This window comes from Lynx canadensis, chromosome B4 (assembly GCF_007474595.2).
Source record: "Lynx canadensis isolate LIC74 chromosome B4, mLynCan4.pri.v2, whole genome shotgun sequence".
Taxonomy (NCBI): domain Eukaryota; kingdom Metazoa; phylum Chordata; class Mammalia; order Carnivora; family Felidae; genus Lynx; species Lynx canadensis.
This window is the reverse complement of record NC_044309.1, coordinates 132,445,980-132,563,041: the sequence shown is the minus strand read 5'-3', so window position 1 is coordinate 132,563,041 and position 117,062 is coordinate 132,445,980. Positions and strand designations below refer to the sequence as shown.

The 117,062-nt window shown below is 44.0% G+C and overlaps 1 protein-coding gene and 1 non-coding gene across 2 annotated transcripts; one reads left to right on the top strand and one right to left on the bottom strand.

Annotated features, from left to right (window-relative positions):
* Positions 1-265: 265 nt before the first annotated feature.
* ENTHD1 (ENTH domain containing 1) lies at positions 266-93,846 on the top strand. Its single transcript, XM_030320695.1, has 6 exons — positions 266-614; positions 19,155-19,397; positions 38,259-38,377; positions 48,248-48,371; positions 80,963-81,361; positions 92,931-93,846. The coding sequence occupies exons 1-6, from the start codon at positions 266-268 to the stop codon at positions 93,530-93,532; spliced, it is 1,836 nt and encodes a 611-aa protein (XP_030176555.1). The 3' UTR covers positions 93,533-93,846.
* Positions 93,847-111,162: 17,316 nt separating this feature from the next.
* Positions 111,163-111,247, bottom strand: TRNAG-UCC. The gene has a single exon. It is a non-coding gene; the product is annotated as a tRNA-Gly (tRNA).
* Positions 111,248-117,062: the final 5,815 nt, after the last annotated feature.

Genomic DNA, 117,062 nt, shown 5'->3' with positions numbered 1-117,062 from the left:
TCCTGTAAGTGAGGGGCTGATTTCTAAGTAAAACTAGATTTCTCACACTGACTTGGTCTTCTGTAGACTTCTTAGAAAAGCTTTCACTTACCTATTTTTTGTGCTTTGCTTTGCAGGAAATTGATGCCTCGTCAAAATGGAGATTAATCATTTGTGTTTGGGAGCAGCAGAACTGGGGGCCAGTTACCTCTCAATTTTATAAACCAATTATATGAACTCCTTTTCCGTTGCTCACACCCCCATCCCACCTTCAAACTTCTTACCGATGGCATTCAGGAGGCAAGTGAAAAACTTCATGAAGAATTACTCAGATGCCGAAATAAAAGTCAGGGAAGCAACTTCCAATGACCCTTGGGGTCCTTCGAGTTCTCTCATGTTAGATATCAGTGACCTGACTTTCAACACAATTTCTCTGTCAGAGATTATGAATATGCTGTGGCAGAGACTCGGTGACCATGGGAAGAGCTGGCGTCATGTGTATAAATCCCTTACGCTCATGGATTATCTCATCAAGAATGGATCAAAGAAAGTTATCCAGCATTGCAGAGAGGGGTTCTGTAAACTTCAGACACTAAAAGATTTTCAACACGTAGACGAAGCTGGAAAAGACCAAGGTAAAAGCAATGTGTATGGTGTGCCACTAAAGATTAGACGTTTGGGAAGGGATCGTTTTGAAGCAGGAGCTGGGGGAAAGTTATTCTCAAATGTATCAGCTCCCTTTCTCTGGGACAGTTACAGTTTCCAGAAGACTTCGTGTTGACTCTTCAGTGCCTGAGAGAGCAATTTTCTTTCAAAGGAATGTGTAAAACTAACACACGTAAGGTTCCCGATAGAACGATAGCTCGTAGAAGATGAACAAAGTGAATAAGACAGGAAGCATGGCAGCTTGGTGTAATAAGGTCACTGTAATTCACAATTATAATTGGACTGGAATTTAGTCATAAATGTAAGGAAGCGTTTCCACAGGCTCCAGAATCCTCCAAGACTATCTAGATGGAAGTATAGGAATACAAAAATTTAGGTCATAAAATAATTTTGTCGGGGGTGGAGGAGGAGGTGAAGTAGGGAACAGTTATGGGGAATACCAAACGGAGATGACTTGGAAACGTCTGGTATTCTGTAATGCTAAAAAAACCAAGCATTTCCTCCCCATCTAATGTAAAATTATAATTAGCATTTAAAGTGAATAGTCTTATGAATCATGAGAAAAGGATACAATTCAGTGCAGTCTTTGTGTGAAGCATACATTTTTAGAATAGACCTTTTTTAAGAGCAGCTTGAGATTTAGAGAAAAGATTTACAGATTTACACAGAAAGTACAGAGTTCCCACATACCCTTCGCCATCCGCACACACTGCCTCTCCAGTTAACATCTCGCATTAGTGTGGTACATTTGTAACAATTGACTAATAACCAGTATTAACACGTTCGCTAAAGTCCTTTGTTGACCTTAGGGTTCACTCTTGGTGTTCTGTTCTGTGGGTTTTGAAAAACGCACGTCGTGTATCTACCACTCCAGGATCATAATAGTTTCACTGCCTTGAAAATGTCCTGCGTTCTACCTGTTCCTCCTTTCTCCCCTGCCTGGAACCCTTGGTAGCCACTGATCTTTTTATTGTCTTTATAGTTTTGCCTTTTCCAGAATATTATGTAATTGGAATCATATACGATGTTGCTTTTTCAGACTCCTTTCTTTACTTGACAGTCTGCATTTAAGATTCTCCCATGTCCTTTTTATAGCCTGAGAGCTCGTTTCTTTTTCTTTTTTTCTTCAGATTTTAAAAATCAGCTTTATTGCAATATAATTCACATGTCAGACAATTCACCCATCTAAAGTATACAATCCTATGGTTTTAGGTATATTGTTAACTTTTAAAAATTGGGATAAAATGTAAATAACCAAATTTGTCATTTTAAGCATGCAATCCCGTGACATTAATTACATTCACAGTGTGGCACAACCATTGCCACTGTCTACTTCCAAAACTTTCATCACCCCAGGCAGAAACTCCATTAACTGTGGGGCACTTGAGTGGCTCAGTTGGTTGAGCGTCTGCCTCTTGGTTTTGGCTCAGGTCGTGATCTCACAGTTTGTGAATTCAAGCCCTGTGCTGGGCTCCATGCTGACAGTGTGGAACCTGCTTGGAAGTCCCTCTCTCTCTCTTTCTCTTTCTCTCTCTCTCTCTCTCTCTCTGTCCCTCCCATGCTCACTTTCTCTTTCAACATAAATAAGTAAACTTAAAAAAAAAAAGCACCTCCATAATCATTGGGCAATAAAGCTCTCCTGCTGATCTCTAATCTACCTTCTATCTCTATAAATTCACCTCTTCGGGGTACCTCATGGAAGTGAATCATATAGTATTTGCCCTTTTGTTTTTGGCTCATTTCACATACTTGATGTGAACTTCATTCTTTTTGTAGCTGAATAACATTCCATTGTATAAACATACCACATTTTGTTTATTCATCTGATGGTGGATTCTTGGGTTGTTTTCACATTTTGGCTCTTGTGGGCTGCAATGAACAAAAGCCTACAAGTGTCAGTTTGAGCCTCTGCTTTCAGTTCCGTTGGGTGTATACTTAGGAGTGGAGTTGCTGGGTCGTATGGCAATTCAATGTTCAGCTTTTGAGGAACCAGTAACTGGTTTTCCTTAGCAGCCTCGCCATTTTACATTCTTACCAGCAATGTAAGAGGGTTCCTGTTTTTCCGTATCCTTGACAACACTTGTTCTTGTCCATCTTTTTGATTAGAGCCATCCTACCGGAGGTGAAAAGTAGTATCTCACTGCGGTTTCAATTTACGTCTCCCTAAAGACTAATGATGTTGAGCATCTTTCTATGCCCTTGTTGGCCATTTATATATCTTCTTTGAAGAAATGGCTGTACAAATCCTTTGTCCATTTTTAATTGTTGGGTTTTTTTTTTTCTTTTTATGTGTTGAGTTTTTTATATTCTGGATACAAGACCTCTATCTTGTGACTTGCAAATATCTTCTCCCATTCTTAGGTTGTCTTTTTTACTTGCTCGATTAAATTTTGATGAAGTCCAGTTTGTCTGTTTTCCTTTGGTGCTTGTGCTTTAAGTGTCATATGTAAGAAGTCATTGCTTAATCTAAGGTCATGAAGATTCACACCTATGTTTTTTTCTAAGAGTTTCAATGTTTTAGCTCTTCCATTTAGATCTTGGATCTGAATTTTTGCGTATGGCGTGAAGTAGAGTTCCAGTCTCATTCTTTTGCGTGTAGATATCCAGTTGTCCCACTACTACCTGCTGAAAAGACTATTCCTTCCCCCATTGAATTATACTGGCACCCTTATAAAAATCCGTTGACCATAGATGTAAGGTTTTATTTCTGTACCCTCAATTAAAAAAAAAAGCTTATTTATTTATTTTGAGAAAGAGAGAGCATGAGTGGGAGAGAGGCAGAGAGAGAGAGAGAGAGAGGGAGAGAGAATCCCAAGCAGGCTCTGTGCTGTCAGTGTGGAACCCGATGTGGGGCTCGATCTCATGAACCATGAGATCATGACCTGAGCCAAAACCAAGAGGCAGATGCTTAACTGACTAAGCCACCCAGGCACCTCCTGTTCTCTCAATTCTGTTCTACTGATCTATATGTCTATATGCCAGTGCCACACTATTTTGATTACTGTAGCTATGTAGTAAATTTTGAAATAAAGGTGAGTCCTCCAGCTTTGTTCTTTTTCAATAATTGTTGTGGCCTTTCTGGGTCCTTTGCATTTCCCTATCAAGTTTAGCATTCGCTTGTTAATTTCTGTAAAAAAAAAAAAAGCAGCTAGAATTTTTATCAAGATTGCACTGAACCTGTAGATCAATTTTGAGAATATTGCCATCTTAACAAACATCAGTTCCTCCAATCCACAAACACCAGATATCTTCCCTTTAATTTAAGGTCTTCTTTCTTTTTAAAAAAAAATTTTAACGTGTATTCATTTTTGAGAGACAGAGAGAGAGTGCAGCGGGGGAAGGGCAGAGAGAGAGAGGGAGACGCAGAATTGGAAGCAGGCTCCAGGCTCTGAACTCTCAGCACAGAGCCCAATGTGGGGCTTGAACTCACTGACTGCGAGATCATGATCTGAGCTGAAGTCAGTTGCCCAACCGACTGAGCCACCAGGCGCCCCATGCCTTCTTTCATAAATCTTTTGTGGTTTTCAGTGCACAAGGCTTACATTTCTTTCGGTAAATATAGTCATAAGTATTTTATTCTCTTTGGTACTATTCTCTATGGGATTATTTTCTTCATTCCATTTTTAGATTACTCGTTGCTAATGTATAGAAATACAACCGTTCGAGTTATTTTTGTATATTGCTCTTGTATCCTGCTACTTTGCTGAACTTGTTTATTAGCTGTAATAGTTTTTGTTTTTTTTTTTAAAGATTCCTAAGGATTTCCTACACGCAATATCATGTCATCTGCACATAGAGATAGTTTTCCTTTCCGATGCGGATGCATCTTAATTCTTTTTCTTGCTTAATTGCCCTGGCTAAAACCTCCTGTACAACATTGAATAGAAATGGTGAGAATCAGTTTCATTCCTGATCTTGAGAGGAAAGCTTTCAGTCTTTCACCATTAAGTATGATGTTAGGTGTGGGTTTTCATAGATGCTTTTTATCAGAAGGTTGATGGAGTTGTTTTGTTTTGTTTTTTAATGTTTAGTTTGAGAGCAAGCGAACGCGTGCAGGCAGGGGAGAGCCCAGAGGGAGGGGGATAGAAGCCCTGGGCTGACAGCAGAGAGCCTGAGGCTGAGGCCAAGGCAGGGCTCGAACTCACAAACCGAACCGGTGAGGTCATGACCTGAGCCAAGGCTTAACTGAGCCACCCACGTGCCCTGCTGGAGTTCTATTGTTAGTTTATTGAATGTTTTTATAAGGAAAGGCTGTTGACTTTTGTCAAATCCTTTTTCTGCAGCTACTGAGATGATTATGTGTTTTTTCTCCTTTATTCTGTTGATATGGTGTATTGCATCGATTGATTTCCATATGGGCACCAACCTTGCATTCCTAGTATAAATCCCACTCGGTCATGGTGTGTATCCTCTTTATTTTTGAAGTGTTTACTTAAGGTCCGGTGTGACGTTTAATGATGATATTGGAGAACATCTTCTTGGTTTTTGATCATGCTAGGCTTCTTAATCTCAAAATTGTGAAGGCATCAACTTCTATGAGCATTAAATTAATCATTAAAAATTAAAATAAAATACTGGTTAAAGTTTTGCATCCCCAAGAATTAAGTTTTAAAAAGGCCTAATATTTTGGATAACAGTGAATGGAATGTGATCATTTTTGTACTTTACAGAGCAGCTATTTTATCACTGTGCTGAGCACTATGATGATTTTTTTTTTTTAAGTGGAAAGAGAGAGGATCAGCCCCTACTCTGAAGAGTGTGTGAGCTGTTTTGAGAGATAAAGTAGATAAGCATGAAATTGTAAGCAAGCTTGTTTATGCATTTATACCTTTTATAAGGTATGGTATATTTGGATATGTTTAAATTCACTATCATAAAGGTTTTTCAGATTTCTTAACAGCTGAGCTTAAGATCAAAGAAGTAAGCACATGCATACTATTTTGGGCTTTGAAAATATTCTTGATGACTTGGTAGCATGAAGAGAGCAAGAAAAATGCAAGTGAGAACTGAATTGTCAACAGAAGCATCGTATATTCATTTGTTGATTATGGAAGTGACAGTGGTTATTGATTGGTAACATTGGCACACAGTATTCTTTAAGTTAATAGATACTAATTAGTGAAAAATAATTCTGTTGGGGGAAAATATTACCTATTTCATCTTTATATTTTACACATTTCTCTTTTTGTATTTGTTTCCTAATGAGTGTAATATATTAGGATAGTAGTTCTTGGCATAATTTATACATAAAAAAACATATAGATACAGATATAGATATAGATATATGCATAAAATTTTGTGACTGATAGGGTGTGTGGTCAAAATAATTTGGTAGCCACTGGCTCTTGGGATAAAGTCAGGCCTCTTAGCATGTTCCCAATCGACATTTCTACTCTTATTTCCTTAGTCTTCTAAGCTAACACATTGCATCCAAGCATTCCTAATGTATTATTTGCTTTCACATCTCTGTGCTGATACTTAAGATGTTTCTTCTTTCCTGTACTAGTTGTTTCCTGCTGTCTGTTTGTTGAGTTCCTACTTAGTCAACAGATCCTAGCTCAGGAGGCTTTTCCTCTATATCTCCGACTACGTCTTCTTTTCCTTACTGGGAAGAATTAATTGCTGTGGCATTTTATTCATAATATCAGTGAGGTGTTTTTTACAGTATATTTTATCCACTTTATGTATGTGCGTGTGTATATATATTTATCCTTAACTAGATTCTGAAGGTACATGTCATGTGATAATCATCTTTTTACCAGCAGGCCTTGGCACGTACTAGACCTCAGTAAATTTTTATTGAATGGAAATCATAAAAAAAGCAAAAGACTTGAGATAGGAAATATGATACCTGAAAAACTACTGAATAAGAATGATTTTATTGTATCAGAAAAGAAAAGCAGAGAGTGAAGTTTGTATTGAGAAATTAACGGAAGAGAAATTGTAGTGATCCAAGTGATCTGTAACTGGATCCTACCTGAGATACAGGCTGTCAAGAAGCGGCAAAGAAAAAAAGATAAAAATAGAAGAAATTATAGAAAAAGACTTTTGGGGGGGTTTCCATGATTGGCTTTTACACTTGCCGTTCCCTTTGCCTGAGTGTTCATCCCCAGATACCTGCATTGTTTTCTCACATACTTCAGATCTCCGCTGAGAAAGTCATGTTTTTAGTGAGGCCTCTTATCTACCCTATTTATGAAAAATCAGCCCCATCCCACAATTGCACTGATAGGCCCTAGCCACTTTCTGTTTTAGTTTTCTTCATAGCTTTTCTCATCTGACATAGGGCATGTTTTATTTTATTATTTATTGTCTATTTCTTCCTACTAAAACATATGTTTTATGAGAGCAGGAATTTTTTTTTAATTTTTTTAAATTTATTTTATTTTATTTTTTTTTTAAATTTTTTTTTTCAACATTTATTTATTTTTGGGACAGAGAGAGACAGAGCATGAATGGGCGAGGGGCAGAGAGAGAGGGAGACACAGAATCGGAAACAGGCTCCAGGCTCCGAGCCATCAGCCCAGAGCCCGACGCGGGGCTTGAACTCACGGACCGCGAGATCGTGACCTGGCTGAAGTCGGACGCTCAACCGACTGCGCCACCCAGGCGCCCCTAAATTTATTTTATTTTTGAGAGAGAGAGAGATGGCAAGGGGAGGAGAGGCAGAGAGAGGGAGAGGGAGACAGAATCCTAAGCAGGCTCCATGCTGTCAGCAAAGAGCCCAGTGTGGGGCTCAAACTCACTAACTGTGAGATCATGACCTGAGCTGAAATCAAGAGTCAGACCCTTAACCAAACTGAGCCCCCCAGGTGCCCTGAGAGCAGGAATGTTTTATGTCTGCTTTGCCCATGCTCTATTTTCAACATTACAACAGCAGCTATCACACAGCTCATGCTCAGTACTTCATAATAGTATTACAGTAGTCCCCCCCCACTTCTTAATGTTTATTTTTGAGAGAGAGACAGCACACATGGGAGGGGCAGAGAGAGGGGGACAGAGCATCTGAAGCAGGCTCTGCGCCGACAGCAGAGAGAGCCCGATGCGGGCTCAAGCTCACGAACTGCGAGATCATGACCTGAGCTGAAATCGAGAGTTGGGTGCTTAACCAACTGAGCCACCCAGGCGTCCCTACAGTAGTCCCCGCTTTATCTGTGGTTTCAGTTTTCACAGTTTCAGTTACCCGTAGTCAACTATCGTCCGGAAGCAGATGAGCCTCCTTCTGATACGTGGTTCAGAAGGCAGGTAGTAGCCTAGTGCTATGACACAGTGTCTCCATCATTCGCTTCACTTCATCTCATCACGTAGGTGTTTTATCTCACATCATCACATGGAGAAAAGTGAGTGGAGTACAATAAGATATTTTGAGAGAGAGAGACCACATTCACGTAATAACTTCCGCTATGGTATATTCTTATAATTGGTCTATTTTATTATTGTTGTTGTTAATCTCTTACTGTGTCTAATTTATAAATTAAGAAGAAAACACAGGTAGGGTTTGATAGTATCTGCAGTTTCAGGCATCCACTGGGGGTCTTGGAAAGTATTCCCGTTGGCTACAGGGGGGAAAAATTGAGAAAACAACTCAGAAAACGTGGGGAACAGGAGAAACTTGTTTTCAAGTAGTTTGTTAACATTTCAAATGACTTTCCCAGTGTTTCTCTTCAACCTCCAGACAGTTTTTCAGATGAAGTAAATTTAAAGCAATGAGTCTAATTGTTAATCTGAAAAAATTTATAATAAATACATGATTTTCACTGTGTTTCCAGACTTTGGGGGACACTCTGTCTTGTAGTTCTTTTTTTTTTTTTAGGTTGACAATTGGACACATTGCTTTAAATTTAGAGGTACTTTACCTGAAACAGTGTCTAGAATCTATAGAAAAACAGTGAATGTATTAACGTAAAATGTAATTAGCACACTATGTAAAAATAAGTTTTCTTCTGTATTCCCTAACTTTTTGGACCCCCTATATTAGCAAACAAGTTTATGACATTTAACTATGTGACAGACTCTTCTAACGACTTCATATATGTTAACTCATTTAATCTTCATAATAACCCTTTGAGACAGTTGCGGTATTGGCCCCATTTTACTGAGGAGGAAAGTAAGGTAGAAAGAGGTTGAGTAGCCAGTTCACACAGCTAGTTAGTGGCAGAGCCAAGATTATAAGCTCGATGTTTTGGCTCCAGAATCCACGTTCTCACCTACTACAATACATTGTTGAATGACTGACGGACTGAATGAGTGACGTTCTACTCCACCCTGTCGACCTGTGTCGTGTCTCCAGACTTGATCGCGCATTTAACTAGTTACACGTGGCAAGGTGGGACACACAGGAAGGACCTGAGACCTAAACTAGTTCTGCTTATTAATCTGGGACAGGAACTGAAAAGTTTATCCTTTTTTGCATCTGTTTAAGTTGTTTTAGGTCAAAGATGGTACAAGAAATGTATACCTTATAGTCTGGTGGCAATCATGGCTTAAAAAAAATCCTTCACGCAAATCTAATTTTATGGTCTCGGGCAACTAGCTAGACACAGTTGGCGTGATCGGGCCAGTTTCTTTTCTCTTAGATTTAGGGCCCATTGCAAGGTAGGCTCAAACTCATCGGGAAGGGGGCCATGTTCCTGCAGGAGATTCAGGGTCTCCAGCTGATAGTCCTGAATCTCCTTGATATTCTCAGGTAGAGTAGAACATTGTCTCCGTTGTGTGCACAACGCCTCTATACCTCTGTCATGCCTCTGTCAGAGCACATTTATATACATGCCTGTATCTCTTGCAAAACTGTGAATTTCTCAAGGGCAAGAGCATTGTCCCTAGCCCTTAGTACATGCCTGGGGGTGGGATCACTCAATAGATATTAGATGAATGGATGATTAATATCCTAGTACTTTTATACTTTTAGCGGGTTTATAGCAACTGACTTTCTTTTAGGAATATAAAAAATATAAATGTCAAAGTCGATTCCTTTAACAACAAAATTCCCATTTATTCACTATAAATTCCTTTTAAAAATAGATTTTTAATGCTAACAGTGCTTTATTGAGATATAACTTATATACCACAGTTTGTTTACCTGTCTTCTGTTGATGAGCACTTGGTGTGTGTATAGTCCTTGGCTATTATGAGTAAAGCTGTTACGAACATCCTTATGTAAGGCTTTTTGTGGACATACATATTCAGCTCTCTTGGGCATACACTTAAGAGTGGCATTTCTGGGTCATAGGGCAGGTGTATATTTAACCAAAGTCGTCTTCATTTTTTTTAATGTTTATTTTTGAGAGAGAGAGAGAGAGCACAAGCAGAGGAGAGGCAGAGGGAGAGAGAGAGGGAGACACAGAATCCCAAGCAGGCTCCAGGCTCCGAGCTGTCAGCACAGAGCCCGACGCAGGGCTTGAACCCATGAACCATTAGATTATGACCTGAGCTGAAGTTGGACGCTTAACCGACTGAGCCACCCAGGCGCCCATAGAGCATTTTCATGTATGGTATATCATGTGATCTGACAACACCTTATGAGGAATGAAGGATGTGTATTATCTCTCTGACACAGATGAGGCGCTAACGCTCAGATTGCTCTTTAGGTAAGGTTGCACATTTCATTAATGACTGAACATGATTAATACTCTAATACTCTTTGGTCCTATTCTATTATTATGCTAGGTAGCCTCTCCTAATTGAGTTTTAAAAAATATCCTAACAGTTTCACTGAACTACTGGAGTGAACTTAATTAAAAGGGTCTGAAAAATACCCAATTGAATGTTTCACACCATCAAATTATTTATTTACAGAAATTATGGTATTCCTTTTATAAAACCGATATAGGTTCTCAGAAATGTGTGCATTAAAATTTATGTACTACGATATTCTCAATTAGTTAAGTCCTGAAATTGCAGTTGATTTCATTTAAATGGGCCATTGTATATACACACACACTCATATATTTAAATTCAAGCTAGATTTCTTTTGAAAGGTACATTTTAAAAAGACGGCTTTTCGGTGTTGTTAAAAAGTTGTGTTAAGCAGTTTTACTAGAAGTAGCATGCGTTGGTGACGTTACTGCCTTTTTTGTTTTCTACTGTCATTATCAGTCATCCAACTTGGGAAATTAGACCCTTCACATTTATATCCAGGGCTGATTTTGTTCAGGCCTCAAGGACTGGCCCTTCCCAATCAGCTACCCATTTGCTCACGAAAATTAAATGTCTTGGAGTGACATTAGGAACTAATAAGCCTTGTACGCCAGAGTTAAGAGATACAAACTAAAATGTAAAAAGCAAACTCTCTGGAAGATGTAATACATTTATTTTAAACTTTTTTTTTAATGTTACAGAAAGAGACGGAGCATGGGCAGGGGAGGGGCAGAGAGAGAGGGAGACGCAGAATCCGAAGCAGGCTCCAGGCTCCGAGCTGTCAACACAGAGCCCGACGCGGGGCTCAGACTCATGGACTGTGAGATCATGACCTGAGCCGAAGTCAGATGCTTAACTGAGCCACCCAGGCGCCCCTGTAATACATTAATTTATATTTATATTAGTTTATAAGTTATTAAAATCAGTTGTTTCTGAGGAGGTTGTTTTTTGAGTTCAGGTTCTCCGAGAAGAAAGGAGAAAGGAGAAAACGTGTATTTGGGCCAGGAAGGGGTTTAGAGAAAGACGGAACATGGGCAAGTAGGAGAAAAAAGGAATGATTGGGATTTCCCTTTCAGAGTGACTGTGATAAACAGAGGCAAGATCTCTGGAAAGAGTGAGTTCAAGAGAAAGAAAATATCTAGAAACGTGGAAGAATTGATTTAGACGTTGGTCAAGGCTCCAAAAGCAGAGTCAAATCTGAGGGTATTCTTGTACAGGAGGGAAGGAACGTGGGGGCATGAGACGGGCAAATCCCAGGCAGTGTGGTGTAGTGGCTAAGCACGCGGCACGGGGGGTGCGTGATGTACCTTACAAATTCATCAGACTTGATTTTCTCTCTACAACGGTCAGACAACAGGAGTCCAAATTCTCTAACCATCGAACCCACCTGATAGATGGTGGTGGGTTGATTAGCTAATGCAATGGAGTTGTGCTCATTTACAGAGAGGTGGGTTCATTAACACAACGCCACTGACCAAATGTGATTTCCTATAACCAACATTTTTGTAGTTTTGACGAAGTCATGAATTTCTTTTAACAAACATGCAGGTCATCATAAGCCTGTTCTGCTATTGTTAAAAGTTACAGTTAAAAGTTATATTACTATGATGGGGCGCCTGGGTGGCTCAGTCGGTTAGGTGTCCGACTTTAGCTCAGGTCATGATCTCCCAGTTTGCAGGTTCGAGCCCCGCATCGGGATCTGTGCTGACAGCTCAGAGCCTGGAGCCTTCAGATTCTGTGTCTCCCTCTCTCTCTGCCCCTCCCTGGCTCATGCTCTGTCTCTCTCTCAAAAATAAATACTAAAAAAAAATTTTTTTAAGTTATATTACTGTGAGTGTAAACAAAATCTTTATATCTAAAACAGTTGAGTATTTTGGGTCACCCTTCGCTCCTTTTCAACAAATGTAGGTGTTAGTAATCACGACAGCAAGAAGCAAATCGCGAATCTATTTAAACTTAAATATACCTGTCCGGCCAGTCTTCCCACGTTCCTCCTTGCTTCCTGTATGCACATGGACAGCAGAGCAGGGCAGACAAACAAGGGAGAGTAACCAGGTTAGCACTTCGGTGCTATGTCAATACAATCCTTCTCTTCTCAATCTTGTCATCAAATAAAAAAGCTTACATTTGTGCACTGAATTCAGTCAAAGAAATAAAAGTCTGCATTTTGTTATTTTTATGGAGCCGGTCTCTACCTTCCATCTTATTATTAAGTCTATGACTTTTGGAGAGTTTTTTTACTCCCCGTAAACTTACTTGTCTCATCTGTAAAATGGGCTTCGTGCGGATGGATGTGAGATAATGTCTGAAAGTCAGGCACATAGTAAATCGTCAGTTAATCTTAGCTAATACTGTTAGTCCTTGGCATATTTTGACTTTAATTAATTTTGTTTCCCGCAGTGTATATTCATGTCCAAATAATGCTCACTACAACCATCAGGAAGGGCTTTTCCGTGCCGTTGCCGCGGTTTCTGCCAATGCACTGTACCTTGTCCACACGTCTGCTGAACACACTGCTGTAAGAGCCATCTGGGTGTCCATCTTCACTGGACTGTGGGGTTTGGAGGACTGAGATGACCTTATTGGTATCTCTGTTTCTTCACTTGGTTTGACGCAGGTGCCGAATGAGTGCTGACTGAATGGCCAGCGGGCTATTGTAGGTCTGAAGAAGGGACTGGTAGCTTTGGAGAGTTTCTCATTATCCTAGACGTTCTTCTGTTTTTCTCTAGTGTCTCTCCATATAGCTTTGTTCTTTTTTTTTTTTTTTTTTTTTTTTTTTTTAATCCCGCTTGGTCTTTGGAGATCATTTTTGATGTGAGGATTCACGTCTTTTCTGTAAAATTCCTAGCTCTTTTTGCTCTGAATATTGCTTTTTTGTGATGACCTTAATTTTCTTCTTTTGGAACTTCTTCTAGGTAAATACCAGGACCTTGCAATCTGTCCTTTGTGGTTTTCGCGTAGTCCTTGTTGCGGATATGACTCCTGTAATAATCTCTCTTAATTGTATTTATTTTAAAAATCTTGGTTTAGGATTTTAAAATCCTCTGACAATATAGAATATTGATTTATAGAAGATCTTATAGAATCCTGTAGAACGTTGATTTCATTTGGAGTGAATGCATGTGTTTGTTTTTAAGTTTATTTTAAGTTTATGTTGAGAGAGAGAGAGAGAGAGAGGGGAAGGGGGAGAGAGAGAAGGCACGAGTACGAGCAGGGGAGGGACAGAGAGGGGGAGAGAGAGAGAATCCCAAGCAGGTTCCGAGCGCCACCCAACACGGGGCTGAACCGAAATCAAATGTCAGATGCTTAACCAACTGAGCCACCCAGACACCCTGTGAATTTACGTTTTGATTGCTGCTTTTATCAGCCATCTTTCATTTAAAAAAAAAAAAATCTATTTTGGAATTTTAGTTTTCTACCTTATTTTGACCAAGAGGCTCTTCCCCCACCATTCATGTTTACCCCTTTACGTTGCTTTTTCCAGTTCTTTCCACCCAGCTCTCTCAGAGCCCCCAGCACAGCCCTTGTAAAGGAAGCTCGGGGCTCGTGCCCTGTGACAGAACCGGGATGTCTTAGATGCTGGTGGCGGTGACTCAGTTTAGTTCCCAGTCTTGAGGCTGCACACGTGTCTTCTAGCTTCTAGACCCACAGCTACAAATAAGTGACAGCCCAGGAAACAATTAGCCGCTGGTTTTGTCCTTACTATTTCTTTTCTTCCCAGCCTTCTCTCACAAACACCGATACCTCCTAACATCAAAGAGGGAGTAAGGCCGGCTCTGGTCCCCTAACACATGAGGAGCTGAACTCCTGGCTGCCAAACCAAGGGCCCCGCAGCCCTGAGGCCTCAGCCGTGCTGACCACCCTTCCATTTCTCTTCCGTTTCTGGTTTGTGGGGGTTTCTATCTTGTTTTGGGGCCTGGCAGTGTCTGTTAGCGCTCTGTATTTGTTGCGGAGCAGAGGGGTACTTTGAAGCTTGACTTTACTGTGCCAACTTGACCGAGGGGTTTTTTTTAACTGGAAAATACCTTGGTCAGATACACTGTTGGGGGTGCTTCTCCCGACCCCACACCCCCTCGCCCCTGGAGACACTGTGGAGCACAGATGGTGAGGGAGACTCCAGATAAGTCAATAATTTGAAACACCGCGGGCAGGAAATGAGCAGAGCCTGAACTGAGGGACACAGCGAGGGGGGGAAAGATTTAGTGGGTACCATCAGTGGACACGGGTTACTGCATCTGGGGAGGTGAATGTTCATATTTCAGGCTTAGAATGGAGATCAACTTGACTGAGAAAGGAATGGAGGAGGAAGAGTAAATTTTGATTGGTTAGTGGGTCAGGTATGGAGGGAGGGGCGTTAAGATGTTTTATGACCACTGTTCCAAGCCTAGTGCATGTTCTTCTAGAAGCCTGGCGCATCACTTTGCCTGACATCTTTGAATTTACCACATTTCCAAATCCCTTTACGTGATGTTCCTTTGTGAATTTACAGAGACTCCTCCCCTGCATCTGGAAGATGTTTCCTCAGCACGTTCACTCGCTTATTTCGCAGACACTTCTGAAGTATCTTAACAAACAGGTATAGCTCTGGCCTTCATGGACGTTACGCTTTAGTGGAGGAACAAGACATTCAGCAAATAAATAGGCAATTGCAAACCGTGCAAGTGCTGTAAGAGACAAGCGTAGATGCCATGAGAGTTGCGTGGAAACCCGGCTCGACCACGTGTGTGTAGGGTGAGCCTGGAGGGACTTGCTCTCTCTCAGTAGAAGGCTTCCTGAAGAAGGGAAATCAGAGCGGTTCCCTCTGCCTGAATGTCCGCACAGCTGGCTTTCCCTTGCTGTTCAAGGCTCAGGTGATACGTTATGTCCCCAGTACGACTTTCCTTCCCTTCACCACGGCGTGATGTTCAGCACCTCACTGCTCTTTATTTCCTTTAGAGCTTTTATTTTTATCTGGAAGTATCTCGTGTGGGGATCTCGTCTCTTTTGTCCTCACTTGTGCTTCTAGACAATTCCTGAAACTGAAATGTTCAAGAAATGATTAAATACTGCATAAGTGAATAAGTGAATATCCTTGGAAATTGGTCTGTCCCTTAGTCGCTCTAGTGATTTGTATGTCCTTGGCCTCGGCCTCGAGTTTGGGAAGCCTCCGCAAGTTGGCTTTCTGTTCGTTCGTTCTTCTGTCCTGTTGACTCTCCCCTCGTCCCACCGTGCCTTTCTGATGGGGGGTTGCCAGTGGTAGCATCCCACCCTCTGGCCAAGGTAACGGGCATGTGACTTTCAGGCTGGGCCGAGCAGCGTCATTCTCCTGGATTTTTCCAATTTGAATGAAGGAAGAGGGAGGCCTCTCAGGTGGCACAGTGTGAGGCGTGAGTCCAGAGCTATCTGTGGCTATGTCCACATTCAGGTGGAGGAAGCCAGTCTGCAAGAGGAGAAAATGAAGGCATTACACACAGAGAAGAAAGGATGGGAGACGGAAAAAGTGTGCTGGTACTTTTCCAGTCTCTGCCTCTCCTGTGCCTGAGGCCCAGTCACAACCCCTGCTTTTCCCGTGGCCGGTTCAATTTGAGTTTCTGTCGCTTATAACCCAAAGATGCCTATTAAAACGGGACGTAGCTTCATTTTTACGTTACCCTTCACCTCTTCTAACAAGCTTTACATCTTGACGTATCCTTCGGTATCAATCTGTTTCATATTTCTCTTTTCAGAGACTCCATGTTTTCTCCCTCCCTTTGTCTGTCTCTGTCCCTCACCCTCCCAACTTCTCCCCCCTTCTTTTTCTTTCTCTCTTTCAGACCCAGAGCAGGTGCTGCCTACGTTTGTTCTATTCCAGTACAATTCTGTTTTAGTACTATGTTCTCCCTTTCCTTTCAGAAACACATTGCTTAGCAGTGAGGAGATGCCATCCTGTTATTACCATTGTTATTAGTTAATTCACCCTTGAAGCCGGTTTATTGGGTTCTTGGATTTTTTCACTTTCAACTTTAACGCTTGAGAACAGCCGGGTTGCTACCCTCCAGCATCCCAAGGATGGGTGTGGGCAGGTAGCCAGGGCCGTGGGCGGCCTTGAGTGAGAAGTGGAGTGCTGTGGCTTGACCTTCCCAGGGCCGTAGACTGCTACCTCAGGGAGGAGCCCTGATATTTCGGGGAGAAGTGCTTCGTCATCGTGGCTGGCTTTCTGCTTCACGGATCTGCTCGGACCTTTGAACTTTCGCAGCTGCTTTTAAGTCCCGCCAATTCACGCAGCCTCCGAGTCAAAGAATCCCCGTCTGTCCCGTAACTTCTGGTTCTGCCCTTTTCTAGTTAGGGGTGTCGCAAAAAACTATTTCAGGCCAAGCAACTTTCTCAGGCAGCTACACTGTAAGTCGGCGCTCAGGGTCTGTCACCCTTCTGGTTCCATTTGCATTGTAGAGAGGCGAATATTGAGACTTTTCGGAATTTGCTCCTTTATCGATTCATTTACTCAGTAGCTATTTGTGGAGTAGCTGTTATGTGCCAATCATTCTTCCAGCCACTGGAGATACCGGGTGAATGAGGTTCTCTGCCCTCATGGAGCTTGTATTCTAGGTAAGGAAACGAACAGTAAACAAGTAAACGTGTGTGCGTGTGTGCGTGTGTGCGTGTGTGTGTGTGTGTGTTCGTGTGTGCAAACCTGTGTATACCAATAGCAGGTGGTGATAAAACAGGTAAGGGAATAGAGAGTGATGGGGATGGGACTATTTTAGAGAGGGTGGGAAGAAGGAAGGCTTCTATGAGGAGGTGACATTTCAGTAGAGACTTGAATGAATTGGGGACCTATCCATGCAGAGTCCCTGGCAGAAGCGACAGCTAGCCCAGGGCTTGAAGGAGATAAAGAGCCTGGTGTAACTGAAGAATAAGGCAGTCGGGGTCGCTAGGGTAGAGGGAGAGAGGGGAAGCGGAAGGAGATGAGTTTGTGAAGGTTTTCACCCCTTCCTCCAAACAAAGCTGTGGCAGTTTTCCAGGGGAAAGTAGTATCTGGCATGTCGCCTGTCCCCAGAGGCTGACAGTCACAGCAGGCTTCTGTCGTGCGACACTGAGTGGTAGCATAAAACACCGTGAGGTTTTTTTTGTTGTTTATGGGCTACACATTAATCATAGGAAATTAAGGGTATTGAGAACGATATGGTTCACAGCAGTTACAAAAGAATTTTGGAAGGAAGAAGTGACTAAGAAGTGAGATTGAGAGTAGATAAAATAGGGGTGCCTGGGTGGCTCAGTCGGTTAAGCAGCCGACTTTAGCTCAGGTCATGATCTCGCCGTCCGTGGGTTCGAGCCCCGCGTCGGGCTCTGGGCTGACAGCTCAGAGCCTGGAGCCTGCTTCGGATTCTGTGTCTCCCTCTCTCTCTGACCCTCCCCCATGCATGCTCTGTCTCTCTCTGTCTCAAAAATAAATAAACATTAAAAAAAAATTTTTTTTAAAGGGTAGATAAAACAATCTTGGAAAAGATGGCAACTTGAGCAAAGGTTTCCGACACTGTCCTTAGCAGTCCTTAATGAAACGACTGGCCCAGAACGTGTTGACCTCTTTCGTCTGCATACACCATGCAGTTGACCATTTCTCATTATTCCTACTACTAGTAAGTTATAATTGGATACATTAACACTTGAATTCATCACACTTGGAGCCCAAAATGAACGTAGTAGTGGCTCTTTAGGGACTTTTCAGTTTACTTCTGGAAGAAGGCTTGGGAAGACAGGAGATAATACGAGTTTGTCTCAAGATGTGGAAAGGTAATTGATTTTCCTTGATCATTTCTCCTGGGAGGGGGTTGAGAATTGTAGTAATGATACTATGTATTCGAACAGGTATACTTTTGTATCTGTGAGTTACACTGAATAGATCTGCTTCTCCTGGTTTTCACATAGAAACCTGAAGCCCAGACAGACGACCTGAGAGTCACACAGTTGGTTAAGGACAGCATCTTGGTTAGGATTCTGATCTTAGACTATTCGTCTGGCACTCTATTAATGGCATCAAGTTGTTTTGATAGGATGTTATGTCAAAGAAAATCTGATTGCCCTCCCTACTCTTCTCCCGCCCCGATTGTACCCCTTTAACGTAACGGATGTTAACAATGTTGTGGGTACACAGCTGGCTGTCTGCCTGCCCATCCATCATCCATCCAGCCATCCATATATTTCTCTACTTCTCTCTCCTGGATACATACATAATGCTTGATTTTCCCCTGTGCTTTCCAGATCTGAATCATACCGTGCATATTACTTTAAATCTTTAGCTCTATGTCATGGTCACACATCCAGGTCAGCAAATCTAGGTCTAATTCATTCCTCCTCTTTTACACCTATATAATTTGATTATAGAGTATGTATTGCTTTTAAAAAGAAATAGCATATTTAAAGTGCAAAATGTCGGGGAGCGGGGTGCCCGGGTGACTCAGTCAGTTGGGCGTCTGACTTCGGCTCAGGTCATGATCTCACGGCTCGTGAGTTCAAGTGCCACGTGGGCTCTGTGCTGACAGCTCAGAGCCTGGAGCCTGCTTCGGATTCTGTGTCTCCCTCTCTCTGTGTCCCTCCCCCGCTCCCACGAGCTCACTCTCTCTTTCTCTTTCTCTCTCTCTCAAAAATGAATAAGTATTAAAAAAAGAAAGTGCAGAATTTCATGTCAATATGGTGATACGATTTAATCATATACTCGTTCACTTCTTAAAGTATCAGAAAAGGGCACTTACTGACAATTCCCACGGGACTTAGGTTTCCTTGTACGTTTGCTACAGATTTTTTTTCACTTTGCTTACGTCGCTTACAGTTTCCCCCCTAATTTTCTTTAGAATAAAAAGTCCTCGCCGCCCTAAGGCGTATTTTCTTACCGACGCAAAGCCAAACGTGTTTTTCAGGCTACCGTATCCGGGAAAAGTCTAAGCAAGTCATGACACTGCTGGTGGATGAAGAGCTGCTACGCAGAGAGAGGGAGGCAGCGTGTCGGACGAGGCAGCGAACCTCCCACTCCGTGACATTTCCTAAAAGATTACCTGGTACGGCTAACACCCCAGCAGTATGTGCCTCTGCCCACACGCCAGAAATCCCTGCCTCGGAGAGGAAACGTAAGCTTCTTAAGGTTGCAAGGCAACGTAATACAAGTACGTATAATGAACGTTGGCCCCGAATGTAGTAGGTATCATTTAAGAGCAATGAAAAAATAGAAAACGTTGGGGTTTAGTTCTGAGGTATTAATACAATATAAGTGCCACCATTACTGTATTAGGCGTCATGCTGTTCGAAACAAAGACGAAGAATAATACTCAGTGGAAAAATGTATGACCATTTTCTGAATGCAATTATCTGGGATTCACATAAAATGGGATTTTGGGGCTTGAAGGGTATTCAAGTAGTGACTTACTTATTTGGCATCATGATTCACTTTAAGATTTTGATCATCACTGAAACGGGAGACTCCGGGTCTGGGTGTCTGTGCATTTTGTGCTGTTTGCTGCTACCGGTCGAGAAACTGACATTTTCTTAAATGTGCCTCGGAATTCTGAAAGTGCTCTAAAACTATTATGAGACAGTACCTTGTGTTATATAACCCTTTCCTTGGCCTACAATTTTAAATATGAACCAAACTTTTAAAAAAAGATTTCTTTGGGGGCATTTGGGTGGCTCCGTTGGTTAAGCGTCCGACTTTGGCTCAGGTCATGACCTCATGGTTGGCAAGCTTGAGCCCCACATCGGGCTGTGTACCATCAGCACAGAGCCCGCTTCAGATCCTCTGTCCCCCTCTCTCTGCCCCTCCCTAATTCCCTTGCTCTCTCTCAAAAATAGAAAATAAACAGGGGCACCTGGGTGGCTCAGTCGGTTAAGCGTCCGACTTCGGCTCAGGTTATGATCTCACACTCCTTGAGTTCGAGCCCCGCATCAGGCTCTGTGCTGACAGCTCAGAGCCTGGAGCCTGCCTCGGATTCTGTGCCTCCTTCTATCTCTGCCCCTCCCCCACTTGTGCTCTGTCTCTCTCTGTCTCTCAAAAATAAATAAATGTAAAAAAATTTTTTTTAAATAAAAGAAACATTAAAAGGATTTCTTTGTGATGTTGTGATAGAAATCAGCAGGAAGATGCAATGATCTTTTCTACTAAATTTACTAAAATGTAACGGAATATCATTGTGTTTGATCTTCTGTGGTACAAACCCCGCCAATAAGTTTTGTATAAGGAATGGACAGTTTGAGGAAGCAAAAGCATTAAAGAAATGTGACTCGAAAGGGATGAAACTTTGTGAGGGATGTAGCAGGAGTAGAATTGAATTAAAAGTATTTTCAGAGGCTTGCCTCCTGGCTTTATCATGTAACTTGATTAAGCAAGATCCTGAAAGAGCTTCAGGTGTTCAGGATGAACAGATGTTTCAATGTCAGTTACGTATGGAAATTAAAAGTGTGAATAATACCAACACAGACTAATCCTGCTAAAAATCACGAAAGTACTTCTCCGACTCGGTCAGGAGTTCTCGAATGTTCACTCAGTTTGTATTTGTGTGGCCTGGAGATGTGGAAAGGCAGGAAAGGATAGTAAATGCCATCCACATGCTTCTAAACATAGTGGAATCTCTTTCTTTAGGTTAGCCGTTCCTTCGAAATAAACCTCTAGGAGAGATGGAGACCCATTCTGCAATTTTCTCATGGAAGCCTTCAACTCAAACTAATACGACAAAGGAGTAACAGAATAAAACAGCCAATTATAACTCACCCAGAGTCTTCACCCCTTTTGCTATTTCTGTAACCTTTCTTGGTCTTCCTGCCTCCATTGCTTTTCTCGCTTCCTTTCTCTTTCTTTTTTTTTTTTTTTTTTAAGTTTATTTATTTATTTTGAGAGAGAGAGAGCGAGAGCGCAAGTGTGTGATCAGGGTAGGAGCACAGAGAGAGGGGGAAAGAGAGAATTCTAAGCAGGCTCCATGCTGTCAGCACGGAGACCAATGTGAGGCTCGATCCCATGAACCGTGAGATCATGACCTGAGCCGAAACCAAGAGTCAGATGTTGAAAGTACTGAGCCACCCAGGAATCCCCCCTTTCTCTCTCATTATAAACTTACATTAATGTTCAAATAATTTGAACATTTGAAATTTGAAATTTGGCTATCAAGTGGAAATTTGGAGCTATAGCAGTGAATAAAACATAGTCCCTGTCATCATGGAGCAAATATTTTGGTGACAGAGACAGATACTAACCACATATAAACAAAATAGATATAAAATATTACATTCGTGACAAGTCCTATAAAGAAAAGGAAGGCAGTATCAGGGGACAGAGAGCGATAAAGATGACTTTCTTTAGGTCAAAGAGTAAGGGAAGGCCTTTTGGAGGAGGTGAATATATAAACAGAGACTCAAATGAAGAAGGAAACAATCCACGTGTATCTGGGGGGTTCCAGGCAAAGGGAACAGCAGGTGCAAACAGTTCTGAAACTGGAATAAGTTTGGCATACTTGACTGAAGCTTAGGAAGTGAGTCTTTCAACTGCTACAGAAGTAGCTGAACGCTGAGCCATTTTTATGATTCATCCAAGGAAATCAAGTATTATTGCATTATCATCACTGCTTTTTTTTCTAACCCCAAATGATATTTTATAGCTTTCTGACCCATCTTATTCACTAAACTGAGTTCAGAATGCCTTTTGACTACTTTTAAATAGTCTATCTACCTTTAAATGAAGTTTTGCTACAGTTAATTTTTTTTTTTTTTTATCACAAGCATGTGTTGAGTATTTACTGTGTTCCAGACACTGTTCTAGGCCTGGGAAGCAAAGTGAATGTATTTCTGCTGTCTTGGGGGTTATATCGAGTGAGGACTTTCAGTCTGTTTTTTAAAAAAATGTTCAAAAAGAGTTTTAGTGATGATGGCATCATTGAAATGCATTTGTAGTGAGAGTACTATTTCAAGTGAGTAGTGAATGGATGTAAAAATGTGGTAAATTTATTAAAAATCTGTTAAATTATCTAAAAATTTCATTTATCCATCACTGTGCATGTATACACATATACATACGGGATATGTAGACGTGTGTGTTTGTGTTCAAAAATAGTAATTGGATTAAATAAGCTTAGCAATACTAGCCATTTCCATGTAGGCATTTGAATCTGAAGCTGTATTTTAAAGGAGGAAAGGAAACTGACAATTTGGTGTGTGTGGGTGGGGGAGGGAGGTAGGAAAATAAATTGGAGGGGCATTTTTAGTGGGACAGAAGACGTAGCAAATGAAGACTTGGAGATAGGTGGATCTATCAGAATTAGGTATTCCCACAAGTGACAGTAGAAGAGGCCACAAAAATGTTAATGGCTTGAACACAAAAGGATTTTTTTTTCTTTCTTCTAAAAAGAACCAACAACTAGATATTCTAGGACTGATATGGCTCTTCATGATGTCGGGGACCCAGGGCTCTTTCTGTCTCACTGCTCCATCAAACTCAGCATGGAACTTCCACTTCCCGATCCAAGATAGCTGCTGGAGCACCAGCCATCACATCTGCATTCTAGCCAGTAGGAAGGAGGAGAGATGGAAAATATGAATACTCCTTCCCTTTAAGGACACCTCTTGAAGTTGCTCATAACCTTTTTGGCTTACATGTTGTTTAGCATTTAGTCAAATGGACACTGCTAGGTGCAAGAGAGGCTGAAAAATGTAGTCTTTATACGGGACAGCTATGTGCTCCAATGAAAGATAGAGAAGCTGTGGTTAAGGAAGAAGGAAAGAATAAATACGGGGAAGAGTAAATAGTCCCTACTGTAGTGGCAAAGAATACAAACAAGAAACGAATTAATCATGTTAATACATAGTTGTCAGACTAAATGGAATCGAGACCATAAATTTGAATATGTAGAAAAATGTGGACAGATCACTGAGAATACTCAGCACCGTTCGTAAAGGACGTAATGAGCGGTATTTGGAAATTTCGATTTGATGCGACTAGGAACCATTGTAGGCCTTGAAGAACAGAAGGGATGTTTAGCTTAGTCACAGAACTTAGCTTTCTTATTACTGAAAACAGCTGTTTGTGGCAGATAATTCTTATTGCTTTGTGTAGAAATGAAGGCGATACGAATTGAAGGGAAGCTCTGTAAGAGACAGTTGTTTTAATCCAGCATCCTGCTCTCGGGTTATTGAAATGAAGGAAAGGTAATGTTTCAAGATAGAATAGAGAGAGGAAATGAGGTAAGTAGGTGATGTATTGGAGAAGAAAGAGAGAAATTGAAAACGACTAACATTTAAGCTAGAGAGGCAAGTGATGGTATCACACAGGGAAATTTCCATCAGGATGTATTTAAAGATGTCTCCAAATTATTTAGTTCCGTTGAAATGTGAAATTGAATGCATTGCTAGAAATCGGATTCCCAGGCTTTAGGATCTAGAGCTGAAACAGCTGTGCCGAGCTTCTTTGCGGTAAATGAGCAAGGGAGAAAAGGTACTTTGGAGAAGGTGTTAAACACACATTACTACTTCTACTCCTTTTTCTTCTCTTCCTAGATGTTTCCCCCAAGTTTTAATTGTGGTAGATAGCTTGGATAGTCTTTGTTTAGGTGATTTTGTTGTTTGGAGGAAGAGACGAACTGAACGATAATTGTTGCCTGATAGCAGGACCAAAAACTATATATGCACCGTTATAACTCAGCTTCTCTGAACCGTAAGCCTCAGGGTTACGTCCTTTCCTTAGAGGTGATAATTTAAAAAGCTGTCGCCAGAGGTGTTGCTTACAACCAGACCAGCGGAGCATTCCCTGTGTTGGTCATCCGATCCTCCATAAAGAGCTCTTTAGTGGTATTATCCTTTGCGATGGAACTTGTATCAGAGAAGGATTACTCTGGTCTATGTTAAATGTAATAGCCCTCTACATCACGGAAACATTGCCCGAAAAATCATTTGTTTCCTGTTGGACCGAAAGCAAAACTTCAAAATACTTGCCATGCTTTTCTAAGCAAAAACACCAGTGTTAGTGTTGCTTCCTACAGTGAACTTTGTACTAACGGAGTTGACCTGGAGTCACGCTTGGTTGCCTTGTCACATACAGTCTAGACGGCAGGGCTTGTGGTCCAAATGGGAGTTCCTACTAAATCATCTGCATTGATGAATGTCAAACGGCGATTTTTTTTTGTAACTAAAACAAATGTACAAAAAAGAAAATAACAGCAGCTTATATCTCTGTCACCCTAAACCAACCACCACTAACATCTTAGAATATTTACTTCCAGTCTGGTTACTTTTCTTCTTTTGTTTTTGTTTCAGAAAAATCACTCTATTCTTGTAAAAACAATACAAAGTCGAAAGTACTGAAGAATCAATCACTTCCAATCCCCTCCCTCCGAAATAGCCATAACTCGTATCAGATGAACATAAATTCTAGGCATTTTTCTGTGCATATACACATTTAGAAAATGGATAACTAGAGAGAATTTTTTTTTAATTTTTTTATTTAAAAAAAAATTTTTTTTTTAACGTTTATTTATTTTTGAGACAGAGAGAGACAGAGCATGAACAGGGGAGGGTCAGAGAGAGAGAGGGAGACACAGAATCTGAAACAGGCTCCAGGCTCTGAGCCATCAGCCCAGAGCCCGACGCGGGGCTTGAACTCACGGACCGTGAGATCGTGACCTGAGCCGAAGTCGGACGCTCAACCAACTGAGCCACCCAGGCGCCCCGAAATTATTTTTATAAAAGTGGAATTGTACTAGATGCAATTGTTTTTGCTGAAAAATATTTTAGGCCTACTCCTGGCGGTTAGACTTGCCAGGGGCTGCTAGAAACCCGTTCATTGCACAATAACCAAAGACCCTAAATGACAAACCACCGAGACATTTCTGGCCTCACTAGCGGTATGGGAAGTCTCCAAAGACCTTGCCTTCCAAAAATTTAAATTAATTAATTACTTAAATAAACAAAATAAGAGCAGGACATGTGAGCTGGGGTCAGAGTGGCTTGGAGCTGGTGCCTGTAGGACACTGGAGGTGTCTGCACGGGTAGAGGTGTTTAAGGGCGCTTGTCAATGGTTTTTTAAAAAACGGTCCTGGGCCTCACTTGAGCATTGTGAAGGAAAGCCTCGGTTTGCTGTGCAGAACCTGGACACTCGAGAGGGCACTGAAGTGATTCAAGGTAATTTTCTTTGGAAGAATAAAGCTCATTTCGTGAGTTAGTCCCACAGGATTCCCGCCAATTAAGATCAGACAGTGAGCTCACAATCTGTGTCACCAATCCAGGAAAGAAAAGAGTAGCCTATTTAGTCCCCCAAATATTGTAGGTAGTAGAAAGGTCAGATACACGATGTAGAATAGCTATGTATTTGATTTAGTATTTAGATAAGGAAAGAATACCATCATGCTGTTGATTTGGGGAGACTATGCACGTGTAGGGGAAAGGCATATGGAAAACCTCTGTATTTCCCTCTCAATTTTGTTGTAAACCTAAAACTGCCCTGAAAAACGAAGTCTTAAAAAAAAAAAAAAAAAAGACATACACGCAAGCATAAGTGTCAAAACTGGATTTATCCTTCTCTAAATTAATCTAATTATTCAAATGTCAGTTGTATCTGCAATAGCCTGGCTCCTTGGGCCAAACCAAACTCTAAAAATTAGAACTATTTTACTTCAAAAAAAAAAAAAAAAAAAGATTATTAGGAATGAATGTAGGAATTTGAAACATGGAAACTTACAAAAATGAGAAAAACCACTGAAATCGAAATTTTAATTTAGTGAACTAGAAGCTACGTCCAAAGGAAAACACTGAAACAGTGTTAAGACACAGAGGACACATCTGCAGGGGAATGACAGTTACCACGCCAGTCACCTCTCCTCTTCAGCTACAGCAGAGACAAGATGACAGTGATACAGCATTTTCAAAGTGCTGAGAGAAAATAACAGCCTATAATTATGTACCCAGCAAAACTGTCATTCAAAGATAAGGGTGAAATAGTCACTTACAGGTAAATAAAAAACCTAGAGCTTACCACCATGGGACCTTTGTGAAAGTATATACTTCAAAAAGAAGGAAAATTATTCCAGGGGCACCTGGGTGGCTCAGTCGGTGAAGCGTCCGACTTCAGCTCAGGTCATGATCTCACGGTTCGCGGGTTCGAGCCCCGCGTCGGGCTCTGTGCTGACGGCTCAGAGCCTGGAGCCTGCTTTGGATGCTGTGTCTCCATCTCTCTCTGCCCCCTCCTCCATTCGCACTCTGTCTCTCTCTCTCTGTCTCTTAAAAATAAATAAAACCTTTAAAAACAAATTTTTAAAAAAAGGAAAATTATTCCAGAATAATGGTTGGAAATGCAAGAGGGAGTGATTAACAAATAATAAGTATGTATATGAAATAAAATGAACACTTTCTGTGTAAAATAGTAATGTCTAACTTTTGAGTTTTAAAAACAGACAACTAAGGGCGCCTGGGTAGCTCAGTCGGTTAAGTGTCTGACTCTTGATTTCAGCTCAGGTCATGATCTCATGCTTGTTAGATCGAGCCCCACCATCGGTCTCAGTGCTGGGTGTGGAGCCTGCCTAAGATTCTCTCTCCCTCTCCCTTTGCTCCTCCCCCCAACTCGAGCACACACTCTCTCTCCAAAAATAAATAAATAAATGAAATGTTTTTTTAAATATGGATTTTATAATTGATTATGTTATAAGGCCAGTCTTAACATTTCAAGGAATCTGTATTACACAAACCACTTTTTCTAGCAAAAATGCAATTAAGTTTGATTTTTAAAAATGTACATCAAAATTTTTCATATATTTAAACGTGGAAGTATTCCTTTTAAAATCAGATAGAAAAAAATGTTCCCATTCTCTTTGCTTCTGTTCAGCTTTGTACTGCCCCTAACCGTCACAATAAAATAAGTAAGACAAATTAAAAGCATAAATATTGAAATGGAATAAAAATATATCTGAGATATAGAAAACTTGAAGGATCTATAGACATATTAGGAATAATGAGAGGGGCACCTGGGTGGCTCAGTCAGTTAAAAGCATCCATTTCTTGATTTGGGGTCAGGTCATGATCTTGCTGTTAGTGGGTTCGAGTCCCACACCAGGCTCTGTGGTGACAGCCTGCTTGAGATTCTTTCTCTCCCCCTCTCTCTCTGCCCTTCCCCTACTCACATCCACAGGTATGCATGCTCTCTAAATAAATAAATAAATGAATGAATAAATAAAAAAAAAAAAGAAATAATGAGAGTTTTAGCAAGATGGATGGCTATTATATCAAAATATATAAATCAAGTTATATTTTCTTATGTATCAGCACCAAACAGTAAACATATTTTTTTAAATACCATTTATAATAGCAAAAAATCATTATTTACTTAAGGATAAATCTTTTACAAAGATGTACAAGACCTATACACTGAAAATTATAACACTTAACTGAAATATGTGAAAGATGACCTATACAAATGGAAAGATATTCATGTTTGTGTACTGAAAAACTAAAAAATGTGAATATCAATGGTCTCCAAATTGCATAGACTTAGTGGAGGTTTTCCTCAAGCTTGGTGATACTGACATTTTAATCCAGATAATTCTTTGTTGTGGGGGCTGTCCTGTGCCGTGTAGCATGCTTAGCATTATCCCTGGCCTCTACCCACCAGATGCTACTAGCAACATCTCTCCCTGTTGTGAAAACCAAAAATATCTGCAGACATTGTCAGATGTTTCCTGAGGACGAAAATTGCCCTCCGTTGAGAACCACTGATTGATTCAGTGCAATTGTAATCAAAATCCAAAAAGGATTTTAAAAATTGAATGTAATGGGCTGATTCCCAGAGTTATCTGGAGTATCAAAAAAAAGCTATCAAGAATATCCAAAACATTCGTGAAGAAGAATAAGATGGGGGGGCTTGCCTTTCTGGATAACGAGACTAAAGCAATCGTAATCACGACAGTGTGGTATGGATGCAGGGATAGGTGCGTGGGCCAGTGGGACAACTGTAGGACCCAGCACACAGACTTGTACAACTAGGCTATCTTCATGTATGACAGAGGTGGTGTTTCACATTGGTGGGGAGAGGGTGAACCACTTCATAAATAATGGTGGGGCAATTATTTACCTATATCGAAAAAGTGAAATTAGGTTTCTACCTCTTACCGTGCACAAAAACAAATTCTAGAGGAATTAAGGACTTAAAGGATTGGGGGGGGGGGGAGAAAGATTTCAAAATGTTTAGAAGAAAATAAAGGAGGGGGCGCCTGGGTGGCTCAGTCGGTTAAGCGTCTTTGACTTTGGCTTGGGTCATGATCTCACAGTTCAGGAGTTCGAGCCCCACATCTGCTGTCAGTGCAGAGCCTGCTTGGGATTCTCTCTCCCTCCCTCCTCTCTCTGCCCCTCCCCTGCTCGTGTGCTCTGTTTCTCTCTCTCAAAATAAGTACATAAACATATTTAAAAAAAAAAAAAAGGAAAGGAGAATATCTTTTTTACATTGGATATGGAAGGATTTCTTAAACGTTACCAAAAAAGTACAAGCTATTGAAAAAGCATTTGTCACTTTGACTCTTGCGGTAGGCAGAAGACTGAGAATAAGCCCCAAGGACCTGTGCCTCTATGGAATCTCCTCCCCTTTGAGGGTGGGTATGACCTGTGAATGAGAAGAGGTATCACTTCCATGATTATGTTACATTGTACGTCACAAAGGGAGTATCCACGTGGGCTTAATCCAATCGCACCAACCATTTGAAAGCAGAGTTTTCTCCAGCTGAAGGCAGAAGAGGAAGTCCCGGATTCCAAATGGGAGAAGGATTTGATGCACCCTTACTGGCTAGAAAATGGAGTGATGAGGAACGCAAGTGGCTTCTAGAAGCGGAGACCCATTGATCCCCGGTGGCCAGCCCGCAAGGAAAGGGGGACCTCAGTCGTACGACCACAAGGAAACGGAGTTCTGCCAACAACCTGAATGCTCTTGGAAGTGGATTGTTCCTCAGTCTCCAGATAGGAGTCCAGCTTCATTGACGCCTTGATTTTGGCCTTGTGAGACCCAAGGCAGAGAACCCAGTGAAGCCTGCCAGGCCTGCTGATCTACATAATGAATGGCTGTTGTGTCTTAAGCCAGTAAGTTTGTTGTAATTTTTGGCAGCAACAGAAAACTAGCAAGGCTTATTAAATTTAAGAATTATCTTGCCATCAAAAAACACCATATAGAAAGTGAAGACAGTCCCGCACTAGGAGAAACATTTCTAACATATGTAAGTGACAAGGGATTATCCAGAATACATAAGGAACTTCTACAAATCCATGAGAAAAGGACAGCCTCACTGAAAACTGGGTGGGGGGGGGGGGCAGATATGGAAAGCATTTCCTAAAAAAAAGAGGGAGGAAACATGTACGGCCGAGAGACGTTTTTCCGAATGCTCAACCTTGTATTGTGATACAGTAGCAACAATTCCAAAATAAAATATGTGAAAATGCACAATTACAATAACTTGAAAAACCATCTAATGCCATATTGTGAGGAATGTCCTTCTGTTCCTTGAAGTATATTTTCTTGTGCATTTGGAATCTATTCTTGGCGTGCCATCTTCCTCTCTCTCTCTCTATTGCTTCCCCCTCCCTTCTTTCTCCTCTTCTCTTATTTTCCTCCTGGAATGTGTGTCCTCAGTTCCCAGGTCCTTTCTTCACATCTTGCTGCTGCTTAGAAAGCTCCCTCTAGGCAGTCTGGTTTTTGTTTTAAAAATTTTTTTTCAACGTTTATTTTTGAGAGAGACAGAGAGAGACAGAGCATGAGCAGGGGAGGGGCAGAGAGAGAGGGAGACACAGAATCAGAAGCAGGCTCCAGGCTCTGAGCCGCCAGCACAGAGCCCGACGCGGGGCTCGAACTCACAAACCACGAGATCATGACCTGAGCCAAAGTCGGACTCAACCGACTGAGCCACGCAGGCGCCCCGAGGCAGTCTGGTTTGAAGGCATTGTAGAGTAATGATGAAGCACTGAGGTCCTGGCACCTGACCGACTGGATTTGAACCCTGCCTCAGATTATGTGGCCTGTGTGCCCTCGGACATGCCGTTTCATTCAGCCTTTGTGCTGCAGTTTCATCTTCTGTAAAATGGGGCCGACAGAGTGTCTGGTGTAGAATTGTCGTAAGGAGTAAACGAGGCGATACAGGTCCAGCACATACACCCTGGCAGTTGTTTGCTCAGATGCACTTAGCGATTTCTCGATGCTTCCCACCATGACCGAGACCAGTTTGTTTTCTCCACCAAGTGGCAGTTGGTGTGCTGTTTCTTATTTTATCCCTTTTTTCTGCAGCAGCGAGGAAGGGGAGCCTTCAACAGGCCACACGAGATCTTGTTTAGCGTATCTGGGCTCTGCTCTGTCTTCTGAGCCTTTTGCACAGGACCCTGCTCGTTCTGTCTAGTTGGGAAACAGGTCCCGGTGCGGCGGGGGCAAGAGCCACCCTGAGCTTCAGATCATCCACCCAGTCCAGCGTGAAACGGTAGTTTTCACTTCCGTTAAAGCGTCAGCGTCTTTATTTACTCACTCTGTTACACCTTTTTTTTTTTTTTTTTCTTTACCCATTTCCACCTCTTCTCAGTCATAAGGAGGGGAAAAAAGGATTGTCTACTCACTTCCCCTTTTTCCGGACATGAGGATAGTGATGAGAAATCTCCGAATCTTTGCAACTCATCCCTATCACCTTGGTCAGCAGTTATTTTCCTTTTAAAAACTACTTTCGGTTATATCTGTTTCCATGTTAGATTGCTGTTGTAAAATTTTTTAATTAGTTTTGACTTAAAAAAATTTTTTTGTTTAGTGTTTATTCATTTTTGAGAGAGAGAGAGAGACAGACAGACAGAGAGCAAGCAGGGGAGGGGCAGAGAGGGAGGGAGACACAGAATCCGAAGCAGGCTCCAGGCTCTGAGCTGTCAGCACAGAGCCCCATGCGGGGCTCGAACCCATGGACCGCAAGATCATGCCGTGAGCTGAAGTCAGATGCTTAACTGACTGAGCCACCCAGGGCCCCCTAGTTGCAACTTTTTAAAAACCTCTTATTCAATTTTGGGTGATGGAAACTGTGTTGCCGTTTCAGTGTAATATCTTAATCTGGGAGTCGGCCGCTGAATACTTAATCCTGCTCGTGCAGTGACTGTCTGCTCGTCTTTGTGGCTGAACAGTGAACACAGTTGGAGCATTTTCCTGTTCCCCATTATTCTTAAGTTGAGAACTACCAGCAGTGTCTCAAATTTTGTGTGCTATTGTTAGCAAAACGCTGAAGTAAAATGGCCTTAGCTCCCTTTTTAAGGTCTCCTGCAACAAAAGTTTGTCCTTTCTCCCCTTTTCTTGTCTACCTATTTAAAATTGCATTTTTAAAATCTGCTTAAACATCTCTGCTTTCTTATTCGGTGTCTTTTTCGGTTTTCATTGAAAAAAAAAAAAAGCCTTTTCTCCACTCATCTCAGAATTCACCTTTCAAAAGAGATTTACAGCGTTCACGGGCTGCGCCCCGTCTCTCGGCAGGCACGTCTCAGAAGCAAACAGGGACAGGTGGTGTCCGTAGTGGATGTTGTGTGGCACCCCCAGATCCCCTCTTCAAGATCAAGGCACTCGTGCCCTCAGCTGCTGGGAAGATTGGCGGCCGAGGGGGTCTCAGCTCAGTGAAGAGAGGCTGTTGACCCAAGACCTGTTGGACGCGGGCGGGCTGCTCCCTTGCTTCGAGGCAGGACACCTGTGAAGAGCCATCCCAGCCCCACAGCGCCTGGCAGGATTGGTCAAGGCCTCTGCCGCAACCCCATTACAGACCAGTTTCTCCCCTGGCCCCGTCCTACCTTCCAGGCTCCTCGCGGGTCCCATTACAGAGAGCACTCCCTAATGAATCTCCCTCTTACACATTTGAGCCTTGGGATCGGTTTCCTGGGGAACCCAACCGGCGACCATGGCTTTTCCTCAAGGTTTAAAACATAGGAGTATCATAATTTGTGTGTGTGCATGAAGAAAGAGAATTATACAGCAAACGGCGCAAAATGTTAACAGTTGGTTAACCTGGCCGAAGAGAGTATGGGAGCTCTTCGTACTCTTCTTGCCTTGATGTTTGTGTACGTTTGAAATGACTATAAAATGGAACTTGAAAGAATTAAGACACTTAATCAATCACTTGCAGATGCTTAAGTGCAGTTATGCTCCAAGACAGGGAAGTTGGTAAGGTTCCAGACTCATGATTCTGCAAAAGTTAGATACATAATCACCATGAGACTTCCATAGCTTACCAGTTCGTTAGCCCACCGCGCATTTTCTTTGATGGGTGCGTTTGTTCTGTTTTGTTTTTTGTTTTTTGTTTTTTTAAAAGCTAATTGTGTTAAGTAAATGACTTAATTTACTTAAATTACCTACACTGATTGAAAGGACACTGTCAATCCGTAGCAGCAACATTTATTAGATGCTAGATAATAAGTGGAACAATTGGGGAATTTACTCAATTTGTGGAGCCTTCCAGTTCCAGAATGTGCCGTTGCCTTGTGAATGTCTGATGGCTTGGATGTCAGTTCGATATCTCATCTAAGAAGTACCACGGGGTCTGCCGGTTCTGCTCTGCGGTATTATCTGAGCGGTACAGGCTCATGAAATCTACCGCCTCTCTCTCGATGGTTTCCTCACGGCACCTCCAGCCCTGGTATCTAACCTCTCATCTTCCAAAGAGCCGATAGCATCACTGCTTCCGTGCCTTCCCTTCTTCCTTTGGGGTTTCACAATCACACACACACGAGTCCTCCCGGCTTGTGACTTCACGGTCTCAATTGATACAGAGCGTATGAGATCAAAGGGACTTCATCGCCGCTCCAGGACTAAACGTGTCCTCCCTTTCCCTTTGCTTGCGAAAACCCAGAAATAAGTGTGCAGTCACCTAATTCAGTTAAGCACACGTCACTTCCAGCTGAAGTGTTGCACTGATGCTAAAACAATTTCTGAACGAATTTCCCGAGACTCGCTCTATTCCAACTACATTTCTTCTTGCCCCTAGAAGATTATTTCATATAAGTTTGTAATATTTTAACTAATTCTAGCCTGAAATGCATCTCCAGATAGTCAAGGTTTTTTTTTTTTTCTTTCACAGTTCTTGCTGTTATTCAGTTTTCCTCATATTTTACTTCAAAACTGACTTCCTGCAACTGTTATCAGTCTACCTCTGTGATGTCTAAACCTAAGTCTGCATCACTTCCAGGATAATTTTATTGCTCAATACTCAAAGAGTGATAAGAAAGGTGGCTTCTGGGGCGCCTGGGTGGCTCAGTCGGTTAAGCATCCGACTTCGGCTCAGGTCATGATCTCGTGGTCCGTGAGTTCGAGCCCCTCGTCGGGCTCTGTGCTGACAGCTCAGAGCCTGGAGCCTGTTTCAGATTCTGTGTCTCCTTCTCTCTCTGACCCTCCGCCGTTCATGCTGTCTCTCCCTGTCTCAAAAATTAATAAACGTTAAAAAAAATTAAAAAAAAAAGGTGGCTTCTGATGAATCACGTGAAAGTACATAGATGATCTAAGCCTCAAACCACTACTGTTTGCCAGTATTAATTATAAAATCTCCAAGTCCCAAATAAGTTCATCTTAATTATTCATGTTCATGTGAAGTGACGAGAAAATTAAAAGAACGATTAATTGCGAAGTCCTTATTCTTTCTTCGGTATCTTTGGCATGTATCATACTCGCTCCTTTTTGCCCGCATAGTTCCTCCTGCTTAGGATCGTTTCTCATTCACATTCACCAGGATCCCAGCCATCCTTCAAAGGCTTGTTCAAATTTTACTTCCTATTTGAGGCATGTTCTGACTACTTTGGGGCACACAGATTTTTTTCCCCCCGTAGTATGTCTATTCCTAAAGTTAGTTAATTTAAGAAAGCTTGGCATGGTATTGTTTTCCTCTGGTTGTTTCCCATAAGTCTGTATGTCAGACTTATCTCCCAAGTCAGACTGTAAACTTTCTGAAGGCAAGGATCACCGCATCCTACACCATTGGTTTTCAAGCTATTTTTCTTGGATAGCCCCTGAAAGATTTTGAAAAATGACATTCGTCCTTGTTCACTGTTAAGTTGGCATGTGAAATTGTACACTAAGTAACTGCAAAGGACAGGATTCAAAATACTGAGATTAAAGACCAAAGAGAGTAAAATGAAATCGTCCCCTGAGGCTTTTACGTGTAGCTAAAGGAATCTAAAATGCTCTTGTGATCGATACCTCCAGTCGTTCATTTGAAAGAACCCACGACGTCTTTAACTGTTGGAAGTTTTGCATCATTCCCTTTACTCCTTGAAGTCATGTTTCTCTTCCACGTCCCTCATAGGACTCCATCCTAATAGAAAGTGTTGTTATGCTTGGAAGTCTTCTCTACGTTAAATATGTATGTAAATGGAAATTATTTTTCTAAATTTTCTATGGCCAGAGGCTTTGAAGTGGTAAAGTATTCTTTCTAGATTGACTTGTCATTACAATTACTTTTAGTACACAATTGATCAAAACCCAAACCACATAAATGTATTATAAATTTTTATAAATACTTACTAAGCATAAAGAATAGAGTTTTATTGGGAATACCTGTTTCTATGAGATACGTGGAATTCTTTGTTTACACACGTGAATATTGCTTATTGCTAGAAATAAGCAAGGTTCCGCATAATTCTGTTTCTCTTTTACATTTTTATAGGTGGAAATGCTGGGAACACTTGTTCACATAAAATTGTAGGTGGGAACAGAAGGTGTTTTACTACAGCATTGTCACTCCATTCTATGAATTCCTTTCAAGCAGCATGCCAGAATTATATATTGATTTATTATAAAAATATTTTTCATCTCTTGTCAACTGTTAACTTGATTAGGTCTTTCTTCAGTGTTGTTGAAAGCAAAGAATTGGAAACAACCTACTTAGAAAAAGATTTGTTAAACAGTCATTAGGGGTAATTTACTTTCTCTGTTTCCGAGAATAATATCGAAAAACCTTTACTAAAAGTTATCAGATGACTATTAATGATACTAGTCACACTTAAAATTTTTTTTTAATGTTTATTTATTTTTGACAGAGAGAGAGAGAGAGAGAGAGAGAGACAGAGCATGAGTGGGGGAGGGGCAGAGAGAGGGAGACACAGAATCCAAAACAGGCTCCAGGCTCTGAGCTGTCAGCACAGAGCCTGACGTGGGGCCCGAACTCATGGACAGTGAGACCATGACCTGAGCTAGAGTCAGACGCTCAACCGACTGAGCCACCCAGGCACCCTGATACTAGTTACACTTTAATTTAACCCAATACACTCAGAAAGTGGAAAAAGAAAAATATTAATTCTAATGTACCTGTCAATATAATTTTTAAAACAATTATTTAAAAAATTTTTAACATTTATTTTTTATTATTTTTTTTAATGTTTATTTATTTTTGAGAGAGAGAGAGACCGTGTGCAAGCAGTGGAGGGGCAGAGAGAGAGGGAGACACAGAATCTGAAGCAGGCTCCAGGCTCTGAGCTGTCAGCACAAGAGCCTGACGCAGGGCTCAAACCCACGGATTGTGAGATCATGACCTGAGCCGAAGTCAGACACTTAACCTACTGAGCCACCCAGGTGCCCCTTACACTTTCTTTAGAAAACATTTTACTTTGTTTGTTAAATAGACATGTAATAGACACTCTGGTTGTGTGTCTACTCTTTTTTTTGTGTGTGTCTCAATTCTTTTCCTAAGAGAGATGGCGAGGGCATGGAGCCTTGTCAGTTTGTTGGGTTGATGAAATGAGGTGCCCCGCCACCCTCCCCCCTGCCCCCGGCCCCGTGCTTCCCTTCTTTCCTCTCCTGGGACTCTTCCTCAGAATGATGCATCTCTGACAATAGCTGGGGATGAAAAGCACAGGACATTAAATGGAAGTTGTTAAATACAGCTCCCCCATAACGTAGTATGTCTCAATACCAAACATCCCAGGATGGACGAAAATACCCTGTTACTCATGCCATGCGTTGCCATTAAAAGAAACATGCGTAAACAGAACAAATTGTGGAGTTTTACTTTGGGTTTTTCCAGCCTTGATTAAAAGAGGATTCCCTGGGAATGCAAGCTGGCGCAGCCACTCTGGAAAACAGTATGGAGGTTCCTCAAAAAACTAAAAATAGAACTACCCTACCACCCAGCAATTGCACTACTAGGCATTTATCCAAGGGATACAGGTGTGCTGTTTCGAAGGGACACATACACCCCAATGTCTATAGCAGCACTATCAACAATAGCCAAAGTATGGAAAGACCCCAAATGCCCATCGATGGGTGAATGGATAAAGAAGATGTGGTACATAGACACAATGGAGTATTACTCAGCAATCAAAAAGAATGAAATCTTGCCATTTGCAACTACATGGATGGAACTGGAGGGTATTATGCTAAGGGAAATTAGTCAGAGAAAGACAAAAATCCTATGACTTCACTCACATGAGGACTTTAAGAGACAAAACAGATGAACATAAGGGAAGGGAAACAAAAATAATGTAAAAACAGGGAGGGGGACAAAACAGAAGAGACTCATAAATAAGGAGAACAAACAGAGGGTTACGAGAGGGGTTGTGGGAAGGGGATGGGCTAAATGGGGAAGGGGCATCAAGGAATCTACTCCTGAAATCGTTGCACTAGATGCTAACTAATTTGGATGTAAATTAAAAAAAATAAAAAATAAAAAAAAATAATAAGACAAAAACAATCCAGTAAAAAAAATGGACAAAAGATTTCAAGATAGTGTTTACAGGAAAATAAATGTAGGCAGCTTTTAAGCGTATGAAAATATGCTCAGCTTTGTTCCTTCATAGTAAGAGAAATACACATTAACCAGAACAATACCGTTTCCCATTTATTATATTGTTACAAATCTGAAAGTTCCATAACACAGTGTGTGCGTTGATGGAGGGCAACTTGGAGATTGCGTCTAAACTGGAAATGTAATCCTTTGACCCACGGATTCTATATGTAGCACTGTAAATTTCACATATATTTGCACACATTAAAAAAGATGTACAAGATTTAAATAAATAAATACATACATACATAAATAAAAAAGGACTCCCTATACTAGTCTTTTCTACTATTGTTTGGTGTTTAGAGGTTCTTGTGTTTGCGGCATAAAGGAAGATGAGACACAGGAAGGTGGGGAGAGGCCAGGCCTTTCTTTGTAAAGTGGGAGGAAATTGATTAGGAAAGGGAAGGAGCTGGGCGCCTGGGTGGCTCAGACAGTTTCGCTTCAACTTAGGCTCAGGTCATGATCTCACGGTTCATGGGTTCCAGCCTCTCGTCGGGCTCTGTGCTGACAGCTCGAAGCCTGGAGTCCGAGTCTCCCTCTCTGTGTCTCCCTGTGTCTCGTCTCCCTCTCTCTCTGCCCCTCTCCCACTCGCTCTCTGTCTCTGTCTCTCTCTCTCAAAAATAAATAAGTGTTTAAAAAAATACAAAAAAGGGGCGGGCGCCTGGGTGGCTCCGTCGGTTAAGTGTCCAACCTCAGCTCAGGTCATGAAAATGGCAACTACAAAACCATTCAGCAAAGACGTATAAGCACAACTATCCATTTATTTTCATCGGCATACTCTCTTACGTTGAAATTTTTTTTTTAATTTCGTTTAAAAGCAGTTTCTCATCATCTAACCTATAGATCATATATGTGACCACATGAAATTCGCCCTGCAGTAATAAGGTTCTTTTACATCTTAATTAGACTGATTCTAGTTGTCATTCCTACTTTGCTAAGAATAATGTTCAAATTCTGTTTTCTATGCTGTATTGTACCTTATTTTTGAAAAGCTGTTTCAAGTAATGAAGTGTAAAATAAAATTGTCGATGGTAGAAGAGACTAGAATCAAAGTTTTATTTTTAAATCTGCCTGAATGAGTCGACTATAATACAGGGATACGTTTAAAATGACCATTGGCAGATGATGTCTATGTTGCAGACAAAATGGATCTTCCGGAGTAATTAACTTAAAAATTGCGAGCTAATGTAAAAACATTACGATTTTTTTTTTTTTTGCCAAACTGAAATCTTAGCTTTCTGTTGTTGACAGAAAACGCCTCCAAGGCGGGATTGAAACAAGAGCAGCGCCAAGACATCCAATTGCCTAGTGGGACTGTGTTGTCCCAGGAAACACCACCAGTCAAGATGAATGTTTGGAAATCAACAGAGGTAAGTCATTGTGGCAGTTTCCTGTTGCCGCTGTAACAAATTACCACAAACCCAGTGCCTTAAATCAGCACAAATGTGTCATTTTGCAGTTCTGTAGGTCAGAAGTCGGACACAGGACTCACTGGGCTAAAATCAAGGTATCATCTGCAGCCTGCCTCCCTTTCTGGAGGCCTGAAGGGAAAATTTGTTTCCTTGTCCTCTCTGGCTTCCTGTGTTCTAAGAGAACACTTGTCTTTTAATTTTATTGTCTTTTGTTTTACCCCGTTTTAAATAAGAATGAGGTTAAATTACGAAAGTTTTCCGTTAAAGCTCATGCTTAAAAAAAAATCTTCCTAAAGAAATTCTTCTTTATCCTAATAGAATAAAGCTCTCTTATCTTTTCTTCTAAATGAAATCCTCGTGTCCTCTAGAATTTTACCACATACCGTAAGAGGGGGGTCTTACTGTCTTTATACCTGTGGATAAACAGTATTTAATTTATTGTACAGTCCATCTCTCTCTGGTCATCTAAAATAACTTTTTAAAAGACTTCAGGAAGTTGCAGAAATAGTACAGACTCCCATGTACCCTTTACCCGGCTTCTCCCAATGTTGGCATCTTATATAACTGCGGTGCAACATCAAAATGAGGAAGTGGATGTTGGTATGTTACTGCTAACTAGATTACAGACCTTATTTAGTTTCCAAATTTTTAATTCACTATTCAATTAAAAAATTTTTTTAATGTTTATTTATTTTTGAGGGAGAGACAGAGACAGAGCACGAGCGGGAGAGGGTCAGAGAGAGAGGGAGACAGAATCCGAAGCAGGCTCCAGGCTCTGAGCTGTGAGCACAGAGCCCGATGCGGGGCTTGAACCCGTGAACTGTGAGATCATGACCTGAGCTGAAGTCGGATGCTTAACTGACTGAGCCACCCAGGCACCCCTCACTAGCTGATTTTTTAACCTCCATTTGTGTGTGTGTGTGTGTGTGTGTGTGTGTGTGTGTGTGTGTGTGTAGGGGGAGTGCTATGCAATCTTATTCTAAGTATAGATTCATGTAATCACCAAAAGAAATCCCTCATGCTATCCACCCCATCTCATTCCCCACACCCCAACCACGTCCTCCCCTGACGACCACTAATCTTTTCTCTATCTTTATAGGTTTATTATTTCTAGAATGCTATGTAAATGAATTCAGACCATATGTAATCTTTTGAGATCGTTTTTATTTTTTCACTTAGCATAATGCTCATGATGTCCATTCAGTTGTGAAGTTTTCGTTATCTCTGGGATAAATGTCTAGGGGTGTGATTGCTAGGTTGTATATTAAGTACCTAGTAAATGTGGTAAGAAACTGTCAACCTGTTTCCTAGACTGGCTGTACCATTTTACATTCCCACCAGCAGTGTAGAAGAGACCCAGTTTCTCTGCCTTCTCACCAACTTGTGGCATCACCGTTTCTATTTTGGCTATTCTAATAGGTTTGTGGCGATATCTCATCATGGTTTTTAGTTGATGTTTCCCAAATGGCTAATGATGCTGAACATCTTTTCGTGTGCTCGTTTGTATCATCGTCACTTCTCTTTGGTGACATATATCTTCATATCTTTTGCTCATTTTCTAATTGGACTGATGATGGTTTATTACCGTTGAGTTAGGAGAGTTCTTTGTATATTCTGGATACCAGTGTGTTTCTACTTGTGCTCTCATCCATGAAGATGTTCATCTTGTTTTTGAGCATGACCTGTGTCTTTAATTTTCACATTTGTATTTTTCTCTTTCATTGCTGTGTGTTTGGGGAGGGAGGGTATCCCCAAAGTTTGAATTTACAGAAACATCTTGACTGGAAACCTGTTCCATTTAAGACTATTTACAATGATCTCATCACTCATTTGTTTTTCTGTTTTATGTGTGTTTCTCCTTCTAGAAGGAAAGCTCCTTGAGAGTAAAGACCATTTTAGTCTTACTCATTACAGAATCTTCACTTGCCAAATTTTTGTTAATGAAGAAATGACTGAATGGTAGACACTCAATTATAACTTCCTTCTCTTCCTCCCCTGTGAAAGAGGCTTGTTTGGTCTTCTGTTTTGTTTAGCGTTCCCTGCCACAGTTCCTATGAGAGTGGCTGGAATTATTTACTGACCTTCTGTTCCCAACCCTTTCCCTGAACCCAGTTAGGTATTGGATTTACCTGATTTTCTAGCAGCCCAGAAAAGTATATAAAATTAAAATTTCACTTTTCCCTAATTGCATCACAGCCCACGGACTGAAAATATGTAGATCGTTTTAAAAGATATGACATTAAGCAAAATTATTTTTATTATTATTGTTATTTTTTTAAGTTTATTTATTTTGAGAGGTGGGGGATGAGGGGAGAGAGAATCCCAAGCAGGTCCCGCGCTGTCAGCACAGAGCCTGATGTGGGGCTCGAATTCACGAGCTGAGCCGAAATCAAGAGTCTGACGCCCAACAGACCGAGCCACCTAGGCACGCCAAGCAAAATTATTTTTAAATATGCGGTCAGTTTTGTTTACTGCCGATGGCTTTTAAGGGAGAAAATAGACTTGAATAATCTTACATGCTTTGGAGCCTAACAAAGACATAAAGTGCCACCTAGCTTTTTTGTATCAGTCCCCAAATTCTCATTATTATTGTTTTTTTTCTGACTTTAGAGGAAACCGCTGTAATTGATTTACATCATTCAGCATCTTGTATCAGTTAGCAAAAAATGGTGCCCTTCTCTCAAAAGAAGTTTGAAGTTAGATTTCTCTTTCTCAAAGCATTACTATATCATGACACTATTCCATCATTTTACTGACAAGCATCTCTCTTATTACTGTCAGGAACATTTGATGTGACCCAATATATCCTCTCCAGAAATCTGCTTTTGTGGCAGAAGACAAAACCTACCAGGCTGAACAGTGAATCTAATTGTTGTTGCCAAATGTACTACATCTACATTAAAATTCTCATGTTCTTAATACAGAATGAGAAAGAAATGATACTGTTGATTGCTTAGGCAGATGAAGGGGGCTTAAAAATATCTTCTAAAAACTTTAAATAGAAATCTCTTTATTCTCTTTCTACAAATGAAAGGATGATCTAAAAGCAGTAAATAAAATTCTTTACAGAACAGGGCATTCAAAAGCAGAGCAGAGCTTGCTAGTGGTACTTTCAAAACTCAGGAAAGCCTTTAAACGTACAGCACTTAGACATGGGTATGTGTTCTCTCTAGGTACTGCCCAGAATCTTTATTATTGAATTTGATAATTAATAAGGTTATTACATAGCCTTTCACCACCTCAAGAGACCTTCCTCTTTTCCTGTTTGAGGAGATTCAACAATGAGGGTTATGATTTTTTTTTTTTTTTTGGTCACAGTTGTTTCTATAGCAACCGATAGGGATGCTATGAATTGGTTCACGCAGAATTAAAGCTGACCAAAGCCTTCAGTCTAGTTGTGAGTTTGGAAGTGACGGGAGATAAATGTTTATTTCCTCCTGCTTCTGTTTATTATTTTGTTAAATGAAGAGTAAACAGTTTTTATCCTTGGGCTTATTAGCATATCATTTATTATATTTGCAAAACTTTGAACTCATCAAAGCTGTTAGGGAAATGGAAATTGTACCTATTCTAATCACGCTAATCCATCATCCCCTTACTTCTTTTCTGCATCAGTGCTTTATGCTGAAAAGCCCTTTTTTATTTTCATGTCTGTACTTTTATTCTTTTCAAGTTGGAAGATCCTTGCTGGAAAAAGTTGAAACAATATGAAAGGGTCAAGAGTGAAAAACAAAGTTTCTTCTTACTTCTCTATACACCTTCAGTTCCTTCCCTTGGAGGCATCCGTGACCAACTAGGTTCTTAGAAATTTGGGAGGGAAATTTTCTGTGTCCAGGCATTTCTTTTATCTAAGGATTCATTCCGTATATACTGCTCTGCAGCATGCCTCGAACTAAACAATGTATCTTGGACATCTTTTTTATTTATGTAATAAATGCAAATGTATTCATGTAATAAATGCAATCATTTGGTGTGTGTTGTTCCACACCTTTTTCGCTACACTGTAGATCATGGATGTCTTTCTCTATCAGTATGGATAGCGGCGCTGTATTCTTTCTTATTTTTAAAATTGCTTAGTGTTTATTTATCTTTTGAGAGACACAGAGAGCGAGTGGGGGAGGGGCAGGGAGAGGGAGACACAGACTCCGAAGCAGGCTCCAGGCTCCGAGCTGTCAGCACAGAGCCCGACGCGGGGCCTAAACTCACAAACTGCCAGATCATGACCTGAGCTGAAGTCGGACGCTTCGCTGACTGAGCCACCCAGGCGCCCCTAGCTGTGCATATTCTTGATGCATAAATGAATCTTCGCTTATTCGGCCATCCCCTGTTGGTAATCATTGAGGGATATTTTTCTGTTTTTGTCTATTAAGAACAATATTGTAACAGCGGTTCTTGTACACATTTTGTATGATGCTGTCCTAAAAGGGGACTCGCTGAAAGATTATATTTATTTTTAGTTTTGAAAAGTACTGCCACACTGTCCTCCCAAAAGTTGCACCGATTTATGCCCACCAAAAGCATAGTTTTGCAAATACTGAGTATTATCAAACTTGTACACTTTTTGGTCAGTCTGAAAGGTGGGGAAAATTTGTTTTAATTTATTCCATTGTAATTGCAGGTAAGAGTGGAAGAACTTTTCATGTGTTTCTTGGGGATTTGTGTTTCTTTTTTTTAAGTTTATTTATTTACTTTGAGAGAGAGGACATGTGAGTGGGGGAGGGGCAGAGAGGGAGAGAGAGAGAATCCCAAGCAGGCTCCTCGCTGTCAATACAGAGCCCGATGCAGAGCTCGAACTCACAAACCGTGAGATCACGACTTGAGCGGAAGCCGAGAGTCAGACACTCAACCGACTGCGCCACCCAGGTGTCCCTGTGTTTCTTGTTTATTATTAACTCTGTTCATCTCCTTTGCTCGTTTTTCTGTTTGGTTTCTCATCTTTTTGTTATCAGTTTCTAAGAGCTATTTGGCTATTAAATAATTAGCTCATTGTCTGCTTCTTTATCTCTTTATTCATTTCCAGGTTTTCGTGTGATTTTTTTTAATATTTTTTTATTATTTTTATTTTTATTATTTTTTTTAACGTTTATTTATTTTTGAGACAGAGAGAGACAGAGCATGAACGGGGGAGGATCAGAGAGACGGAGACACAGAATCTGAAACAGGCTCCAGGCTCTGAGCTGTCAGCACAGAGCCCAACGCGGGGCTCAAACTCACGGACCGCGAGGTCATGACCTGAGCCGAAGTCGGCCGCTTAGCCGACTGAGCCACCCAGGTGCCCCTCGTGTGATTTTTTAATTTTATTTATGGCTTTTTTTTTTTTTTTTGCCTTTGCAAAGGGAAAACATACTGCTCTTTCTTTGTCTCTTTTTTTCCTTTCACACCTGCCGTCGCACTTCACTTCTGACACAAGAGATGTGGGTTTTCCACACACCCAGCTGTTGTCTACAACACTAGCTGGGTGTGCTGCAACTTAACTCGATTCTGACACTGTCTGCCTAAAGATGGCATCAGATTTCACAGGCTTAAGTGCCCAGTCCCCAAAGCTTCCTTTCCCCCACCTCCCATTTCAGATGCCAACTGCAAATCTCGGGCTGTCACCTGTACTTCTGACCTGCTGTAAATCCGGGTTCCCATGACCCCCTCCTCGGGTTTGATCACCCGCTAGAACAGCTTAAGAACCCATGGAAATATTTACTCGCAGATGCTGCTTTATTATATAATAAAGGATGTGATAAAGGGTACAGATGAATTGCCAGATGTACAAACACACAGGGCAAGGCCCAGAAGTTTCCCTAGTGCAAGAGTTTAAGTCCCCATGGAGTTGGGCTGTGTCACCCTCCCAGCATGTCCTGTATTCACCAACCCAAAAGCTCTTTGCACCGCAAACATTTGGGATTTTTATGGTGGCTTCATGAGATGAGCGTGACTGATCCTTTATTCCATCTCCAGTCTCTCTCCCCTTCCAGGGGGATGCGGTGTGGGACTGAAAGTTCCAGGCTTCTAATCATGGCTTGGTCTTTCTGGTGACCAGTCCCCATCCCGAAGCTGTCCAGGAACCCACCAAGAGTCACCTCACAAAACAAAAGACACTCTGAGCTCCCAGAAAATTCCAAGTAATATAGGAGCTCTGTGTCAGGAGCCAGGGTCAAAGACCAAATATTAAAACAAAAGATGCTCCTAGCACTCCTCTCACTTAGGAAATTACAGGAGTTCAGGGGCTCTGGGCCAGCACCAGGGACAAAGACCAAATACATATTTATTATGACTCCGATATCACAACCTTAAAGCAGTCTTTAATTTTCATTAAAAAGTAGTCAAATTTGCCTTTCCATTACGGCTTCTAGATTTTAAGTCATTCTTAGAAAGACCTTCCCTAGTCTAAGATTTTATTAAATATCACCCTGGCTTTTTATTTTAACAAGCTATTTTTTAGATCAGTTTTAGATTCACAGCAGAAGTGAGTAGAAAGTAAGAGATTTTTCCATATACCCGATGCATACCCCCACCCGCCTCTGCCCTGTGTGACCTCCCCCACGATTAGCATCCACCCCAGGGTGGTACATTTGTTATAATCAATGAACCTAAATTAACACTCATTACCATCCAAAGACCACAGTTTACATTAAGGTTTGCTGTGTGTTCTGTGAGTTTTGACAAACGTATGGTGATATGTATCTGCCATTACAGTGTCGTAGAGAATGGTTTCATTGTACTAAAAATCCTCTATGTTCCATCTATTTATTCCTTTTCCTGCTAACGCCTGGAAACCACTGATCCTTTTACTGTCTCCTTAGTTTTGCCTTTTTTCAGAAAGTCATATGGTTGGAATCATACAGTATGTAGCCTTTCCAAACTGGTTTCTTTCATTTAGTAATATGCATTTAAGATTCCTGTGTCTCTTTATGGTTTGATAGCTCATTTCTTTTTTTAATGCTGAATGATATGCCATTGTCTGGGGTGCCTGGGTGACTCAACTGGTTAAGCATCTGACTTCTGATTTCAGCTCAGGTCCTGATCCCATGGTTTGTGAGTTCAAACCCTGCGTCGGGCTCCACACTGACAGCATGAAGCCTGCTTGGGATTCTCTCTCTCTCTCTCTCTCTCTCTCTCTCTCTCTCTCTCTCTCTCTCCCCCCCCCCCCCCCCCCCCTCATGTGTGCACTCTCTCTCTCTCTCTCAAGAATAGATAAATTTAAGGGGCGCCTGGGTGGCGCAGTCGGTTAAGCGTCCGACTTCAGCCAGGTCACGATCTCGCGGTCCGTGAGTTCGAGCCCCGCGTCAGGCTCTGGGCTGATGGCTCGGAGCCTGGAGCCTGTTTCCGATTCTGTGTCTCCCTCTCTCTCTGCCCCTCCCCCGTTCATGCTCTGTCTCTCTCTGTCCCAAAAATAAAATAAACGTTGAAAAAAAAATTAAAAAAAAAAATAAATAAACACACAATGAAATATCAGAATGGCTAAAGTAAAAAGTAGTGACAACACCAAATGCTGGCAAATGTGGGGAAAGTGGATCACTCAAATATTACTAGTGGGAATGTAAAATTGTAAACCTACTCTGGGAAACCGTTTGCAGCGTCTTATAAAAACTAAACATGCAACTACCATAGGACTGAGCAATTGCATTCTTAGACATCTATCCCAGCAACATGGAAACTTACTTTCATACACGAAGCTACACACAGTGTTCACAGCGGCTTTATATATAATAGCCCAGATCTGGAAACAATCCAGCCGGTCCTTTGACAGGTGAAACAAACTGTGATACATCTATCCCATGGATACTACACAGCAATAAAAAGGAACGAGTTATTAATGCATGAAACAACATGGATGAATTTCTGGGAATTATGCCAGGTTAAAAAAAAAAGCCAATTCCAAAAGGTTACATCCTGTATGGCTCTATGTATATAACATTTCTTCAAATGTCAAAATTATAGAAATGGAGAAAAGATTAGTAGTTGTGGGGGGCAGGCTATGGTAATAAAAAGGTACCAGGAAGGGTCCTTATGGTGATGGAAATGTTCTGTATTTTGACCGTAACAGTGTCAATATCTTGGATAATACGTACTGCAGTTTTTAAGATGTTATTTTTAGGGAAAACAGGGTAAAGGATACATAGGGTCGCTCTGTATTATATCTTAATACATGTGAATCTACAATGATTTTAAAATAAAAGTTGAATTATAAAAAGGGGCGAGTCCCTTGGAAAATGGTTTGGCAGTTTCAATGAAGTTACATACTATATATTTAATGAAGTTAAATTCATATTTAAATATATAAATCCTATGAATCTATATATTTAATGAAGTTAAATACTACTTAAATTAACTTATCCTATGACCTGTCCATTCTACTCATGTGTAAATATCCAGGAGTAATGAGTACACTTGTCCATAAAAAGATTTGTGTATGAATGTTCACAGTATCTTTATTCATTATAGCCGAAATTTGGAAACAATCCAGATGTTCATATGGAGGAGAATGGATAAACAAATTGTGGCATATTCCTACAATGGAATACTTCTTACAAAAAAAAAGGAATGGATACACACAAGATATGGATGCATTTTTTTCACACATTACGTTAAGCAATGGGAATCAGATACAAGAGAGCACGTAGCATATGATGACATTTATATGAAGCTTAAGAACAGACGAACTCATTGCTACTGATGGAAGATAGACACTGTTTACTGGTAGTGGGAGGGTGGGACCAACTGGAAAGGAGCTTGGGGGAACTTTCTGGAGTGACAGAAATGTGGCTACATAGGTATATGGCATAATGTTAAAACCTATTGAACTCTACCCTTAAGGTTTATGCATTTTACTCTATGTTGATTATACCTTAAAGTACCGTAAAACAGATCTTCGTTCATAGGAGGAAAAAGACACGTCAACTGATCCCACCATATGGACTTTATTTGAATCCTCTCTTGGACAAGCTATAGAAAAAAAACTGCTTAATAGCACTCATGAGAAATTGAAAAGATGAGGAGTTTATAACTGATGACATTAAGGAGTTGGGAAGTTTATAGGTATAAAATAATAATTGTGTTAAAGAGTTCATGTCATTTAGAGAGAGGCACTGAAATCAATGATGTACCTAGGATTGGCTTCACAATAAAGCCGATGAGGACTGGTAGGATGTAAATGAAACCAGATTGGCCATGCATTGATTTGTTTAACGGCATGGTTGGATTGATTATCATCTGTGTTTTACTCCATGACAAAAAGTTAAAGTTCTAAAATTTAGTACAAATAGGAGCACCTGGGTGGCTCGGTTGGTTAAGCATTCAACTCTTGATTTCGGCTCAGGTCATGATCTCATGGTTTGTGAGATCGAGTCCCGTGTCTACCTCTGCACGGACAGCATGGAGCCTGCTTGGGATCCTCTCTCTCCCTCTTTCTGCCCCTCCCCTGTTTGCGCGCATGCTCGTGTACTCTCTCTCAAAAATAAACAAACATTGAAAAAAAGATAGACACAGGTAGCCTTATTATTGCCAGTAAAACAGAACAATCAGCCTCTGAGGTAGTGCGCCCTAAGGATGCTCAGGGAGTGGTGGGGAAAGTTCATGCCTCAAACAGAAGCGTTGCTACTCTGCACTAGATGTCTTCATCAAGGAGTGAGGATCTCCAAGGGTAGAAAACCACCCTACGCTCAGTGGACACCAAGTGTATACATAACTTATATTTAAGTTCTTTCCATTAAAATGGGTTTATGTTGGCACATATAGACACAGCATATCTCCATGAATCGTCCATCTGGTTTACCAAATTGAAGCAGGGGGATTAATTGTTTTTCAAACTTCATGTGCTCTCTTATTTTCTCTAAGGACCTGATGTTATTTTATGAGGATGATCCAAAGCCAGTTTTGCCCACACTTCCTCCTCCCATTACCTCATCAACTAAATGGTTATCAGAAGAGCAAGCAGACGTTTGTCACCTCTGCGATGCAGGTAAACTGGGTAAAAATTAGCAAGTTTACTCAGAAGCATCAATACGAAACACTGGGAAAGGAGTTGCTTTTCGTCAGATTTTATTTGGTGAAATATAGCAATAATGGCTTTAATTTAACTTTGATAATGGGGGATGGGACCAGCATGGATGAATTCAGCCCACACATAATCCTATAATCTTATTTTGTCATTTGTTTCAGTGGTTTTTTTTTTTTCTCTATTTTGCTTTCTTTTCTTTCTCACCATTTCAAAAATTAGTAACCACAATCAAACCTCTTACGAATGCTTTAAAAAAGCAGAAAAATTAATTTGAGTTCCTTTTTTCATTTGTATGAACATCTCTTTGATAACCAAGCTTTAGGCCAGAATGCATGGGATCCCCCAAACTGGCTAGTCGCCTCTTGAATAATTAACATTAGAGGGGGTACGGTATAAAATGATACAGACTGGCCTCCAAGAAATTACGCTATCAAATTCCAACCGGGTCCTGCTGCCGTGAAAGACCTGATTGATTCACCATGGCACCACTCCATACTGTCTCTATTTTTCAGAAACTCTCAATTTTTGATACATTCTTCCTCTTGCTCTTCTCAAAAAATAGGACTCAAGACCTTCTGCCAAGTTGAGAATGAAACGTTCTCATTAGTATGTTTCATCCCCTCGTTTGTCTTTGCTTTTTTATCCATCCAGGCATCTTCTCCCTCATTGCAGAGGTGGCTCCTTATGTTCCGAGTATCGTCTTCTCCCTCATCTTTGGGCCACGCACCTCGGTTTTCTCCTTGTATATATCCCCAATATCCAAAATATATTTTAAAAAACCCTGTAGGTTATTAGTGTAGATTTCTTTTCTACATTTACATTGATATAATTTTCTTATAAAACTGGTCCTGAGAACGATGATGAGGATGTTTCAACAAACACAGAACACGAAGTTGTGGGTTATGGTGATATTTGTAAGTACGAGGATGATATGACTCACATGGATAATTAGTTATGAGTGGTTACCATTTTTTAGACAGCTTGCTCTGTCTTCTTAGAATACGCTTTATGTAAAGGGATCCAGATCCAGAAGCTCGAAAGAATAGTAAGGAAAACATTTTTGTGATCTAATATTCCCATGTATCCCCCCCCTGCCGCGCCCAACATTTTTTTATTAAACTTCATTTTTAGAGCGGTTTAGGCTCCCAGTAAAATTGAATGGAAGGTACAGAGATTTCCCCATACACCCCTGCCCCCAAACAAGCACAGCTTCCCCCACTACCAACACCTCACATTTGTTGCAGTCGGTGACTATACATTAATGCTTGATTATCAAAGACGATAGTTTGCATTAGGCTTCTCTCTTGGTGTTGTATATTCTATGGGTGTTGAGAAACGTATCCACCATTTTAGTATCATACAGAACATTTCTCCCTTCCTCCTAACACCCGATACTTTGTCTCCACAATTTTGCCTTTTCCAGAGAGTCATAGAGTTGGAATCATACAGGATAGCGTTTTCAGACTGACTTCTTTTATTCAGTAACATGTATTTTAAGCTCCTCTGTGTCTTTTCATGGCTTGATAGCCCATTTCTTCTTAGTGCTGAATAGGATATGATAGAGTATTTATCCATTCACCTCCTGAAGAACATCTTAGTTGTGTCTAAGTTTTGGCAATCATAATAAATAAAGCTGCTGTAAATATCCATGTGCAGGTTTTTGTGTGGAAATAAGTTTTCCCCGCCAACATTTTAATACAAGTGAAATTGAATATAAATGAGGCTCAGAGGAAGCCTTTAAGAGGAAAAAAGTCACAAAACATGTCGAGCGAGGGATGAGTCCCCCATGTTACTTGGTTAGAACTCGTCTTAATTGGAGAAGCTTCTCCTATTTTTGAGTCTTTCTCTTCTCCCGTCTTTCCTTCACACCAGTCTCAGAGATATCTTGCTAAAATGCAGATCTAAATGTTTCACTTCTCAGCTTAAAAACTTTCAGTAGTTTTCCACTACCGATAGCATGTTTAATTTTTTTATGCTGTCATATGAGATTTTCATGGCCTGCTCCCAGCCAACCCCTGTAACCTCATCACACAATACTGCCAATACTCACAATGCTCTGTGACATTGTATTACCTGTATAGTTTCTTCTCCTTAGAAAGTCTTTGTTCCAGTTACTTCGGCTGGGTAACACATTGCTCTAAAACTTTGTGGCATAAAATAACCATTTATTCTGCTCATGGAATTCTCTGGGTCAGGAATTAGGACAGGGCACAGTGGGGATGACTTAGCTCTGTCTCATGACGTGTGTTTGGGCCTCGGCCTGAGAACACAAAGGCTGGGGATGGGAATCATCTGAAGGCTCGTTCACTCGTGTGTCTGGTGGCTGGTGCCCACTGTCGGCTGGGGGCCTCAGTTTCTCTCCACATGAGACTCTTCATGCAGTCTCTCCACATGGGCTAGTTTGGGCTTTCTCACAGCATGGTGGCTGGGTTCCCAGGGTGAGCGTCCTGTAAAAGAAAGGACCGGGCAGTAGCTGGCTACTCTCAAAAGTCATGCTGTGAGACTTCCTTCCCATTCAGTTCATCAAAGCAATCACAAAATCTTGCCCAAGTTCAAGGGAGAGGGAACATAGACTCCCACCCCTCCATGGACAAGTGTCAATGTCATATTGAAAGAAAAGCATATGGGAGGGTGTGTGTGTTAGTACAGTCATCTTTGGAAAATACAGTCTGCCACGGTCCTCCACCAAATTATGGATGCTTGACAAAGTCCTATTGAGACAGCCAGGCCCAGCTCAAAGGTCACTACTGCTATAAAATCTTTTCTATACACGAATTTTTCTTTTCACTGTGTCCCTGTGGGACTTTGCCTACAACCTTAGACTTGAATTTATAGTTGTGTATCATTTTATAAGTTTGATTTATTTTTAATTATGTAAGTAACAAGTGAATATACTCTTACTTTAAAAAATTCAAACAATATTGCTAGAGTCCAAATCCTCCTTGACTGTCCCTTACCCCAACACAGTTCCCTCCCCAGAGTTACCTGTTATGATCAATTTGTTGGTTACTCTCTAGGCCTTTCTCTGTGCATTTGCACACATACATGTACCTTGAAAAGTATGTAGAACTGACTTTATTTTGTTTCAGAATATTCTGTATTTTTCTGAAACGTCTTAAAACAACATCACTTGGCCATCCTATAGATGGCCTTTCTTTTTAACTGCTATATTGCCTGGGTGTTACAGTTTATTTCCCTGCCGGTAGACAGTTTGGTATTTTATATTTTTCACTATTACACTATTTCAATATTACACTATTACTTCACTGTTTTCACAATATTTCACTGTTATTTCACTATTCGATATTACACTATTACACATGATGCTTCAGTGAATAGCTGTGTGCATATATGTGAGTGTTTATTTAGGGTAGATAGATTCCTAGAAATGGAATCCCTGGGTCATAATATATGCCCATTTTCATTTTAGTTAATGCTGCCAAATAGCCCCTCAAAATATCAATACCGATTCACACTGGCTTGCGGTATATAGAATTACTTATTCACACACACCCTCACCAGCACTTGATTTTTTTCAAGTCTTATATTTTTATCGCTTGGAAAAGGTTGCATTGCATAGTAGGTATAATTTGCATATTTCCATGTGTTAACTTGATATTTTTATTTCTTCTTCTGTGCATTGCATGCTTATATCCTTAGTCTTTTTCTTTTGGCTTGTGTGTTGTTGATCATTTAAATTCAATGATTTTGTAGCATTTTTATATAGGTCACTGACCTTAAGAATCAAAACTGCCCTTTATCTTACCAGCAAAAGATAGGGTTATTCGGGAATAAAAAGAGAATTTCAATTCAGGACAAACGAGCTGAGGCAAAATACAGGCAAGCCCAAGGAATGAAGGAGAGGTACACTTTCTTAAGGAGAAAAGGAGTAGTCGGGAAGGCTGTTAGAAGCTTAAAGGCCCTTGGAGTAAACTGAGAGTTCCAAGTGTAATGGCTTCTCATTGACTGAGCTGTGGTTGGGAGGGGAGGGAGATATGGAAAGCCTCTCTTCCTCTTCCCAGTAGTATGCGCCTTCAAGGTCAAGTCCTGCTCTTCTGTCTTGTGTGCAATTGACTAGAGTGGTAGGGCGTGAGAGCTTCTCCTAGGGAAACCTCCGGACTCCTTTTTAGTGAGGGTTTCCGTTACTAATTTTCACACTGTTACTAATCCTTTCTGTGATTTATGTTGCAAATAGCATCTTCTAGGCTATGAAGTGTCTTTCAGATTTCTTTACAGAAGATTTGTGTTTTCTTGGTGTTTTTGTAGAAGTCTGTTGTTTTATGTAGTCAAGTGTATTATTATTTCCCTTCAGAGCTTTTGTTTTTTGTTTTCGTAAATTTATTTTTTACTAAAGTATAATTAACATACAGTGTTATATAAATTTCAGGTGTACAACGTAATGATCAGACAGTTCTGTACAATACTCAGTAGTGCTCACCATGATAAGTATAGTGACCATCAGACAACTTTATTACAACCTTATTGACTATATTTCCTGTGCTGTGCTTTTCATCTCTGTGCCTTATTTATTTTATAACTAGAAGTTTGTACCTTTATCTATTCCATCCCCCCACCTCTCCTCTGGCAACCACCAATCTGGTCTCTGTATTTAAGAGTCTGTTTTTTGTTTCTTTCTCTCTCCGTTTGTTCCTTTGTTTCATTTCTTAGATGCCACACATAAGCTAAATCATATGGCGTTTGTCTTTTTTGTGTAACTTTCTAAAGAAGACCCACAGATGGCCAACAGACACATGAAAAGATGCTCAACATCAGTAATCATCAGGGAAATGCAAATCAGAACCCCAATGAAATATTGCCTTACACCTGTCAGAATTGCACTGTTGGTGGCAATGTAAATTAGTGTAGCCACTGTGGAAAGCAATATGGAGGTTCTTCAAAAAATTAAAAATATAAATACCATTATAATCTAGTAATTCCACGACTGGGTATTGACCCAAAGAAGACAAAAACACTAATTCAAAAAGACACGTACACCCCTATGTTTACTGCAGTGTTATTTACAATGTTCAAGACATGGAAGCAACCCAAGGGGCCATCGATAAATGGATAAAGAATATATAAGATACACACACACACACACACACACACACAAGAATATTACTCAACCATAAAAAAGAATGAGATCTTGCCATTTACAACAACGTGGGTGAACCTACAGGGTATAACGCGAAGTGAAATAAATAAATAAATGGAGAAAGACAAATACCACATATTTTTTTGTGTTTTAAGAGGGCTTTCCCTACACCACGTTCATAGTATATATTCACCCATTTTTAAATTTTGGTTTAGTGCTTTTATTTTTTCAATTTGAGAGAGCAAGAGCCCACAACCGGGGGGAGGGGCAGAGGGAGAGAGAGAATCTTAAGCAGGCTCCATGGTCAGTTCAGGGCCCAACGCGGGGCTCGATCCCATGACCCTGAGAGTCAAGAGTCGGTTGCTCAACCGACTGAGCCACTCAGGTGCCCCTGCTTTAGTTATGCTTTAATCTATGTGGATTTAAAGGATTTGTGATGGGTTCTAGATATGGTCAGTGGGCGGCCAGTTATATCAACATTTATTGACTAGTTTATTTCTCTTCACTGTTTTGAAATGACTCTTTAACCTGTACTAAATAGTATCTGTTTATCAACTCTGTTCTGTTCTGTTGATCCATTCTTCCAGTCGTGGTCTGTTTAATGTTTTTCAATTACTGTAATAATATGCGATAGTATGAATGTATTCTATTTTACTTAACCAGTATTATATTAAGGGTAACTTAGGTTATTCCCCTATTTTTGTTATTATAAATAATGATGAAATGACCTCTTTCTCTCCTTTCAAATAAAGTAGGCTTATAATTTATTTTGTTACTATTTATTATTATTTATATTATTATTTGTTTCACAATTTTATGCAAACTCTAAAATACATTAGTCTGAATTTCTGCTGATAAATTGTGTCCAGTTCATAACTTATCCTGTCAACAAATGGTTCTAATTTCCATGTTATAATTTCAGTGGCTTCAGCCCAAAGGCAAAAATAAAGAAGGAGAGTCATTCCGTACAACATCCTCTTCTCCCTTGCCTTCCCCCTTCTTGGGCACACAGTGATCTGCTGTTCACAACTGGCCTGCAGCGTGTACGCATACTTACCCCTCACTAACTCTCTGTCTTAGCTTCCCTGATTCCCACCCCTTTCTTTCACTCTCTGAGTGGCCACTCATTTGAATTTTGTGTTCATCATTCTCTGCTTTCTTTATAGTTTTACTACATACGTTTATGCTATAAACAGTAAGTTACTTAGTTGTGTGTGTGTGTGTTTTAAGTTATTTTATTTATTTATTTATTTATTTATTTATTTATTTATTTATATTTTGAGAGAGAGACAGAGCACAAGTGGATGAAGGGCAGAGAGAGAGAGAGAGAGAGAGAGAGACACAGAATCTAAAGCAGGCTCCAGGCTCCGAGCTCTCAGCACAGAGCCTGATGTGGGGCTCAAACTCACGAACCATAAGATCATGACCTGAGCCGAAGTTGGACACTTAACCCACTGAGCCACCCGGGCGCCCCCAGTTTTTTTTTTTTTTATTCTTTTTACATTTATTTATTTTTGAGAGACACAGAGAGACAGAGTACAAGTGGGGGAGGGGCAGAGAGAGAATGAGACACAGAATCAGAAGCAAGCTCCAGGCTCTGAGCTGTCAGCACAGAGCCCGACGCGGGCTCTAACCCACAAACTGCGAGATCACGACCCGAACCAAAGTCGGATGCCCGACCGACTAAGCCACCCAGGCGCCCCCCACCCCCCACAAGTTTTTATTTTTAAGTACTCTACACCAACATGGGGCTCGAACTCGCAACTCTGAGATCAGGAGTCGTGTGCTGTAGCTACTGAGCCAGCCAGGCACCCCAGTATGTTACTTAGTTTTACGTGATTTTAAACTTTACCTATTAAATGGAGTCATTTTGAATATATTTTTTGTGACTTCCTTTTATCACTCAATAATATGTTCTTAAGATTCATCTACGTGTGTGTAGGATTGTCATTTGTTTTCACGAATACTGTTCAGTATTTTCCTGGGTGTGCGCATTAGAATGTATTCATTCTGCTCTACTATGGTCAGTACGGTGCCAGGTTTTTTTTGTAACGTGAACAGCTGTGAACATACTTATACAAGCCTCCTGGTTCTCATGGACAAGAGTTGCTCTAGGGCATATGTTTGGAAGTGAAATTGCTGAAGGTTCAATATGAGCATCTTCAAGTGTACTAGATAATGCCCAGCTGTTTTCCAGAGTTTTAGTTGTCCCATGTCCTCACCAACCCCTTCAGGTCACCATTCTTGGAAAAAGAAAGATTGCCAATCTATTGGGTGGGAATTGGTATCTCATTTGTTCTAAAACCGTTTTTGGATAGTGAAATTGAACACATTTTCATATGCGTACGGTTCATTCATGTTTCCTCATCTGTGAAATGTCTGTTCATGTCTTTTTGGCCATTTTTCTATTTGGTTGTTTGTCCTTTTCTTGATTGATTTGTAGGAATTCTTGATCTATTCTGGAGGCTAAACATTTCATTTTGTAAATGTCTTCCCAGTGTGTGACTTGTCTTTTCACTTGGTGAGGAGTCTTTTGAGTAATAGAAGTTCTCAATTTTAATGAGGTAGAATTTTAGTCTTCATGGATGCACTTTTTGTATCTTGTTGTTTTAAAAAACTCTTTCTTATCTCAAGACTGTATAGCCTCCTTCTGCTTGGGCTAAAAATTTCATAGTTTTGCCTTCCACAATTAAAATTTTAACGCAGCTGGAGTTGGTTTTTGTGTGTGGTTGAAGCGTGAGTCCAGTCTTACTGCTAAATGGATAACCAGCTGTCCCCACATCATTTATTGAAAATTCCGCTTTTTCTCCACTGAGCTGCCATGCTGTTTATATCCTTAGCAAGTTTGCCCATCCGTATGGATTCGTTTCTGGACTCTATTCTGTTCCAGAAGTCATGTGACTATTCTTGCACCCACAAATAGTTTCAATTACCCTATCTTTGTGATAATTTTTGAGCACTTCTCCCTCGTCAGGAATATTTTGTCTCTTTTTAATCCTTCGCTTTCGCACATAAAAGCTTGTCAAGTTCTTGGGAAAAAAAAAAATTAGTTTCGATTGGCCCTGCCAATCTGTTACCAGACTCGGGTCCTTGGACCCAGCAACGGCAGAAATGAGGCTGGACCCAAAGTACAAAGGCACAGACAGGCTTAATTGGGGCAGCAGCTTCAGCTGAAGGGAGACACAGTCATGACAAAGGAGCCAGACCTCAACAATAGCTAGGGAAAGTTTTAAAGGACCTGAGGCAGATGAGGAGTGACATCTAAGCATGTAGGGGTGGGACAATACAGGGAATTGGGCACGCAGGCACAGTTAGCTGCTTCACACATTGTATGATTCCTCTGACAGCTAAGTGTCCACCTCTGGGCATGAGTTTTAGCCTCACAATAAGGGGGAAGTGGGTGAAAGATCAAGTTTGGTGACCTTTGTCCTTGGACTAGTTTGGACCCATCTAGACTTGCTCCTCGGCTGATGCTTTGCTCCTTAAGAACAGCGATAACAGCCAGCCAAGACTGTCTCAGGTGCACGGGGGGGGGGGGGGGGGGGGGGGCGGGGGGCTTGTTCCCAAGGTCTCTCACTGTCTCGAATCTTTAAATCAATTTGGAGAGGTAACACCTCTACAACATCACATCATTCTATTCATTTAAGTCTTCTTTAATATATTTTATGCTTTTTCCCCATATAGGTCTCCTATATCTTCTGTTAGATTTAGTCCTAGGTACTTCATGTATTTTTGTTGCTACTGTAAGAGATATTTTATAAATTGCATTTTCTTTCTTTTTTTAATTTTTTTATGTTTATTTATTTTTGAGAAGGAGAGAAACAGAGTGTGAGCAGGGAAGGGGCAGAGAGAGAGGGAGACACGGAATCTGAAGCGGGCTCCAGGATCTGAGCTGTCAGCACAGAGCCTGATGAGGGGCTTGAACTCGTGAACCGTGAGATCATGACCTGAGCCAAAGTTTGACACATAACCGACTGAGCCACCCAGGTGCCCCTATAAATTGCATTTTCTAATGGTTGATGGTGAAAATGAGTGGAATTAATTTTTGTATGTTGACTTTATAACCAGTAACCTTGCTTAATTAACTCTTACCAATTTTCCTGATTTATGTCTGGATTCTTCTGGGTTTTTTATGTTGAAAATTGTACCCTCTGTGGATGATGGCAAAATTGTTTTCTTTACTTATAAGCCATATGCCAAAGTATTGTTTTCTTACTTCACCATGCTCGGTAGAACTACTCTGTTGAATGAAAGTGTGATCATGGGCTTCCTATACTTGGTCTCTATCTTCAGAGAATTCTTTCAACATTTTGCCATTAAGACGGGTTGGCTATATGTATTTTGGCAGATCTCCATTCCTCGTTTGTTAACAGTTTTATCACGGGTATATATTGAATTTTCTCCATTTTCAGCATCTATATTAATGGTTATAGATTTTTCTCCTTTGAGCTGTGAATTTTGTAAATTAGTTAATTTCCAAATCTTAAGACAACCTTGAATTCCTGGAATAAACTCAATTTGGCCGAGACTTATTATCTCATAGATAAGACACGGGCTTTGATTTGCTGACATTTAGTTTGAGTTTTACCTCTACATCTAGGAGTGAAGTTACCCGGGATTATCTTTTCTGATATTCTCTTTGTCATGTTTTGATACCGAAATTTTGCTAGACTCCTAAAAAGAGTTGAAAAGCATTTGTTCTTTTTTAAGACTCCGGTTTGTGTAGAGTTGTTTGTGAGATGACAGTGTTCACTCACGGTGCTGCCGGAAGGGCTGCAGGCAGGGGAGGCAACCCTGCACCCGGATATGTGCGTCCCCCTATGAAGGCAAAGTGCAGCTTCCTTTAGAGCGGAGAGTTCCGGTACAGGGAAGCTGATACCAGGTAACTGGCTGTTTTCCCCAGAAAATGGCGCCGCGCTGGGGGTGTAGCAGGAACCTCTAATGTCGACAGCCTGAGCATTCAGCAGTTGGGTAGCCAGGTCACCTTGGTCAGGAAGAGTGAATGTCAGGGGAGCCCACGCATGGCCTCCATCCCTGCCACGTGGCCAAAGCCTCTTGAACAGCCACTGGAGTGACCAGGGAAAGAGGATGATTGACGGCCAGTAAACAGAGCGTCTTGCCCACCCCCTTTTTGAGAGTCTCCCCGTCCCCCCGGCAGGCATTTCTATGGGGCATGAATCTCTTGGCATATGCATCCTAAGAGGTCCACCCACGTGTTTCATTGTCACCAATCCTGTCACCTCTGCCTCATCCCTGTGATCCTCTCCACCCAAAGATGACAACCGCTACAAGCTCTTCAGTGAGGCTGGTGTCCCCTCACGGTACATTTTTTTAATGCCGTGCTGAAGGGACTGCCCTCCAGGACAAGTAGAAGGTGCCTGAGCGTGTTGTACGTGATAGATCCCTTCCAGCAGTCCCGTCTTGTGGAGCCTTGAAGCTTCCTTTACAGGGTGTCAGAGAAGTGCCCTTTGTTCTGAAGGCCATGCCTGAGTCCGTATACGATGCTGTCTCACTCTGTGGGTCTCGCTCTCTCTCTCCCTTTTTCCTGGTCCCGCTGAAAGGTTAGAGTCTAGGGAGGCTTTCCTGAACGCTTTCTTAAAAATCGACGGGCCACCACCACCACTGGCGCTCCCTATACCTCTTCCCTGCTCTGTTTCCTCAGTAGCACTAATCATCATCTGAAGCATGTATGTATTTGATTCAGTAAGAGACTTGTCCGATACAGGAGTCCCCCAGACCACCCACAGGTATCAGAGTGAGTCCGCCATTAGCAGAGCTCTGACTCTGGGCTCTGCTCTTTGCCACTTCTAGGTATATACGATGTTTTTGAGCAGTTGCATACGGGTTTTGTGTGTTGCTCATGAATTGGATGCATTGTACTAGTGTCTTCTGTTTTGAGGGCAGTTGCTGTATGCTTTCACATTTTTCTGAAAGAGGCTTTATATCATCAGAGCATTACAACACGTGCTTTGAATTACAGAACTGACTATAGAAATTTGAGAGGTTATCGACATGGCAACTGTGCATTATATGCTCGGTATTAAGAAATCCAATTAAAACCTTTTAAACTTAATCATTTCCTCTTTTTTACTTCAAAAATACAGGAAAACATGATTCACACGTGTAGAACGGACATAAATGAAAGTATTAAAGGCTTCCATGGAAGTGAATGAATAGAGCAAATCCACAGTCATTTGCAGTGGAAGTCAGTTAAATGATTGAAAGACCGGAAGGATGTAACTACATTCGAAGATGCCACCTTTTATTTGTCACACGGTGGCCGATTTTTTTCATCCTTGTGATGATGAAAGGAAAGATTAAGAGATGCTGACTTTTGAATTGTTTAGGAATTTTTAGGTCAAAAAGCCATCCAGCCTAAATCCTTTTCTACATTACTAACGAGTGTGTGTATTATACATATGTCACATAACCCCTCCAACATCCCAAATTAGAATCAGATTTAATCTAAAGTACGGTGGCAGGTTCATCATCAGAATGACTGAGCTCTCAGTCCCAAGTGGACTTTATTTGAACGGAACAAATGGCTGTATATCTTTTTCCAAAAAGGAGCAAATTGTTCCTGCTACAAAAATTTCCCAAATACCTACCAGGTGCCAGCCATGGTGCTAACTGTGTGATAGTCGATGATAGACAAGATCCCTGCCTTTACGGATCTCCCGGTCGAGGGATCGAGTCCAACCCGACAAGTGAGGCAAACGTTAGGATAGGGAGGACGGAGAAACACACAGGAGGGCATCTACCCATGACTTCGGGTGTTAGGAGAGGCGATGTCCAAACCGGAACCTGATAGGTAATGACAACATGGCCAACGCTTACCTTGTGTGTGCTGAGTATCCTTGTGAGCATTTCAATTCATTCCATCTTCATACCATCTGACAAGATAGATGAGGAAAACCCACACAGAGAGTTTAAGTAACTTGCCTAAGGTCACAGAGCAGAGTTAGGATCTAGACCAAAAGTGTCTGATGCCGGAACCTATGCCAGAGTGTTTCAGACCTTTCGACTGTGATCAAGCAGAAATGCCTTTTATGCCGTGACCCAGTACCCATGGACTCACACACTGGTTTCACAAAAAACAATAGTTTTGGCAATGTGCTCTGATCTATTCTATTTTATTCTAGGCAGTTTATTCTAGGCAGTTTTGGTTTTGTTTTTTTTTAAATATTGGATGTGACCCACAATTTGACTTCACAACACACTAAAGGGTCACAACCCCCAGTTTGAAAGAGAGCTCACTACACTATTTTGCCCACTATGCAGAAGGAACCAGACCAAGTGAGGAGAAAAGAAGAGACTATCTTAGGCAGAGTGAACACTGTAAGAGACCAAGGAGGTGGGGTAAGAGGAAGCTTGGCGGGCTCGAAAAACCGAAAGCAATTTAGCAGGGTCTTAGGATTAAGTGGATGTCGGGACAGGTAACAGACGGAGTGAGAAAGGTAGGCAAAGTCGTATCAGAAAGGTGACCATGTAATTTATTGTCCAGACCAAGACACTTTGATATGCGAGGGGGCACGATTGATAGTGATGCCAGGGTAACAGGTGTAAACATGGAGCTCCTTGGGCACAGTGGCGTTGCTACCGTCTGGATGTTTGTGCCCCCCTCCCCACATTCATATGTTGAAAACTTAATGCCCAAGGTGATGGTATTAGGAGGTGGGACCTCTGGGAGGTGATTAGGTCATGAGGGTGGGGCCCTCTTGAACGGAATTCGCAGCTTATAAGGGACCCCACGGAGCTGCCTCGCCCCCTCCACCACGTCAGTACACCGTGAGAAGTTGGCAATCGGCTGCTGAGAAGAGGGCCTTCACCGGGGCCTGACTAGGCTGGCACCCTGGTCTTGGATGTCAGTCCCCAGAACTGTGGGGAATCAGTTTCTGTTGTTGATAAGCTACCCAGTCTGTGGCATTTTGTTATATCGGCCCGAACAGACTAAGACCGGCACGTGTGCCCGGTCTCCTGATCTATGTTGAGGGAGTTCAGTTGTGCCTGAATAACCGTGAGGAGCCTCTGCAGTGTTTTAAGCAAGGCCGTGCTATAACCTTGCTTGAAGAAGATGACTGTGGAGGGAGGGTAAAGAAAGGATTGGGGGAGGCAAGTTAGAGCAGTCAGGTCAGAACGGAACTAGAGACTTCAGACATGTCTAAAATGGGAAGCTCCCCTAGGATGGAGTCCTGACACCGAAGCATGGCAGATAAGCTGGGTTCCTCTCCAGTTTTACGTGTCACCTCCGTCCTCCCCCGTCACACGCGATGGTCTAGCTATGGACGCGGAACTACTTGCCCCAGACACCTTGTTGGCTCTAGGAATTGCATATGCCACTTCCTCCATCGGGAAGCCCCACCCCTGGTGTGCGAATCCATTTGTGTGGATTTCAATCCTTCAATCCTGAAGATTGAGCAAAGATGTTGCGTCTCCCAGGAAGCCTTTCCTGACACACCAGAAACGGGTTGTTGATTTTCGTCTGGGCTCTCATGGCTGATCCGGTGCTGATGCTGTGTTTCAATTGCCCGTGACTCCTCCCCGCTGTCAAACCAACTAGACGATGATGTTTAAAATTCAGATGGAATTGATGTATAACATTATATTAGTTTCAGATGTACAGCATAATGATTCGATATTTGTGTGTATTGCGAAATGATCACCGCATTAAGTCTAGTTAACATCCGTCACCATACATAGTTAACAAATTTTTTTCTTGTGCAGAGAATATGATGATGATCTTTAAGGTTGACTCTGTTAGCAACTTCCAAATATGCAATACAGCATTATTAACTAACAGCCCCCATGCCGTACGTTACATCCTCATGACTTATTGTACAGCTGAGAGCTTGTGCTTATTAACCTCCTTCACCTATTTTGCCCACCCCCTACCCCCTACCCCCTACCCCCTACCTCTGGCAACCACCAATCTGTTCTGTGTATCCATGAGCTTGTTTTGTTTGCTGGTTTTGCTGGTTTTGTTTTGGTTTTTAGATTCTACATATAAGTGAGATCATATGGTATTTGTCTTTCCCTGTCTGACTTATTTCACTTAGCATAATGCCCTCAAGTTCCATCCGGGTTGCAAATGGCAAGGTTTCCTTCTTTCTTATGGCTGAATAATGGTGTGTGTGTGTGAGTATGTGTGTGTGTAGACATTATCTTTATCCATTCATCCATCAATGGACATTTAAGTTGCTTCCATAGCTTAGCTATTGTAAATAATGTTGCAGTGAACATGGGGGCGTAGATATCTTTTCGTATTAGTGTTTTCATTTTCTTCAGATAACTACCTAGAGGTGGAATTGCTGAATCATACAGTAGTTCCGTTTTTAATATTTTTGAGAAACTTCCATACTGTTTTCCACAGTGCAGTCGCCAATTTAATTTCCCACTCACGGTGCACAAGGTTCCTTTTTCTCCACATCTCCACCAACACTTGTTACTTCTTGTCTTTTGCTTTTGTTGCCTTTGCTTTTAGTGTCAAATTTAAAAAATCCTCACCAAGACTGATGTCACAGAGCTTGCCACCTACGTTTCCTTTTAGGAGTGCCGTGGTTTCAGGTCTTACATTGAAATCTCTGAGCCATCCTGAGTTAGTGTGTGTATGGCGTGAGACACTGGTCCAGGTTCATTCTTCTGCACGTTGCTGTCCAGTTTTCCCAGCACCATATACTGAAGAGACTGTCCTTTCCCCATTGTATATGCTTGGCTGCTTTATAGTAAAATTGTTTAAGTTTACTTATTTATTTTGAGAGAGAGAGAGAGAGAGAGAGAGACAGAGACAGAGACAGAGACAGAGAATCCCAAGCAGGCTGTGCACGGTCAGCGTGGAACCCAACATGGGGCTTGAACTCACGGATCATGAGATCATGACCTGAGCTGAAATCAAGAGTTAGATGCTTAACCGACTGAGCCACCCAGGAGCCCCTACTTTGTAGTAAAGTAATTGACCATTATATGCGTGGGTTTATTTCTGGGCTCCCTATTCTGTTCTATCGATCTGACTATGATTTTTTTTTTTTTTGAGAGAAGTCTGTGTCTTGTTCATCATTTTATTCTCTGCCTCTAACCCAGTGCTTAGCACATAGTAAGTGTCCACTAGATATTTGTTGGCTAAATAAGGGTCATTGAAATGCTCCTAAGTTGAATACAGTCCTCCTCGCTGTGTTCTCCGCCTGTATTTTTTGCATACGCTTCAAAAGTGTCTTCAGAGAAGAGCTATCGTAGTTTTGTAAAAGAAGGGCAGCACGAGCCGCCCATGGGTGTATTCCAAGTTCACTGATGAGGTTCACTACCATCAGAGTCATCTTTTGAAATTTTGTGGAATTTTCAGGGCACCTGGGTGGCTCAGTCAGTTAAGCATCCAACTCTCGATTTTGGCTCAGGTCATGAGCTCACGGTTTGTGGGATTGAGTCCATGTTGGGGCACAGACCCTGCTTAGGATTCTCTCTCTCTCTCTCTCTCTCTCTCTCTCTGTCTCTCTCTCTGCCCTTCCCCCACTAACGTGTGCACGTGCATGCTCGCTCTCTCCCTCCCTCTCTGTCAAATAAATAAACATTTGAAATTTTGTAGAATTTTCCTCATCCCTAGTTGACACTTGACTGTAACATTAGCTAAAGAAAGTCTGTTTATTCCTGCTTTTAGCAGGAAGTGCTCAAAACACATACAACTTGCGATCATGCTCAAGGACGTCAAGAGGGAACTTCACGCGTGAGCACTGGTGCTGGCCCAGAGAGTATTTATTTAGCTTTTCCTCTCGTATCACTTCAAGTCTGGTCTGAAACCAGGATCTGTCTCTGGTGTGGCAGGAGCCCAGAGGCGCAGCATGGATGATTTCTCCCCGGTTTCTAGATGCTGTTACTCAAGGTGGTTAGTGAGTTTCAGAGGGAGGAAAGTCTGGAGGGCAGAGAGAGCTGAGTGGCTTTCTTCGTGGGGAGTTTAAAGAGCTGGTGAAGAAAGACAGAGGGCCATCTGGGAGGTGGAAGAGACCCTCAAACGCAGAGGTGGTTCTTATTCACCCCTGAGCCATCGGCACGGTATTTTCAAGCTGTGACCTCCAGTGTGCCGGAAAATCATCTTAAATTTCTCCGATGACAGAAAAGATAACCTTGGTTATTTTGTTTTGTTAGCCATCTCTGCCTTACCCTCGGTCGCTTCAGGATTTCCCTTTCTCCTCCCTCTTCTCGAGGACGGCATCCGAGTTTCGGGGACCAGCTCAGCCTCGCGGCTTTGGGGATGGGCACCTCTTCACACTGCCTTCTGCTGAGGGGAAGCCACCGTTCTCTGTCCACGTCTCGTTCTGCCGGTGTCCGCGGGCATCTTAATAGCAGTGCCCTGGAGTTAAGTTGTTAGGCCGTGCACTCGCCGTCCTCGCTGCCCCGATGGTGAGGCCCTTTCGCTTCTGCCACTCTCCCTCTCTCTCGATCCCCCAGCTGAGTCCGCAGCCTTCACACACCGCTAGATGCTTCCCACACCTCTCTCGCGCGGAGTGGGGACCTCTGGGCGGTTGCCCCCCACCCCCCACCCGCATTTCTGTTCTTCTGTTTCCGTCCTGTGTCGCTGGTGGGAGGTAAAGACAGATGGGGGGATTCTAAGTGTCGCTCGCTGTTCCAGGCTCCACCTGGGGCCCAAGCAGAAACCCTCTTCGTGCTCAGAATGAAAGCAGCACGAGGGAAAGAATTTTCTTCTCTTCTCTTCACTGCCGATGCTGATGCTGATGCTGATGCCGATGCCCAGGGCCTAGAAGGGTGGCTAGGTGACCATAAGGGCTCGAGAACTACTTGTTGGATAGGTGGATGACCGGCCTCTCCCTCGCCTCCCCAACTCCCATGACTGGGCCCGGCATGGGCTTAGGGTACAAGACCTCCTTGCCAGTATCCAACTTCTGCTTCTTCCGTTCGTCTCCTCCCTCAGAGGTTCTTTAGTCTGTGGTAGACGCCTCCAGGGGTAAGGGAGGGAGAGACAGGCTGAACCAATATTCCCTCCAAACTCCGTCTGCGACAGGCTTATCTGGCTTTTGTTTTTAATTTAAGTCTTCATCTCTGACCCATCATGACACTCCCTCTTGGGCATTATGGCTTCGTGTTTAGGTGACTATGCTTGGCGAAGGGCCTTGGGGATTCAATTTGTGGGGAGGGACACTCTGACTCCCAGTACTATACCTCTAGCACCGGTTCCTAGCACGGCGCCTAACACAGAGTGGGCGCTCTGTTCATCTTTACTGAACTGAATACTGGATGAGTCAGAAATTGGTAAGATGCTGACAGGAGAAGAGTGGAGGCTTCAGGGTGTCCTCAGGGTAAAGATGGAATGAGACATACAAGGAATGCTCAATATTGCTGATTCTCTGTTGAAACAGAATTCTATTCAATAAGGCCACATGATTTGTTAATCTTTTTTTTTTTTTTTTAATGTTTATTTTTGAGAGAGAGATCAAAGACGAGCAGGGGAGGTGCAGAGAGAGAGGGAGACACAGAATCCAAAGCAGGCTCCAGGCTCTGATCTGTCAGCACACAGCCCAACGCGGGACTCAAACACACGAACCGTGAGATCATGACCTGAGCCGGAGTCAGACGCCTAACCGACTGAGCCACCCAGGCGCCCCTGTTAATCTCAATTGTAATCAGGAGTATTGCTGTAATTCTTATTGATTGTAAAGCTGGAGGTTCCCCGGACCCCAACTTAGTAAGCTAACTCTCTAAATTAGGGCAAAACCCCAGAGATTGTTCAGCTTTTTAGAAGCAGAAACCAAAACAGCTTCTCGCAACTAGGTATTGGTTGCTCAACAGTAGTCAAATTCTAGAAGGGAAGATTGAGAAATTTGGTTTTAATACAACAGGTTTTAATTCAACGAGTTTGTAGCATGTGCCAGACCCTGGCGGTAGGCATGAAGCTGTGGCCGCGAGCATGGCAGGCCCTGTCTGCCTCAAGGAACTTCTGGTGAAGGTATGATTACGGATTGTACTACGTGCTGTTAAGGAAATGAACAGGAGCTTCGGTGAAGCGATGGGAGCATGTAAGCTTTAGTCAGGGTAGCAAGAGAAGGCCCCTCCACAGAGATGATGTGCTGTGAAATAAGGACGAAGCAGCCTGGAAGGATCATTTCAAGCAGAGGGAACAGCGAGTTCAAAGGCTCAGGGGCAGGAGGAAAGGTTAGCTTGCTCCTAGAATTGCAAGCAAATGAGGGGACGGGGGTGCTTGTGGAGATCAGAGAAAAGCAGACAGGAGCCACGTCACCCGGGACCACGGTGTAGTCAGAGGGAGGAGTTTCAGACCGAATTCTGAGCACAGTGGGAACATTTGAAGCACAGGGATGCTGTAATCTGATTTGTTATTTACTTAAATAGAAACTGTCGGGGAATGCATTATGGGGGGGAGACAGAAGCAGAAAGATCGATGGAGAACCTAGGTAGACTGTCCAAGTGACCATGACTGAGAGCGGAGGCAGCGGCTACGGAGAAGAGTGTGCAGATCTGAGATATATTTTGGAGTTCAGTCCCCAGGACTCCTGACGACTGGTTGTTGGAGGGAGGACGAGTCTGGGAACAAGGATGACTCCTAGTTTTCTGCCTTTGGGAAGTGAGTGTGTGATGTCGTTTAGTGAGAAGGGAAAGGCGGTGGGGAGAGAACGGGTTGGGGGATATTAAGGGCTGCATCTTAGATATGTTACATTTGAGGTGCCTATGAGACATCTATTTAAATCCCTGCCTTCTGGAAATCCTGGATATCGTACATTAAAGTAACTAAATTGGAATTTAGATGATTGTTTTTCCTACTTCTTTAATCAGTCTCTCTTTCCTTGAAACACCTAATTTTTTAAAAATTCTAACTGTGGTTTCTGGATGGTGGTTGTATGTCTGCTGTGCATATCAGATATCCAAGCATCCCATTACTATTAAAAAAAAAAAAGAGGCACCACAAACCTCAAATGTAGGTCATCACGAGACGTGCCCAATCCCTTAATACCCTCCCGAGAGCAATCTCGCGGTTCATCTCTTTACCCTTGTTGTTGATGACAGTCCAGCATGCCCAACCCGTTCAAACCACAGCTTCAGTTTCCCTGAAGTTAGCAGTTTGAACAAAATGTAAACAGTGGCGCTTGATTTTTTTCCTCTTCATATTGGTGTCCTCCTTACAACGGAGTGTGGATGCTTTAGAGGACTGGGTGAAATAGACAATGAATGACCTGGTTTCTGATGGGTTGATTAGACTCCTGTAAATGTCCTTTGTTTCCCTCTTGGAAGATGTGTGTGTGTGTGTGTGTGTGTGTGTGTGTGTGTGTGTGTGTGAGAGAGAGAGAGTGTGTGTGTGCGTGCACAGGCACATGCTTGTGCTAGTGTGGTGGGGGGATGGGAAAGGGACGACAGCACTACTGCACTACGAAGATATTCTAGAAGCGCCTCAGGGTTTGCGGCAGGTGTCTTTTATACTTTGGATCAGCACGCAGTATGGCCTTGAGACAAGCCAAGCAAAGGGCTACAGCAGTTACAAATCTCGAGAGCTTAGTGTGGCTCCTGCCAAGGTCAAATTCTTGGAATAAATATAGATGAAAAGGGCGTTTTGCTTCCTTGGAGGTATTTGATTCATTTGACTTAGAGAAGACAAACCCAGAAAGGAGTCCTTAATACTTTGATAACGATAGCTACCAGTCCTCTGCTACCTACAAACTTGGAAAAAGCTTAATTATTCAGAAGTATTCAATCACTAAATTATGATGATCTGATCTTAACTGTCATCTCTGTCCCTAGTTTGTGGGCTCTTGTCATCTGTCACCTGCACTATTAGGACACCTTTGTCGCTGATCTTTTGGCCCGAGCCTCGCTCCTGTCTGCCACATAATCTCCACAGAGATCTGTATAACACACAAATCTTCAAAACAGCCTTTAGTGGCTTTTCATCATCTATGGGATAAAAACTATACTCCTGACTTCTTACATTTTCAGTAGTGTGGTGGACTAGATACTCTGAAGAGCCTCCAACCTAGATTCTGGATAAAAGCTACCTTTTAATACATTGTTGGGTTCGTGGGAACTAAGGGAAATCTCGAGGGCAGACCGGAACAAACCCCACGTGTCTAAACCCAAGAGCTGGAACCTGATTGGAGCAAGGAGCTGTGGGTGTGAAGGACTCCAAAGGCAGGTTTCCCCCGAAGGCGAATGCTGACATCATCACGATCAGAGCTCAGAGACCGCAGGCTGGAGCCCACAGCAGGGAGGAAGCAGAGCCTCAAACTTGGCTTTAAGTGGAGCATTCAAGGGGGCTGCACTGGCTTTAGGTGTGACAAAAATACAGATCCTTTCTGGAGGCCCCACTGAGACCCAAGACTCTTACAGATTAACCTCAACCTGATGTCACAATCAGTGATCGCCGGAAACACAAGAGAATAGGCCTTCATGACTGAGTCTACAAAGATGCAGACAGCAGGTTTAGCCTCTGAGGATTTCAGATTTGAACTATTGGCGATAGAATATTATCTGAGTATGAAATGTTTAAAGGGAAAAAAAAGATGGAATCAGTAAGGGCCGGATGACTAGACACATTTGAAAAATAACCAAATAAAACTTTTGGAAAGGAAAAATAAACTTGTTTGAAAGTAAAAATTCAGTGGATGTGGATGGATTAAACACCAGATTTGATCAAACCGAAGTGAGAAGTAGTGACTTGGAATGTGTAGCAGAAGAAATTCCCCAGAATGCTGCAAGGAGGCCAAGAAGATGAAAAGTATTTTTTTTCAAGCTGCGGCACAAATGGCAAGTCGGGAAGTTTCGTACAGCCAGTGGGAGGCACTCTTTGATGAGATAATAGGAGATCGTTTTTCCAGAACTGATGAAAGGCATGAATTTAAAGATACGGGGAGCATAATATATACCAAATAGGATAAAGAACTACAAACACTTGCAAACTCACGTATTAGAATGAACCTGTAGAATGGCAAAGAGGACGGTGTCACGAACAGGCAGCCGGAATAGAGATGCGTCATCCCTGCAAACCTTGGCGTCACCCCCGAGCTTCCTTTCATAGCAGCTCTGGTTCAGCGTATATCCAGAAACTGGTCACCTCCGCTGCTGGTCCTGGTCCTGTGCACCGTTATCGCTCCCAGGGGTGCAGAGTGGGGAGAGACTAACCAATCTTCAATGACACAGGGATGTCCTGTGACCTAGGACTGGAAATTGGAATTAGCAGTGGAAAAGGTCAGTGGTCCTCAGACAGGACAGCATCAGTCAAGAAGTAGGAATGGAAGCCAGACTGTGGTGTTTTGAGGAGTTGAACAGGAAAGAGGGAAATTAATTCAGAGGGAGAAAATAAATTTGTTTTTCAGTGTGGTTGGCTGGGGGGAGCAAGACAGAGAGACACTAGCAGAAAGGCCCAGAGAAATATTTAAAATAAAGGAGACTAGGTTCCACTTGAGTGGGTGTTTCGGTGACACAGATGGCAGGACCGGCCTGAGTAGGCATAAGAAGGGTCTCAGACCCTCAAGACCGAAGGGAAGGGTGTGAGGAACGGTTGTGGATTGTGGTTCAGTTGGCTGAAGAGAGGGAGAGAAGCTGAAACAAATCAGTTGAAAAACCTCTCTTATCTTGACGAAGAGGGGAGAAGGTCATCTACTAAAAATAAGAGAAAGGTCTAGTTGACAAGGGAGCTTTGAGGAGAGCAGGGAAAGTTTGGAATTGTCTCTGAGAGGAATGGGAGAGAAAGGACACGCAGAAAGGATTCCTGGACACTCCTGAGGACCCGGGGGGCGTGGAGACCATGAACTTAACAGTTGTGAACTCTCTACAGTAGCAGTCAGTCACTTGGGAGAGGAGAGGAGCAGGGGCCCGGGGGAGTCAAATGTGTTCCAGGCCCAAGGCGCTAGATGCAAACACCGGAAGTCCCAGTAGGGAGGGCGCAGCAGGGAGGTGGTTCGAGTAAGTTGAACCGGACCTGGATGTCCCGCATTAGGGAATGGTGTGGTTAGGGGGCTCCCCAGGGTGCACTGAAGAGCCTCTCATATTCACTTCCCAAGAGAACCAGCATTCGGGTGCCTGCTGTAGAGCGGCCGGGGATGGCCACATTAGCCAAAGCAACGGCAGCTGCCAAGAGATACGTGATCACAACAGCGGCCAGATGAGGAAGAGATAGACACTTGTCTCGTATTGCCCTTCCTCTGTTCTGACGCTGAATAGAGCGGAGCTCGGAGGAGGGAGCTTTGTCCCATCAGTAGATCAAATTCAACCTCCAGATGAGAAGAAGAGTAGGCCAGGAAGGGAGAGCAGCCAGTGCAAAAGCCCAGAGGTGTGATAGCACCAGGCGTGTGGGGGGACTCTTTTGAGGGATTCAGCATGGCTGACATGCGGTGGCGGCGGGGGGAGGGGACATCAGAGACCGGAAGGAGGGTTGCGCTCTGACTAGACACGGCGTCAGTGGGAGAACACTCCATCCGCCATACTGCCTCCCCTCACGCCCAGATTTTCTTTCACTTTGATCTCTGTGCCGTATTTTTAAATAATTTCTTCGCCCCTGTCTTCCAGTTCCTAATTTTCTTTTCAGCTAGGGTTAACCTGCTGCTTAAAAAACCAACTATTTTTGTAATTTCAGCCATTCTAGTTTTCACTTTTACAACCTCTACTTGGATCTTCTGCTTGGGTCTGTTTTTATAATCTTATTCCTTGCTTATATTTTCAAGCTTGTATTATTTCCTTAAACGTATTAAGTATATCTATGGTTATCTGTCTTCTGTGTTTTGTAATTCCAACGAATTGCAATGGTGACAGGTTTTGCTGGGATAATTCTGGTGGCTTTTGTATTTTCGGGCACTGCGCCATCCCCAATATTTGTTGCGTAAACGAACCAATGAAAATATGTGGAAGGTGCTGGAATAAAAAGAGCAAATGAAACATTAATAGGTAAATTATAGGATAGTGCTGTAAGTCATATTATAAAAATATAAGCGAAGAGCTCTAAGAACAAGGACCACACTCCGATCCTGCCTGGGGACAGAGAAATGGCACGTGTCCTTTTAGGTATTCGGGAAGGTGTGTTCCAAAGGGACGTATATGTTATAATATACGAAGTTTTATTTTTTTATTTTTTTATTTTTATTTAAAAAAAATTTTTTTTTCGACGTTTATTTATTTTTGGGACAGAGAGAGACAGAGCATGAACGGGGGAGGGGCAGAGAGAGAGGGAGACACAGAATCGGAAACAGGCTCCAGGCTCCGAGCCATCAGCCCAGAGCCTGACGCGGGGCTCGAACTCACGGACCGCGAGATCGTGACCTGGCTGAAGTCAGACGCTTAACCGACTGCGCCACCCAGGCGCCCCTATACAAAGTTTTAATAGGTGAGTTTTTTTTTTTTTTCTCAGCTTAGTGTGGAAAATAGAGCATCCTTACTTCAGGAGAAATAATACTTCGTCTGAATTCACAGCGTAAATGATATTCTCAGGTGCGTTGCTGTGTTGCAGACTTAGACAAGATTTTTACGCTGCATTGAAGTAAAAGTTTCTCATTGTTCTGTGCATCTAACGAGGGAAAACGTTTGCGAATTACAGTTGTTCATCATCATCTTTCCACAGAACACCAGTTCTCTTGGTCTCAAATACCACCTTCTAAGAACAGTGGGCACAGAGAACCTGCATCCTTCCCGTGGTCTACCTATACAGGAATTTTGGTGGGGGGGGGGGGGAGAGGGAGAGTGCCTGGGACATCCAAGGTCCCGTCTACCTCTAGTCACGGCCATGGCGGGAACGCCTTCAGACCGCTCCATCATAACAACAGCCAGGAACTATATAGAGTATCTGTGGGCCAGGTACCACTTCGAGCGTTTCATGTATTTCATTCATGTCAGAATTGAGCCTCTGACCAATTTATTTTCATTTTTTTTTTTTCTCCTCGGGTGCCCTGCGGGGTTTTGTTGGCATTCTGTGGATCGGTCTGATGGTCACAAACACTTAGGTCTTCAGGCACCTGCCTGGAGAGGGCTCTGTAGAGCAGGAGACCCTCGTGTGCCAGGGGCCAATTTCCATTTAACCTCTAGCCCAAACAGCAGGAAACACTGAGGTAGGTAATGAGCACTAGTTTCCCAAAGACCTGTTGAGCTTCAGTTTCCATAATGATTCTCTGTTAAGGGAAATTTGGATTTTTATTATGGGGGGAACCGTAACTATGGCATAAAATGTAATCATGAGCGCCCCGTACCCATTTCATAATCCATTCGCCGTGATCCGTTTTCATGGCCTGAGAGTCTTCCGCCGTCCTGCTTATTTTTTCACTTTTTTATTTTTGAAGAATGATCCGTTCATTTCATTTGATGATATGTTTTACAGAATAGATGTCTTCAGAAAATCTAACAGTATTAACCGTATTCTCTAAGAAATAATAGGATTTGCCTTCTAAATCGTTTTTTAAACTTTTTGTTTTAATTTAAAGAATTGAGCCTGGGGGCGCCTGGGTGGCTCAGTCGGTTGAGCGTCCGACTTCAGCTCAGGTCACGATCTCGCGGTCCGTGAGTTTGAGCCCCGCGTCGGGCTCTGGGCTGATGGCTCGGAGCCTGGAGCCTGCTTCCGATTCTGTGTCTCCCTCTCTCTCGGCCCCTCCCCTGTTCATGCTCTGTCTCTCTCTGTCTCAAAAATAAATAAACGTTAAAAAAAATAATAAAAAAATTAAAAAAAAAAAAGGTAAACTTTAAAAAAAAAAAAAAAAGAATTGAGCCTGTTTTAAAAGAGAAGCTGTAAGTTGTAGGTTGTCTATTGAAGAGGCTTTTAAAGAAAAGTACCTTTAGATATGCCCATGTCTCTGTTTTCTTATGAGAAGTTAAACCATTATCGCAAATTTATATTGAAAGAAGTAGTAAATATACTTGCCGTATTTCATAGCCATGCTTTCCAAAATATTTTCTCTTTGTAAGACTTGGGTACACTATATTCTGCAGTTAAACGCAGTGATATATGATGAAGTGAAATTTTCAGAGCCTGCACCTGTGTGTGCGCACGCACTTAACACGGATCAGAGGGAGAATATAGCTGTTCTAACGTATTATGATGATTTGAGGTTTCGCGAGTACACTGTAAGAAAACCGTATTAAGATTTTCATGTCAAACATGTTATTCAAGTTTCACATCCACCTTAAAATTAGTGGCTTGTCTACTTTAAACCAATATATTAATGAGCAATTCAAATCACTCCTCTATATTAATAACTGTGGCCTCTTAGCAAAATAGACCTATTATCGTCAGATCCTATGTCCTTTGATTAAATAATTGCAAAAGTAGAAGCTCCTTCGGCTACACATTTTTAAGCTCCAGAAAGACCTATTTTGGCATCCACCTTTTGTCACGCTTGCCAGCTCTCCGCCTTGGAGCTGTAATTGGATACCGTGCGTCAGACCAGCAGGAGAATTGATCACAGCAATCGCTGGGCTGGAATTAACACCCATTATCAGAGTCACCATATAATGGAATATAAAATAATATGCAATGATTACCTGAAACGAGGCAGGGGAATTATTGAAAATTGAAAAAAGAGTTACCAGTACAGAATATTCCTACCTGTAGGCAAAGTCTCTTAACCCGGAATTAAATCCAATGTTCCCTTTCAAAAATGATCTCATCATCGTCTCCAAATGAGCAAAAACATTTTCAGTACCTTCGCCAACATAGCTCTTCTCTTTTGTCCTTAGGCTGAGAGCATGGAGAGGTGATGCATTTGTTTGTTTGGTTGGTTGGTTGGTTTGGTTTGGTTTTCCTTTTCCTTACTGCAGACATCTTAGTGATAGTCTGTATTTAAATTTGCAGTCTGATGCCTTACACAGGGAATAAGCTTCTTCCTAAAGATGACTATCAAGAGTAATCAAACCAGCTTTACAATGACCGATGTGTCGAGGTCCTGTTTTGCATTAATCAAGTATATTGGCAGGTGTAAAACACTGTACAATAAAGAAAACCGGGGACAGTCTCATAATTTAATACTGAGCTTCTCACCCCGGAGTCTGCCAGACAGATACTTGAGAACAAAGCTCTTTGACATGCAGGTTTTAAATTGAAAGAAAATGAGAAACCTGATAAAGCAAGCCAACCAAATTAATTCACTCTGTAGTCCTCTCTGCTTTTTAGTGGAATTCAGAGAAATTCGCTCCCAGAGTAAGTTGGGAGGCCCTCACGAAACAATTGTTTTTGTGTTTGCAGGGTATACATTTCTGTGCTTTGTATTCAACCATATAGAGTTAATATTTATTGCTGTTCTCCAGCAAATCCCCAGGAGTTCCCGCGGAGTTCAGAAATTTTTCCATAAATGTTGTGCATCCTTTATATGGCTCCAAGAAAACATCTACCCCGAAGCCCTTCTGGGAAGAGACAGATAGGCAAAGACAATGGGCCAGTTGTGTACTTAATGACTCAGTCCTCCTCCACATGGCCCTGCATCTCTAAAAGTGACACCAGGGAGGAGAGGAGTGACCCCAAGGTAAACTTCAGTCACTTACACTTATGAACCATTAGAATTGTCAGTAAAGAGCCACTTGGTACAGCAGGTTCTACCAGACTTTTCATTTCTTTTTTTTTTTTTTTTTTTAGTTTGTTTTTATTTATTTTGAGAGAGAGGTAGAGAGCAAGTGGGGGAGGAGCAGAGAGAGCAGGAGACAGAATCCCAAGCAGGCTCCCCGCTGTCAGCCCGGGGAATATAAATGGAATGGAATGGAATATAAAATATTCGGGCGGGCTCCAACTCACGAACCCCTGAGATCATGACCGGAGCTGAAATCAAGATGTTTGCCCTGAAGGAGTTTGTAGTCTCCTGGAGGCGATGGATCTGTAAACAAATTATAATGAGTCATAAACAACAAAGTTTTTACTAGTGTTACAAAGCTTAGGAGAGTGCCTGCCACGTCCTTGTACTTAATAAATATTTGTCAAACGAGTGACTAATCTCTGAAACAATGAACTAAGTGAAAAATATGAATATTCACATTGAATTATGCAAAAGCAAAGAAAAGAGGGATTCGTTTTAACTTGGAGGATAAAGGTATTTAACAAAAGCAGTAGTATTTCAGTTGGGGTTGGACAAATGAAACCATTTTTGATGGAGGAGAAGGGCAGGGCTGGAGGACATTCTAGGCTGAGGGAGCAGCACGAGCAAAAACACAGAGATATGTCCACCTAACGGACATAACCTTGGAAACTGGAAATCAGTTGGGTATAAAGAAGAAGAACATTTCAGGCACAAAGCACAGCATGGGTGAAGGCTTGGTGCAAAGAGGAAACGTGGCAAATTTGAAGAACCGAAAGAAAGTATAGTAGGGTCATATAGTTCTGGAAAAACCGTAGTTCAAAATGAAGCGGCAAAGCAGAGGTGTGCCTTGTGGTGCCCCGTCCCCAGCATCACAAAGCCAAGAGACAATAGCTCAATAACGAGCACAGCCCATCCACACTCTTCTGCAGTTATTTGAACGTCCAGGCAACAACAACGCCTCCCACTGTTTGTACAAAAGAAGGTCCTCTCCCCAAAATAATGAGGCACAAGGTCCCAGCCTTCCAGGCCGCCCCCTCCTCCCACTCCTGAGACTTTCTGGAGCTCTGTGGTAAGAGCTGATCTCCTCCACACTGGCTTCCCCTCTGCAGGTATTTGGGGTTTGCTTCCTCGCTCCGTCCATGGTTCCTTTTCCAACAGTGTTGACATCGCCCATCTTCTGTTGTCCTCTCTTCTCTCCTGTTCTATTTGCCGTCCTAGGTCTGGACCTCTTTGTGCCACTTCTGTCATTCCAGTGGGTATGGGGAAAGGAAAACTGAGAAATGAATATGTCTTGTAGCAAATGCTGTTAATGCCCCCACCCCGTATTCTCTTGGTCTACCTCTGAGTTCAGCGGCAGTCCTGGTGACCAGTCCCCCTATCCACCGCGAGTGTCCTCTACCGGGGTTTCCTCTGGAGCCCAGACACCACCTGTTCGGCGTAAGTGCGGGACCGCCTAGACGTGCCCCAGATTTAGCACTAGTGAGCGCAACCCTCAGCCAGTGAAGGCGAGAGTCTCTGAATTCGTGTTCCACCTTCCCATTCCTGAAAGGACAACCCTGCAGCACCCCGCAGGATCGAATCTCATTTGCGCACCATGGTAATCTGGTCAGTAGTACGCTGTATTGACTTGATCCCTTTTCTGTTTTACCATGCCCACTCCTTCACTCGTGCCCTGGGGATCGACCGTCAAACCCGCTCCCTGCATCCAAGTCTGCTTCTGGGGGAACCCGATCTGAAACTGTATTCTACAGATACAGAATATTTACTGTATTATACAAATTTAGTGTATTATTATCTACTGTATTATACACATTTATTCTTCACGTTTACTCATTTATTGAGAAACTGCAACCTCTTAGACACTGTGAAATTTAACTGGTAACTTGTATCATTAGTTATTTCTATGTTTATTGTCCATATACTTTTGTAGGTATACACGTATATGTACATATATTCCTTCCTTCTTTCTCTCTTTCTCTCCCTACCTACCTATCTGCTTATATAAAATCCATGCTTGATCTTAACATTCGTTGACAGTAGGAACTATGACTTCCACTTACGTGCCTGCAGAGTTAAATACAGTCCAGTGCAAACAGTAGATGTTCAACAAGTGTTTCTTGATTAATCTTTAATTTTTATTCTTTAAAATCTTTAATCTTTAATCTTAATTTTTAGCCTTTACATGCACTGTACATTATTATACACAAAATCCACATATAACACTTATATTAGATAAGTTATAAATTATCCTATTTAACTCACCTTTGCAGACCTCCTACCTGCTAAAGCATGGTCGAGGCTCTAAAGTCAGAATGTGGGAAGTTAGTACGATGTGTGATAGGCTGTATACAGCATATTCTTAAGTGGAAAAAAAATGAGTTTACAGAAACTAATATTTATTATTGAGAGAAGGGAAGGATTAGGTAGGTGTGATTGGAAATGGTTTCCAGAAGTAGTCGAGGTAGAGGCCTTGAGAAGTTGATAGGATTTAAATAGATAGAGAAGCGGAGGGGGTGGTCCAGTATTGGGGGTGCAGGGTGAGAAATAGATGGTAATAAAGGTAAAGAAACTTTGAGGGGCGCTTGGGTGGCTCAATTGGTTAAGCATCCGACTTCGGCTCAGGTCATGATCTCACGGTCCTCAGGTTGGAGCCCCGTGTCGGGCTCTGTGCTGACAGCTCGGAGCCTGGAGCCTGCTTCAGATTCTGTGTCTCCCTCTCTCTCTGCCCCTCCCCTGCTCATGCTCTGTCTCTCTCTGTCTCAAAAATAAATAAAAACTTAAAAAAAAATAAAATAAAATAGGGGTGCATGTGTGGCTCAGTCCATTAGGCGACTGACTTCATTCAGCTCAGGTCACGTTCTCGTAGTTTGTGAGTTCGAGCCCCGCATCAGGCTCTGTGCGGACAGCTCAGAGCCTGGAGGCTGCTTCGGATTCTGTGTCTCCCTCTCTCTCTGCCCCTCCCCCGCTCGTACTCGCGCGCACGCGTTCTCTCTCTCTCTCAAAAATAAATAAACATTATCAAAAAATCTTTTTTAAATCATTATTTTTGAATTGTTGTCATGCTTTCTTCTTTTAGGTCATAGTGTTTTACTCATTGAAAAGATTACCAGTCTAAAAACCAAAGTCTAAGCACCCAGAAGACTGTTCCTCCTGGACAGATGGGAAAGAGGGTGGATAGATAGACTTCAGTCTGGTTTGTTTCGTTGAATTTGAAGATAATTTTTTCTTTTATAATGTTAAGCTTTTGTATTAAACGTTAACACAATGGCTAGGGACACCCGGCTGGCTTAGTCAGAGGAGCATATGACTCTTGATCTCGGGGTCATGAGTTCAAGCCACATGTTGGGTATAGAGGTTACTTTAAAATTAAAAAATAAGAAAATAAGCAAATAAAATGATGGCTGTTAGATGACTTTATACATCCCAGATTTGAGATTTAGATTGAGTGTTGTTGTGAATATTTCCATCAGAGAGTCATTGTCATTCTGAATTATCTTACTGTCCATATTGCTAAGTGTTGAGGTGACTCTGTTACTATAGAAAAATGCTTTTCCCCCGATTTCTCTCAGATGTAAAATAGAAGCCAATGGGAAAATATTTGACAAAAATCCACTCTGAAGAAACGCGTTTATGTAAACATGGTGAGGTATCCATGTGCTTGGCGCTAGTCAGTCTAGCATTCTGCCGGGAAATATATTCGCATCTTTAACAGAAACCTTTACCAACTAGTTACAACTCAGTCATATGCAAATTAGGGATATTTTAGAAGTTATTTTCATCTACCGATTTACTCTTTTAATGATTCTTTAGTAACTTGATTTGACTTTTTAAAAAACAAAGGCACTACTTTTTCTCTTTCTTTATCCTTGTGCTTCTATTTGTCCTTCTCCTTAACAAGCGTTTACTGGACACTTCCTACGGGTCACACTCTCCAGTGCTGGGGCACAAAGATAACTCCTAAGAAGGCCTCTTCGGGGGGGCCTGTTTGCCGGGAGGGCCCGGACTGGTGAGAATGAGGAAGTGTAAGGCTGACTACGTACAGGGCCCCAGACAGGGTGTGGTGAGAAAGACAATGACAGGGAAGGGCAAGGAAAGGAAAGAACAGGTTCAGGGCAAGAGAACAGGCTGCTTGAATCAGTTTGAAGAGATGGAAGAGCTTGGAGGTGAGAGGGTTGGAGAGAAATGGAACTCCCCACGGAGGGAGTGAGGTACGTGTCCTGAATTGTCTAATGCTGTGGCGTCCCAGCAGCCATTTCGCCCAGGCTGGCCTCCAACTGTGGATGAAAATGTGTTTCTGTAATAACTCAGGGCCTGACAGCGGTGATGATGGCATATAAATGTGCATCGTGAGGCTGTGTTGTGGTGTGCATGGTGATACGTAGACACTCGATAGTGAATTACACAATTCCTGTATCCTCTTCTGGGAGCTTCTGCTCAGTCTTCCTTTTGCCCATTCCCAGCCCATGATGCACTAACTTCATCAACTGTATCTCTTAAAATACTTTTCTTTCTTTCCATATCCAACTTCAGGTAAAACTACTTCAGAGCAAGCCCTAGCACGGAGTGTTGGTAACAGTTTGCGTCTAGAAATTTGGACCAGGCTCATAAGTCATAGATTCAGTAGGTCTTCCTATATCAGACCTACCTTAAATATCAGCTCCTTTCAGTTCCTTCTATTTGTAATAAATATTATTTGTCCCTTATACTCCAGGTGCTTTGTCATATTCTAGTTACTGTGGTGATATTAATGAATGAAATGGATAAAGATTCCGCCCTGACGGAACTTACATTTTGGTAATCATCACAACGGCTCTGAAAGATTGCTTCTTTTCTCCCACATAGACAAAGGATTTATTAAAATTAGGTTGCTACCGAAAGCAGGGTTTTCTTTCATGGGCTTTGTGTAGACACCAGGGCAAGAAGACATTTTTTTATTACAGGGGAAAACGGCCTTTTTTTTTTTTTTTTTTTTTTTTTTTTTTTGGTAGCTGGGGGTTCTGTAGGGATAGACCAGTATGATATGGCATATTTTCTCTAGTTTATCTTGTAAAAGATGAACGTTTGAAGGTTCTAAAAATATAGTGGTTTCAGAGACAGATAAGTGGGTGAAGAGAAAAATATTTAAAGACAAGTTATTTGAAGCTTTCCTTTCCTTGTGCTTCAGTGAGGAGAGAGAGAGAGAGAAGCGGCCACCAAATGACTAATGCATCAGTAATAGCTGGGGTATACTTTATATAGGCAGAAGAGAAATATAGTAAGAAAGTAGAAACAACTAAATAGAGAATCCTGTTATAGCATCAAAAAATCCGATTTAGGAGCGCCTGGGTGGCTCAGTCAGTTGAGCATCCAACTCTTGATTTCAGCTCAGATCATCATGACCCCAGGGTTAGAGATCGAGCCCATGTCAGGCAAATGTGGAGCCTGCTTAAGCTTCTCTCTCTCTCTTTCTCTCTCTCTCCCCCTACCCAGACCCCTTCTCCTGCTTGCTCTCTCTCTCTTTCTCTCTCAAATTAAAAAAAAAAAAATCCATTATTAAAATTACAATGGATTTGGGGGCACCCGGCTGGCTCTATCCGTGGAGCATGTGGCTCTTGATCTCAGGGTCATGAGTTCAAGCCACATGCGTGGTGTAGAGCTTACTTTAAAAAAAGGAAAAGAGGGGCGCCTGGGTGGCTCAGTCGGTTGGGCGTCCGACTTCAGCTCGGGTCACGATCTCACGGTCCGTGAGTTCGAGCCCCGCGTCGGGCTCTGGGCTGACGGCTCAGAGCCTGGAGCCTGCTTCGGATTCTGTGTCTCCCTCTCTCTCTGCCCCTCCCCCATTCATGCTCTGTCTCTCTCTGTCTCAAAAATAAATAAACGTAAAAAAATTTTTTTTAAAAAGGAAAAGAAAAAAGAAAATTGCAACGGATTTGAAACAGAGTGTTTTCAGTTGTATTTTTTGATCATGGTTCTTACTTGTTATTTTACAGACGCTGTGCCTACCCCCTCAGAAGAAAGCCCATCTCTGCAGACAAATGTGAGTTTGGACAAGAAACCAGACAGCAGTACCATCACAAATACCGTAACCGAAAGCCCTTTGCAAATGCCTCTGGAAAAGCAGTCAGCTGCAGAAAGCTTTGACACATTGACAACTTCACCATCGTTTTGGTCATCGAATAAGGAAGAGTTTGTCAGCCCTAATTTAAGGATGTCAAAGTCAGATTCTACCTTCTGTAACCAGGCCTCTGTAGAGACGCTCTATGTCTCTCCTTCATTCAAAACATTGGACCCAGTGAAGGAGATGGTAAGCAATAAGGACTGTCAGAAGCCAACACAATCCAGCATTGTTCACGTGGATGAGGAAAACCTCAAGACTGCAACCACATGGGGTGAGTCTGCGTGCACGCACCTGCGCGCGCGCTCACACACACACACACACACACACACACACACAGCTCTTCTGAAGTGTTCTTCTGTTATTTTTCTGTGCTTTCTGTCTCTGTTTCTGGTTCCCTTCTTTCACTCTCCATCCAGTGGCGTTAAAACATACAAGCCAGAGAGAGGGACTTCTCAGGTGGGAAAAAGCACCCCTTTTATTAAAGAGCTGAAAGGCAGTTCATCCCTGGGGGTTGCAAGTACTTGTTGAAGCACAAGTTCTGAGCAGTTCTGATTCCGAGTAAATTAGAAAGAACTAGCATTAAATAAGAGCTTCCTGTTAGGCGTTTAGGTTACCTATGAAGACACTTCATAAAAAGGAATGAGTTACTATGTATATTGATGTGTAGACACACAATGTATGTGTGTGTGTACGCGGCCTTTTTTTAAAGTGTTGTGTGCTGATTGCCCCCCCCAAAAAATGGTGGGGAATCTCTTCTTTATTCTGTCCTATAAAACACTAAAAGGGTTGCAGTATTCTTGGGCCTTGATGGCAAAGGAGAAAGCCAATTGGGAATCCAGATTGTTGGCTATCAGTTACCAAAGCCTACATCGTGATTATGCTTTCTTCTTTAAAGTTAATTAGTAGGGGCGCCTGGGTGGCGCAGTCGGTGAAGCGTCCGACTTCAGCCAGGTCACGATCTCGCGGTCCCTGAGTTCGAGCCCCGCGTCGGGCTCTGGGCTGATGGCTCGGAGCCTGGAGCCTGTTTCCGATTCTGTGTCTCCCTCTCTCTCTGCCCCTCCCCCGTTCATGCTCTGTCTCTCTCTGTCCCAAAAATAAATAAACGTTGAAAAAAAAAAATTAAAAAAAAAAAAATAAAGTTAATTAGTAAAAGAATAAGTTGTTTGTGCGCTTTTCCAAGACTGAGTCGTTTTATTGGTTCTTATGTGCAACAATGCTTACTAACTCATATAACTATAAAGCTTTTAAAAAATTTTTTTTTTCAACGTTTATTTATTTTTGGGACAGAGAGAGACAGCATGAACAGGGGAGGGGCAGAGAGAGAGGGAGACACAGAATCGGAAACAGGCTCCAGGCTCCGAGCCATCAGCCCAGAGCCTGACGCAGGGCTCGAACTCCCGGACCGCGAGATCGTGACCTGGCTGAAGTCGGACGCTTAACCGACTGCGCCACCCAGGCGCCCCGAAGCTTTTAATATAAATACTCTAAACTGCCTCAATCTCAGGTCAAAAGTACAAACAATGGAAGCCAACATGTCGAGGCTAAAGAAATTTACTTTGGTGTCAGTAAGGTCAGTGAATGATAGCACAGTCCCCTTGCTGCACTCTCCAGAATTTTAGGGGATCGAATAGCCTAAAAATAAACTGATTCTTACTTCTGTCACCAAATTAACTGCTCTGCGGAGACTGTTGATGTGGAAACCAATTAGTACTGGTTACAATGACTGTGACGGTTTGTGTGCATGGCTGTCCCCCGGGATGTTGTTACTATGAGTTCATTTCTTTCACAAATACCACAGAAAGATCATTGAAAATAGTTTTGGCCACTGCCTGTGTACCAAGCATACTTAATTATAAAAATTAGCTGGAAGTTCCTCTAAAGCCAGTGAGCAAGGAGGACTTTTGCTTCCATTTATAATGAAGTAGATAGTATTGTTCTAACCCTCCCACCGAAAATACTGGTTAAAGCTGGAAAACTATTAAAAGCTGGTTTGAAGTCCTGTAAAACAACCGAGGTAGAAAACACATGATGGGTCAAGATCCTAGGAAGGGGACTGTGACACTGTGATATAATATGAAATATATATTAGGTCTTCATCCCTGGTTCCCGGCACTGAGCTCCCTAAAAACCGTTGGAATTTCCTGAGTGATAGGAGTGAGAAGAGTCTTTTTGTTATTTGTAATAAACCCCTTCCTTCCATACCTGGGTTTATGTTGAGGTGCGTCTTGGAGAATGGGGGCTCGTTGCCAGAGTAACCAATCAGGCCAGTGGAGGGCTGGAACTTTCAGCCCCACCCACTGACCTCTAGGGAAGTTGAGTTCATCACCAATGGCCAATGATTTGATCAATCATGTCTCTGTAACGGAACCTCCATAAAAATCCCCAGACAGTGGGGTTTAGAGAGCCTCCAGGTTGGCGAACACGTGAAGTTTCTGGGAGGTTGGTGCACCCGGAGAGGGCATGGAAGCTCTGGGCCCTTCCCCATACCTTGTCCGGTGCATCTTTCCATTTGGCTGTTCCTGAGTTGTATCCTTCCTAACAAACTAGTAATAGGAAGCAAAGCACTTTCCTGAGTTCCGTGAGCCGTTGTAGCAAATTACCAGCCCCGAGGAGGGGATCATGGGATCCCTCAATTTATACCCGGCAGGTCAGAAATATGTGAGATCTAGACTTGTGAGTGGCAACTGAAGTGGGGGACGGTCTTGAGGGATTGGGCCTCTCACCTGTGGTGTTTGCACTAACTCTGGGTAGTGCCAGAATGGAGTTAAATTATAGGACACCCAGTTAGTGTCCCCAGAGAATTAGAGAAATCCTTGGTGTGCAGAACCCACATTCGGTGTCAGAAATGATGTGAGCAAAGTAGGAAACTAGTTTACTTGTAGTTGGCCCCGCATTCACCTCAGTTTTCCCCCCATGGATCATTTGCCTATTCGCAGAGCAGGATGATGGAAACTGAGGGAAAATCAGAGGCCTGGGCTCTCCACTGTTTACTGAGCTTGAGAGATAGGATTGGAGTTTGGGGCATCCCCGGTGGCAGGGACTCCAGGGGCGAATATGCCAGAAGAGAAGAAGTCACAGAGGAGAAAGCCCCGAAGTCTTTGTGCAATTTCTTACTGAAATACCTACTCCTGCTAAGTTGCACACGTTAGGGATGTGATGCCAAGAAGTTAAAGGGAGGCAGCTTCTAGAGGGCAAAGGTTCTCATCATCTCACGGCTCTGGGAGACAGACAGAGGGTGGAGCTCAGGGTCTGCCAAACTGGAGTGGCTCTGGTGAGTAGCGTGCTCTCAGCTGGGACCTGCGACAGGCCACGCCCCAGGCATCACAACTCCCATCTAGGGGCGAGAACAGACCAGAACTAGAACAGCCCTCACAAATGCCGAAACCCAGCTCCAAGTGGAGCAAAGGGATTGTATTGCGTTCCATCTGTCTTCTAGAAGACAGTGAAGCCCTTGCTTAAGAGCTCCTATAATTTCTCATGCAAAGTTTTTGGCTTTTAAAATACACGAGAAAAACAGACAACAGAAGCAGAACCACAGAGAAGCTAGATACTGACATTGTAAGATAAGTACTTTAAAATAGCTGTGATTAATATGATCAAGAGCACAGAGGGAAGGATGGAGAATTTCACCAGAATACAAGTATCTGTGAAGAAAGAATGAAACGAGGGGCGCCTGGGTGGCTCAGTCGGTTGAGCGTCTGACTTCGGCTCAGGTCGTGATCTCACGGTCCGTGGGTTCGAGCCCTGTGCCGGGCTCTGTGCTGATGGCTCGGAACCTGGAGCCTGCTTCTGATTCTGTGTCTCCCTCTCCCCTTCCCCCCTTCATGCTCTCTCTCTCTCAAAAGTAAATGATAAACATTAAAAGATTTTTTTTAAAAAGAGTGAATGAATGAAACGAAAGTTCCAGGGCTGAAAAATATAGTAGCCAAAATTAAGGCCCTGAGGGCACTGTTCAGTCACATGGCCTGAGGTTATCAAAAGAGAGCTTCGGTACTGGCAGAGGAGCTGGGAAGTCATGTGGGCAATCCTAAAATACGTGGGTAAATATAAAACGCGGTATATTTTATTTTTATTCTCACTCTTAAAATGCATGTGACTGTTTAAAGCAAACTTTTCCTGCTGTATTTTGTTTTAAAACAGTAGATGTAATGTATATCACAACACAGGCCAAAGAATGGCTGGATTGCATAGTTGTTAGCGGCTCAGGTTCTGGGATCACCCTGCCTGGGCTCATAATCTCAGCCCAGCCACTGGCTGCGTGACCTCTGCGTGGCGCTGTCTTCATCTACGGAATGGGGCCGCCGGAGGGGGTCCCTGAATTCGCAAACATCAGGTGCTCAGGGTAGGATCTGGACCTGGCCAGTGCCGTAGAAAAGTTTGCTATTTTTACTCCAGTGTCCGTGTTTTTGTTTTTAATGTTTATTTTTGAGAGGGAGAGGGAGAGAGAGAGAGAGAGAGAGAGAGAGAGAGAGAGAACAAGCGGGGGAGGGGCAGAGAGAGAGAGAGAGACACAGAATCCGAAGCAGGCCCCAGGCTCCAAGCTGTCAGCACAGAGCCTGACGTGGGGCTCGAACCCACGAACCGTGAGATCATGACCTGAGCCGAAATCGGACGCTTAACCGACTGAGCCACCCAGGCACCCCCAGTTTCCATGTTTTTAGTTCTGCTTTTATTTATTTATTTAATGTGTATTTATTTTTGAGAGAGACAGAGACAGAATGCGAGTGGGTTAGGGGCAGAGAGAGAGGGAGAGACAGAATCCGAAGCAGGCTCCAGGCTCCGAGCCGTCAGCACAGAGCCCGATGCGGGGCTCGAACTCACGAGCCCTGAGATCATGACCTGAGCCGAAGTCGGACGCTCAACCGACTGAGCCACCCAGGCGCCCCTTTAGTTCTGCTTGTAGAGCCCCGAGCCCCCAGCCCCCTCCCAACCCTCCACATCCACTCCGGTTATTTCCAAAAGGACCCAGGAGTTCCTCGCTTATTCTCAGGAGCAAGGAAACCCCTATCCTTCCGGAAAGGGCCTTGCAGGCTGAGGAATAGAGCCCAGCTGGGACGGGCCAAAGAGATCCTAGGGAGCTCCAGTTCATTCTCCCCAGAGCGGCCAGAGGACCTGACGACTGCTGCTCCCCCGCTGAGACGGCAGACCCCTCGGACTGTCGCCCTGTTCCTGAAGGTCGCTAGCCTTCCACTGCCCTGCGCGGTCTCGCTTCTGCCTCTCCCCGCAGCCTGGTGATGCCTCCGCTTGCCAAGTAAACCAAATCGCTTCACCAGCTTGGCGCTGTTGTTCCCTCAGACCAGAACGCTTCCCACCCAGCCCTTCCCCGCTGCACTCCTCCTTCAGGGCTCAGCTCAAACGTCGCTTCCACAGGATTCCCTGACCCCCTTGATTACTTCGGATCCCCTCCCACTCTGTGTTGTCTTGGTACCCGTAATTATCCTCCTAGCACGTACCGCCATTCGAGTGGCATGGGATCGCATATCCATGAAGTTGTCTGATGTCTCCCCCACTCCCCGAGTGGGATGGCGCCTTCCTGAGGGAGGGACCACGTCTGCCTGTTGGTTATTGAAGCCCCAGCCCCGACCCCAGGGCCTTGCACACGGCAGGTACCCAACATTCAACAAGTGAATCCAAAGCAGCTTAGTAAAGCAGCCATGGAGAGTGTGCGTGAAGAAATAATGGAAGAAAGCACTGGAAAATGACGCCAGGACGGATGACGAAGCGCTGTGTGCGCCAGGTTAAGAAGTTTGGACTTCAGTTTGAAGAGAATGCAAGTCACTAAAGATTTTAAGCCACGTGAGTGGCTTTTTGAATGTGTTGTAGAAAAATTACTGTTTCCTAAGCAGGGGGGAGTGTGGAGGATTGATGTGGAGGGGGGTGAAGCTGGGGCAGGGAGCTCGTCAGGGGCTGTTGCTGGGAAGGAAACCAAGTGGGAGATTGGAGAGCAGAGCAGGTGAGGTGGGGGAGGGGGGGGCGGCTAGCCTGAGATGGGGCACAGTCAGGGCCAAGTGGGCTAGAATCCAGAACAGAAAGGCACTCACCTTACCCTGAGCGCCCGTAAGGAAGGAGGGGAAGGGATGTGTCAGAGTGTGAGGGGTGGGTTTGGTGGGTTTTGCTAATTAAGATGTATTTGAGCCTTCATGTGCCACACATTGTATGTCGTGGCCTCCATATCTCATCGACTGAGGTCACCTGCCCAGACTGAGGGGAAGTGGTATAAAGGCAGTGAAAGGTCTGCTGAGATTTAGGAATAGCCACTCGAGAGAATGGAAGAAGATGCTGAGAAGACACGGGTGCAATGGAGCGATAGAGCCAGAATTTGTGGGGGTCCTAATTTGCAGGATGTGTGCTTTCTCCAATAGCGCTGAGCAGCCTGGGGGTAGGAATGAGAAAGCATATTTGAATTGAAATAGGATTTGGACAGGAATTTGCAAACCATAGCTTTGAGGCCAAATGTGGTCACCCCCTGTTTCTGCAAATAAAATTTTATTGGAACACAACCATACTAACTGGCTCCCACGAAGTCTTTGGTTGCGTTTGTGCTACAACAGCAGAGCTGAGAAGTTGTAATGGAAACTGTCCCGTAAAGCCTAAAATATTTACAATTTGGTCCTTGACAGAAGAGGTCTGCCTGACTCCTGGATTAGGAATTAGCAGCAGATAAAGCAGAAACCATGGCAGTGGGGGGAGAGGAGGGGAGCGAGGAAGTGGTTCAAGTGATGGATAACGAGAAAATAAAAAGATTATTGGACCTGATGTCTCGATGAGGCCAAAGTGTAGATGCATTAAAGGGAATGAGAAGGCTGGAAGGAATCGAGAAGGAAAGTAATCTTGGAAAGCAAGATTTCAGAGTAGGGCAGCTCAAAGGAATGGCTGCAGGTAACTTGCGGTTGAGGAATTCAGGAAACGATGAGGCAGGATCGATGGCTGGTCTCCGTGGACGCTGGGTGAAGGAAGATAGACACGACACTGTCTACTTTCTGGGGTGTTTTTTTTTTTTTCTATTTTATTGTTTTAAGAAGTATTTGTTTATATGAAGGGTCCAGGTCTGGTGTTACAAAACTCTTTGGAGATGATGAGCTTGGTAAACTTAAAAATACTTGCACCCTCATGGTGTAACAGATCTCAGCCACCTAATATAGGTTAATATTCTCGTTCTAATATTTTCACCGAATGATGGATTTGCAGCAACCTCGTTTGACCTTTTGATACTGAATAACTCTGTTCCTAGAACAGTCCATTCGTTCTCTTCCTCCGTTTAAATTTTAAGTTCTTTATGTCTAGGTCAAACTATTCCTTTAGGTCATTAGATCATTTGTCATGCATACCAAAAAGAAAAAAAGAAGATAGAAGATGCACAGAAGCCAGATCATTATATCCGTGAGCCATAGTTTGGGTAAGTGTGTTAGACTGCCCTGGACTTTTCTTTCTAATTTTGGGGGTAGGAAAAAAAAAATCCATATGTTCGCATGCTGGGCTAGTGGTGAGCGTTCTCACTGGCTCTGTCCTTTGTTTATATCTCATTGATTCCATTTTTGTACCATGGGTTTCAGTGGTGGGGGTTCTGTGGACCCAGCAACACCTCCAGCTGTACAGCTCCTGCCTGCCTCCGTGCAGACAAAAAGACACACTGATTTGATTTTTTACATTCAGTGAGCCAAATTTATACTTCGTAGGTAAGTGAGAAGACTCAGCATTAATCCAATCGTCCAGTCATCCCAATAACAGTTTAGCATCAGTGATTAGAGGCAGAGTCATTAGCATTTCTCTCGAATCCTATGTTATTCCTAAATCTGTTTCTTTTCATGTAACTCCTTGATAATCATGACAATAAATTTTCAAATATTGTACTTTTAAAAATACGACATTGGGACGCCAGGGTGGCTCAGTCTGTTAAGTGTCCAACTTCGGTTCAGGTCATGATCTCATGGTTCGTGGGTTTGAGCCCCGTGTTGGGCTCCGTGCTGACAGTTCAGGACTTGCTCGGGATTCTCTCTCTGCCCCTCCCCTGTTCATGCTCTCTCTCTCTCTTCCAAAAAAAAATAATAAACATTAAAAAAAATTTTTTTTTAAGTACAAGATCTAATTCACGCACCAGAAAATGCACCCTATTAAAGTGTACAATTCAGTACTTTTCGTATATTCTCAGAATTGCGCCATCATCACCACTAATTCCAGGATATTTTCATTACCCCAAAAAGTCCCGTATCCATTAACAGTCACTCCCCATTCCTTCCTCCCCCCGAACGCTTCCTCCTAAGCAGTGATCTACTTTCTGCCTCTGTGCATTTGCCTACTCTGGACGTTTCATGTTACGGAATCATACACTATGTGCCTCTCGTGTCTGGCTTCTTTGACGCAGCACAGCGTTTCCAGGGTTCATCCATGTTGTCGCATGAATCAGTACTTCTCTCCTTATGGCTGAGTAATACTCCACTGTTTAAACACATTTTATGTATCTATCCATCAGCTGATGGATATTTGAGTTGTTTCGTCTTTTTAGCTATTACAAATAATATTACTACGGACATTTGTTACTTTCTACAACACAGAACAAAATCAGAATTTTTTTTTTAGTTTTTTCTTTTACATTTATTTATTTTTGAGAGGCAGAGCACAAGTGGGGGAGGGGCAGAAAGAGAGGGAGATCCAGAATCCGAAGCAGGCTCCAGGCTCTGAGCTGTCAGCACGGAGCCCGACGCGGGGCTCGAACTCACAAACCGTGAGATCATGACCTGAACCGAAGTCGGACGCCCAACCGACTGAGCCACCCAGGCGCCCCTAAAATCAGAATGTTTTAATTCATGTGTACAGGTAACTTAACAGTCGTTATATATCAGATAGGAAAACTGAAAGAGAAGAATAAAAAGCTCCTGTTTTATCGTGAACAGTTTGAAGTGTTTAGCTGAACAAGGACCTACTGCTAACAGAAAAATTTACATTTGCAGCTCCAGGCGAAGAGAGTTTAAAAATATTTCTAGGAATGTATTCGTCATGATATTTTTGCAGCGCAGTTCTTCTAAATGCTTTTTAAATTTCGAGTTGCAATATAATAATTAAGGGGCCTGATGTTTTCACGAGCATAAAAAGTCAGAGATAACACATCCGCATTTGGAATCGCTTTATCGGTGCTATTTTTAAGCGAGTGCAGCATTAATTGGCGTGCATATATCACCCGGGGAGATCGTTTAAATTCAGCCATTTATCGCGGCTGGCTCCAGCTCTGGTGGGCGCACTGTATGAAGAGGATGGCTGCTAACAAGACAGTCCAGTACCTTCCGCAGTGAGTGGGAGCAGGGTGACGAAATGGGCAGGAGAGGCACCCTGGAGTGCAGCGTTGAAGTGTCTCGTACAGCTGTGGCGTGTTTGGAAACAAAAGTAAATTGGTGCGCAGCAATTAGAGCTGAAGTGGCTTTTTATGAGCAGAAGCCCGTGAATCAAAGCTACCAAACTGTAAACAATGATAAGCTATTCAGTCAGCAGTTGTAGCTACAAAGCGAAAGAAAGGTGGACACACAGCAGAAAACAGTGATTCTCAGACGTTAGCAGGCATCGGACACACTTGGAGGCTTGTTAAAACTCAATGTCCTGGGCACAGTCCCAGTTTCTGATTTAGAGAGATGGGGCCCAAGGACTTTATTCCTAACAAATTCCCAGGTGCTGCTGCTGCTTGTTCAGGGGGCGCACTTTGTTGTTGTTGTGAATGTTTTATTTATTTTTGAGAGGGGGAGGGGCAGAGGGAGAGAGGGGGACAGAGGATCCAAAGCGGGCTCTGTGCTGAGAGCAGCGAGCCCCATGTGGGGCTTGAACTCACGTACCGCGAGATCATGACCTGAGCGGAAGTCAGACGCTCAACCAACTAAGCCACCCAGGCACCCGCTTTGAGAACCGCTGGCATAAAATTAAACCAGGTAATCACATCGCGTCCATGTGACTAACGTAACTGTGTTACCCTTTTTCAGTGACCTGCTGGAGAATGTGCTATCCCCAGGTGAGGGTAAACCCAGAAAGAGAAAGACTTGGGATATAGAAACGGGAGAGCCAACACGGGAGGATGGTGCGGGGTGACAGGTGACATGTCAGGTGACAGCTGTGACCCAAACAGAGCACACCCAGAGCAGAGCAGCGGCGTGACTCAGGGCGCACACGTGTGGAGGCTCTCTCACCCTTAGCGTGCCCGTCACCACCATGCCCTCTCTTCAACCCAAGGACAGAACGTCAGGATAAGGCTGACCTAGATTCTTCTGTGCGCTTGTCTTGCCTTGACCATGTGCCGATGAAGTCCCTATTTTCCTTTTCGTGTCCTGCTGCTACATCGGCTGAGAATACTCATGTCACCCCCAAAATGTCTTGTGATTGGAATTTTTCCTAAAAACTGGACGGAGATAGCCCTCAGAGAGCTTTGAAGCAGAAAATAGAAGCCGCCTGCCCCAGCCATGTTTTTTACAGGAGAGGTTCAATTTCGTTTAAAGGGACATGCATCTCTAAGCAAATAAAATAATATAGAAAGATAAGAAGTCATGTGTGCTTAGCGGTAATTTCCCTTTCTATGACTTCAGCTTTTTTTTTTTATGTGAAAGTAGCAAGTCTAGAGTTAGCTGCAAGACTTTAGAAAACAAACTCTGCCAACCCGCACCACCTAATGCACGCATGAATGTAAATAGATACTCCAAGAAGACAAGAGAAAGTTGTGTCCAAGAAAGTTTGGAAAACCCTTGAATAAATTAGTGTACGACTTCTCAGAACTTTAAATGTGCTAATGTTCGTTGTTAACCTCCTAACGAGAGGCACGACATGCAATCGCCTGGTCTTACTTGACTTTGAAATACTGTTTTCACAAAACCTCTTTTGACATCTCCAGGAACACAGCGTTCCTCAACACAGTTTGGGAAATAATGATTTATTATTTATTTATTATTATTTTTTAACATTTATTTATTTTTGAGACACAGAGAGACAGAGCATGAACAGGGGAGGGTCAGAGAGAGGGAGACACGGAATCTGAAACAGGCTCCAGGCTCTGAGCTGTCAGCACAGAGCCCGACGCGGGGCTCGAACTCACAGACCGTGAGATCATGACCTGAGCCGAAGTCGGCCGCTTAACCGACCGAGCCACCCAGGCGCCCCGGGAAATAACGATTTAAAATGAAGTGCACAAGAAGCAATGAGTATGATTTTGTCTGAAAGGGAATTAAAATGTTATCAAATATTTTACAGAAAAGTGGTTTAGAATGCTTTTGATTTTACTTACTGTTTCTTGGTGAAAAAAAAAAAAAAATTCCATACGTGTGCTCAAGTGTCCCAGATCTCAAGTGGGCTGGAGTTCAGTTTTGACCGTATTTGAACAGTTAGAGAAAAAGATTCGTTTGACAGCTTTTAGGTACTTGTAGTTGGTTGTTCATTTTACCATAATAGTCTCTGTAGGGGACAAAAAAAAAAAAAAAAAGGATGAAGGAATCTAAGTTACAGCTTTCTCAGACTTTCTGCTTTAAATGCCAACTTAAAATGCCACCAGCCAGTAGAACAGGGTGTAATACTTTACTTTTCTGCTCTCTCTGGTAAGTGTGGTGTGAAAGTACATCGGGCACGGTTCACAGTCAAGGTGACTATTGATACTTCCATGTTCGTTTCATTTCCATGGCATTGTTGGTATATAATACATCTTTAGATTTTCTCTGCTTCCTGCTTCGGGTTTATCTAGGCTTATGATGACTATTTAGCATATGAAACTGTCAGTAGTATATTTATGTTGAGACCTTGCAGATGGGGATTTTACATTGAAAAATTATTTTAGCCATTACTCTCGTGTGTATGTTGCATAATCTCTCTCTCCCTTGTAGTTTCAACCACCTCTGAAGGAACGTCCTCCTTTTCTACTTTATCCATGCCGTCTCCCGACTCAGCCTCTCCGGAGACGTCTGTTCATCTCCTACCCCGCATTTTGGCGGGACCTTCCTTCTGGTCTCTGGCCCAGCAACGGTCTTCTTCCGCCTCCTTTAAAGATGAAGATGAGACGGCCGGGGCTCACCACCCCTTTGCTCCTAGGGACCGAGCGTCTTCTGATGAAGAGGAGAACGACAACCTCCATCTGCTGGAGAGTCTTCCGGATAACTCTGAGTGTGCTAAAGAGCAGACGAGTCCTGCTTCTGCCAGTAACTGGGCAGAGTCTTCCACCCCCAGGGCAGACCACGTCACCTCTGTGTCCTGTCTGAGTTTTCAGACACCTGCCGGCCTGCCGGGGGAGCCTAAAACAAACGATTCCATTAAAACTCTCCTAGGGGAGGTGAAAAATGCCATAGTGAAACTACACGAAGACCTGAGCACGGTGATAAGAGAACTTAACGTCATCAGTAGCCATCTGGTGAGCATGAGTGGGAATAGTCTGCAGCTAAAGTCTTCCCAGCTTCCCCAGTCTTCCGAGGGGACCTCAGATCACATGTAACAAGCCCGAGAGCCCCTGTCGGTAGAACTCGTGTGGTTCCACCTCCCGAAGACCTAAGTTAGCCTTTGGTAGATTCTCATCCTTCCGGCAAAAATGGGGCGGTGGTTGGATTTTTCCTTGTCAGGCTTATTAACAAATATCTTTCAAACCACTGAACTCATTTGGGTGGTTTCTTTTTTAAAGAGGAAAAAGCATCACCTTTGATAACATTTTCAGATTCAGCTACAAACTGTTTTTCATTTGACACTGAAGAGAATTTCTTTCTTCCACACCCTGGACTTCACCTCCAAATATATTAAGCGTTAGTGGAAGCTGTGGCAAGACCTCAGACTGCAAATGGCTCTTCCAGAGCTTTTGGATGAGCAGGTGGTAAGAAGGCCTTCAGAGCCTGGGGTCGCTGTTCCGTCTGCTCTCGTGCCAGGTTTCAGACTCTGCAAACAAAGGACCGGCCATCTTTCCCTTCCTGTGGCTGCCACCATTGGTTGGGGGGTTAAGCGGAGACAGGTGGGACATGGGACAGGTGTTTTCATTGCTAATGTTTATGGCAAAGTGAATCCAAATGCATCCTTTGGTTGTATTTGGAAAATAAATTTGATATTTTTCATCTTCTATGTATCCTTTTAATTTATTAAGACAGCCTTTCGAGTAGGATTTTTATTTTGTATTTATTTTTAAACTTAAAAAAATTTTTTTAACGTTTATTTGTTTTTAGAGAGACAGAGTGTAGCGGGGGAGGGGCAGAGAGAGAAGGAGACACAGAATCCGAAGCAGGCTCCGGGCTCTGAGCTGTCAGCACAGAGCCCGACACGGGGCTTGGACCCACGAACCACGAGATCGTGACCTGAGCCAAAGTTGGTCACTCAACCGACTGAGCCACCCAGGCGCCCCCTAGAATTTTTACTTCTGGGAAAATGATCTAGTTGGGAGATCATAGACCAGTGCTTCTCCATCCTACTGCACAGTGGAACCACCAGAGACGCTTTCATTTTGTTTTATACTTACTTGAGAAGGCAGCGTAAGGGCTCCGTGTACCCATTGCTCAGTTCCAACAATTACCAACGAAGCGCTAAGATAAATTCCTGATTATTTTGAAGAAATATGGGACATCTAAAATATATTCTAATGCCAAACCCAAGCCGATTTTCATCACGCTAACTGGGGTAAGAACTAGAAGGAAATGCTAGTGGGAGTGTTAGTGCAAAGACTGTAATGTGGGAGGGTGTTTGGCATATTTGAGGAGGGGCAAGGAAGCCAGTGCGGCTAGCGTGAAGTGAGGGAAGGGGACAACGGTAGGAGATCTGAGGTCCTGGAGGAAAGAACAAGGAGCAGTGCCAGATGATACAGGTTCTAGAAGACCGTCGTTAGAGATTTTGGCTTTTACTCAATAAAAATTGTGACAAGGTTTTAGGGTGAAAAATGATCTTGGGCTTCTAAAATGATCACACTGGTTCTGGGGAGAGAGGGATGCAGGGACACGGGATGAGGAAGGTAGGCCGATTGGAAGGCCATTGCAGTTATCCAGATAAGAGCGGGTGGTGGATCAAAGGAGGGTATATGAGAAGTGATTAGGGATTGGTTGATGGGTTGGATAAAATATGTAAGAGAAAAAGCGTCACAGCTGAACCCAAAGTACTGGACTGAGCAATTAAAATTGCTCATCAACTGAAACGAGGAGGGTGGCAGACGGAGAAAAGTTTTGAGGCATTCAGTTTGAGATAGGTTACATCTCAGATGTCCATTAGATAACCCAAGTGGAGATACCAAATAAGCAATTGGATATAAGAGTTGAGTCTGAGAGAGAGATCTAGATTGGAACGGAGGCGGTGGGGTTTAGTAATTGATGGTTATTTAAAGCTATGAGACTGGATGAAATTGCCGAAGGAGGGAGTATAATAGTGGAGAGAAGTTGAAGGCCTGAGCCCTGGGGCAGGCCTAAGAAGATCAGGAAGAAGTTAAGGAATCCATGAATAAGGCCGAGACGGAGTCACCACTGAGGTAGAACAAAACTACACAGCGTGTAGTGGTTGGAAGCCCGGAGTGTGTTTCTCTTCGCGACCCTTACCTCTTCCATATGCATATGCACCTTGCCGAGTTCTTTCCAAACCCTATTAGATTTTTTAAAGTTTTTGTTTAAATTTCAGTTCATTAACATACAGTGTAATACTAGTTCCAGGTGTGCAATATAGTGATTGAAAGCCCTATTAGATTTTGATGAAAGTTGCATTAAATCTACTCATGAATTTGGGGGATTTTGACAAATTTAATCTTCTAATCTAGGAGCATCGTACATCTGTCTTCTTTCATAAATTTTATGTTTAGCTTTCCAATCCATGAGCATGGTATTTCTCTATGTTCTATGTCTTCTCTTAATGCTTCACAGTAAACTCATAATCTCCCTCACAGAGGGCTTCTATTTCTTTTTTAAAGACTTAATCCTTTCATACTTGATATTTTTGTGTATTGTAAGTGCTACCTTTTTGCGAGTTTAAAAAAATTTTTTTGATGTTTATTTTTGATAGAGAGTTGGGGAGGGGGAGAGAGAGGTAGAAAGAGAATCGGAAGCAGGCTCCACGCTGTCAGCTCAAAGCCCGATGTGGGGCTCAAACTCACGAACCACGAGATCATGACCTGAGCCGAAATCAAGAGTCGGATGCTTAACCAACTGAGCCACCCAGGCACCCCCCTCCCACCTTATTTTGAAAAATTTTTAATGTCTATTTATTTTTGAGAGAGAGAGCAAGAGTTGGGGGGTGGGGGTTGCCAGCTTTTAAATTTTGGAACGTAACAGTTGATAGAAATCTAAATCTCGGTCTAGATTTCACTGATAGTTAACAAGTTGCCATGTTTGCTTTATCTCCCTGTCTTGCTAAACATGTTTATATCTATATATGCATTATGTAGATAGGTAAATAGACACACACATTTTGCTGAACCATTTGAAAGAAATGTTCGGATATCATGACACTTCACCACAGGATACTGCAACATACTTACTACATGAATCAGGGTAATTTTTTTCCAATCTACCTTCCAGTTAACGAGGCCTCTCTTCAGCTATGTCTAATCTGTTGTTAACTCCTCCCATTACGTTTTAAATTCAGTTATTCCTTTTTCATTTCTAGAATTCTACTTGGTTCTTTTAAAATATTTTAAAAGATTCCTTAAAAAAACTTTTCACACATCCATGTTTCTTGCAGATCTTTTCAAGTAAGAATATTAAGCAAACTAGTATAGAATTCTTACTAGCAAGTATAGTAAGTAAACTAGAGAGTATTCTGACCAGCAAACTATTAAGAATATATGCATTTAAGGCCATAAATTTCCCTTTACTGCAACCTGCCAATTTTTAAAAATTTGAAATACAATTCACATACCATAAAATTTACTCTTTTAAATATGGTTCAGTGGTTTTACTTTATTAACAGGGTTGTACAACCATCACTACTATCTAATTCTAGAACCATTTCATCACCACAAAAAGGTACTCCATACTCCTTAGCCGCTCCTCCCCAGTTTCTTCTCCTTCAAGCTCCTGGTAACCCCCAATCTACTTTCCGTTTCCACTAATTTGCCTCTTAATGGGTATTTCATATAAGTGGAATCTTATGTGGCTTTTTGTGTCTGGCTTCTTTCACTTAGCATGATGTTTTTGGGCTTCAACCATTGTAGCATGTGTGAGTACTTCATTCCTTTTTATGTCTGAATAATATTGCATTGTAAGGATATACCACATTTTGTTTACTGGTTCATCAGTTGATGGCCATTTCGGTTGTTTGCACTTTTTTGGCTACTGTGAATAATGCTGCTACGAATATTTGTGTGAACATATGTTTTCAGTTCTCTTGGATGTATATACCCGGGAGTAGAATTGCTGGGTCGTACGGTTACTCTTACATATAACTTTTTAAGGAATTGCCAAGCTATTTTCTGAAGCAGTCTCACCATTTTACCACAAGTATGGGTATGTAGTATGTTCGTTGTCCTTTGGCTCAAAAAATATTCTAATTCCTGTCATGAAGAAGCGTAGAAGTGTATTTCTTAACTTCCCATCATTTGTACTCTAATAATTTTAACATCTAAAGTTTTTAGTGGTCTGTTTTTGTTATCTATTGCCCTGCTGATTTGTGCTCATGGTGTATGTTTCCTTGTGTACCTGATCATCTTCGATTATATGTTCGTCATTTATTTGTATGATTAATACAAGAATTTGTTTTTACTACTGCCAAGTGCCTGGTGCTGTTGCACCACCATACCGCTTAGGTAAATGAAGGTCGTGGCTTGAAGTTTTCTAGAATCCCCAGGTTAATCCTAGACTTAAATTTCTCATAAACGATGGTTCATTTCTAATTCATTCTCATTGCGTAGCCATTGGGTTCCACTTTGTTGTAAGGAGTGGTGTCATGTTAGACTTCCCACCTGTGTGAGGTGATTTCTGTTCCTATCACCATCAAAATGAAAGTTGGAATCAATTCAATTCCACAAATACCCTTAGAGAAAAGTGGCTTCTATGATCATTTACCTATCAGGTCTCTGTTGCTTTTTTTTTTTTTTTTTTTTTTTTTTGAGTACCTATTACTCGTAAGACTATTCCAGACCCTGGAGATTCATTAGTGAGCAAAACCAGATATTCCTGTCCTCACAGACCCTGAGCCCTAGAGTTATGGGGAAATTTGATAGGTTAATCAAATTGTTGTTGTTGTTGTTTTTATTGTAAAAATCGAATGGTTTGGGGAAAGGCAACGTACAGTTTGACCTGGTGAAGTGTTCAGGGAAAGCTTATCTAAGGAAGTCCCTTGAGCTGACATACAAAACCTAAGATTATCAAAGTAAATGCTGCTAATGACATGTGGGGCAAGTCAAGTTCTTTATGAAATAACACAGAACATAAAATAAGGATGAAATCTTAAGACGTCTTCTGTTGGGTTTCTTCATATATCTGGGAGACCCACAAATGGATTCTTAAGGGATAGTAGGGTACAGTATCTCCTTTTTTTTTTTTACTCGCTCTGAAATTTCTGAGTTGTACATTGCTAAGAATTGAGAAGAAACAAACCTCCAGAGAGATAGCACTCCTCTCTCCTTCCCTCCATTACCAAGAGGTGCTGCATCAGATATCTTGAAATGTACTCAGAGATACACCCCACAAATAACTAAGGCAACAAAAGCTATCCCTTTGAGTAACTGCCTTACATGCACAAAGTAACTCCAGGTTTTAACTAGGTTTTACATAGCTCATATATTTTAATTCAACCGTTTTTTTAAATCAGTATAATTAACAAGCACTTACGTGAGTTTCTATTTAGCCAACTCCATTAAGTGACTAGAACAAACCTGGCCTAAATTAGGAATGGGTATATTCTGATTGACTTTGTAATTATCTCAGGTTAAAAATACTTCATTAAATGCTATTAAGTATTTTATTTGAAACTTGAGGCTCTTATTATAAGGCAGTTACAAAAATATTTTACAGTTTACCTATTGTAAAATTACTTATGTATTCATCCTTGACATATTTAATAAGCACTCGTTACGAGTAGGCAGTTTGCTAGACACTGGGGACACCATGGCGAACAAGATGGGTGTGGGTCCTGGCTTCAGCGTCGCAGCTTCGTGGAGGTACAGGGAGAGACGTGGGCGGAGTGTGATGTGTAAGTCTTCTGAGTTTAGGAAGCAGGGGATAGTGTGGGAGCGCCTGGTAAAGTGGGAGAGCCAGCTCTGATTTGGGGATGTCAGGGAATGCTTCCTGGAGAACACGAAGTCCAAAGTGAGTCCGGAAGGTTGAGCAAGGGTTGGTCAAGCAGAGGGCGTTAGGGTAGAGAATTTTCTAGGCAGAGACAACAGCATGTACAACATGCGGGAGCAGGAATGAACTAGGTGAGCTTGAGGATGGGACAAAGTGGCAGGTCGGAGGTGAGGGCCGTGGTTTTGCTTCATGCAGCGACACAGTAGGTGACGGTTAGGTAGCGTTAACTGACTAAATACCGGAAAAGGACTGAATGACAAGTAAATGGATCTTGTTGGAAATGAAGTGTCATGGAAATTTGGGGGCGAAAGGGCTTCCAAAATCCATCCACTAACTTGATAAAAACAGACTTCGTAGGGGATTTTTGGAGACTCCGGTGACTCATCTGCCCCACAAATGGGATGGTTGTGACAGTGGTTTGCTCTGGATGTGCGAGGAATGTCTTCTTCTTGCGTCTTCGTTCTGAAGAGCAGGTGAATCCTGAGAGGAGCCTGATGAGTCAGTTACATGCTCGAATACTGGGGACGCTTTTCCGAGGTCTCACTGTATTTTTAATAGAATGGATTCTGAGATGTGATAAAAGGATTTAGATACGTGGGATTGAGAGATTTTTATTTCTTGCAGAACACGAAGTAATTTGAGGAGGCCAAGCGTCTTATCGTTATGCCAGAGGATATGTGCCACCTTTTATCAGCAGGCAGGCTTAGAAAAGAGTAAATTGGCTGGGAAGAAACTAGGTTTTCAAGATGATTTTGTTTGGTAGTTTCAAATTCTGTTTTCTCACTGATGGTGCAGAAAGTCCTCTAAAGATATGGTAATTACTGCAGAATTATGGCTTCAGGCGTCCACAGCCATTCAAACAGCAAAATTCCATTACAAGATACCAAGATCTGTGTGTGCGGTTGCACCGCGGTTGAAAATTGTCCCCTGTACTCTGACTGCATCACTCTTACAACACAGAGCACCCATAGCGAAATGCAGAAAGCAGACATTCTAGGACCTGCCGTGGTGAAAGGCAGGGCATGAGAGAGAGCAACGCATCGAGGATGAGTTCCAGAACTCTAGTTTAATACTGTTATTATTAATAGCGGAATAATAACAACAACGCTGACAATGGTTGACATTTATTGGACGTTGGCAAGGTTCTAAGCACTTTTTAATTCAGCAACCCTATCAGGAAGGTTCTAGTATTGTCACGTCGCATAGGAGAACACAGAGGCTAAGAAAAGCTAAGGAACTTGCCTGGGGTCACATAGGTAGTCGTAAGGGCCAAAGCCACACTTCGAGCCCTGGTCCGTCTCGGGGTACAGGTTGGTGTAAGCACGCGACCGCACTGCCTCGCAAGTCAAGGGGAGGGTGGCCAGGTGGGTGGCGCTGCCTCGGTTGGGACAGGAGAGTGTGGGAGGATGGCAGCCCCAGCCCGTTTGTCCCCAGCTTTGGGGGGAGCGGAGCTCCTGACTCCCGCCCTTGCCTTCCCCATCCGCAGCCTCCTCTCCAGCTGGTCACCCCCTACTCCTAGGGCCACTTGGCCGAAGCTGCCACCCCAGACCCCGCCCCCCGGAGCTTCTCTTGCTGATCTGCCTGTTTCTGAAGAGCCCTCTGCCTCCACCCACGCTCCCCGGCCTGTCCTCGCCTTCTTTCACGTCTGGAGGCTGCAGCGGAGCTAGAACGTGTTAAGACCCACTTTGGAGATGAAGAGACTGTCCCAATTTCTCTTCTCCTTACCTAATGAGACCTGGGAAATGCCATGTAGCCACACACCCTGGTTTAAGTGGGGACCGGTCCCTGGTTCACCCTAGCCGTGGAGAACTTCCAAGTGCTACCATGGGTCTCTGCCTCCGGAGTACATAACACGCACTTGAAAACCACGCAGAGCACCCCAGAAACAGCCAATAAGAACTCTAGAAAAAAATCTGGTTTGTATTTGGTTGCATATAACAGTAATGTGTTCATACTCTTTTTTTTTTTTTTAAGTGGTGGGGGGCACTTGGCGTAGTTTCATTATCCCTGGCCCTGAAGATGGGGTATTTGCTTTCCTCCCACACCCCGGGGTAAGGGTCCCAGGGAGCAGCCACCACCAACCCCAGAGGAGCTGGTTTTAATTAACCCTGAACCGGTTCTGTTCCACCTGGACCCCTCCCCCCCCATTTCTCCAAAAATCAACAACAACAAAAAACAGAGAGAGTTCTGAACTTGAAACAGTAACCCACCAGATTAAGCCAAACGCGAGGATAAATACACGGCTTGAAAAGCACAAATTCCAAAGATTAAGAGAACCAGCAAAGGGAAGGAAAACGGCGTCGGTGCACCTGACCCGCAGAGACCGGCCGAGCGATTCGGAAAGAAAGTAGCACAGCGGCCAGACCATTTCACGAGGGCAGAAGGGCGAGTCAGTGACAGACCCGCGTCAGCTGGCACTTTGAAAGCCTTTGGAGACGCGAGGGATGGGACTGATCTGAGGCCCAAGAGGCGGGCGTAGGGGTGGGAGGTCTGCAAGGAAGGCAGGGAGGCCTGGCTGCCCGCGTCGGTGGAGCTCAGCAGGACTGCAGGCAGATACCCGCGCATTGTCTGTCGTGGGAGCCGTGAAAGAGGCCAAGGCTTTGAAAGAGGGGCTCTCAGGAGACCTGAAGCCAAAACGTCCTACGTTCATGAGGCAAGGGGCCTGACAGAAGATGCACGAGCCTCGCCCGCCCCCCTCACGATCCTAGTGCGTGCCCCAAAGAATCAGGAGCCTGCCATTCCATGAGACCCCGCGGGCAGGGGCAGGACGGGCTTTCCCAGCCCTCTCCACAAAAGCTGCGGAGGGGACAGGGCCGGAGGTGACCCTCCCTGAGCTCTGCTCCCTTCCTGAGCGGCCGGCCCAGATCCCCACCAGCTTATTTGCTAAGCAGCACCTGCTGAGCAAGGCCCTGCCAACTTCTAAATTGTCCCTGCTCTTTTGAAGGGGAGGGCAGCCTAACCAGCACAGCCCCCTTCGGGGACAGTATTGGCAGGCGGCTTAGGAAACCAGAGATCCAAAGGCTCTCTCGCCTGCCATGTGGACAGGGGTTTGCGGGCAAGTCCTCACCCTGAGGCCTATAGATCTCCTCTTTTAAAGTATTTTAGGAAGCTACAGGAGGAGGGACACAACACACGAGGTTGCTGTGCTTACGGGTTATTTATCTCAGGGGGTTTCTACTGCTCAGTCTGTTCAAATCCCCTTGGCCTCGCGTTTCCTAACATTTGTGGAGCACTTTGCAGTTGGCAAGCACTTGAACATCTCTCTTTAGTCTCACGGCGCTCGAGAGAGCTAGGCAGATGAGAAATGGGGGCCTCAGAGAGGCTGAGTCACCCGCTCAAGGTCACACAGCTCTGAGCAGCGGGGCTGGGACACCTCCCCCAGGTTTCCGATGCCAGAGGTACCCTCTCCCGCCGGCTACGCCGCCCTCAGCCTCTTTCCTAAAACACGGAGAAGGTTCACGATTCTAATCAGCTGTCAAAAACTCAGTATGGAGTCTCTGGCCTTAAAATTGTCTTCGATAGTCTTAATCTGGTAGATTAGCTCCGTTTAAACTATTAACATATTTCATCATCTCTAATGTATGGAAATTGGTGTTTTCATGTGGCTCATTAATCTCCACTTCTTCCCCTAAAAAGCCAAAGTTATTGGAAACAATATTACACAAAGACCAGAACACCTCACATTGCTGAGATGAGCTGAAAGGGGAGAGGGTGGTTATCACTCTGATTCTGTCTAGACACCTAAATGACAATCGTTAAAAGGGTGAATTTCAATGACTAATCTGCTGAGGTTCACGGGCGGCCCCCTTCTGCCGTTTAACATTAGAACACAAGCAGTAATGTGCCAGCTCCTTAGCTCATCACCTTTTCCACATGGAAAACTTAAGCAAATGGAGATACTTGAATAGTAATAAGCCATTGATTCATTAGTTAAAATTCCTAATTTTATTTTATTATTTTACATTTTTTACTGTTTATTCATTTTTGAGAGAGACAGAGTGCAAATGGGGGAGGCGCAGAGAGAGAGAGGGAGACACAGAATCCGAAGCAGGCTCCAGGCTCCGAGCTGTCAGCACAGACCCCGATGCGGGGCTCGAACCCACGAACTGCGAGATCATGACCTGAGCCAAAGTCAGGCGAAGTCAGACGCCTAACTGACTGAGCCACCCAGGTGCCCCTAAAATTCCTAATTTTAAAGACTTTAGCAGAATTCGGGGGACGGGACAGCGTTCAGGGTGAACATGTGCCTTTCTGTGGTTTCTCTCCTCTGTCTCTACACCTAGCTCCGTGCAAAGCCTGCTGCACCCCGGGACAGCACAGCCCCCTCAGGGTGGGGCGAGTTGCAGGGGGATCGTCAGTGTGACTAGCCGCCACCAGAGCCCCGTGACGAAGGTCAAGCTGTGCAAGCAGCGGGGCTTTGGTTTTGCTGAGGAAGCGGCCTGTCTAAGCCGAACGCCCCGACAAAAGAGAGGAAGCAGAAGCCACTACTGTGGTCCCTCTATTAGTGTCCGAGGGCTCCCAGAACAAAGTATCAGGAACTTGGTGCCTTAAAATAACCGAAATGTATTATCTCACCATTCCGGGAGCCAGAGATCTGAGATCGAGGTGTCGGCAGGTCGGGTTCCTTCTGAGGCTCTTCCTCCCAGGCCTCTCTCCCAGCCTCTAGTGGTTGCGGGCGGTCAACATTCCTTAGCTTACAGACACTTCCCTCCGGCCCTGCACCTCCACCTCCCTGCGTCTCGTCACACGTCTCCCCTCTCGCGTGTCCGTCTGTGTCCAAATTCCCCCTTTGGATAAGGACACCCATCATATTGGGTTAGGGTCCGCCGTGATGACCTCATGTTAATGGGCTTACCTCTGCAAAGACCCTAATTCCAAATAAGCTCACATTCTGAGGTCTTGACGGTGAAGACTCCAACATCTGGTTCGAGGGGGCATAATTCAGCCCATAACAGCCTCTCATCTACTCACACGTGAAGAAGCATTTCAACAAAAGCAGCCCCTTCCCCAGGCACCCACCTGGCTCAAACCAGGCCCATCACAAGACAGTGACGCAGCAGAACATGAAGCCAGCCTCCTAGTGTTACCGTTTAGCCGTTTGGCGGCCGTGCAGGGTCGTGGGAAGCAGCGGCGTGGGAAACCCAGTTCCGGGGATCAGACAATGCTGATGTGAGTCTAGGCTCTGCCCCTCCGGCTCTGCAGCCCTAGGCCTGTTCCTCAGGCTCCCAAGCCTCTGTTCCTTCACCCGTGCCGTGAGAGCATCCACCTTGCTCAGTTATTATAAATGGAAATGCATCTACAAGATCCTTGCACCTAGTAGATGCTTAGTAAACATGAGCCCTTCTCCACATTTCCCATGTATCTCACATAGTCCTGGGACTGTTCAGTGGACCTAACATGGCGATACAGGCAGTTCTGCAGCAAATATGTGCTCCTGGAGCTGAATTTGTGGCTCGATTAATTGACAAGGAGAAGTATTTTTCAGTGCCGGGGTTTTCAGAATTCACCAAGGGGTACCAAGCCGACTGGCAGGCTGCCTTCTTTGAAAAGGATGCAGGTCGAACACCATGCCTGGCGTTGATGGCCTGTCGTAGTGTCTCTCCAGCTCCCGTGTCGCGTGGGCCTTTGTATCCGCCATACAGAAATCAATTGCCCTGTTCCTGAGAACCTGCGTCCCAAGGAGCAGCATTCAGAAGAAAACGGGGGTTCTGGAGCATGCCTCTCTCTTTTCTGGGGCTCCGGCTGGCACCTGCTCCTCCACCCCTGCCTCAGGGGGATGAAGCTATTGCCTACTGCAAAATGACACTCGTGGGAAGGCTGCCCCTTGCCAAGGTCCCCGCTGCCTCGATCTTACAAGTTCAGAAACGCTCACTTGATCGCCTTTTGCAGAGGTGCTCAACCCTGAGGAGTCTGCTTTGTAATAAGCAAAAAAAAAGAGAGAGAGAGAGAGAGGCTGTTTTTTATAAGCCGGATCACTCTTTGGCACCAGACCGCAAGTGTTTATTTATTCATTTGTTCATTCGTTCACTCAGCCAACAAGCATCTATGGAGGGCGAGGCACTCTCCCACGTTAGCTCATCTGACCCTTAAAATAATCCCAAGGGTCTCCTTATCCTCCCTCTTACAGACAGGGAAATCGGGGCCTGGGGAGATGAAGTGACTTTCCCAGATGTCTGCTTTCGTGGTGGGCACAGGAAAACAATACACCAGCATCTTGGAGGTTATAAACCCAGAAAGGGAAAACCGGGTGCGGCCAGAGCCCCTGCACAGGTAAAGCTCTGTAGCATATGTCTGCCCGTCTCTTCATTAGGCCGTCTCTAACCAGCCAGAGATGTGCCCCACTGTAGAAAGCTTTCCCTTCTTGGGTGCTTGGGTGGCTCAGTCTGTTAAGCGTCCTACTCTTGGTTTCAGCTCAGGTCATGATCTCACAGTTCGTGAGACCACCCCCCCGCCCCCGACCAGGGTCTGCATTGACAGTGTGGAAACTGCTTGGGATTCTCGCTCTCTCTCTGATCCTCCCCTGCTCATCGTGCTCTCTCTTTCTCTGTCTCTCAAAATAAATAAATACACATTAAAAAAAAAGAAGAAGAAGAAAGCTTTCCCTTCTCAAAACTTTTACAGCCAGTATATCGATCAGCGCTCGCTAAGTTATGCTGTGGTAACAAACAACCCCAGTTCCCAGTGGCTTACAACCGCCACGATTTATACATCGTTCAGGTTAAATACCAGCTGCCGGTCCGCCAAGGCTGATTCAAGCCATCCTTTTCCTGAGACCCAAGCTGAAAGAACAGAACAAACAACCCCAGTTCCCAGTGGCTTACAACCGCCACGATTTATACATCGTTCAGGTTAAATACCAGCTGCCGGTCCGCCAAGGCTGATTCAAGCCATCCTTTTCCTGAGACCCAGGCTGAAAGAACAGAACAGGCTCTCGTGGCAGAAGGAAAGAGCAACAGTGGAAACACAGGATGACTTTTGAAACTGCAGGCAAGGGTTACTTCCCTCGTAAGCCACCTGGTCAAGCCTGCTGTCACTGGGGCAGAAAAGTAGCAACGCTTTCAAGTGAAGGCAGCAAATAATTGGCAACAACAATCTAGTAAGGCAGGTTATCTATGTGTACGGTCTCCATTCTCTAGTTTAAAATATGGAAATAATATCGGTTCCCTCTTAATGAGGTACTTGTAAAGATTAAGTGAAATACAGTCTGTCTGGCCACAGCAAATTGTCAATTTCCTTACAGTTTCGTAGCGCCTAGCACAGTGCCTGGAATAGAGTAGACGCTCGAGAGATCTTGGTGGCACTTTTGTCATCAATGAATATTTACTGACCAACTACCGTGCACCCAGAGACGTGGTTCTAGGATGGCTTTTAGGATCCAGTGGAGAATAAGACAAGCAAAATTCCTGTTCTTGTGGACCATACATTCCAGCTAGTAAGGCTCGGACGGTAAATAACTAAATAAAAGTTTCAGAGGGTGATCAGAGCTGAACAGGTACAGTGGACTCAACATCAACATGGAGGAAAATTCCTTGAGTCGTGGGCCCACCTGGTCAAGCCTCTGATGTGAGTCACAGGCAAGTAAGCCCATTCCAAGCAGCCCAAGTAATAGAAAGGAATTCTCATTTTTACCTTTATGTTCTTTTTTTAATTATTTCTTTTTGAGAGAGAGTGCGAGCAGGGGAGGTGCAGAGAGAGAGGGAGACGCAGAATCCGAAGCAGGCTCCAGGCTCTGAGCTGTCAGCTCAGCTCAGAGCCTGACGCGGGGCTCGAACTCTCGGACTGCGAGATCATGACCTGAGCCGCCCGGACGCCCCATCGTTTTTACCTTATTACTCGTAAAGCTGACGCAGCTTGTGTCCTGAGCTGGCCTCTGGATCTTCTTCCTCCCTCTTGGGGCTGGATGGAGAAAGACTCCGAGGAGTGAGGGGGCTGACCATGACGGGGTGACAGGGGAGGGGGAAGGAGGTGGGGGCCAAGGGCAGGAAGGCAGAGGTTCTTGGCAGTCACCCCCAGCTCTGTGAGCTAAGCATCGCCTCCCCCTCGCTGTGCTGAGGAAATCAGGCTGAGAGAGGTTGAGGAACTGTCCAAAGGCAAAAGGCCGGTAAGAGACAGAGTCGGAAGCTGCATGTGGGTCGGCCTGAAGCCAAGGGTCTGTGCTCGCAGCCCCGTCACATGCACTTGCTATCAGAGCGGGGGCGCAGAGAAAGCAGCTCGGTGGGGTGGGCAGGGGAGAGCCGTGAGAAAGAGGGGACCCGGTCAGCTGGAAAGGTGAAGGAAAGTGCATGGGAAGGGGAATGTGTGGAAGGAGAGAATAAACACAGTCGCACGCGCAAAGCTCTAGGACGGACGTCCGGAAACCGTTAGGGGTGGTCAAAATCTTCCCTGATGGTTTTTTCTAAAGCTCTGGTATCCAGCCCGTGGCATAACTTTGGGACAGGGCCAGGGACAGCAAGACAGGGCCAATGCAATGGGCCTCCCACCACGGGAGGCTTTCCAATCGCCCTGCGGGGCCCTGAGGCCCCATGGAAGGGTGTGAAGTCCACACTGCTCCCGTTGAAATGTAAAGACCCAGCACTTTCCATCTGCAGCCGTGTATCATAATGTTTTGCTATCAGGCTCTGGGGCCCGAGTCTATTAAAATTCTGATGCTTCTGTGGCTGTGGGATTGGATAATGATAGAAACTTCAGCAGAGGAAGAAAAAAACGTAATGACAGCCAGCACAGCAGAAGTCAAATGCAGCGAGCGTGGTCACAGCCCCCGGGGGGCTGCTCAGCGCCGTCTATCCTGATGGGGAGAGAAGGGCTCCCACGACTTTGGGCTGGCGGTCGTGGCTGATTCTTGGATGGCGTGAAAGACGGAAAGGATTTTGGTGTCGAATAACAACAGCAATGACAATGCATTAGTATTTTACATGTGTCATTTGCATCTGCAGAGAACCTGATGTTTACAAAGTGCATCACGTTACGTGCCCTCTGTCCAGCCCGACCACAACCTCGTGAGGCAAGGTTGTGATAAGCGTGATAGCCAAATGCGTTTGGTTCCCCACCTCCCCAGCTCGAGGCAAAACGCGTACCACCCCACCCCTGGAAGTTAGGTGTGGCCCCGTCACTGAAAACATGGCTGAAGACTTTCTCTTTCTCTGTTACGAGTCCCAGGTTCCAAGCCGGGGCGGGGGGGGGGGGGGGGGGGGGGGGGGGGGGCCGGTCCCAGAGGGAGGAGACGTGGAGCAGAGTCCCCAGCAAGCCCACAAGGGACGTGGAGCTTGGGTATGTGTTGCTTGGCGGGCACCGATGGTGTCACTGCAGCAGAACCTTCAGAAACTGTCCCCGTTTGCAAAACGAGCGAATGAACACCTAAGGCCTCCTAGACAGAAGCTTCAAGTGAAACCTGGGTCTCTCTGCTCCTTAGCACCAGGCTGAGCGAGGGCTGAATCCAGCTGGTAGAGCTGATGACCTTGGGCAAGTTCTGCGAGCCTCTGGAGAACAAAGACCGTAAGGCCCCGCAGGGTGGGTGGGAGAACTGGAGTGACACATGGAAAGCACTTGGGTATCGCGGGTGCCTCACGGCGCGTTTTCCCCCAGCCCCGGGCTCTACCCGCTTCACCGACGCCGTGTTTCAAAGGTGCCCGTGCAGCTTAGGAAATTTGAAGATGATTCAGGGTTCCCCAGACACCCTCCCTGAATTGCTTTGCCTTCTGCCCTCAGCTAAGTAGAGTTTTTATTCCCCGTCTGAGCTCGGAATCCGGAAGGTGTCTCCTTTGTGTCCAATTAGAACATTTTTCATTTCAAAACGTATTGTTGTCCGGGGACAATGGCATGAAGAGGAGCCGAGCTGCTCCTGAGAATAGAAGCAGGCAGTGAAAGGCTTCCTGAACACGGTGGCACCTCTGAGGGGCCCCTCTGGGCCCCGCACCGGCTGAGCCAGAACCAGGTGTCAGCAGGAGAGACCCTGTAATTAATTTTTAAATTTGCTATTATCATGCATTTAGGCAGCGGGTTGACGTGCCGCTTGGTTTTGACCTTTAAAAATGTTACAGGCAGTATCAGCTTTTCTCCAAAATGAAGGACATTGACCTAGAGGCTATAAAAACCATAACTTCGTAAGCTGGCAACCTTCCTTTTAAAGTTTTCTCTCATTTCCTTTTATTTTACTTGTCATCTATTTAAAGGAAACCCACAGACACATACCCTTCCAACCCCCCCCGCCTCTTTTTTTTTTCTGGAAATAAAGTATGTATTTCCATCCCTTCATTTTTTATTCCCAAAGTAGCTGTCACACTTTTTTTTTTTTTGTATTGTGGTAAAATGTACGTAACATAAAACTTACCACTTTAGCCATTTTTAAATGTACAGTTCAGTGGCATTAAGTACATTCGTATCGATGCAGGCTGGCGGGTCCGAGGACCCAGAGGGGGTCCCGCGGGAGCAGCCGAAAGGGTCCTTGGCGTCGCACAGGAGAGAAATCAAGTGCAAGGCGAAAGGAAGTGCGAGCAGAGATTGAAGACGCAGAGAGAGTGCAGATGCAGACGGAGTGTCCGGGAGACTCAGAAAGGAGAGGAGAGGGGGTCTCGTCTTTGCTGGGGGCCTGGGGGTTTGGTTCAGGACGGTGGTCCTGTGCACGTGTCTTCTTGGGCACCCGGGAGCAAAGACGGGGTTTTCCGTAAGTCACTGATGCCCTGGAGGGAGTCAGGGGTCTGGGCGAGTCGGGCCTCTTGGAAAACGTTCGTGATGAGCCCGCCCAGTCACTCCTTAGGTATTGTCTACTGTGCTGGAACACTCCAAAGAGCTCATTAAATCCTCGGCCTTCACGAGGAGGACACACACACGCGGTTCCGCAAGCCACGCGTAAGGCGTGGGTGCGGGTGCGGGTGCCCGCAAGAGGAGAGGCAGCGAAACAAGCAGTCTTTCGCGGGGTCCCTTCAGTTTCCCTGCCTCACTCTTGTTGCGCGACCATCCCCACCGTCTGTCTGCGGAGATTTCCCGTCTGCCCAGACTGAAACTCTGCTCCTTCAACTCGAACTCCCCACTCGCCTCCCCCGGCCCCCGGCGACCACCATTCTACTTTCTGTGTCCGTGACTTTGATTACTCCGGGTACCTCAGAGAAGTGGAACTGTGCAACATTGGTCTTTTCCCGCAAGGCTTATTCCGCTGAGCAGAGCGTCCTCAGAGTTCACCCGTGTCCTAGCAGGTGTCACAATTTCCTTCTTCCTGAAGCTGGATGATATGCTATTGTATGGCTGTCTCGCGCACGTTGAAAGGGTAGAAGACCTTCAGCGACTAGTGGCGACACGCTAGTTTTCCAGTTGGGACGGTGTTTTTCCCACACATTACTTCATCTGGTCCTCCAGCGACATCTGGAAATAAGCATGATCGCCCCGTGTCACCCGTGAGAGGCCGGGTCTCCGAGAGGCCGAGGGACGGCCGAGGCCACGCTCCCGAGTCGGGGAGCAGGACTCAAACCCCCCAGAACCCCGGCCTCCTCCTGGCTCCCATGACACCCTGGTCCCAAATGCTGAAAGCAGAACTTACTCGTCGTTGAGGCTAAAGTTCACTTTTTTATTTCACCCCCCTCCTGTATGCGTTCGCCAGCTTCTAGCCGGGGCTCAGTTAAGATGAGGGTAGTGACAGAGTCTCCTGGCAAAAACAACCACTTTGAGACAGAGGAAGGGAACAAAACCTACCCCAATCCCAGTCTCCCCGCTGGGAACCACCAAGGCTATCTCCTTCTGGTCTTTTTATAAGAGATCAGAATGACCGCGAGGGCCACGGGACAGAAGGAAATCTCTTATTTATTTTTGAGAGAGAAAAAGAGAGAGCACAAGCAGGGGAGGGGCAGAGACAGAGGGGGACAGAAGATCCGAAGCAGGCCCTGTGCTGACAGCAGAGAGCCCGACGCGGGGCTCGAACCCACGACCTGCAAAATCACAACCCGAGCGGAAGTCGGGCGCTCAACCAACTGAGCCACCCAGGCGCCCCTCCAAAGGAATTTTTATCTGTTAAAGTAGACTTACGGGATCCTGGGGCGTCCGGATAATGTTAGGCCAGGATTCCCTTTGGCCCCCAGCAAAGTGTCATCATGGAGGCAGCTGAGCTCCTAGAGGGAGGTCACTCTGCTGGTTTCAAGGACTTGGCAATGGGCTAGAGGCAGCGAGGGAATTTAATTTTTCATTTGCCTGGGTTTCCCACATCACCCTGGCAAGCACTTTAACCCCTTTCCTTTGTTCTTGGGTAGCCGGGAGTGTCCGAGGAATATCACACTTATTCCGCATTGGGGGTGGGGCGGTGCTGTTAGCTCCACTCTGCCCTCCACCTGCCCCACGCTCCCTCGTCACTCTTCACACAGCCCCTCTGCCACCCCACTGGAGGAGGTGGGACGGAGAAAGAAAAACGAGGCCATTCTAGAAGTCCAGCTTCGGGGTACAGGCAAAGCTCAGACTCAGGCTCCTTTTACTGCTGCCACCACGGGAGAGCCTGGGGACCCCTCCTCAGAGACAAGACGCTGAGTGGCATCCCACCGTGTGCTCCCCACCCCCGGACCACTTTCAGGTAGGGCCGTATTGATGGTCATTCCAAGCACAGCGATGTTTCTTCACTGAATGTAATAAACCGGGGACGTTAGTGCTTCCGCCAAGGGCCAGGCTCAACGCTCCGCATGGAGGACACCAAAAGGAAGGTGACCTGTCTGTGACTGGAGACAGACTGGAGACAGGTCCTCCTCATGACCCCACAGCAGACCGTTCTGGAGGCAGCTGTGTCATGCTGGGGTGGAGCGACTAGTTCTGCCAGAGACAGGGAGACGACACGCAAGTCCCGGAAGGCTTCACGGAAGAGACGTCGTTGGAGCCGAGTCCTCCGGGCAAAGCTCCACCAGGTGACACGTGGGGCCAGCGCACTCGATGGAGCGCACAGGGCACGCATCGATGAGCAGAGCGTCTGCAGGGAAGGGCCGGGTGGTGAGTGACGGGAGATGTTCTGGGAAGCAGGCACGTCCACCATCTGCGAGAGCCTTTAAGAAGACATACGCAGAAGCTGGGACTTTCTCTGGCAGGCAGTGGGGAGCCAGGAAATGTCTGGAATGGGGGAGAGTCAAGGGACACGTCGGCACCTGATGGCCAGCCACAGGGGAATGGGGAAGGAGGTGAAGTTCGGGGCGGCGGCTGGGAAGGAACGGGAACACTCCATCAAGCCCTCCCCCCGCCGCACCACCATCGCGGGCAGAGAGGACGGGCGAGGAGACAAAAGGCTGTCACAGAGTGCTTCTTGGGAACAGATGTGTCCTCGGTGGCGGCCTCGGGCCCTCAGCGCAGCGTATCGGTTAACAGCCTCGGCGTGCCTGGCCTGGAAAGGCTCCGCGCACTCCAGCTGATGAGGGCTGGCTCTTTATTGCCCATAAAATACCATCCACGATGCACAGTGGGGGGATTGGGAGGCTTTCACATGAAGCAGAAAGGCCTGGCTGGTGGGGCCCAGCCTCCCAGGAGAGCTTCGGGTCATTTGAGGGGTGTAGAGCCATTCTCTCCCCGACCAGCCTGCAGGGGAGACTGAAATGCCACCATTAGAGACTCATTCCTGTGACATTTGATATCTTCTTTCCAAACACCCAGCTTTAGAGGTGGCATTCAACTTGGCCCCGCTCTCTGAGCCTTGGTTTCTATTAAGAATTTGCTACTTTCTTTAATAACGGTAGGACCTCGGGGTGCCTGGGTGGCTCCGTCGGTTAAGCGTCCGACTTCGGCTCGCGTCATGATCTCAAGGTTCGCGAGTTCCAGCCCTGCGTCGGGCTCTGGGCTGCCAACTCAGAGCCTGGAGCCTGATTCAGATTCTGTGTCTCCCTCTCTCTCTCTGTGCCCTTTTCCACTCATGCCCTCTCTCTCTCTGTCTCTCAAAACTAAATAACCATTAAAAAAAAGTAATAATAGCGGTAAGACCTAGGTCCTCCAAGGTTGGCATCAGAAGGACACTTCTGGGGTGGGGGCCAGCTCTTCACCACCTTCACCTTGAGGATCTTAACTGCCGTGGCCATGCTGGCCTCAGGACGTTCCCTTTTTAATGTTCAGGTAAGATGTGGACACTTACCCTTCTACCCAAAGACTGGTCAGGGGTGACAGCTGGCAACTAATGGAAGTATAACGTGTGACATGCGCTGCACGGACCGGGTGGCACAACACATCCTAGTCTTTGCATCATAGGCCCTGTTCTAGTTGAACAAGTTACTGAGGAAAAGAGGCCCAGTGGCATTCCTGAGCCAATTCACGTGGACCCCGAGGTCTGGCGACCTGCGTCTCTTTTTTTTAATTCTGGGTGTAATGACTTCACGTCCGTAGCTTGAAACCCGCCACCAAATGATTTGCACCATGGGAACTGGCCAACCCTACAAATCACGATTTTTTTCCTCCCCAAAGAGCTGGTGGTGAAACATTTACCAGCACACCCCTGGTTACTGTCACGTGCCTACCCAATGACCCAGCAATCCCCCCTCGGCATATATACCTGAGAGGAAAGAGTCCATACATCTACCAAAGGACAAGTGCAAGAAGGTTCGTGGCAACTGTATCTGTGAAAGACAGAAGAAATGGTCTAATGTCCACCAGTAGGAGAAAGGGTAGACTGTGCTCTACCTGGACAACGGAATACACCCCAGAGATTAAGAGGAAGCAACAAAATAAGGTAATAAGAGAGAGGGAGGCAAACCATAAGAGACCCTTAAATACAGAGAATAAACTGAGGGTTCCTGGAGGGGCAGCGGTAGGGGAATGGGCTAAATGGGTGAGGGGTATTGAGGAGGTCACTTGTTGGGATGAGCACTGGGTATTATATGTAAGTGATGAATCACTAAATTCTACTCCTGAAGTCATTATTGTACTATACGTTCACTATCTTGGATTTAAAAATACAATACAGTAGGAACCAATAAATGACACACAACAGACATTAGGTTGAGTGAAAGAGGTCAGACACAAAGACCACATTGTTGGATTCCTTTTATATAAGCTTCAAGAATGGACAAAACTAGTATATTGTGATAGAATTCAGAATAGTGGTTCCCTGCACGGGGGCAGCTGGGATTGACTGGGAAGTGCATGAGTGGCCCTTGTGGGGTGCTGTTTCACGTCTTGATGTAGGTGACGATTACATGGGTGTGCGGTGTGCACATATGTAAAAAGAAATCATGGGGCGCCTGGGAGGCTCAGCTGGTTGAGCGTCTGACTTTGGTTCCAGTCGTGATCTCCCGGTTCACGGGTTCGAGTCCGCACCGGGCTCTGTGCTGACAGCTCAGAGCCTGGAGCCTGCTTCGGATTCTGTGTCTCCCTGTCTCTCTGCCCCTCCCCCACGCGGGCTCTGTCTCTCTCTCTCTTTCAAAAACAAATAAACATAAAAAAACGAATCAAGCTGTGTGTTTAAGACTTGTATACTTTGTACTTCACTTTCCTTACTGTATATATTAAATACCTCAAAAAGTAAAGATATGTGTGTGTGTGCGCGCACTAGGAAGCTCTTTCCTCCTTCCTACCTCCTTGTCCCAGGAGCCACACCTTCCTAAAAGTGCAGACTTGAGAAAGTTCTGGTTTTCTGAGGGTATACACTGCTCCACATCATTTGCCTTTAGAAACACCCTTTCTATTCTGGGGACACGGGCTCTCCCTTGCCCTCTACCCAACGGGGATGACATCAACCCACAGACCTCAGTAGGATGCCACTGAATGCATGGCGAAGGCAGTTAGCAGGGGTGCGGCAATGCTTCAAAAATGTGACGTGTGCCTGGGACCCGGTGTGTAGAAGGGTTCTGTGGTCCTTGGTAGGTGCCCGATAAGTGTTTGTTAAAAAAAACAAGCAACGGGGCGCCTGGGTGGCTCAGTCGATTGAGCATCAGACTTGGGCTCAGGTCACGATCTCATGGTTTGTGAGTTCAAGTCCCGAGTAGGGCTCTGCACTGACGGTGGGGAGCCTGCTTCAGATACTGTCTCCCTTACTCTCTGCTCCTCCTCCACTCATGCATTTTCTCTTTCTCTCTCTCTCTCTCTTTCTCTCTCTCTGTCTCTCAAAAATAAACATTTAAAAGAAAACCAAACAGGGGCACTTGGGTGGCTCAGTCTGTTAAGTTCAGACTTTAGCTCAGGTCACGATCTCAAGGTTTGAGTTCTAGTTCTGTGTCGGGCTCTGGGCTGACAGCTCAGAGCCTGGAGCCTGTTTCAGATTCTGTGTCTCCCTCTCTCTGCCCCTCCCCCGCCCACGCTCTGTCTCTCTCTCAAAAATAAAGCAACATTAAAAAAAAAAAAAAAAAAAACTAAAAGAAAACCAAACAAACAAGTCCAAGTATTTGTCAAGGACTGAAAGGTACGAGGCTCCACGTCGGGTTGGGACAAGGGTCAGTAGGGACCGTGCACAGGGACGAGCCAACACCAGTATGACTACCAATCGGGGCTCTTGGCTATAAGCACAGAAGCTGGGTCTGCAGTGTCAGCAAAAACGGTCTCGTTGAAAGGACCTGGTTAGGAGGGCTGGAGCTTCCAGAAGCACCGCCCGCACCATCCGCACGGTGCCATTGGGCTGGTCCGATGTGGAGCTCGCGCTCAGTGATCCTGAGACCCGGCGGTCGCACCACGGCCGCTTCTGCAGCAAAGACTATTGCCGCCGGAGAGAGGAGAAAGGGGTCTCCCCCCCTCCTGCCCCACTGAGACTCAGGAGCTCAGGACTGGGTTTGGGTGGCCCAAGTGAATGACAAACGTCCACCACAACATCCCGGCCTTCCTCGCTGCCAGAGTGCGTGTGGCCGGGCTGCGGAGCCGCACGGCGGGGTCTCCTCTTTCTGCTCCCTGCTCTCCTCCCCACCGGCTTCGAGGACAGGATCTGGTGTGTGTGGACTACGGGCTGACTGTGGAACAAGGGTGTCCATTCCAGAAGCTGCCCAGACTGATTCTGGATCCGGAGACCCCAGAGGGAGCCCCTGCCCCCGCGGACAGCCAGGCGGGCCCAGTACCATCATTCACACTCATGTCTTCAAAATCCTGGGCTAGGGGGCCCCTGGGCTGGGGGGATGGGCACTGCTTCTTAAAGTCACAGCAGGGAAGGTGGCATAGGAGGCAGGCAAGCCGACCGAGAGAGCCTTCGGGCTTGGCCCCTGAGAGGTTGAGGGAGGACAAGAGGGCAAGACTGGATGGTGGCCGGGGGCCGCTGTCATGTCGATCTGCCTGTGTCTGGGAGCCTCGGCTTGCAGATTGCTCGGCTCCCCACTCCCCACGTATCACTCGTAACAGCGACAAGGACTTCACGGCCCTCGGCGCTTTAGGGCCAGTATGTCCCCCAATGATTGGTTCTTCTTATCTTCATTTGAGAGACGAGGAGGCTGAGGCTGGGGGTTCACCTCACTAGGAAGTCCCAGGCTCAGGGTCTGAACTGCTTTCTTCCATCCCAGAGCTGGATGCTTGGGGGCTAGATGGGCCCTGGGTGTTAGGGGAGAGGGGAGGGAGCACAGAGAGGCTGGGGGTGGGGGGGGGCAGGGCCCCAGCCACAGGACTTCCCAGGCTGTGGCGACATCTGGGTCAGCTCCCAGGACTCACAAGAGAGAAGGTGCTCAAAGCCTCGAGAGGAACTTGAGATGTGGCACCAGGAGCGAGGCCCAAATGTGTGTCCATCCTCCCAGCCGGGCCGTGTGAGTCTCCCAGGCCCTCTGAGCCTCACTGGCCTCATCTGTAAAATGGGGATAATGACCTCACAAGCTTCTTATTTGTTTTTTTTTGTTTTTTTTTTTTTTAATTTATTTTTGGGACAGAGCGAGACAGAGCATG

What these genes read in the sequence shown, in the direction of transcription:
- ENTHD1 (XM_030320695.1), top strand. Translation starts at nt 266, where the DNA reads ATGGCATTCAGGAGGCAAGTGAAAAACTTCATGAAGAATTACTCAGAT. An exon ending in TGCAAGGCAACGTAATACAA is followed by an intron (nt 19,398 to 38,258) that starts GTACGTATAATG and finishes TGTTGTTGACAG; the next exon opens with AAAACGCCTCCAAGGCGGGA. An exon ending in ATGTTTGGAAATCAACAGAG is followed by an intron (nt 38,378 to 48,247) that starts GTAAGTCATTGT and finishes ATTTTCTCTAAG; the next exon opens with GACCTGATGTTATTTTATGA.